The sequence below is a fragment of the Argiope bruennichi genome, chromosome 3 (assembly GCF_947563725.1).
Source record: "Argiope bruennichi chromosome 3, qqArgBrue1.1, whole genome shotgun sequence".
Taxonomy (NCBI): Eukaryota; Metazoa; Arthropoda; class Arachnida; order Araneae; family Araneidae; genus Argiope; species Argiope bruennichi.
In genome coordinates, this window is record NC_079153.1 from 23812055 (window position 1) to 23956233 (window position 144179).

The 144179-nt window shown below is 28.0% G+C and overlaps 6 protein-coding genes across 7 annotated transcripts; 2 read left to right on the forward strand and 4 right to left on the reverse strand.

The window, feature by feature from the left end:
- Window positions 1-7124: 7124 nt before the first annotated feature.
- LOC129962552 (uncharacterized) lies at window positions 7125-9088 on the reverse strand. Its single transcript, XM_056076312.1, has 3 exons — window positions 8131-9088; window positions 7817-8014; window positions 7125-7690 (listed from the first exon to the last, which is right to left on the reverse strand). The coding sequence occupies exons 1-3, from the start codon at window positions 8677-8679 to the stop codon at window positions 7142-7144; spliced, it is 1296 nt and encodes a 431-aa protein (XP_055932287.1). The 5' UTR covers window positions 8680-9088; the 3' UTR covers window positions 7125-7141.
- Window positions 9089-13763: 4675 nt separating this feature from the next.
- LOC129963590 (heat shock protein 75 kDa, mitochondrial-like) lies at window positions 13764-35706 on the forward strand. 2 transcript variants are annotated; one of them, XM_056078057.1, is made up of 17 exons: window positions 13764-14223; window positions 14504-14617; window positions 17580-17662; window positions 17810-17962; window positions 19353-19424; window positions 21168-21337; window positions 21996-22105; window positions 23273-23346; window positions 24571-24844; window positions 25072-25141; window positions 25218-25365; window positions 25479-25606; window positions 27338-27525; window positions 29015-29100; window positions 29994-30139; window positions 34457-34529; window positions 35271-35706. In XM_056078057.1, exons 1-17 carry the CDS (start codon window positions 13881-13883, stop codon window positions 35370-35372), a joined length of 2334 nt encoding a protein of 777 aa, XP_055934032.1. In that variant the 5' UTR covers window positions 13764-13880; the 3' UTR covers window positions 35373-35706. The 2 variants fall into 2 exon arrangements, with proteins under 2 accessions (XP_055934032.1, XP_055934033.1); XM_056078058.1 differs by having other exon boundaries at window positions 14082-14346; window positions 35271-35705.
- Window positions 35707-38411: 2705 nt separating this feature from the next.
- On the reverse strand, window positions 38412-53638 carry LOC129963815 (SLAIN motif-containing protein 2-like). Its single transcript, XM_056078385.1, has 10 exons — window positions 53181-53638; window positions 50578-50720; window positions 50220-50279; window positions 47336-47521; window positions 47214-47252; window positions 43508-43576; window positions 42479-42595; window positions 42113-42264; window positions 40067-40575; window positions 38412-38833 (listed from the first exon to the last, which is right to left on the reverse strand). Exons 1-10 carry the CDS (start codon window positions 53348-53350, stop codon window positions 38755-38757), a joined length of 1524 nt encoding a protein of 507 aa, XP_055934360.1. The 5' UTR covers window positions 53351-53638; the 3' UTR covers window positions 38412-38754.
- A 262-nt stretch (window positions 53639-53900) lies between these two features.
- Window positions 53901-93321, forward strand: LOC129963894 (GATOR complex protein MIOS-like). The gene is made up of 27 exons (XM_056078483.1): window positions 53901-54071; window positions 54426-54499; window positions 55157-55230; window positions 57103-57170; window positions 57282-57361; window positions 59595-59644; window positions 60790-60848; window positions 61485-61650; window positions 61781-61882; window positions 62450-62544; window positions 63680-63721; window positions 64222-64277; window positions 65753-65865; window positions 68178-68296; window positions 68539-68682; window positions 69143-69215; window positions 72528-72720; window positions 73631-73702; window positions 74880-74992; window positions 76183-76352; window positions 83608-83673; window positions 84591-84663; window positions 84749-84929; window positions 86369-86537; window positions 87512-87623; window positions 87884-87977; window positions 93182-93321. Exons 2-27 carry the CDS (start codon window positions 54450-54452, stop codon window positions 93270-93272), a joined length of 2625 nt encoding a protein of 874 aa, XP_055934458.1. The 5' UTR covers window positions 53901-54071; window positions 54426-54449; the 3' UTR covers window positions 93273-93321.
- LOC129963895 (replication protein A 14 kDa subunit-like) lies at window positions 93257-113964 on the reverse strand. The gene is made up of 4 exons (XM_056078484.1): window positions 113702-113964; window positions 108436-108510; window positions 95840-95951; window positions 93257-93435 (listed from the first exon to the last, which is right to left on the reverse strand). Exons 1-4 carry the CDS (start codon window positions 113789-113791, stop codon window positions 93365-93367), a joined length of 348 nt encoding a protein of 115 aa, XP_055934459.1. The 5' UTR covers window positions 113792-113964; the 3' UTR covers window positions 93257-93364.
- LOC129963893 (uncharacterized) lies at window positions 105450-108429 on the reverse strand. The gene has a single exon (XM_056078482.1). The coding sequence runs from the start codon at window positions 108355-108357 to the stop codon at window positions 105706-105708; it is 2652 nt and encodes an 883-aa protein (XP_055934457.1). The 5' UTR covers window positions 108358-108429; the 3' UTR covers window positions 105450-105705.
- Window positions 113965-144179: the final 30215 nt, after the last annotated feature.

Here is a 144179-nt window from a genome sequence, read left to right on the forward strand (position 1 = left end):
TGCACATATGATATTTTGCATTACCAGTTTTACCTACAATCTGCTTTAATCCTATGAGTCCTGACCGCCCCAGCCTGAAGAAGGCGCCTATCGAATGGGGCGATATCGGGTGGGCAGGGCTCATAGGGTGAAATATTTCTTTGGAATCAACATTCAAAAATTTTAACTTGTACATAATAAAAAACAATGAAATATGTAATTAGCTGAAATCAAATTATCAGTATCAGTTAGGTGACATCAAATTATAGGTATCATCAAACCAACATTTATTTAATTAAAAGGATTCTTGATTCATGGATTCAATAATTTATTTGAAATATTTATACAAAATCTTGTTCCAATTGCATTGTAAAGTGATTAACTCTATCATAAATTCCACTCATTCTTTATAGCAAATATATCAAACTCATATTAAACAAGGTTTATATAGAAGACAAAAAAAAAAAATCTTTCTGGAAATGTTGGCCTATTTCAAAAATGTCATATAAAAGAAGAAAGACAAACTGATATCAATGCTTCCTTCTTTGCACGAGGAATCTTCAACTACCCTCATTCCTATTTCAGGAAATAAGTTGTGAATAGTATTAATTTCAAAATGATACAAGGTGAAAATCAGTAATTCTCTATCTGACAGTGAACTTATTTCATGTCAAGTGAAAATAATTGCTCATATCTATAATTACTTCAGAAGAAGGAAATAATTTTATATTTCAAGTTTCAAATCTGTCTGCGAAATATACATTCTATGTCTATGGAAAAAATTTTAAGAAATGAATAAAACTATGATTCCAAAGATTTTAAATCCTGAAACTTGTTCCATATACAACTCTCAGCCTTAAAATGTTTTTTCCCCCTGTATATTTCTGATACCATGCAGTTTCTACTGAACTTGATCTGTTAAAAGAGTTTAATTATGAATTTTAAAAATTACAGTAAAAATGTATTATTTACAATTTTATTATATAGTGTTATGGCTACTGAACCATTAACATATTTACTGTGGCTCAGACTGTTGTTTTGAGGAATAAGATATGTGATAGCTTAAAAATGAATAATTTTTTTCACATTTTCTTCCCTCAAATTTCTAAAATCCTTCAATAATATAATTACAAACTTGTATGATAAATGTATACTTGTATATTTCTAAAAATTATCATCAAAAATGGTATTCAAAGCAAATAAAATTATTGTAATGATTATCACTACCACTGCTTTTGCCATACACAAAAATTGTTATTACTAATAATGTTCTATATTATTTAATGGTGTTTCTCATTCTGAGTGTTGAAAGAAATTAAAAAGTAATGAACATATATATATGTAGTCTCTTTCTTAGTGATTTTATTAAAATTTTATGGTATTAATATAAACATTTTTACAAGACAATTATTGATAGATGTGCTTATGAGAATATATTTTCTAAAATTAAGTCCCATTTCTGTTATTTGTTAGCATGTGTGCAGAAGTTTTCTCTTAATATTTCACCTTTCTTATTTCATGCCATACCATTTAGAATAGTACAGACATATAAACTTAGTTACATTATACAGAAATAAAATAGGAGTAATGATTTTTTGCCAATCTTCCTTGCATACTTCAGGTAGCAAAACATATACCAATATAAATCTTTAAATAAAGTATTTTATAGATTTTAAATTTAAAAAAAAAAGACACCTCTCATAATCATAAAGATACATTTCTTTCTTTTTTTATTGGTTCTTTTATAATATATAACTAAGTATCATTTGATGTAAAGTAAACATTTTTTTTTTTCATTTAATATATTATATATTTACATACTATTAAAATTATTTTACTGTCAGATAAGGAGGAAGCACAAGATTTATCACTTTTGATCCCTTTTTTTAAAAAAATAATATCTATTGTAATAATAATAAAGATGAATGAATGTGTGTTAACTCTCTACAGCCGACATCATTTGACCTACAGTGTCAAATATGAGATATAATTGAAATTAAGTACAACCAATATCCTGACAAATCAGCCATGTTGGCAAAGACATCAAATAAATAATAAAGTTGACAATTTTAAATTCCAACATGATTTTTTTATTGGCTAATTTATTACTAAATTTAGATGAATAGAATCACACCTTTTGGCATTTATACTTTATTTACATGTACTTGATTTTACAATGATCAAATTCTGATTATACATTAATATTTAGAGTTCTAAAACATTATCATTTCAAATCATAAAATCTCAGTTTATATATCAGTAAATATTTATATTGCAATTATAAACATTAATAGGTCAAAGAAAACTCCAAAGGCATTGAGCTGACTATAACTATCAAATTAATAAAAGATATTTTAAGTTACAGAAATCCTTTTCTTGCATTTGTTCTTCTAAAAAATATGTTTCATATTTTATTTCATAGATACATGTTAAGAATTACATTTTCCTAGATTTAGTTTTTTTGTGAGAGTTAACCTATTAATTTCAGCTTTTGTTAACATGATAGCAAAACATAGAAAGATCATTTTTTATTTTCATACAAGCATAATGCATTTTTGCATGTTATATGGCTTGTATGTGTGTGTGTATGTATGTACACAAACATATTGTTGAAACACATGTTTAAATTATTTAAAAACTGACTGAAGATTGAAAACAATTATTTTATGTTGTAGTAATATTCAAAGGTTATTGCCAAAAACAAAGACAACAACAAAAAAATATCTAGAAATAAGATTAAGAAAGTGAATAAGGCTTTTAAGTTAGCTGTTAATAAATAAGTTTATAAATAACAAACAAAAAAAATGCAACAATTTTAATAAAAAATGATTACATTTTTAATTCCTATAAGAGGATTATTTCAGATGCAAATGAAAAACACTTTTAATTGAATTTTCATTTCCTATTACTCAAAAAAATTTACAGCACATTTCAGCTTACATTAAATAAAGCTTTGCATATTTAAAAGGTTCTTGAACATCCATGAAAATTAGTTCTCCATTCCAATTTCAATGCAGAATTGATTACTTCAGCTGAATCTAAAATATTAAAAGGAACTTTCCTAAAAGTTAAAAGCTTAAGAGAAAGCTAGAAAATATCTAGACAATCACTTAAACCTAACCATTGGGAATGTTATTCCTTTATTAGAAGACAAAATAAATAAAATGGGATTTTTAATAATATAAGCAACAACATGAATAATTAACAATTTTTTAAACCCTTCAAAGCACACATTTCAATATCTAGAATTCACATCATAATCTTTTAATTTATATTACAGATTTAAATTTCATATACTTACTAGGAAGTCAGGTTCTCCATTCTTACCCCAATGCAACATTGATAATTCGCATTTGATTGTTACTGAAACTGAAATAAACAAGGAATTTTCCTAAAAGTTAAGAGCTTAAATGAAAGCCAGAAAATGTCTAGACAATCACCTAAACCCAACCATTGGGAATTTTATTAATTTAAAGGTTAAAGTTAATGGTGTACAGTTCAATTCCCATTTTTTAAAAATTACTTAAAGAAATGTAGTGAGCATACAATGCTGAAAATGTGTATTCAAAACAAAACTAGCATTTTAAAAATTTAAACCTGCAGTTATTTGTACAAACATTAATGCTCTAAAAGCAACTATATCAAAATTTTCAGTCAATGATAAATTGTTTAATTTTTGATACACATAGTAACTAATATAAACACCACAATTAAAATCATCTATTTGTTTTACATGAGGTGGAAAAACAATCTGCCAGTGGCTATTTGAATTAAGCGAATTATTTAATACTGTACACCAACGGTTTATTAATGTTGAAGTATCCTTATCTGGCTTATAACAAAGTGGGTCAAAATATTCAAATATTTTATTTTTCAAATCAGCTATAATTAAAGTCCAATGGGAATTTAAATTTACAGGAATTATAAGAAAATCAAAATTTGCTATTTCTTGAATCCAAGGAAATTGAAGAATGTTTTTTTGATTAAAAATCAAAAGAGAATGTAAAGATCCTACAGCTTTGAAATTTGTGAATCTTCTGGTTAATACAAAATTAAATGCATCAATGACTGAATCGTATAGCCAACCTTTTTTGAAATTTGATGATATTGATTTAAGATATTTTTCTTCTTTGATAGTAACAAATGGATCTAAAGATTTTAACATATAAAATGAAAGATCAATATTATTAATAGTTAATATTGTAGCAGTAGGATTTGTGACATTAAACTTATTAAATCTACGAAACACATCAATATTAACACATTCAGAATTTTTAACATTAAAGGATTTTAAATCTGTCTCTTGCTCAGAAAGATTATTAGGTTCATCAAGAAGTGCTTCATTTAATTTTTGCTTCTTATTGCAATTTTCACGGGCCGAGCAGTTCCTTTTTTTTTCTACGAGAAGTTTTAAAAAACTTAATCTGTGGATTAATTTTTTGATTAGGTGCAACATATAATTTAGGTGTAACAGAAGCCAGATTATTTTTAAGATTCAAAACCCCACGCATACCAGCTACTAAATTATTCAAACAACTAACTACATTATTTAACATGATTTTTTTAATTTGTGGAATTTCTATTAATTCTAATATTTCCGAACATAACTTTTTGCACTCTGCCTCCTTCGATCTGCACTTCTCATTAGTAGATAACATGTTGGGATTTAATTTTTCACTCAAAATATCAGGATTAATTGTAATACTATTTTCTTCATCAAATTTATAAAAATCATCAGTTGTGTACATATTAGGTTTGGCAGACATTAAATGAATTTTATGTATGTGCTTGCACAAATTGCTGCAGTCTTCACAAGAGCAATGATACAAATGACTGCACAATGCCGCACAATTAATATTTGTACATTTAAAGCTGCAATGATCCAATACAATACAAGCAACTACAATTTTTCTTACTACATATATCTTTACAGATTGAGATTTAACCTCCCAATGATTGTCATATTCAATGACATTTGTATTCTGAATCTTTACAGCCCTGTCATGTTTCTCTTTAACAGTTTTAGTGAACTTGGAATGAGTAGGAATATTATTAATAACATTACAAGAATATTTTAAAAATCGATCCCTTTCCATTTCCAAAAGAGTTGAAACAAGATCATCTATTCGCCTATTATACTTACGCTCAAGATTTATTGTTTTTAACTGATTGTGAAAAGATTCACAATTGTTAGTATTAGTATTACCATGTGGAAATTGTCCAAAACAGGTTGCCCATAATTCTTTTCTCCCAGAATAATTTCTAACAAAATAATAAATAAAATTTTGGCATTCATTTGAATTGCTGTCGATAAACATTAAAAGTTTATTTTCAAAATTTATTTCAGACACTTCCTTCATTATTTTTAATAACTCATCTAACATTTTTTGACGGAGAAACTTATCACATACTTTTGAAGATAACTGCCTTTTCCAAGCGCGAAAAAACGTGCCATTGGCATAGTAGATGCTTTATATTTGGACCAAATACAGAATTAAATGCTTTAAAGGAATAACCATCATCATCAGTCATTACAGTATTTACATTCAGGTCAGGAATTCGACAATGTAAACTTGAAAATAAAGCAATTAAGGTATGGTAATCTAAATCATTAGTGATAAAATGTGCAACTGGATAACCTTGACCATACTCAACCTGAACATGCAGAGAAAGAAGATAAAAGTCATAAAAGTTTGTGCCACGAGTTGCATCAATACAAAGAATTTTATCTGAATGCTTAACTAACATATGTTTTTGTGCTTTAGTCTGTAAACCTAATGCAAAAAAACTTTCATAGTTTTGCAAATTATCTAAATGTGCAGGGCCCCAAATGTTTTCGACTTCTGCAATTTAAAAATTAAAATAGGATTCTATGGCTCTTTCCTCAATTCCTCGACTATACAAGAAACAGACATAGCATCATTGGCTGGCTGAATTGAATTGCGTAAGCGCCTTAAATAATTCTGTATAGTTTTACGAGATATGAAGGCTTCCTTTGTAGGAAAAAAATTTATTATCTCGACATCCTACATCGCCACGTAATAAACTTACAATTTTTGAAATGGGAAAGGAAAGTAATAAGTAAGATTTAATTAAATCACGTGAACTTTCTTTAAGGGGGTGATATTTAGTGTTCTCGTAACTGACTTGATGGTTATGAATGGAATAATATGTAACCAATATCAAATTCTTTTGTTCACATACACAGATCTTAACAGGACAACTTATATTGAAAGGAATTACCCCCTTTTTATTTTTACGTTTACCGTTTCGCTCTGCCCTTGAATTAATCCTTGATTGATATGACGGATGAAAAAATTGACAAGAATAATAATAGAATGTTTTCTCACCGCATATTTTTTTCCCAGTTGATTTTTTAAAATAAGTACGAGTACCAATAGTTTCAGATTCTAACCAAATTTTAAAACTTGAAATAGAATTGAAAGAATAAGTTTTGATGTTTTTAATGTCATGCACAACAACATTAAGATGCTTATTTAAATTCCATACACTAACATAAGCTTTATCACATTCTGTACAAAAATACAATTCATGCTTCTTGTCACCAGTACATCTTTTTGTGTGTTCATTAAAATATTCATTACCACTATAAAATCTACCGCACTCTAGACACAACTGGGGAGAATTTTCACATTTATCAGTTAAATGCTGATTATCTAAAGTTGTTTTGACTGGCACTAAACATAATTTGGGCTTTTTTACAATTTCTGCTTGAGAGCTAACACTAGCCTCCAATAAATTATTACAATTGCTTTTTGGTAAAACATCACAAATCTTTGGTTCACAGCGTTTTAAATGATTTGCAAAAGAGGATCGAGGAATAAAATTTTAAGTATACCTCACATTTTTTAGGATAAGTACTCTTAACGCGTTCTACACATTTATATTTTCTTAAATGCTTTGAAAATGATGACTTGGACATATAAGTTTTCCCACAATAATCACAAGTCTTTGAATATGAGAAATTTTGAGCACCTCCTCCAGTGATATTTATTTTTTTTTAAATTTAGAGCCAAAACTATATCTGTCCTATTTTCTTCTTTACAATTATCTAGTAACACTGCAAATTTATTTGTTGTAGGAATACTGCAAATAACATTTTCATAGATATTTTTGTCACATTTTGAAAAAATATTTTTACTTATCTTAGTAATTCTTGCCTTTCCAAGTTTGTTAGAAGCACATGCTGGCCGACACTGGGCTGGGGAAATACGAGGAGCTCCTGGTTCAGAGTGGACTGGAGATGTGCGAGCAGGTTCTGGTTCAGAGTGGGTTGGCAGAGTGCATGCAACAACTGACTGACTGCATGTTGGAAGAGAGGAAACAGCAGCAGGTAGAAATGGTGGAATAACAGGTACATAAAATGGAGGATAGGACACAGCAACAGAATGGAATGGTAAGAACTGAACCATAGGCACATAAGAAACAATAGGTACAAGAAATTAAACATGACCAGTAGGAGGCACAGGCAGAGAGAGTAGGAGGTACATGCAGAGAGGCTGGGAGAGTAGGAGGCACAGGCAGAGAGGGTTGAGACTGCACAAGCTGAAACAGATGGGCGTACCAAAGGCCAAGAAGCAGGATGTTTAGACCAAGATGATAAAAATGAAGATTGCCTTGAGGAAGACAATGCAGGAAACTCAGTAGAATCAAAAATGAATTTAGGAGCAATTGATTGGCATTTTTGATCCTGTAAAAATTATATAAGAAAAATGAAAAACAGATCTTTTAAAACAACTCTGGACATTAAAAATATCAATATAAATAATCAGATAACAGATGCATTTATATTATATATATATATATATACACATACCTTTAGAGAAGCTGATGGAAAAGAAGAAACATATGAAGGAACTGGGTCAACAAAAGTTGGTACCTCGCTACAAGGCACAGCAGAATCAGAATGCTGTGTCCATGATGATAAAAATGAAGGCTGATCACAGGAAGGCAATGGAGGAAACTCCAAAGAATCCAAAATATATCCCGAGGTGATCAACTGGCAATTTTTCCTCTACAAAAGTTAAACAAAAGTCAAAATAAATACAAATATTTTTCCAACTTTCATCAGTACTTAAAAAATATATATTATTATAAAAATTGCATATAAACAATAATATTCATACATACCTTTCGAGATGCATTATCTGAAGAAATGCATTTCTTTAAAAACCTACAGAAATAATTGGCCAAGCGAAGATCACCACATTTATTAGGATGTAAACCATCTTTTCCCAGGAAACCAGACCAGGATGGCTCGTTAGAACTGCAAAAGATAAAAGCATCTTCATTATGGCACAACTTTTCTAATGCTTTATTTACAGCTTCAATCTTATGGTTTAAGATTTTTATATGTTCAACAGTTTTCCAGTAATCGTTTTCAAAGTAATTAAAATCTCTAGGAATGATGCTGGAGAAAATAATTCTTGCCTTTGGATTGACTCGTAAAATCTCATTAGCCAGTGACCTATACTTTTGAAGTATTATTTCTACACTATCAACTGATATGTTATTGGTGCCCACATGCACTAAAATCCAATCATAGTGTTTCTTTATTTTAGAAATTCTACTGGTTAACCTCTCAATGGTTGTTCCTCGGTAAAAAATAACATCCAAATCCTCAGATAAATGCGCTTCCAAGCGTTTAATCATCGAATCTCCAATCAAAAGAATATTCATTGTGACACAGTTATATATTCTAAACTGATTTCCTTATAACAAATGACTAATAGCAATAAATATCTGAATAATATGCACACAGATAAGCTAATCCAAGATCAAATAGAGCAAAGTCAATACAATACTGAAATATTTCCAAATTCTGCTAGCTACCACATGAATGATACACTTTCTACTGTAAGACAATAAATAACTAGTTACTAAAAAACATTTCTATACAATGTACTCAAAAAAATGTATGAATGACAATAAATAAAATGACAAAAGCACTAGTAAAATTCCTCTCACTATTTAACCCTAATTAACACTATAATTAAACAGAAAAATATGACAAACAATCAATGAGAAATAAATATTTAAGGCTATGCAATTAAATTTAGATACACATATTACATGAAAAAACAAAATATCAAATAACACTAATCAATAGAGGTGGGTCGTTCGCGAACGAACGGGTCGAAAAAAACGGGTCCTTTAAGTGAACGAACTGAATCGAGTCGCTGTCTTCTGAGTAAGTCGTTCGTTCTCGAACGACTGTGTGGACCCGGCTATTTTCGTTCATTAGCTGTGTGGACCTGGCTATTTCCGTTCTCGAACGACTGTGTGGACCCGGCTATTCCCGTTCATTAACTGTGTGGACCTGGCTATTTCCGTTCGCGAACGACGGCGTGGAACTTGCTAATTTCACGCGTGAACCTCCTACAGATAAGGAGACAAATGCGGGAACGGCGGAAATGGCACCTGATTATTTTCTTCCCCTTTTCTCAATAGGGTCGTAAAACGGTGCGGGGCGATTTTGTCTTTTTAACAGTGGTTGCTTCCGTTCCCCCTGTCACTGTAGATTGGTGTTTCCAAAAATTATTTGATGGTAGATGCTTAATTTACAGTACGCTTTCTGCAGCTACTAAAATCTCTTGCTAAAATGCCGGGTTATCGGAAAGTTTTAATTCAAAAAGAAATTAATAAAACACTCTGTGAAGATTTAGATGAATCTGATTTGATATAAGTGATGAGGAAGATGCTGAATTTGACATTTCAAATTCTTTTCAAGAAGAAAATATTTCTACTTTGTTAGAAAATGATTCTGATCGCGAGGACTATATTGAAGTTCCTGAAAATAGATAACTCGGGACAGATTATTGAATAGAAATCAAATTTGATAGAAAATAAAATTATTTCCATTCCGAAATTCGACCAACTTTTAGGCCCAACACATAATTTACAAATATCGGAAAGTATGTAAAAATAATAAATTAAAAAAATAAGTGAATTAAAATGCTTATTGTTTCAAAAAACTGTGTTTAAAATAGTATTAATTATTTTTCGAGGCTCAATCTTCTCCCTACCAGTTCTTGAAGCAGTTTTAATTATAAAATAACAAATTAAATATTCCTTCCTTAAAGAATTTTGTAAATCATTTGAAAATTGGCTGATATTATATCTTTTGTGCATTGCTTAAATCAACGAACATAATTTTAAAAAAATGCTAACAAACGTTCTCATCTAACTATTATTGTGGGTATGCAGAATCGTTTGGAAGTGAAATAAGAGGTTTTGATTTGGATAATTTTGAGAGGATACCTGCAAATTTTAATTGGTATATATCCACCAAAAAAATAATATTTTTTTCCATAAAATATTATTTGCCCTGTGTTACTATTCTATCATTTTAAATGAATAAATTTAGTAATTTTTTAAAATTTACATTGTTAATGAAGTTATTTCTTAGATTTGAATCTACATATATCCTAATAAGTTTTCAACATTAGAATATTATTCTCTTTATATTCTAATAAAAGCAATTGCTTTGGGAATTAAGTAATACAAAATTAAAATTTATAAGAATTGTTAAGTACTTACAGTAAGTTATTTATATCAATAACTTTTAAAATAAACAGGAAAAAAAAGACGAAAAAAAAAAAAGAAAAAAAACTCTTGAATGATTAAATTTTCTGATGCAGCAATGATTTTAATAAATATGCAAATATACTATTTCAATGTTATATTTCAACATCAAACGCGTCTTTCCGTAATTAATAAATTATAATCAAACACAGCGATAAAAAAAAATGGAACGTCTGGAAAATCTTTATGTGAAACTATAAAGTATTATTAAATTTTGTATGAAATTTCTCTTCTTATATAAAGTCTTGTCGTGATCGATGCTTAGCATAAAGCCATTGAAATTAGGAGCATGAAATTTGGGAAGTTGTTTTTTTGCACGTTAGAGGCATACTAAAAACGGATTTCTCAAACTTTTAATTCAAAATTTACTTTAAAAAATAGAATTGTAATGTGTTTTTATCAAAACATCAAAGCATATTATCGCATAAAAATTATTTTAACACCGTTTTAAAGGTTAAAAAAGAGTCGCATTTGAATAATAGAAATTTTGTTTGGTTGAATGTAATTTTTTAAAAATAATTTCTGAGAAATAAGTGGACACAGTTTATAACAAATACTTTTATTATAATGAAATTCAAAATGCTATTTCTTGTTCGAATCATTGAATCGTATTATTTTGCTGATGTTAAAATAATTATAAAAGAAGAAAAAGGCCTTTATTCTTATTTCTATTTGGTTAAAATTGCTTTTATGTTATACGCAAAAGCACTTTGAGCTAGATGGATGAAATTTGGTATGCGGTCTTCACACCTAACTTGTAGATTTCGATCAAATTTTCTGCAACATCTGTGTATAGGAAATCTGTCTATCTGATTGTTTCAAATATAAGTTAGCATGGTAACTACAAAACGAAGAGAGCTAGATAGTTTGGTACACAGATTTAGTATCTATTGTATAAACATCTGTCAAATTTTGTGCTAAAACCAACAAGGGATTCACCGCATGTCGGTCTGTACTTTCAGATATATGTAAACGCTATAACTCAAAAATAACTAATTTGAACTAAAATAATCAAATTTGGTATGTAATTTTGTGACTATAAGTGTAGTTTTGAGTAAAAATTTTGTTTTAATCATTTCTATTAAAAAGGATTTTAAAAACTTATTTAGAACTTGGCACTTTTCTATAATCAATTTCATGGTAGTTTAGGCAGTCGTATGATGATAACCATAGGTAAGCTTTAGTTTTTAGCTCTTTATAAGATTGCAAATAAAATTACTTAATTGAACGAGCATTACTTACTTAATAGAATGAGTAAGAATGATTATTTAATACTCTTTCTATCCCAGCCATGTTTGATCGTAATAGTTGTTGCTTCTATAAAAATCACACACAAAATTTGTGGTCATATTGAAAATGCATCATTTGTGCTTCTTTCTACATCACTATCGGCATTTTCAGAAATGTTTATGTATATTTTATTTTAATTTTAAGAAATGTTGGAAAAGCTCATAAATCTTTATTGTTAATCTTATAAAAGTTTACTTAATTTTTTTGGTATTAATATTTTTTTCATTTATATAATTATTTCTATGTTTTTATCAAATCCAAAAAAGCATAATTTTACAATAGAAGATATTGTGCAAATAGAAAAATAAATATTAAAATTTAATAATAAGATTTTTTTCATTAAAAATTATATATTGTTATAAAATTAAAAAAAAAAAAATTCTATGATTAGAAAATATGCAGTTTACATATGCATACTTATACAAAGGTGATTAAAAGTACTTTATTTTTGTAGCAGATTGTCACTACGCACCCTGTAAGGCAAGAACAATCTTTTACTTATCATATTATAAATTATTAAATGATAATTTAAGATATATTTTTCTACTAAAGAGTGAACATAAAAGATGCAAGTAACCATATATAAGAATAAATGTAATAGTATCGCTCTTAAACAATAAAAATCTAATGAAATTTGTGCAAGTATAAAACAATAGAAATATCAAAATTCTAAAAGCTCGAGTTCTAAATGAATCCTGCCCTCAATTACGTAGACACGACTATTGGCATATATTCCAGGAAGTAAAAATAAATAAATAAAATTTAAAAATAAAAATAAAAGCTGGATAAATAAATATATAACTAAATGATGATTTATAATGTTACTTTAAAATTTATTGAGCAATATTAAAATGATGCAATATCTCGTAAGACGAAATACTTTTATACTTAGTAAACAGTGGTGAGCTTAATTTTTTATGGAATTATCTAAACGTAATAGGAAACTCCGTATTGCCAAAATAACCAATCATGAAAGATATTTCATAATAAAATAAAAAGTAAAAACGGAAATAAAAAAAACGCCTTTAAAAAAACCATTAATTAACACTGTAATCTCAGGCAGTAGAATAACAGAAATGATCAAAATTACAAAGCCTGTTCCTTCATTCCGACCTGCGAGAGGGGAAGAAAATCATTAGAAGTCACCTTTCTTTACGAGACTCAATACAACCGGAAATTTCCGGTTTGGCCAGTGACGTAATGAGTCAAAAGCAACAAAGTCGTTCGTTCTCGAACGAAAGAGCCTAGTTCATTCGTTCTCGAACGAAAGAGCCTAGTTCTTTCGTTCCTGAACGAAAGAGCTAATTCATTCGTTCTCGAACGAAAGAGCCTAGTTCTTTCGTTCGCGAACGAAAGAGCCTAACTCATTCGTTCGAAGAGTCGAAATCGTTCCCGAACGACCTGAAACGAACGGGTCAAATTGGTGAACGAACGATTTTGAGCCGAATCTTTCAAATGAACGACATTTCCCATCACTACTAATCAAACTCCTCGTTTACTCTTAACCCTAATTAGCACTATCTTAAAAACAACAGTTTTAAGTAAACGAAAAAAATTATAACAAATTTTCTTAAAGAGATTAAATAAGAAAATAAATAAAAATAAGGCCTGTAAGAGTTTTCTTCAAAGTGAATCACTCGCTGACAATCGTTAATCCTTCTTTCCTCTTGAAACAAAGAACGAATACTAATGAATCGGCACACTCAGTGACAGAATGATTAACACGTGATGATAACGATAACAAACTGCGATTTCGTTTCATAACCTCGGTAGGACAACTCCGTCACTTTTGGCAGCGTGCCAATAGACTTACTACCGGGAGTAAAAACCACATGGAATTAAGGGATAATGGCCTCTGTTGCCAAAAATCCCATTCTCATCCCATTTCAATCAATCAATCAATCAATTTATTGTCATGTGAGAACATGTTGCTGTGTTGTTTTGTTATGGTTAGGGATGAGGGTGGTTTGACGCTCGAAATCGCATAGACAATGAATAAAGCATAAATGGGGCGTCCTAAACTTCCTCCCGATGAAGCTCTGAGAAGAAAAAAAGAAAGGGAACGAAAGAGCAAACAGAGGCCGGAAGCTAAAGAAAGATATCGATTAGAACAACAAAAACGCAGAGCTTTGAAACGACAAAACCTTCTATTAACAAAAACGATTGATGAAAATTTAAAATTAGAAGCTAATCGAATTAAACATGAACGTAAAATGGCTTTACAACGGGAACGAAGAAAGCGTAAACGTATGCTGTGTGTTGCAGATTCTCACTCGCAACACTCAACTTCAAACACAGAACGTGTCCATTTGGATTCAGAATCACAGCCGTCAACGTTCAACGCAAAACGTGTCCGTTTCGATTCGAAGTTTCAAATATTGCTTTATAGCTCTAAGCAATTCATCGAAAAACATGTTCTAACATAACTTTTTTTTTTTTTTGTTATTGAAAGGAGATTTTATCTCGCATGAAGTAACCTAATAATTTAACCTAAATATTGTATTAAGAAATTAATAATCTTTAACTTTTTTTAATTATTAGTGAAATAATATAGTTAGCTTTAATATTATATCTATAGTGTTTTTCCATACATTTTTTAAAAAATTCTTTGCACCTTGTTTTCCATTAGGTTTCAAGCTAAACCATCAAAGTTTCCAGACATGTAGTTATTTATTATCACAACAAGAACCTGCAATAGACAATGGTTATCATACTGTTATTAAGGATACTGAAAAGTCGCAAGGTAACTATTTGCATTAAATGTTAAGCAAAAAATAAAGCTTTTTTTAAGTTAAATTTTTTTATAGAAATTTTTCATATTAAAGCATCTTAAGCTTATATATATATATATATATATATATATATATATATATATATATATATATATATATATATATATATATATATATATATATATATATATATATATATTATTATTATTAAAGCAATGACATGATAGCACATCTTTAACCCATTCAAGGGCAGTGAAACAGTATTTGCTGTACCTTTTTCAAGATCATTTTTATAAATTTGTGATATTTTATGACTGTATAAATTTTAATTAGAATGTATCATATTCTAAAAAAATTGTAGTATCGTTGAAAGTTAGTTAGAATGCTTAAATATGATTTTTATTCATGCCTTATAATGATGATTAAATCTATTTTTATTTGTAGTGTAAAAGAAAAGAAGATTTTAAGTAAATGTTTAATGTTTGCATTCAGAACAAATTCAGTCATATAAACAATGCAAATTCTGTGTTAATTATTGTTGTTGAAAAAATGAGATAAAAATGTTTTACCGTCCATCTAAGATTTATTGACCATTAGATCAGGGTGCTGACAGAGTTGCAAAATCAAGAATATTATAAAATTTTATCTATTTAGAAAATGTTCGAAAATAACGGAAAATTGTCAACAAGTGCATTTTATGTCATACATGCTATCAACAATTTTGCACCAATGTTTTTTATATTAAAAGCCTAATTTCTTCACTAAAATAGTTGTACTAGCAGAAATCCAAGGCAGGTTGTTTTCAACAATATGGTGTTTGGAATTTCATTATGACAAGCTATGTGATAATCTGATTAATGTTACTGGCAAATAACTTTAATGAAACTTTAAAAAAGAATAGCTTCTACTTTTTTATAATTCATTACTTTTCATTTGTCCAGCTCTTTTCAATGCTTTTTGCCTATGGAATATCCTGATTATCCTATTTCAATATATACATTATCTTTGGATTCACGAACTCTTAAGTGATTCACATCACTCAGGGTTGAATCTGTTTCTCCACTAAAATTTTGCTTTGAGTTTTAATTCTAATTGTTCAGCTTCTTTAAAAAAAAAATATTAAATACCTATTTCATTTGCTTAATATTGTCATTTCATTCTGTATACATTCTTCTACAAGAACTATATTATTATAGAAAATTTCCACTAAACTTTATGGGTTCGCTGTTGTGAGTGTATAAAGACACAGTCAATATGTCTCAATGACAAACAACTATATTAACACAAAGACATGAATATATAGGTGACAAAACACAGCAAAGACATACAAAAGTAATACACTGTGGCACATTCAACAAATAGCAGTTCACAAGTAGTAATTGTAGTATCAACAGCACAAAAAGTGGCTAGACAGAATTAAGCAAAGAAGAGAGAATCCACAAAACTGTTCACTGAGGTCTCTCCAAATGCCTGCTATTCTCCACTGTCTCCTCTCTTTATACTGAACTATCGACTCGCTACTATATGACTGGCTACTCCACACATGACTCAGGGTTGTTTCAATACTTGTCTCCAAGACTTGGCATGTGTCTCAGTTTTCAATCTACTAATCGCTTGAGCTCCATTGAATTGATCTAACTAATTCTCCTTGACTCAACACACACTCACTATGCAACTGACTTTGGCTCCTAAACCGGACATTTTATAATTCCCATAACAGGCTACAGAAGGTTCTCGAATATAATTTGCCTCCTATTGGTCCTGTACCTAAGGATTTCAGTATCATCCATTTTATCACCAAGCCCAGGACTCTTTGATTCGGCATCCTATCAGCAACCAATAGAGCTGTCTGTAAAACTGTCTTTCCTACAATGGAACTAATTCTGCGGGGAAGCAACATTACAGATTCATAACAATATATTATATACTAACTCAAAAGAATTAAAGAAAAAAAAAAAAAAAATGTGCCATCAGATGTTTGGATAGTGGCCAAATAATGTTTTTATATTCTCTTGTTTATAATTTTTTTTTATTAAACTGTAAAAAAAGGGGGTAAGAGGAACCTTATCAACCAAAAAAGTTTTATCACTATTAAAGAATATATCAATGACTCCTTTTTATTTATAAAACTGACATCGCAAATGAATGAGAAAGTTTAATTGAATACCAAATTGATGCTTTCCTCATGCCATTTCTTTTTTAAAGTCTGATGAATCGGGTAATGCAATTCTTGAAAACATTTATGGTAAATGGTACACTAAAGAAGCAAAATTCTTTGGAGGTAGCTGAAAATAAAGTAGTAACCGTAGATCAAGGAAATGTTGCAAGTTTGATCTGTTTGATTCCATTGTTTATGTAACCACCCTGTAGAGGGCAATATGAAAATTTGTAAATCGGTTGCTTTTACTTTTGTTTGAATGTTATTATTAATTGTATAGGTTTATTTATATAAATTATTTTAAATAAATTTTGTATAAATTACTGTTAAGCAGTATTTTAATATTAATATCTATATAATAAAAATTATGTTTATTTCATAGCACAGTAAAATAAAAGTATTTAGCAAGAAAAGATTATTTTTCTGGAATACAAATACATTTTTTAAAAAAATGCTAAACTGCAGAAGAAGAAAAAAAATGTTTCTCTCTTTGCTTTTTCCTAACTTCACAGCTCAAGCAAAACTAAATTATTATCTTTCTCTTTAAACAAGGTGAATATGTTTTCACCAAATGTCTGAGTGCTCTTTTACTATTTCACAGCATTTTTCCTTATATATATATCTTATTTGCTTTAAATGTGTGCATATTGAAATTCTTAAAATCTAATATAACTTAGACATAATTAAACTGCTATTAACAAATTTAAAGGATAAGTGAACAAATATTGTTATTTAAATGAAAACATAGGGAATTTATTTGTGCTAAGCATATTTAAAATATTTTTTAATGCTTTGTTGTTAAAAATATCTTTTAGGTGAAGCAGAGAAATTAGAGTTTCAAGCTGAAACTCGTATGCTGCTGGATGTAGTGGCTAAATCATTTTATTCTCACAAAGAGGTAAAATAATCTCTTAAATTTTAAAATTGAATTTTTTTTTATTGAAAATCATTTAAATTTTTTTATAAAAATTGGTATTGAAATGTTTTTGTAAGTATTTAAATTTTTAATCCTTATTAGTTAGAAATAATTTTTTTCTTCTTTAAGGTTTTTGTTCGAGAGTTAATTTCAAATGCAAGTGTTGCACTAGAAAAGCTACGGCATGCTCAGTTAAGCAGTGCAGAAACTGGTGTTTCTTTAGATAGTCTTCATGAAATACATATTGCAACTGACAAACAAGCCAGAACATTTACAATTCAGGTATTTTAATGCTCATTTTGCTATAATTGATATTTATATTTTTGTTTTTAACTTGGCTATAGAGGATAATGAATTTCACATATTTTCCAAAATATTAATTAAAATTGTTTTAAACATACAGCAAGAATTTAAACTTCAAAAGTATTTAATTTGAAAATAAGTAAATAAATCTTTCATTTAAGGTCTAAAGAATAATAGTTTATAATTTTAGCAAATATAAAAAAGATTACTTCAGATATTTTCAGGAAAATTATATTAAATTTGAAAAGCCACAATGGCAGTATTCATGATATTAGTGACCATGCAATTTCAACTTTGTTTTAGCATCAGTACTGTGCGTTAATGTAGAGTTTTTTATTACTATTTTCCTTATTTACTTATTCAGTTTTGATTCAAACATTTTTTTACTTATTTCTTCATTTACTTCATTTTTTTAAAACTTTTCTTATACTATGTCAGAAGGGCCCACTTTTTTATAACAAACTCTTTTGCATTCACTAGAAGGTATATTAAAAGTTGCAATATTAATCTTTTGTACTGATAAACATATGGTGGCTTAAAATATTGCATGATTGTTTCCTATTTTAATGAATTAGCATAGCATATTTCTCTAAACTAACATTTATTTTATAGATTTATATATTTAATAATATTCAGATGGCATGACTATTTGAAGTAATTTAAATTAAGATTTTTAAAATTCATATTTTTTTGTTTTGGGTTATTATTATTTCATTTTAATGCTTGCCTCTTTGAAAAAATTAATATTGGATTTCAAAATACAGTAGACTCTCGATTATCTGCGGGCGGGTTATCCGCGCTTGCCACACAAAGTTTTTTTTTTACTGATTTCTTTAAAAAGGTGCAGTTTTACAGTTATGCTTTTGTAATTACATAATACATTACAGTTTTAAAACAGTACATATGTATTAATTTTTCTGTGTATCCTTGACGCCTCTCGTAAGTACAAAGCACTTTTCTGTTTTCATTAACAAAATGCATTTTAGGTTTGTTTTGAGTGATATACTAAAATATTAAGTGTTAGTTAAACATTTCCTGCTGTTCATTTGACGTTTTATTGTACATAAAAAGATTTTTCAAAGTTGGAATGGCTGTTTTCTCTTTTTCTATACCCGTTTTTAGCTTTTTTCGGATTATCCGCGATTTTTGTTATCCGCGGCGGCCGCGCCACCCAATTCCGCGGATAATCGGGAGTGTACTGTATATAATTTTTAATGAAAATATCCAAAATATGAGTTAACATAAATTTTTCCCGATTAAGTTGTCTTAATTGTGCAATCAATAAAAAAAAAAAAAAAAAAAAAAACGTTTGAGAAAATGTAGCATAAATTAGATTGCCATAAAATTATAACATATATGAATTATTTAGGATACTGGAATTGGTATGACTAAAGAAGAGATGATTAGCTGTCTTGGGACCATAGCTAGATCAGGTTCTAAGGTAAACATTCCTGTTTAAATTATATCTTTTAGAAATATTGTTGAATTAATAAATGGTTCAATTTTTTCTGTATGATTTGACGTGGATATATTAAAAATTATTTTAATTTTAAAAAGAAAATGGAATGAATTATTTCAGTATTTGTATTATGTTATGAGCCTCATGAATTGATGATATCCTAAAGTAATATTTTAATAGAAGCATTTTTATACAATACAAACAAAAGACAGAGACATAAGCATAATTAAAATAGAAAAAGTTTTTCTTAGTTTTTTAGAATCATGTATCCCCCTCTCCCAGCAAAGAAATGAACTTTTGTCTTGCCAGCTAATTTGATTAGAAAAATGTATACCTGTGGGAAATTATACATTGAGCCACAGTGAATATTGTGAGAAAGAAAACTCAAAAAATATTCATTAAAAACAAAATTACATTATAAATGTTATGTGCTTAACATATCAATTAGCATATCATTCCTTTATGGTACTATATTATAATGCATATTTTTGATGACACATTATTTTTTTTGTGCAGTAATAAAGGCATTTGTTGATAAGTTTTTTTTTTTTTTTTTTGATAATCTTATTTTATGATTCAAAGTATTGACCAATGAAACATTTTGATAAATATTTAAAAGTTTGCAATTTTTTCACACCACTTAAACAAATATTATTGATATTTATTGGATCATTGCTAAAATTTCTTTATATTATTTTGGAAAATCAGAATAATGGAAAACTATACATTAATGTATAGTTTTACAATACATTAATGAAATACAAGACATAAATAAGAAAAAATGCAACCAAACCATACACAAAGGATGTCACTTATAAGATATTTAATACAATAACTTCTAGGATACTCATATATTAGCATTCAATTTGTGGGTAAAGAGCTTCCACCACAATCAACATTCCAAGGACAGAATTCATTAGACTGACTTGCAATTTTATAGTTTTTCTGACCCTTCATATAATTTTCTATCAGAAAAATTTCATCTCTTGTCCAAAGAGGAATATCACCAAAATTCCTGCTTTTTCTAATATCTTTTTTTTTTTTTTTAATTTTTATTCATTGCCAAATGGTTATTAAGGTTGGAGTTGGGATTTGATATGCATTTGGTATCTATTGTGAATATCTGAAAATATCTCCTTATTACTATGAAATTAACTGCTTAGGAAATGATATTACAGATTCGTGATGATAATATTTACAAAATTCTTTCAAAGTCGCAGTTATTTGATAATATTTTTGCTAAAATCCTGTATGTTTTATCAATTTATTTCTTCAAATAAAATAATGCAAATAAACCCTTTCAGGTATAAAGTTATGCAGGTTTATAACACTTACAAATTTATATGTCATGACATGATTTGCATTATTAATAAAATGAAATGTGTTTATATTTAATATTAATAAGCTTTACATTCATTAATAAGCATTTAAGTGTGCTATGTACTATTTAAAATGTCTGTAATAGTTCCATGAGGATTACTGGCTGAAACATTGTAAGCAAAAACCTTGGAGTTTGCTTATATATTGCATTTTCAGTATGTTGAGAAATTTTTTTAAAAATTACATTTGAAGATTGATTGAGATTTGATTATTTTATTTCATTTTTTTTTTTCTTTCATTATTGAGTATTTTTTTTTTTTCATATTTGTTATCCATTGGTTTAGGAAGTACCACTTTAAATGATTGTTTTTTAAAATCTGAAAAGAAACAAAATTGTTATTTCAGGCATTTTTAAAAGAAGTGAAGAAAAATGAATCCACTAGTTGTGCTGTAAATAAAATTATTGACCAATTAGGTGTAGGTTTTTATTCAACATTTATGGTTGCTGATAAAGTAGAAGTTTATTCTAAACCACATGTTCTTGGTGCTAATGCTCATAAATGGGTAACTGATGGGTATGTGTATTTCCTCTGTTCTCTTTTTTTTTTTTTAAATATGCATTTTGTCATATGTATTGTAATGAACCATCAGATCTTGGAAAAACAGTGATTGACTGTTTATTTGGACCCTTGTGCTATTTAAAACAATTTGCAATATTTCTACTAAAATAATGTCAGAAAAATATATACTCGTAGAGATTTACTGCATTTACTTAATTATGAATTCTCAAAATAGATATGCAGGCCCTTAATGCCTTTGCAATATAATAAATAATATAGGTCAATTATAAATCTCTTGAATGGGTGTTCTGCATCTTAATAATCTTGTAAAATGCTTAAATCTTACATGCATGACTGTAGTTATTTTTCATATTTAATATGTTTTGGTGGCAATTTATAGTAATTTATTATGGTTTTGAAATAAATTACAATGTTCAGAAGGATTTGTCATTTTTCAAATATTATCTAAAATGTACGCAACTTTCTTCAGCAAGCTTAAGAATAACTTTTTCATTAGCTTGCTTTAAGAATAAAGAAATTTCTTTATTCATTAAAAATCCAGTATTATATTCTTAAAAACATTTTCATTTCATTAAGTAATGATTTTTTTTTTCCTTATAAACATTAGAACTTAATGAAAAAAATTTCAACATATTTTCTTTTTATTCGCTAGTTCTGGTACTTATGAAATAATGGAAGCCAAAGGAGTACAACCAGGCACAAAAATAGTCGCTCACTTGAAATCAGGCTGTCAGGAATTTGCTGATGAAAGCACTATTAAAAGTATTACATATTTGCATATTGTATTCATAATAAAAATGAGAAAAAATATATGCCTATATTTTAAATTTTTGTTTCTTTTTAAATAGAAAATGCAAAACTCTAGTTGTTTGTCTTCAGTATCAGTGGAAAATGTATGAGTTTTATAATGTCATATGAATCTTAAATGTTTCAGTCTTTATCATATCTGACATGGGACTAATAAATGTGATCAGCTTCAACTCATTATCACTTATTATTTTTTTAATATGATGGTACTTGTTTTCTGGCATTCAATCTGTTAAATTGTGTGATACAACATGTGTGATGAAAATATCATTTTGAAAGACTTCAGGACTGCCTTTAAATCTAAAGCTACAAAATCGTGTTCATAATTGATTTTTAAACAGTAGGTGATAATTAAGAAAGAATTGAAATTAAAAAAAAATCATGTCATAGTTTTAAGGATTTTCCTCTATTACATAGCAGCATATTATTGTGCATTTTTTGAATTAATTATAATAAAAAAAATGATCTTTTGGTAATAAATCTTATTTCTGTAAAAAAAATATTTCTACAGTTTTTATTCATTTGAAAAAGTACTTTGAAGTACATTTTACAACAACATTTTTCATTGTTTTATTTTCTAGATTTATATTTGTGCACATTGAATAATATTAAATACAATTTTTGTATGCATATTATTGCTGCTATATAGGTAAGAATAAAGTTTGACAAATCAAGCTTAAAATCTTTTCATGCCACAATTTAGAACTAAAGATTCAAAAGATTTCAGTTCTCAATACCTATTTATTAACTTCTCTATATATCAAATAGATAAGTTGATATATAGGTTCTAAAAAGAATACTTTAGAATCAAATCACCCCCACCTTCAATTTTTTTTAACATTCTACACTTATATACATATCAGATAGTCTTTTGTGTATCAAATGGATACATAACAATAGACAAGATATGATTTCTCATGTACAATGAAGATAGATAATTTGTCTCATGTACAATGAAGATATTTTGTCTAATTACTTTTCTCTGTACAGTATTGTTTCTATGTCAGATTATAATAATGAATCAAAATCAAAAGTAAAATCAATGTAATAATTTTATAATTTGTATTTATATTTATATTCCACCAATTTTGTATTTATTGACTAATTAATTTTCTTTTTTAGATATCATCCAAAAATATAGTAATTTTGTTAGTAGTCCAATTTATGTCAATGGCAAGAGAGCAAATAATGTGCAGGTAAAATTCTTTTTTATAATATTTTGAAAACATTAAAAAGTGTATTAGAACTTTTTAGTCTTTAAATAGACTCCATCAGAATTATATGCTTGTTTTGTGTGGATGTAAAACATCTATTCAGTTTCAAAAACTAATTCTGAATAAACCTGTGAAATTCTAATGTAATTTATTTTATTCAGATTATTATTGCTTTCTAAGATCACTAAGATTATATCTTTTTTTTTTTGTATTTTTATTTGAACAATAAATTCTTTATAGATCTCTTTAAAATCATCACAATTTTATGAAGTTAAATAATCTGATTTTATAAAAAAATTTAAAGGAAAAAAGTAAAAACAAATTTTATTCGTTAAAATATAAACTACAGTTATTAATATATTGTTTGCAAAATTTAGTTTAACCAATTGGTAGTACTAATTTTTTTCTTTAAAATAAGTTTCATGAAAAATTCCTTATATTATAAGGATTTTTTTTTTTTTTTTGTAATTGATAGTATTTAGTTATATAAACAAAGGTAAACTACTAAATTAATAATTTGAAATTTAGGTGCAACAGCTGTAAATAGCAATTGCATACAAGGGTGTTTATTTATATCATGATCAAGAACATCAGAAAATGACCAGTATTTTTATATTTTCGACAATTTACCATATCCGCATTCCTTGAATTGCGAATTCTAATTTTGTGGGATCATGCACAACAGTATAAGAAAATTCTTACAGCATCTTTCACTTTTCATTATCTTCCAGGCATTTAACTTAAGGCAGTTTGTTTAATAATAGGCATATAAAATATAATTTTTTATTTGTCTATTACTGATGCTGTGCTTTTTTAATTGTTTTCCAATTTTGTTCCTCAGAAATATTTTTTCATCTAAAAAAAAGACTACATTATTGGAATCAAAAGAGAAAGATAGTGTTCTATGTCCAAAAATTTAATTAGTTTTTTTCTAATAAAGAGGATTGTTTGAATTTATTTCTGAACAATTAACAACATACATTCTTTATTGCATTACACTTTAATACTGAATATATAACATTTTAGTGCGTTTTCTATATGATATTTTGCTGCTTTAAAAAATAGATATATTTTTCTTATTAATAAAAATGTAATTTTCTGAAATTGATGGTGTACAAAAATTGGCTAAGTACTTATTAATTTCATTGCAAGCTTATAAAATGTAACATCTTATTTCCCCCTCTCTCTCCTTCTATCTTTTGTTAGGCTGTTTGGTTGATGGATCCAAAAGAAGCTACTCCTGAAATCCATAATGAATTCTTTCGCTATATTGCTAATTCTTATGATTTGCCAAGGTATACGTTACATTACAAAACAGACTCTCCCATAAATCTGAGATGCCTACTTTATGTACCAGAGGGAAAGCCAAGTTTATTTGAAATGAGCCAAGAACTTGAAGTGGGTGTGGCTTTGTATAGCCAGAGAGTTCTTATTAAAAGTAAAGCTGACATACTGCCGATGTGGCTGCGCTTTGTACGAGGTAAGTGGTTATCAACATTATTATTTTTTTTTCTTTTAGTGCTTTAAATTTTGCTGCTATCAAGAATGCTAGTTTTTAAAGTCTGAATATTTATTATGAAACAATAATAGTTATGTTTTTGATCCCTTAGATTATTAAGATTATTTTTTATTTATTTTATAAAAAAATGGAGTTTTTTTTTTTTTCTTAGAAGAAAAACACATTATTTATTTTCATTATTTTTGTAGGTGTTGTTGATAGTGAAGATATACCCCTTAATATGAGTTGTGAACTTCTGCAGGACTGTGCTTTAATTAGGTAAGCACAACTTCTGCCTTTTTATTACATTTACCAATTGCTATAGAAAACTACTATCAATACTTTTTTTTTTCAGGAAAATTTCCACAATGATTACAAACAAAATGCTCCGCTTTTTACTAGAACAGATGAAAAAAGACCAGAAAACTTATGAAAAGTTTCATGAAGATTATGGAATTTTTCTAAAAGAAGGTATCTTGTCAGTTGGCGATCAAGTTCAAAAGGTAAAAATATTTAGTAAGCTTATAACTCATATATTCAGATCTTTTTTATTAATTCAGAATTCATATTAAAAATTTATTTGTAGTAATTAAAAGTTTGAACTATCATTTTCCAGGAAGATATTGCAAAATTGCTCCTTTTTGAATCATCTCTGCAACCAGAAGGTAAAAAAATCAGCTTGTCTGAATATGTTAGTCAAATGAAAGAAGACCAAAAGGACATTTATTTCTTAGCAGCACCTAGGTAAATTATAAAACACCATTCAGTTTTTAATAATATTATTAAAAATTAAAAATTTATTAAATACTTTGTAATTGATCACGTATACGTGATCACGGAATTCTCCCTTCAGGGACCACAATATTGTATATGTGATCACCCTTTCCTACTGGAGGAGCCCATGGTCGCGTGTACGTGATTTCAATTTGGAACGTTTTCTTTAAATTTTTTAAATGGCACTAGAGGGTGGTTGAAGACCGTTATAATTTCGAATAATGTTTCACAAAATATTGAGCTTCCATATGCGTATTTTGTTTCCGAGGTTTTTTAAAAATTTGATCCGGATATTTAAACATATATACAATTACAACTCTCTCGAGAAGTTGGGCATTTAAAGGACCTTGACTGCCTGCGCTCTGGATTTACATTCATATTTTGACTAAAATGGATAAAAGATGACTGATTGGTTTATGTTTGTGTAGATTTATCATTTGTATTTAGAGTTTGCTAGATAGTTTTTTGAATATTTTGGGTCAGTTTTATTTTAGTCACTATGGCGAAAAGAGCAAAATATTTAAGTGACAGTGAGATTACTAAATTGATGAATGAATCATATAGTTGTTTAAAAGAATAAAAACTGAAGTTATCTTATTGTAAATGCAAAACTATTCAATGTAGGGCTTTGTCCTGAAATATTTTTTGAAATGTATCATAAACTTCAAACATTTTAGATATAATAGTAATTTTTTTGCATTGTTTTCTTATATTTTCCATGTTTTGAATATTAGTAAGCAAATGTATGTCATTTTCTGAAAGTATATATTATACATAACTTTATTTATAGAAATGGTACTCTAATAAAAATGTTTCTTTATTTTATTTTATTTACTTTAAATGTCGCGACAATTCTATTACAGTATATTCAGATACTATCAATCATAATAAAGTATAAATTTCAGCGTATTTATTTGTAGTAATGATTTATATGAATTTTTAATTAAAATTAGGCTTAGCGGGAAAAATCGCCGAGGCCTGTGGGTGCGTACGCGCTTGGAGAGCGCGTGCCTGGGGGGATGCTTCTTTCTTCTTTCGCCGGTTCCTGAAGGGGTTAATCATAAATTCTGGTTTGGCATATTCCATCAAAGCATTTACAAATTGACAAAATGTAAACTACAATGTCCTCTAATTTGGTATATCTGCTTGTTAATTCATATGGGACTTTATTAATAATCTTAATCACTGAGAATTTAACATTAACAGATTTAAGCATTTAAACAGTTTTTGAATGAAACTAGCTAACAACCAATCCCAGAAACACAAGGCACATTTTCTAAGTACATGTGAATGCATGACATCATGATCAATAAAAAATTTATTAAAAACAGAAATTATTTTTTTATTATTTTAAAAAACAGAAAAAGTTTGCATGAAGAATTTTAATTTTCAACAATAAAAGTGGAATGAGTTCTTATATGTGCAACTTTGCTTTTGTAAGGGATAATGCCATAAAACTGTCTGTTTTTTTTTCTTTTTTCTTAAAGTTAGTGATTATAAACTTAAAATTTTCTATGAACAAAATTTTGATATCCGATTTGATAACAATTATGAAACTGTCTTAACTTATTTAAATTATGAAAACTTAGTTTTATGTTTTGTAATATTAAAAAAAATGATTTGGGTTTTTTTATAGTTATTTTAAATAAAAATGCAAAATTTTAGTTATAAAAACTAATGCTAATAATTTTTATCTTATAGTCGTCACTTAGCAGAAGTGTCTCCAAATTTTCAGGCTGTGAAGCAAAAAGATGTTGAAGTTCTATTTTGTTATGAGCCCTATGATGAGTCAGTTCTGTTTCAGTTACAACAATTTGATTTTAAGAACATCACATCTGTTGAGAAGGAAATGCACAGAGTAAAAGAAGATGCATCTGTTGATGATTTAGGTTTGTTAAAGTTGTATTCACTTTTTATACTTTTTTAAAATTTGGGACCAAAGTTGCCAAATCATTTAGTTTGTTCATAGGAACAAAGTTATGTTATATCAACCAAAGCAAGAAAATCTTTTCATGGCTAAAAAATTTATTTCTATTTAAAAATATTTTTTATGAAATTATTTATTTACTGCTGCACATTTATGTAAGATTTTGTACAGTTCAATTAGATTTTGGAAGTTAGTCTAAATTATAGTTGAAATTTTTATTTTTATGTTGAAAATTTTAAATTGAATGTTTTAAATAGGCTATCTTTTGTCTTGAACAGCAAATATATATATATATATTACAGAATATAGAATTAGATTAATATTTTATTATGTTTATTCTTATAAAATAAAACCTAGATTTTGCTCATGTTAATACAATTTGAACAAATATCAGTTTTATAATTATTTAACCCTTCAAAAGCCTAACATTTTTTAAAACATTTATTCCTAAAATTTCTTATTCAGGTTTATTATTTGAAAAATATTTTGTTAAAATATTCTTCAGATTACAAAGAATCTAAGATATTTCACTTAATGTGGCATATCCTTTTTCAGTGTCCTTTTCTTGGACTGATTGGATTTTAAATAATTGAATTCTTGGAAACTAATATTATTAAAATTAATTCTTTTCCTCATCTTTTTTCCTTTTCTTTCATAATACTGTAGGTTGAAGTTCTGTTTTTGATATGTGTTTCTATTGAGATTTTTTAGAACACAGTGTCCTTGCAACATAGCTTCTCTTTGAGTCTTTGTCCACATTAATATCAGCATCATTTTAATCATTACTCAAATTCAAGAAACCTAGTTTCAGATATAGTAAAAAAGGTGTATTATAATTTTTTATTCAGTTTTTTTGAATGTTATATTTTCCTTAATAATGTCTTAGAGAAAAATTTCATTTGAAATTGTATTGCTTTTCTCAGATTAAGAGCATCCTGTGACTGTTTTATTGGTTTATGGTGGAACAATTCGAATCGTATGAGAATTTGTTGATAGATATTACTGTTGAAATTCTTTAATTTAAAAAATTCTATTGCCTTCAGAATTTAAAATAAAAAGGCATTACTTAATAATTAAATTATATTTGAAAATTTTTGTCACTCAAATCTAAAATGTGCTTCTTTTAGCATCATATTTTATTTTTTTCCCCCTGTACTGTTTACTTTATGAATGAACTGTTGTTCAATTTCTTGTATATATTTTTCTGGAAACAATAATACTTTTCTTCTTATCAGTTTTCAATTCAGTAAATAAAAAAAAAAATTAAATTGTTTTGAATAAAATTTGATCATTTAAAAAGATAAATAATTTTAAGCACCAAAAATACTTTTAATAATAACCAAATAAAGCTTTTATAAATCTTTAAAATTTGTTTCTTAGAACTTTCTTCTAATTGAATTGGCTGGAATTATATTGCAAAATAATTTAGTTCGTCTTAAACATTTTTTTAGGTGAAAATGCTTTGCCTAAAGATGCAGCAGAAAATTTAATAAAATGGTTATCTACAACATTGGGACCAAAAGTACACAAAATAATAGTGAGTACTAATTTATATAAAAAATATTTAGATGCTTGAAATGTATTATTTTCTGTATAAATAAAATGATTTGTTTATAATTAAATTACTGGTCAATTTAGTTTCAATAATTAAGTCAAAGTAATTATTTCTCTATGTTTGATATAATTCAATCATATGTAATCAAATTGCCTTATTCGAAGTATTCCTTAATATACTTATATATATTCAACATATTGATATGATATCTGATAATATAAGATAATATTTTAGTAACTTAGTAGAACTGTTACTGTTTGTTCATTTTGTATCCCTTAATTTGTGAATAATTATAGTGTGTAATGATTTAAATATGATTTTTTAAACAAATTCTTACAAAGAATAGTTTTTTTTAGTTCTGTACAATCTTTTTTAAATTACAATATTTGATAGCTTTAATTATGCATATTATTTTATTTCATTATGACAGATCTTTTGTTGTTTGCTTCTGTCTAGTTCATAATCATGCTATTGCATATGTTAAATGCCAATAAATTAGCATCTGAATTTATATCAGATTTGGTTATGCAATTAAGAAGTTTTCAGATATTTAGAAAAATAATTTTGTTGCAAAGTAGATGTAGCTGGTGTTCAAATCTATAGAATCTATAGTTGTTTGCGAATTTGGTATTTTATTTGTTTTTATGCTTTTTATTGTAATAAAACAGATTTGTGTGGGGGAGGAAGGATTGAATAATACATATTTATTTTGAAAGCTCCAAAAGAAATATTAGTTTAATTTTATAGTTGCATTTTATCATTTTACATTTATTTAAATAAATGAGAAAAATTTCAATATTTGACCTTATCAGCTTATTTTTTAATTTTTAATTAATTAATTTTTGTATATTTTATCTACTTTTCTTCCATTCCAGGTTACAACGAGGCTGTCAAACCATCCTTGTTTGATATCTGTTGATGAAATGTCTGCTGCTAGACATTATTTTTGTACAACTCTGCACACTATGTCAGAAGAGCAAAGATATAAAATCTTAGAACCTACATTAGAACTTAATTTAAGGTAAGAGCTGAAGTATGTGTTTTATTTGAAATTGGTATTCAATTTGACACATTTGAATTTGCAGCATTCAATTCCACTTCACCAGCAATGCTGTTTTTTGATCCTAGGTAATTCTGTGACAGGAGAAGGACGTCATCCCATCTCAGATTTACTCTATGGAGTTAAGGACCAGGGATCTGGCTAGCATGTCCATATACTGAATAACCTCACTGTCCCAAAATTTTTCAACCAAGTGAGCCTTATGTGGGCAGTCATAATTGTCTTTAAAAATGATATTGAAATCAAGTGGGCCTCTTATGAGGCGAAACAGATGGCTTCAAGATCTCACTCCTGTATCTAACAGAGTTTAATGACTTTTTGGAGACATGAAAATCTTTGAATTTAATAAACAGGATGTCTGTACAAACCATCAAATCTGAACTGTCTTATTTTCTTTTAGATGATGTTAGCAGACAAATAGCAGATTCATTGATGCCTTTACTTATGAGTAAATTAAAAAACAGTGATTAGATTGAATCTGGATTCATCAATAAATGCCTCTACTGTGTTGATGTTCTCAACACTATGCTATTTGGGCTTTCCTATGTACACGGAATTTTCTTGTGCTTATCTATAACTGCTATCAGTCACTGAGATCTTAGAGCCTTTTGTTCATCATTTCAGAATAATGCTTAGCCTTACTTTCATTTTTAAGGGCAACTATGATCTCTAACTTGAGGCTTCTTTTGCTGATAAATTTCTGGACAGTAAAAATATTCGGCAAATAGATTGATTAGTTAGATTTCTACTTCTCAACTCCATTGAACATTCTAGAAAATTCTTAGGAAGATGGTTGCAAATTATCCTTTTCTATCCCGGAACCATTCAAGACCTAAAAATAGTGTTGCTGGAGAGTGGAATTGGCTGATAGAGCAAATTTTAAATTTGCTGATAGAGGGAATTAAAAATCCAGAATATAAAATCATATGTTTGTATCATAACTTACTGCAATATTTTTATTTGCATTATACCAGCCTATGTGCATACCTAATATTATTAAAATCTGTCCAATTCTATCATAGAAAAAATTAACTAAAAATAAAATTTATTTTAACTTTGAATACCACCTTATTAGAAAGTGTGCAAAATATCAAATGTATGTAAGATTTAAAATTCTATTGCATTTTTTTTTCTTTTTAATCATTTATTTCATTCTTCATCTTATGTTGTGTCTTATTTCACACTTACTTTACGTTTTACCTGAACAATGTTTATTTATCTAAAACATCATTTCATTGTATTTCATAATTTTAGTACTTTTTTATTAATGGAACCCAATCATGCCAGATTTAGCAGTTAGTGCTCTTCTTTTGTAAATTATTATTAAGGTATTATTTAGGACTACAACTAGAACTGTACCATTGTTCATAACTACAGTACTTCAATTCAACTTTTGCCCTATTAAGAACAGAAAAACATCCAAGTGCCTAAAATAGAACTTTTGTTATCCATAATAAACTTCTGAGTAAATTGTGTGATTTCACAATTGTTTAAAATTGTGCTGTTTTTAAAGATTTGTCTGCTTTTTGTATTCAAACTACTTAAAATTGTTTTCATATAAACATTATTTTTTCAGATGCCCAAAGAAAAAGGCTATAAAAATTAATAAAATGAGCATTAATGGTATGTATTGTGAAAAGAAACTATCATAGAAAATTATATTTCTAGAGTAGAATATTCTTCATAAATTGAGAATAAGATTCTATCTTGATTCACTGACAGATTCAAAATATTTGTTGACTGCATAATGATATTTAAACTTGATAATGAATTTAACGTTTTGAAGTTGAAAATGATTTAAAAAATTATTTAACAAATCAATAATTACTAAGCAAAAGCAGTTTGTCCAATTAATTTTTACACACACACAGAGAGAGAGAGAGAGTGTTGCCTAATTCGAATGACAAATTCAGAGGCTTGATAGTAGGCATCAAGAGGATAAAGAATCACCATACAACATGGGGTCCCAAACGTCGTTTAGGGGGTAAGGTGGTCGTAAATTATTGAAGTAGCTTAGAACCCTTAACTTCAAAAATATTAAAACTTTAAGAAAAATAAAAGTTTGAAAATATAAGGAATTTTATACTCTTTAATTTGATATAAGTCTGTAGTGTGAAAACTGAGGAGGTTTTAAGATAGTCAAGAAAAACTAAGATGTTTGCCGGGAAACATCGCTGCAACATCGGTACCAATGTTTACAGAAGTTATTGTAAAATTCTATCGAAAAATTCTGAGGAGTAATAGTAGGCATCAAGGCGATGAGAATTTTCAAAGAAATATAAAGTCGCAAACGATGGGGAAAATGTATTTGCTGGAATACAGATACAGCATACATTTACAGCAAAGACATTGTAACATAAGAAAGAAGACAATGAGAAACTTTTATAAAAATTGCTCAATGGCGGCCGCGAAGGTTATTACACAACCGACACCGACGTTTAAAGGACCACCGGATGCGCTCAAACATATCAGGTGTGCTTGTGATTTCTCCAGCAGCGACGACGATTCGTGCTACGAGATCTTTCAATGTATCCAAAGGCGTCTGATAAACAAGAGGTTTCATATGTCCCCAGAGGAAGAAATCCTAGAGATTGGGGGCCGGGGAACGTGGAGGTCAATCAACAGGTCCACCACATCCAATGCACGTCCCAGGATTTGTATCATCTAGGTAGTTATGCACAGAATTCAAAAAATGCGCTGGTGTACCATCATGCATTAACCACATGTTCTGGCGTGCAATGGCCGGTATTTCCTGCAGTAAATCCGGAAGGACGTGCTTCAAGAAAACAAGGTACTTTGCGCCACTGAGGTGTTCGGGCCCTGCATGTGGCCTCGTTATTTTGATGGATCCTGTTTACCGCAACCGTCTATTAATATTTGCAAAGGTGTTGTTGTGTGGACAAAGCCTACATGGATTTTGCTATTGGTATATTCTTTGTGCTAGCCGTCCATTACCATCCGCTCGGTCGTAAATTAAATGCATATTCGCATATTCATCATTCATGAAATCTGGCATGGTGTTTGCGAATGAAACTTATCGACTATCAATTCTGCACTACTCTTTAATGAATACAAGCTGCTTTTTTTATTCCTCGAACGCATGGAAAATTTAGATACGAGAAAGCTTCTTCTTCTCGACTACCTTGTTCCAAATCTTGCATTCTTAGGGCCATTCTCTTTGCCAAGCTAATTGTCTCTTCGATGTCTGTTTTTGTGATTTTCACAGAATAAACGTCACCTGCGACCCTATGTTTTATGATAATTTTTCATCTCCTTAATACCTTTGCAATAACTTCTGTAACATTGGTACTGATGTTTCCTGGCAAACATTTCAGTTTTTCTTGAATATCTTAAAACCTCCTCAGTTTTCTCACTACAGACTTATATCAAATTAAAGAGTATAAAATTCCTTATATTTTCAAACTTTTACTTTTCTTAAAGTTTTAATATTTTTGCAGATAAGGGTTCTAAACTACTTTTTTGTTTTCAATAATTTACGACCCCTTGGTTCATCAAATCGGCATGTTACTTACATGAAAAATAGCTTTTAAGAATGTGCTTTCACTTTAAAAAAATTCATAGTTGAAACACCTTTTATTATTTTTTATTAATTTTTTAGTTTCCAAAAGTTCGCCGACTTTTTATATTTTTGCGATTTTCACCCCCAGACGTCGTTTGGGACACCATTGTATGGTGATTTTTTATCCTCTTGATGCCTCCTATCTCCCTTCTGAATTTGTCGGTCGAATTCGGCAACACCCTGTATATCAGATAAAAGAGAAAAATCAATCCAAGTAATTTTAATTTAATTTAGAATTCTCATATCTATTAGATTTGTCAATATGAAAATAAATATTCCAGGCAAAATAATAGCAGCAGAATTGAAATCTGTATCTTAATTTGGCTCACTTTATGACTTATCTCATCAAAATTAAAGAATCACCGGGGTCACTTAATAAAAACAATTCTTTGAAATAACTATAATTAATAGCGTTTAACTATTTTTTTAAATATGTATAAAGAAATTCATATATGTTACTCTTAATAATTGAGAAAAGAAATAATTTGTTGATAATAAGATTGAAGAAATAATTTGTTTATTTCTCATATTGATTAAAATTATGCAGTAGTTTAGTGAAGAAACTATGTGTTTAAATGATTGCATGCAAATGTTCTAAATACTTTAAATTATTTTCGTTATTCTTATGCATGTGTAGAGAAACTGAATTCACTGGTCAAAATATGGATAGTTTATTCATCAAATTATTCTATTTTTAGCCATCCTATAATAAAGAAAATGAACTCTATACGAATTGATAACCCTAAGTTAGCTGAGCTGTTAGCACATCAGGTATGTAAAATTAAATAAAAACTATTGTTTATGATAATTGTCGTGCCTTTATATATCCTTGAATTAAAATATTTACCTGAAAGAATCATATTAACTTTGTGAAGTTTCTTGTATGTTAAGAGATTTTCAAACATTGAAATAGGTATAATTTTAATCAGTAGAGGAAAAACTTATTCCAGTTTTAACCAAATTTGGTGATTATTGAATGAAAGAAAATTGGTATATACTATTAAAATAAACTCAGAACTATCACTATTGAAAAGTTTTGATGTAGTACATTTGCTAAAAAAGTTTTTTAATGAAGGGGAAATGGCAAGAATATATTTTCTTCTTCCGAATATCTTCGCTTCCTGCCCTCAAACTTTAATTCCAAAGCAACTTAAACAAAATTAAATATATTCTCATGTCATTATAAATTTATTATAAGATTGTCTGGCATTTGGTTCAAAGTATGCTGATAAATTTTTGACTTAAATATACATAAATTATTTTTAGCAATTTTAATTATGTTCATAATAAAGAAAGTTGTTGCTTGTGTTTTTTGTTTGCAGACAGCAGACAAAATTTCATAATGTTAATTAAGATGTATCATGTAATGAAAGTGCATGGAGAGGAGATAAATATATCTGAAATTAAAACAATAATTAAAAGCAGCTGTTTGAATGAAATATAATAAAAATATTTTATATGTGTATGCCATCCATTATTTAAATTATCTGTTAACATTTCTTATCATTTCAGATATTTGATGCTGCAATGGTATCAGCTGGTCTAGTGGATGACCCACGTAAAGTGATTACTAATCTCAATGATTTGCTTGTTTTGCTGTTAGAGAAGCATTAAAATTCAAAACATAAATTTACATCCAGTCATCTATTTTAACATAAACTCAATGAAGCAATACATTCATAGTTTATTCATCTAAATGTACAATATCTTTATAGGCCAAAAGTTTTGTTGAAAGAGAGAAGTAAAATTGCAAATTTAAAAGCAGTTTAATTTTTAATAAAATATTGTCTTGTTTAATATTACTCTATTAATAAATAAGCAAATGTAGAAATGTTGTATATTTACAATAATGCTTGAGATTCTCTAATACATTTCAAAATATGTGAAAATAATTTACTTTTATGGTTGATATTTAAATTCAAAGGGGGAAAAAAATCACTTAGATATCATATGTATATGAGACATTTGTATATTTTGTGAATTTTACTTGTATAATAAAAGATTTTCTCAGATTTTGATCTATTGTTTTTCTGTTTTAATTTAAAAAAGTAAAGGTCTATAATTTTAAATATGTAGTTTTGTGCTGAGTTTTGAGAAAACATTCTATCTGTACAGATGGCTCTTCGCTATTTAAGTAATGCCAGTTAAAATTGGTTTAATATTAAGATACATAAGATTTAAGCTAAAGTTTTGTTTTTAACATTAAATCTACCATTACTAATCAAATGATCATTTTCTAGTGGCAATTTCAATGTATCAATGAAGTGTTAGCCCTTTATATACCAACACTACTTAAAAGTATTATTTAAATTTGGTTAATATCTTTATATGTTTTTTTAATAGTATTCTAAGGAATATGAAAAATGTAGCTCAGACAGCATGTAGTTGATACCACCTAAATATTTCATTATTAATTTTTTTTTTTTAAGTTCCTTTTTTCCAGGCTTATTCTGTCCTGAAATGTAACTATTAGTCAAAAAATATAAATTGATCGTAAACAAATTAAAAGTTGATGGCAAAATAATTCGGTAAATAAGGGGTTAAAGTTAAATTTGTAATTCATTAATTATGAATGACATAAAACAAATTTCCTGAACATGTCAATTTGAATTTTAGTATCATACATCAGTTTCCACGATTTTTTTTATCGAATAAAGAAACTCTTTGTACAAAGACTAGAAAATAATTTATATAAAAAAACACTTATTCTCAAAAATAAGTTTTTTTTCCCTCAGATTAACAAGAATGATTGTCATTGAATAACAATTTTTATTTACAAAAAGTTCTTTGGGAATCAATATTTGTTTACTGCATAAAACTTTTTATGTTCAACCTTAAAATTTAAAAAAATCATTCTATTATGTATTTTTTTAATTCAAGTAAATAAGTATATTGATAGAATTTATAATTTAGTAAAAAATATTTTTATCAATTTTTTACTCAGATCTTTGGCAGTGCAAGTATTGGAATAAACTTAATGTATATTTTTAATATTATTACTTCAGAATATATACCGATGCTTTTAAAAGTTTTACTTTTAAGACATAAGAAAAATATTCAATTTTTTTAATGTTTTTAAAGGATTTTTGTATTTAGTTAATATCTATTCACATTTATATTTGAAATAATCTTACCTATTACCAAGGTAAAATCATGATATTGATTGGTATCATTATACTTTTGTCATTCACTATTAGCAAATTGCTTTATGATTTCTAAAAATATCTTGTGAAAGAAAATGAAATCTTATTATAATGCAAATTTCAAGCTATCATGTGAGAACATTATTATTTTTTAGGTCATTTACCAGTTTGAAACAATCCTGAGACTTCTCTGTCTCTCTATATATATAATGATAATTTTTTTAAATTTTCATTTTCAATTTTTCTAGCTGACAAACAAAGTTTTGGACCTCGACCGATTTTGAGATGAAAAAAAAAACCCCATCGTTTTTCTAATTATCGACGCATGCGTAATCCGATAGTCTCGTGATTGTTTCAAACCAGTTTAAACTGGTTAATGACTTAAATTAATTAAGACAATTTGCAAGAATTCGGAGAATGAATAATTTGGAAATCAAGTTGTAACTTTAGTTGGCGATAAATCGCCAAATGTGGCAACCTTCAGCATCATCTATACTTATAATAAAGCTCAATGTGTGTGTGTGTGTGAATGAATTATATGATAATCAAAATTTGAAGTTTTAAAATATTTTGATGAAGAAGCTATTAAAGTAGAAATTGCATAAAATATTTAATTATTAAAATTTTTAACGAACATTAAGATTGGCGAACCGGCTGGTCGCCAAAGGCGGCTAGTTTTTTAATAAGTCTAAAAGCGACAGTTGCCTACGCATTTTGGAGGCTTCAAAAAACTCAAACTAAAACATCATCATGTTCTCACATGATAAAAAGAAAAGATGAAGTTGCTGATTAATGTTTAAAAAAAATATTCATATGGCTAACTATGACTTGCAGTGATTAAAAAGTGAATAAACTTTTAATAGAATTTACTTTTTTCTATAGATCTTTTTCCTGTCTACTTCTTACTACCAAATATATATAAAAGTAGTCAAATTTTAAACATTATATGTGACATTATTCTAAAAGATTGTTTTCAATAATTTGTCAATTTCATTTTAAATTGAATCTAGCAAGATTTTAGTTGCAATTTTCTAGCTAAGAAATGATAAAATAAATTGTCATCTGAAAACCCTTTAAGAATCAAGTGCTATGCCAAATTGATATAATATATTTATAAATCTAATAGGTATATTTCATTTTCTCTTTCAATACCTAATCTTTTTCTTTTGAAAACACAAAAGGGATTACAAAAATATGCTCAAATTTTTTCCTCTACTCGGAATTAGACCAAGTGATAAATCTGCAGATTTCAGAGAAACAGCATGACTGTTAATTCAAAGTGGTGGTTAACACAGGCCCTATTTGCAAAATACAGTTCTTTATTTCGAAAATTCAAATTAGCAAGTTGTGTATATTTTTTAACAAGCTAATTCTCAAGTTAATTCATAATTATTAGATTTCTTCAAAATTATCTTGTGATGGAAACATATTTCAAATCAAACTTCAGCAAAATACTTTATTCTAAAAACACATTTTTATTCAACATCAAAAAAAAAAAAAGAAAGATAACAAATGTCAAATTTGCCCTTCAGTGAGCAATATGCAATAGATTTTTTAATTGAAATTCATTTCATAAAAATGCAAAGAAATTCATCACAATAAATAAGATTGTTTTTGATTCAGCTATAGACTTTTATAGCAGCATTTCCATGCTTAGAAAAGTGTAAAATGATTTTCATAAAATTTATTTAAAACAAAATACTTTTAAGTAGGACTAAAAAATACTTTCAAGTATATAAATATTGTTAAATCTTTGGCAAACTTTGATGATAGGCACACGGGGAAAAAAATGCACATATGGCACTGACTACAAAAACATGGCACTCAAAAATAAAAAGCACATTATTATACATTCAAAAGCAGTCATGGCTCCATGATTCGTCATCTGAAGCCATTCTTGAGGAGTAACTTGAAGGCACTGGTATTCCTGACCTAAAAGGCAAAAAATCAACTTTTTCATTTTTAGAAATTAAATTATGTAATTAGACATTTAATAATTTAAAAAAACCTATGCCATAAGAAGTGTATAGAAAATTCAAGTAATTTTTGGGACCTATCACTGGTTTGGAAGAATTAAAGTATATTTTTTAAATCGAAAAGCAATTAAAAAGAATCAAATTTAATTTTTAGGAAAAAATAATATATTTTTAAAAATTTAAATCCTATTTGTTAAAAATAATAAATGAATAAAACATCCTTTAATTCAATATTTGAACTTGCTATATGTGCGGGGAAAAAATATAAGTGTTTCAAAAATTTTTTATTCCAAACATTCAGTTTAATTATATCTTCCAATTTCTCAAGATTAAAAAAATAAACAAAAATGAAATATTTTTTTTTTTTGCTGTATTGCTCCCATATTATGCTACTAGTGATATTCTAATTCATACATTATAAAGGTAGATGCAACAAAATATTTTACTAGTTAAAGCATTGCGTAAATTAGTATTGGAAATAAATAAATATATGACTGATAATGCAATTAGTTTTTCTTAAAGTTAGCATTCCAATCATAAAGAAGAATTTGGTGTGGGAATTACAAGATTACAGTTATATGCAAATTTGTTGATAATGTCTATGGATGTAAGTCACTCTTCACTAATACTACTCATGTTTTTGTAACTGTAACAAATTTTAAATACAATCCAAGTGAATAATTTTTAAATAAATAATGTGATGTTGTGAACTTCTAAACAATGAATTTTAATTACAATTAATGAATGAATATCACCTTTCAAAGTTGCAGTCAACTCTTTGTAAAAATTTAGTAAATTACGGTCAATTTGTGAATATTATCAGAACTATATTTAAAAAAATTGTCATGTACATGATGAATTTGTAATTTTTCTTTTAAAAGAAATAAATGGGCCTTTGAATACACTCATATTTTTAAGTTATCTCTAAACTTAGCAAGATTCAAAGCTTCCAATTCTGACTTGAAGAAGTGGAAATGAAATGTGTGCAAATCGCATGATAATAGTCAAATGCATGCACGTTTAGATTATTAAAAGAATAAAACAAAAACATTTGCATTTGCAAAATTAGTCAGCAACACTGGACCTTTGAAACAACGGACCTTGTGCACTCACCCCCCCCCCTTAAGAAATCGCTAACACAAGGAATAAATGGCAAGTAGATATTAAATCAGAACTTTAATTTGATTACCTTACAGATGGCCCTGGACTAGGTATTTTTGATGATAGTTTGCAACCTTTCAGATCCTCCTTGCGTGGGGAGGCTGGACTATTGGCACGTTTTGGTGAGCAATTGTGCACTGTAGAAAGGGGCTTGCGCCTCGAAGGGGAATGTGAAGTATTCTCCGCATTCGGTGGGACTGTCTTCAGATCTTTCGGTGGATTCCGTCGTGGTTGAGTAGGGCTCTGTAAGTATGGAGATGAACTGGTATTTCTTTGGTACAGAGTAGGGGATGACATAGGAGATAAATATTTTGAACCACTGCCTGGTGCAGAGTCCCGACGTATAGAAGAGTTGCTCCTTGCATGGGAGAGAAATGGTGTTGATTCTCGACGTGGGGAGGGAGATAATGCATTCAGATCCTTACGAGATGAAGAATTGCTCCGTGAATGAATTCTGTAAGATGAGGGTAAAGTTCGAGATTCACAATAATCGGCAAGAGGTGATGTCAGTTTACTTTGAGAAACACTGGATGAAGCCTAAAAATATATAGAGAGACAAAAAATAAACAGTTACAAACGAATAATAATATGCAATTTGAATATTCACAATGTATAATATCATAATACTTATTATTCAGAATAAAAAAACAATTGCATCCCCAATAAAAAAAAATTAAATAAATATTCTCACACAATTTAATTGTAAAAATCAATTCTTTGAAAAAAATGTTATGAGAATTACATATCATAATTCCAAATCTTATAATTAAATTATTTTTATTAAATATTTCTACATAACTGAAATAGAGCTTACAGATGATACATTCCATTGAAAATTAAATTATTTTTTAGTTAACTGATTTTTCAGTTAAGTAAAAATTTGAAAAGAAAAAAAGAAAGCAAAATATCTGTTTAAAGAATTAAAAAAAAAAAATTAAATCTTGAAACAGCTATAAAAAAGAGAGTTTTAAGGGTTGAAAAAGAAATTTTAGAATTCAATAGAAGCATTTAAATTTTTTAATTTATTTTAATACTACTGGTTGATTTAAACCATGTGTTTTATTAATAATTGATATTCCTATTTTGAATTTAATAATTATTTGTAATTGTTTTGTATTTTAAATGTAACAGGCAAGCAACTGTAATTTGTCACTGCAATTATCTGTAAATCAGTAATTTATATTTCGCATTATTTGTAATAATAAATTAACATAAATGTTTTTATATTCAATTATAAAAATTAAGTTTTTGATTAGAGAATATAATTAATAATTTGTTAGAGAAATATTTGAAGTAGTATTTTGACAGTTTCTTTTGTTTAGATCCTTCCTAAAATATATAATTATAATATAATATATATAAACATATAATTATATTATTTTTTATATTTATATTGCAACATGTTGTTTTAGATTTATAATCAATTGTTGAGATGTTTTAAAAATTTCAGCAACAATCATGATACCCTTTATTATGATTAACATAATATTACTTGTACTCCAAAGAGTAGCTTCAATGTTTCTTAAAATTCTTATACAGTTTAGAAACAAAGTAATTTGTTAAAATTTCCAGTATTTTTTATGTATAAAAAATATTATATACTGTTTTAATAATTTTTTTAGCTTATTCTATCCATTAAAAAATTAAATTTCATAAAAATATATTAATTTTTATGTTAAATAATTTATAAAAATGTTTTTAGTTATGTACAATTGCAGTGATTCTGAGTAGGAAGAAAACCAGGACACTAATATAATTCGTAACCATAAATAAGTGCTGCATGTTTAGCCAGGAAAAAAGTCAGGGAAATTTTTTTCACAGTTTCTGTAGCACCCTGACATATCAGATCATCATATAGCAATTTACTGATAGTATAACAGCATATAATAATGTTAAAATCATTCTATAACTATAATATTTATCTGTAGGAAAATAATGAAAAAATGTTACATAGAGCTTTCTATACATAGAAATTATAATAAATTTAAAATAACCATTGTCATAAATTCCAAGTATGATATACAACACAATGCACAATATATAGACAGCATTCACAGATTTAAAAACAAATTACATGAAATCCTGCTCCATTCAATGGCAATCTTGAAGGAGATGGAGACAGTGGCAATGGACAGACTAATTTCTGATCAAGAGATTTTTTTGACTTTTTAGATCTTAAACTGTAATATCCTGGATTAATGTTTGGAAGACTGCCTCGATGTGCATCTGCAAAGAGAAGTGAAATAATTTAATATTTTTTATGTCATTTAAAAATTTTTAAGTAATAATTATCAGACAAAAATATTACACTACTAAAATTTATTTACAAATATCAAATTCCTTCAACAGATTTGACATATTTCCAAAGGAAATATTTGAATTAAAATCACTAATATGCACTTCTTAAAACATATAGCAAGTAAACAGCTATATTACTTGCCTTGTTGGTGTAAAAAGGAAGAACTACCAAATTGATTTTGTTTCTTCAAAGTCTGCATAGGAACTAAAGGTGTGTAAGCAGCTTCATCATCCAATTTCCCATTGCATACATTAAGAGCTATGAATGTAAACAAAATGTAACATATACTGAACAACAAATTAAATATTAAATTCTAAAGTTTTCCCCTTTTTTGCCCTTCCTCCCTGCTAGCCTGGACAAAGCAAACTCCTTGCTAATCTCTCTCTCTATATTTTTAAGCTAGCTTTTGAAACAAAAGAATGCAAAAGTAAATTACTATACTTACAATACCCGCACAGCGCTGCCCATGGCATAATATCCAAAAGGAAAAATTAGCATTTAACTTAAGTCTGATTTATTTTATCTCTGTAATTCAATTGCAGTGCAATTTAAAGAAAGACAGTAACTTTGCTCTACAGAAGACTCTGCTTCCATAAGTGTGGACATTCTTTCTCTGATATTCGCTAACCAAACGTTTCTTTCTTCTGCATTTTCATTATAGTGCAACAAAGTGTTTTGGCATTTAATGTCATCCGGCCAAGGTTCGATTTCCTTTTTTTTGGTCCTAATGAGTATTGAATTGCTGTTTAAAATTAGATGTAAATAAAGAAATGTATCCCATATGCACACCACAGCTCTTGCTATTTGCACATATGCAGTTTGAGGTTTTCACACATTTGCGCATTAGTGCAAAACACAGATACTGCTGTTTTATGCATTAGCGAAACATAGTAGGAAAATAATTAAAAATACCCTACAAAATGGCACAAATATCTCCAAAATCAGTTAAGTATTTCTCGAGTTTTTCTCTTTCCAACATACAAATGATTTCAGAAGACTTCATTTTATACTATGTATGATTAACTGGAAACTTTTCTAAAAGGCAGCTTCTTTAATAGTTTTTAAAAATTTTATGACACTGACAGATGGGAAAAACATTGATTTTGACACAATTTAACATGGTAATTGTGACAAAAGAAAACATGAATCAATATTATATGAATTACTTACCTTCAACTGAAGCTGGTTTACTAAACTTTGATTTAAGAAAACAATTCTTATCTGAACGGCCTCTCTTTTCTAAAAAATAATATATTTCATGATAATATTAGAGAATTCTGAACATATGTTGTTAAAAATTTAATATAATGAATAGCGAAAAAAATTCGGATTTACAACTCAAGCAAACAATTATGCTATAATGTAACATGAGAAAAGCTTACTTTATAACATTAATGAATTTAACATTTTATATATAAATAATTTCAATATAAATATTCATATGTGTTATTGAATGCTTTCATATAAATTCTGAATAAAATTTAAAAAGTAATGGCAAATGTATAAACTACACAATATCATAATGTCTACTTAAGAATAAAAGATGTAAAAGCTACAAAGGAATTTAAATAAAACATAAAAATAATTAGAGAAGACATATATCTCTGATTATACTATATCCGAATTAATATAGCAAATATCATTTGACACAGAATTAGTAAAATCTATCAAAATTATTTTAGATAAGGAAAAATAATTTTTCTAAGACATTCTGATTAGTTTTAATATTACTTTTCTCTCTTTTAATAGTTATTTAAAAAAAGTTTGCATCATAAACAATAATTTATCTTTCTAATTATACTACTTTGATTATTCAAGCATTTGATTCTCTAATTTAAAAAAGTTTATAACAAAATTCCAACCAATTTTATTGTTTAGATTGTTTTTTTTTTTGTTTTTTTTAATTCCATGGAATTTAATTCAAATCTATCTTGAGAGTGTAAATTTGTTGTTGTTGTCGTGTTCATGGCATAATATTGTCAAAGGTCCATAGGACCACTGCCACCAGCTTTGGTGCTTCAGGACTGTAAAGAATCTCCTGAAGTAGATCCATCACTGGTAACCAGCCAAGCTTTAAGATATCTGCGGTAATAGATGGGCACTCGAAAATGCATCTTGGTGTGAGCTAAGTTTCCAGACAGTTCTTGCAATAAATATAGGTTCTTGTCCCATCAGGAAGGATCTTCATTCCCTTATATTGATATGTTCTTGATCTAGCTAATGTAATTGTTACATTTCTAGGGAAATCAGTCAGTGATTAAAGGCTTCCTAAAGGGCTGATTTATAAGTCTACATCTGGCCACTGCATTCATATCTGCAAGTTGATGGTGGAACTAGGTTGGACAAGATTTTGTGTATCTTTGGCTAAAGCAACCGCATACTCATTACCCTCGATATTTGCATGTGGAAGTATCCACTACAGAACACAAGATTTCCTCTTGCAATGCAGTTGATTGAGTAAGTCATTTATAGTAGAGGTGATGTTTGTGTCTCCGTTTACGATGGCCACTAAGACCAATTTAGAATCTGAGAATACAACCAGTCCCTCATCAAGGTCCATAGATTGAGAATCAGGTAAAAAGTTAAGGCTTCTTTGATTACCAAAACTTTGCTGGTGAAATGGGAGGAAATCAAACCTGTATTAATTTTAAGATCGACCTTTTTATCATGTGGAAGAATAAAGAACCTCCACCTCTATTGAGGGATTTATCTGAAGAACAGTCGGTGAAAACAATTCCCAGGTTCACCTGGGAGAACTTTTCAATGATTTCTAGATCCTTTTGCCCAAGTATAATGGGATCCCCTTTTTTAGAGCAGGGTTGAAGCAAGATTCAGATTAATCTTTGTGTTCGCCGTTGGTGTTCTCGGAAAGGGATGTTCCAAAAGGAAATTTAGGGATGAATGCTACAATTGGGACAGTCTTATAATATGTCTATCCAGCTGGAAAGTTGAGGATCTTTTAAACCTGGTTGAACATTTTCAATCATTGAAAAGTTTGGTAGAGATATGATCATTGCTATTGAAGCAAAGTCTACTGGTAAACTTGATGGTGGCAAGGTTGCGTCTATTTTCTAAAGGCGGTAGGTTACATTCCTGTTCCACCTTTTCATTGTTGGTTGAGGAGACAGCACCAATTATAATTTTTGAGACTCTATGTTGCACAGAATCCTGTTGTTTTTTTAAAACAGAAGTTGAAGCCATAGCCCATATTGAGACAGCATACCCGAGCACTGGTCTAATTAATAATAGTGCAGTATTTACTTTTCAAGGATTGAGATCTTGAACCCCACATTATTTGAAATATATTCAACGTGCTTCTTAAAGTGAAGTTCTGGATGCAAAATAATGCCTAGGTAAGTAGGGGAAACAACCTTTTCAATTTGTTGGTCTTTGATCTTGATGTTAACAGGCAAGTGCCTCTGTGACATATACCAGTAAAAAACATGCAATAAATAGTCTTACTTGCTTTGATGGATAGTTTTAAATAGTCTCCCATTTTGTGATGCCCTCCATAATTTTGTTCAGGGCATTTTCTGACACTGTAATGTCTTTGTGAGAGTACCAGATTATATCATCAGCATAGCATGCTATTCTCGTGTGAGGATGAATATAGGGATGTATAGTGTTGATATAGACTAGGAAGAGGAGAGGACTCAAGATTGAGCCCTGAGGAATTCCTGCCAACATCCTATGTGGCCTGGAAAGCCCTCAGGGGATCCTGTCACCCCTAGAGGGTGCATCGCCAGGTGGCGGATAGGGGAATGCCTCTCTAATGGTTTACCATTGTGTGGTGTAAGAGGGAAATAAAGTACCACCCATGGACCAGCAAATAGAAGTCCAACCTCTCTGAGGCAATGGCAAACCTCTTTTTATGGATAGTGCAATATTTAGTGAAGTGTAAACTTTCAATTCATATTATAATCAATGAAGTTTCCAATGAATCAAAGCTGTGCAATATCATATTTTTGATATATCTGTCTTATTCCCTTTTGAATTCTATGAAACCATTAAACCTTTAACATTTTTTTTTTATATAAAATCACTTGTTATTTTTATTTATGTTGAAAATTGCTAATTCAGTAAGTTAATGCCACAATTGATTGAAAACTAATATATTACACAAAAAAATAATAATATTATTGTTTTATTATATTTAGCAAATGGTAAGCTAGAAAATGTTTAAATTGAATAATAACTTAACAAAAGAAAGGAGATGAAATTGTTTGTTCTTCTTATAATTTGACATGTTCATAACTTATTTGTTAATGCTCTATTTTATTTTTCTATATAACCTCTATAATAAAATCTTGATGCTGTTTTTAGAAATTCAATGTTTTTTTTTATTCAAGTATGGCATTTAAGAAATATTTACATTTGGATATGCTATCAAACATATGGCATTAACAACTTCATATAGGGTATATACTATAGTCTGTGTATTTTCTATAGGCAGTTCAAGGTCATGCTTTCTACCAATAATGAGGTAGAAAATGTGATCTTGAACCACTTACAGAATATAGACTATAATTCATTTCCTTTTTGCTAAAAGTGCAGAGAAAATGTAGTGCTAGGGATTTTATATATTATAGTCGGTTAATTTAGAAAAATAAATTATGACAATCATCATGTCTTATTAAATTACAAATGCTATCCAACTGTCAATTTTAGTAAATAAATGACAATCATGATGCTTTTTTCCACATACACTGTTGCAAATTAACTACAGAATTTACTTATTAATTTTTAAAAATCTGATATTAAGTTTTTAATATTAAGTTTTCCAACATTTCTTTTATTCCAAAATACACATTTAAAAAGTGACCAATCTAAATTTGATACTGACTTAAAAAATAAATAAATTCAAAACATAACTCACCTACAAGATCCAAAAATCGTTGTGTGCTTTGTCTTAAACCTGATTAGAGAAATATATGAATTAATTAGTAATTTAGAATAAAAAATAAATGAAATTAAAAGTAAAAAAATTGAAGGACATACTTTCTTCCTGTAATTGTGCAATTCTGTGTACATCCAACACATCATTTTCTTTTCCTTTTACAGACTCTGAATCTTGAACATTTGATGGAATCTTGCCAGTACATAATTTTGACACTTCTGTATTAAAAGATGAATTATTTGTTTCTGGTGCAGATTTGTCAGTTGATACTGATTTATTATCTGCATCTATACAGAATAAAAAAGAAAAAAGATTTTTGGATCTCATATTTGAAAATTCAAGTACATCTTATTAAGAAATGTATATCATAATTAGTGCGATTTTACATAGAATATTGTCTGATTTTATATAGAGTATTTCCGAGGAATTAAATTAGCTATCATTCTTCTCACATTACAAATGCAAAATACATCAACCAAATGTACATCAGGACACAGAAAACATTATTTTGGAAGACCTATTTTCAAGGCAGAATATTCCAATCCAAAATTTCAGTACAGTTTAATAAGGTTACATGATAAGAAACATTTTCTTTCATACTCTTTCTTCCTTTATGCTCACTACATCCTTATACTGAGCGAAATTCTAGACTGTTCCATAATCTAATAAAAAAAAATTTATTTATTCAATAGTTCCAGAATTTAACTGCTTCTTGTATCTTTGAAGTCGCTTTGCTAGAAAATCCTTGTATTTAAATAGTTTGTAGAATTACAAACAGAATAATCATGTAAGACTAAGGTCTCTTATTTTTCTTTTAGGGAAGCAAGTGAAGCTGGAATTGTTAGTATTTAAATCTGTTTGTTTCTTGACATATCATTCAATTAATTTTTAATTGTTTTTACAAGCATTCACAGATTTTCTGATTTTTTTATTACATTTTTTCTACCATTTTTCTTTCTCTTTGTTAAACCCACTTTATGAAATTTTTAAAACAATTTAATTTACTTTTCTTATAGCTTTGTTTCTGTAAGAGAATTTGCTATGTTTATCAAGTGCATGCAATTTCACTAAAAAAATCTGTATTGAATAAATAATTTATTTCATAAATCACATTTATTTTTGTAATAATTCATTAACAGTATGTTCTACTTCATTAACTTAAGCATCTTTGGCATTTCAAGTATTTTGAAAAATATTCTTGTTTTTCTGTATTGCTTTAACAAGATTGTTCCTAAAAAATGCTGTTTCAGTTCAAATCTACTTGATAATTACAAAAATAAAATTTAATTTTAATTGAACATTTTTTTTTTTCTTTCTAAAGATATACAATGTGGCTTTTACTTCTTCAAAAACATATTTTTTATGATGAATTAGAAACTAATAACTTCATTCTATTCTTAATTTTAAAACAATAACCAGTTTCAAACAATTTTGAAAAACATATTATTTTTTGTTTACATAATTTATCAGAGGCCCATCATTGAAGTGATATTTTTTCACTGCAAATCTTTCAAAATCGAATGACGAACCAATGACGAACTAATGGCAAGCAACACAAAATTTTGGGACACCACTGATCAAAACGGTTTGCATTTGTTGTGTATTGCTTGTGTACGCCTTGGGTATGTTTGATTATTTGTATATTCACATCTTTGTGTTAATAAACATCATTATTTGCTATTGAGGCCTGCTTACTGTGCGTACACCATACACCCACTACCTAGCGAACCCATTGACTTTACAGACTTAGTGGAGAAAGTTTTGTAACAATATCATTTAGAAAATCCTCAAAATAACATTTCAGAATTTTTTTCTGACCATGTATAGATGCTTGTAAGGTCAATTAATTTTTTTCTGGATTTTTTTTAAATATAAAAAAACATTTATCAATATTAGTTAATAACTAAGAAAGATAAATTATTTTCCATAAAAGGATAAAATGGGTTTCCTCAAGATGATCACAATAAATAAATAAATAAATAAAAACTGGAAAAGTTTAACAAGTTTGTAAAATAATTTAAAACAGAGCAAATACATTTTGTATGCTATATCACACAAATCAAAATCTGAGATGATGAGCATAACATGGTTAAATTGGCATGGAATTGTCCACCTAGTACCTCCTCTATAAAAAAATATGTTATTGAGGAGGTACAAGCTTTAATATTTGCACAAAATTCTGTTGTTGTCACACTCTCTGATGACATTAAAACAATCAATCATATACTAGGGAAGGGGTTCAGATAGTAAAAGGAAACAATAAGAGAAAAGTTAAAACAATACACAACAGACAGAAATTTGTTAAGTGACCAAGAAAGTTATGTAGAAAAAAGCAAATGGAAGATTGCACACATAAATGAAAAGCTTTAAAAAAAATCTCTTCTTTATGTCGAAATTGTATGTGATGATATTAAGAAATTTCATCCCACACAGAATGTATTTTTTGAAACTCTGATAAGCAAGCAATCGAAATTTTATGCCATCACAGCAAGAAATATTTAACTTTCATACAAGAATAAGTAAGGCATTTTTTTCTTTTAAATCCTCTATTTTGTTTTAATGAAATATAAAATTATTATAATTTTGGATATTATTTAATTTGTGAAATATAGCCAAAAGATTTTGTATCATTCTATTTCTACAAAATTCATAATAAAAAGGAAAAGGTAAATTTTAGAGACATAGATTAAATTATTCAGAAAAATATTTTATTTGACATTTGTGGCATCTAACATGAATTCTACTGCACTACCATTATATTAAATATAAACTTAGATAAAAAAAAAAATTAAAGTGGTTTTCATTGAACAATTTCAAAAGATTGCATTCATTTATTTATCACATATTACTAATTCAAAATGTTAAGTACATTTTTTTTTTTAAATTCTGAAATTCCTCAATCGCATTTTAAAAGGAATTTAAATATACTTTATCTATTTTATTCTAGATGGAAAATGAGCAATCAAAAGAAATTTAAAAACTTACCAGGAACTTCTTTAGATAAACTGATATTTTCTTCAGTTAAATGCTTTTCTGTTATATCATCTAGAAAATAAAAGAGATAATAAATTTTATATTTCAAGTTTTTTTTTTAAATACTTTCAATAAGGCCAAATGATTAATATAGTATTATTTATGAAATTTTATTATAACACAGTATTTCCAATTTTCAATCATTAATAAATATAACAATAAATTTTATATTTCTATTTCTAATATAATATTTATGAGTAGCTATCATCTCCCAAAAAAAGATCACAATAAAAAAAAAGTTTCAGAGGTTCCGATATATAAAGTACATATAACAAACATTTTGTACAATACAGAGATATTCAACACTTACTACGTTTTTGTAATTGATTTAATTTTCTCACAAGAGCATCTTTCGTATCTTGAACCTCTAAGTTATCTTTATCTTTATTCAGCCATTTATAAGTGTTAAGTGTTTTGTCTACAGAAGGCAATTTCTTTGGTGACTTGTATAACCTATAAAATCAAACATTAGCATTAGATAAACAATAAGAAATTAGTAAAAATAATATTTCAGATAAAACATTAGCTTGGATATAAGAAAGGTTCATATAAAATAAATGCTGATATACTGAATAATATAATAATGTCTATCATATTTCAATCCAATAAAAATACATATATATTACATGTACTAAGAATATAGCAATCGAAATAAAGTAAAATTCACAGAGACTGATTTTGCACAGTTTTCAATGGATGCAAAACCAGAAATTAAATAAAAAATAAATGCTTGAATAAAAAATAAATGCTGTTTTTTTCTTTCCCTTAGTGTTTTGTAAAATGAGAAACTTATATAAGATTATTAAAAATTTACAAACAAAAATCATGTAATAAATAATTTAAGCATGTTCAAACTCTTCAACAACTACAAAATATTTCAAATAGTGCTAACATTACAGAATTTTATTTCACCTGTAATAGAATCACTTGTGGGAAAAAAAAATTAAGTACTGTTACCTTTAATGTCTTATGGCATGACAGATCTGCGAATGTGTTTAAATTGACAATTAATAATAAATTGAATTGAAATATTATCAAAAAATAAATACATAAAAATAATTGATGGGGAAAAAATAATATATAAACGATTTAAAATAAATTTAGAAATATAAAAAAACAATAATTTATTATTTATTTATAATATTTTTTTTAACTAAATACAATATTTAGCAATTGATGTTTGTATTTTTCTATGGCATGAATGTGTTTTTAACTTGCTTTCATAAGATACAAATATATATATAAACTTAATTATTCTGTTTTTTTTGTAAATAAAACTTCAAGATTTCATATAATGCTTGCTCTTTGCTTTCAGATTTTGCAAAAAATTACATATTATATCAAGTCCCTGCTCTTTTAATATGGAAAAGATTGTATAAATACACCATTTTGCTGCATCAAATACAGGTTGATACTGATACTGAATTGTGTATAAGACTAATATGTTACTTTTGAACTTGATATAGCATGTAATTGATTCTTTTCTCATTCGAATCGAGAATTTGTTGGGTAATGGTTCTTGCATTTCAGCCAAGATTGCTAGCTCATACTGATACGAATTAATGAGCACTGGTGGCCTAAGTTTCTACAGTGACTAACGAGAACACAAGAAGTTGAAAGCAAAAACTAATTTTATAATTAATATAGAATGTGGGAATTCTTCATCGGTATGTAAAATAGTAATATAATGATCAAGGATGAACTAGGCTATATCAACAACCAAATATTTTTTATCAGATTTATATAATATCAATCAATTAAAAACAAATGTGATTGAGAAGATTTTTGATTAGTATCAAAACTATTACTGAAAACCTGATATAAAATACTGATTTGATGGAATATCACACATCTTCGAAAGAGTCAAAAGCCTTTACTTTGAGACTAATAAAAGGCTAAATAAACAAAGCGAGCGATAGCTCAATTACAACAATTAACCATTTGCTTCTTTCCTATGAGAGTTATGATCCATTGATCTGTTAGGTGTGAAGTCATTCTTGCGCATCCATTTCAGCAAATAGTTCTTAATTTTTTTAGCCCCTGTTGTAATGCGATTTTATGCTTTCAATTTGGCATAAAGTTCCATTTAGTAATGATATTATTAAAAGAGAATATTAATGAATAATAAAAGTTCAGTTATATACTAATTAGTAAATTACTTATATAATTAAATGTATTTTTATTAAAAGAATAAATTACTCCTCTGGTAATAATTATTTTGTTCAAATATATTTTAATTTTTTAATGATATCAATATCAATAATTTTTTAATATATTTAAAAGATTTAGTATTTTCTAGTTCAGTCATGTTCTATTCCTTAAGTTGTATTGAATAATTCTTTCATGTAACCTGAATAATTTAAATATAAAGTAAATAAATTTCAATTGTAAATTGAGTAAAGTTCAAAACTGTGGGGAGAATTAAAATCAAGTCAAAAATAAGATGGATTTTGCACTTATGAATTGGTGACAGCATGAATAATAAAAGGAATTCAACAAAATAGAACACCGTAATATAAGAAATAAACTTTTCACACACACACACACACAAAAAAAAAATTGTACATCAAAATCAAAAAACTTTCCATGTTTGTTACACTTTTATCTTTGAAATAAAACTTAATTCCACACTTATTAAAATAATCATTTTTATATATAAAAATAAATGTCTTAAATTTGTCTTGTCATCAAAAAACTGCACTCAACTTCCAAGCAGTTATGCTGCAATATATACTTTTGTTACAAAATGTATAAAATATGCTCTAAAAAAATAGAAATTATAGTGCTCAATTAGTAATTAAAATACATTTATATAATTCAATGCAAGTAAACAACAACTATCTTTTTTTTTTAAATACACATTTTTCATGTAAAAACACCAATATTAATTATTCATAATTTTCAATCATTTACCAAGATTCCTCATCAGAGAGCTCAATATCATCAACGTCAATCAATTCGGATTCGGCGGCGGTCGAAAATTCGGATTTATTTGTGTGAAACGACTCAACGGATGACTCCCGATCGCTACTGTCCTCTTTTTTCTTTTGCAGTTGGTCATCTTTCTTCGCTTTGTCAGCCATCTCTTTCTCAGTTTCCACCCACTTCGATTATCTAAATTGTTTATGACTAATTTCACTGCTTTGTTTTCATTACGCGATTCGTTAATGAGCGAAATTTGACTAGAACTACAGTTTTTTGGATTATTAGTAGCCCTCATTTGAGATATACCATTGATAATTTGTTCGAACAAATCGGAAACATTATTCAAATAATATAAGTATCTTTAAATACATAAGGTAAATTTGGAATAATTAAAATTAATTTTCATGAAAACAAACCTTTGATAAAATAATAAACCAAAAGCATCAAGTTTCGAATTCGGAGTTGTTTGCATGCTTCTGATGAAATGGCTTTGTATTCCTTTGTTTTCAATCTTTTTAATTGAATATTGTATGTGAAACTGTAATAGTAAAAATGAATCAAGTTTTATGTAGTGATTTTTAAATTTCATTTGTAATTGCATTTTTTCAAAAGAATACTAACTGAAGATATATATTAAAATCATTTTTCAAATATCTTTCTAGAGAATTATCTCTTCTATGTGACTGTAACTGAAATATCCATAACAAAACTCCCGTCTGGCAGTTATCAAAGTAAACTGGAATTATTGATGTTGTTGATAATGTAACAACATGCGTGACTGTGTGATTCTCTTTCACAGATAACTAAAACTATGTTGAAAATCTTAAGTAATTCATAATTTATTTAGTTTAGCCAAAGGGAGGATATTTTTTAGAAATTGTAAGTATAATTTATTATTTATAGACCTTTTTAAATGCACACTTTTTTTAATGATATTTATTTAAAAGTATAACTTTATTGAAATTTTTTTTTATTTATGACAAATGTCATATATAAAATTGAAACTGCACTGTACTATTTTCAATTGCTGTTTTTCCCCCCTGATATGTTAAAAATTAGATTATTCCTCAATTGATCTTTCCCAGTAATCTTCCCATAGATTAAAAAAAAAAATTGAGATCAATTTATATTGATTTATTGCTTCAAAAAAAAATACTTTTTTCTTTTTTTTTAATGTTTTTTTATATGCATATACTTCATTTTAGAGAATAATTTCCCTATTTTTCTTTGCAGTTTAAAAGTGAATTGTTGTGTGAAATGTGTGCCATGAAAGTTGACATAGCGTGGTCTCCAACTGAATGCAACAGGTAAATGTTGCTGTCATATGTTTTAAATTAAATTCTTTTCTGTAGCATAATAACTTACCAATGTTTAAGTATTTAAATATTTTTTCTGTGTTATATGTTCATTCATACTTAATTTAGATCCAATATATAATAGACTTTCTTGGGTAATTTAAATTGAAAAACAAATTATATATTTTACTATTGTGGATTACCAAAGTTATTATTCTAATCTTAAATATTTGAATTGATCAAACAGCTTGATAACTTAGTTATGATGCTTTAATTTTAAACTTTTGGTCTTATTATTTAAATATGTAAGTAAAACCTTAAAATAATTTTTAAATATTCTTACACTTTAATATGAAATTTTAGATAAATTAAATTTACATTTAGGAAACTTTTTAAGAATTATTTTTGTTAGTAATTCATATTTCATATAAAGTAAGAAGTAAAAGCTTTAATTGTAAATTTAGTAGCAGCTTTAATCTATCGATTTTGGAAGTTGTTAATTTCCAGTATTAACGAAAATCTATTGGGAGTGAGTATAGCGAGGAGATTTAAAATATTATATGCCTAGATTTTTAATATTGTTTTATACTGTATGATTTAACTTTTCTTAATAATTTCTAATAATAATTTCACTTTTTATATTATTGCCTAATTTCGCTTTCCTTTTAGATTTATTACTGTTGGAACAGATATTCAGCTGTATGAAGTAGAAGATATAAAGGATGGGATTATTAAACCACCAGGTGGAACTGATTGTTTTTACTTCTTAATGAATATTTTTAATGACAGAATAAAAGTTTACAAATATCTTAATTTGTAATGTTTTTATAATTAAAGTTGTGATATAATCTTATGTATTAAATTCTTTTATTCAGAACATTTTTTTTCTGCATTAAAAAGAATATTTTGTATATTACTTAATAAAATCAAAAATGTGTTGATTTTTTTTTATTAAAAAAAATTTACATAAGTATAAGAGAATTTTTTTTTAATTCTGTGATTTTCAAATATGTTGACATAAGGGGGAAAACGTTGCCAAGCAGATAAAATATCTTCTAGTCAAATCACTATAAAAGAAATCGTCAAATGCAAACAATGATAATTTTAATACTGGTAACTATAAATGAAGCTAGTACATCCCCCCCCCCCCTGCTCTTTTGCTGTCTTGTGCTGGTTTTATTTTAAATGAGCTGGAATAAAAAATCTTTTACAGCAAATTTCAAACTGCAGTTGTTTGTTGAAAATTTTAATTGTATTGGCCATTCAGTCTTTCTTCATATGTCCTGCATCCACTACAAGAAACCAGCAATAATAAACAATTTAAAAAACAAAGAAGTCATTTTTGATAAAAAGAATGGCTTTATTTAAAATTAATTTTTTTAAAGATATAAACTATAGAAATAGAAAAAACTGCAATTGATGAGAGTTAACAATTTAACTCTTGTGTCTGTGTACCAGAAATATATATACATTTTTGCAAGATTAGCAGATTCATTTATAAGCAATCCCATAGCTTATGTTTAGAAACAATTCTAAAAATTTTTTACATATATGTGGTAATTAAAATTTGTGAATATTTATTTATTCGTTTGAAAATCTTTATATTTTCATTATGTGACCTATCAATCAACCTCATGCTTTCTAGTTTTATAATATGCTTTAATAATTGAGAAAATGTTACTCATAACTATTCAATTTTCATTATAACATCTTTTTATTGAGAAAATAAACTTTTTGCCGACTTTGTTCAGTTTTGAGAGATAATGATCATTATTTTTATAACTAACTACTTTACAGTATTTATTTTGTACGCTTATATAATTGTACTACAATGACTTTTGACGTTTACATTCGTCTCTAAAATTTAAACTTGCTGATTAAATCAGTCTTTATTTAATGCAAACCAAATAATAAAATTGTATAATAAACGAAAATTTATCATTTATCTGTGGAAAGCATGATAGACTAATACTTAAAAAATAAAGATGAAATGTTGGTTATTTTATGGATAGTTTGTTGCATATACTGCACCTATGAATAAAGCATTATTTACAAATTCTTTCTCTCTCTCATATATATCATTATTACAAATTCTCTACTTATGAATCAAGCATTATTTACAGGCTCTGTACTTATGAATAAAGTATTATTTATAGGTTCTCAATTTATGAATAAAGCATTATGTCTATGTAACATTATGAATTAACAAAATGTCTTAGTCCAACTTTTTTGTACTTTCTCTTACTTGTATCTTATGTTGGAAAGAAAACTTGGTGTCTCGTGCCCTTTTAAAAATATTGCAAAAACAAGTGGGGAATTAAAAAAAAATTACCATTAGCTGCATTATAAGATGATAAAACATAATCAAAAGGAAAAGATTATTTTTATATTAATTTATATATTGTATAATTACTTTTGAATGAACTACTGCTTTAACCTTAGTAATATCCTATTGATTAACTTTTGTCATGTCTTGAAGATATCATCATCATCATTAATCGATTCTGATTTCCTCTAAAGAATACTTGTGTATTAGTTAAGTATAAATAGTACATAAAAATTTTCATTGCTGTCTTGGAGAAAGGCCCTTAATATTATATTTATTGTCATTATAGCATTTGCAATATCAGATTCTTCTTGTGCAAATTTGATATCTTGTAGTTCAGATCATCAGTATCTAAAAGTAAGTTTTTTTGCCATATTTATCTATAAAATGTGAAATTAGAATTTATTATCATACAGAAATCTTTATCTTACTCAAAAATCGATGTGAGTTTTGCTCTTTTTCTTTTAGTGTTTTTCTTGGTATCCAAAACAAGAACACCCTCTTTTATTAGCTGTAGGAATGGCCAATGGACGAGTTGTGTTAGAAAGGTAAAATACTTTAATGTTATAATTCTTTTTTTCTATTATTAAAAAATGTTATTTTTCAGTAAATTTATATACAGTTCTTTTTTTCTTCTTTAAATGCACTTTCCATTTTAAAATCATTTCAAAGATATTCCATTTATATAAAGTAAATAAAAAGAGTAATTTACAGTCCATTGTAGATCAATATTTATAAATTTTAGAGAATTGAAATTTTGTAATATCATTGGCCTTCATTGAATTGTGACTATTATTTTAATGAATGAAATCACTTTATATCCTATTTCCACATACAGACCATACCCATAATATCTCTTTTTCACATACAAACATGTGATCTTTTTATTATCTTGAAACTATTTCCCAAACAGATGGCCTTTCAATTGTCCAAGCTGATATTTTGATGTTGAGTGATCTGAACTGTATGGGTTTGTCATATTCTGCAATATTTTAGTTGATAATCTCCTATACTGACAAGTCTGTGTTGTTACTTGATATTCTTTACATGTATTTTTAGTAATTTGGCTTATAAGATATATTTTGACTTATTTATGGATAAACTGTATTACTGTTGAATAATGGTCACTGCACATTTGGAAAAGTCTGTGAAAATCCCCTTTCCTTCATAATGGCAAAAGGATGTGACGGTCTATTTATTGTGTAACTTGGCAAAACTTAGCTTTTTTTATGTAAACTTCTCATTTGAAAGCTACAATAGGGTATTTGGTGTTGGTTTTAATTTTGTTAGTGGGGTTTTAATTTTGAGCCTCAGTCAGATGACAAGTGTTGTTGTTTCTTTTGGTACTTGCCTATTATGGACAAGCCCACTGTTAAGCCGGTGGGGGAGTATCTCTTGTTATTTTAGTAGTGCCAACTAGGGCCAAGAGTACGACTTTGCTACTCACGCATCACTCATTCGCTTGCACAACCCCTTTTTAAAGGAGGGCACATTTACACATCGCACAGATAGAACCACGGAAGAACAACCAGGCCTAAACCGGGAATCGAACCCAGGACGCCCAGATCACAGGGAAGATGCGCTACCCCTATGCCAGGACGCCCAGATCACAGGGAAGATGCGCTACCCCTATGCCAGGACGCCGGCAGATGACAAGTGACTATACCTGAGCTATCCCTCTCCAAACTTACACACTACACCTGTGGGAAGACATCAGATTTAATGTGCACAAAATCTGCATGCACAATGTATCTTTTAGTAAAATTGAGTCTGAAACGTAGGGCCCTCAGGCCCTGTCACAGAAACCTCATCTTAAGGCCACCATTTTTTGACCTAGAATACTGATTGAAGATGGACAAAAAACTTGATCAGTGCTCATTACTATAATAATGCGTCACTTATCATTCATAGTGACTTGCCTGCAAGAAAGGAAATGAAAATTTCTTATAGACTAGATGGTAAAGGAACGATGCTTCTATCTACTGAATTTCATTCCTGTAGTGCTTACTGTTACATTGAATTATGCATCATTTTTTACTTACTTTTATATTATATTCTTGAAAAAACTGAATATTTTAAATTCCCAGTTAAATCCTTTATTCCAACTAGAAAGTCAAGCATTTCATATGGATTAAATGCACTTTTATGTTAATTGTACTTTCCGCTTAATACAAAATATGATACATCTTAGATGCTTATTTTAAAATTATGATGTTTACCGTATTGTAAAATAATAATAATAATAATAATAATAATTTTTTCAAAAGGAGCATCAAGTTTAAAGATATTTTTATATAAAAGTTTAAAATTAAGGGTTATGTATTAGACTTATTTCATAATGGAGATAAATAGAATTTTATCAAAGATATAAAAATGAATTGACAGTTAAATATTTTTTGTTCATTTATTCTAAAAGTGAAATTTTGATACATGGTTGAAAAATTATGGATTCTACGTAAAACTGAGTTGACAGTTATCTTTGAGTCTATTTTTAAATTTCCTAATATATTTTTCTTTTATGTAGATAAAAAAATTTCCAGATTTTTTTTTTTTTTTTTTTTGCATGATTATTTAATGTTTTTATTATTTTAACATGCATTGCTTTGATTCATATTGAAATTTCTTCATTTTGATTATTTTTTTATTAGACTTCTGATTTCCATTGCCTGTTTTTAAAGTACAAATATAGTTCATGTGATGTTTTGGCACATTTAATTATTATTATAATTTTGAATTCTAAGTAAAACTTATCCATAATATTTTCTTCTATTTTTTGTTTAGTTTGGATCCTATTAGTTCAAGAGATGCTGAAATAGTTGGGAGAGAATTTAGTAAGTGTAATTCTTTTAGTGCATGATACTAAAAATATTAATCTTCTAACTTTATTGATTTATTAAAAGATTTTTAAGAAATCTTTTTTTTATGTTTTAAAAATTTGCAAAAAATTAGAAATATATTATAATGCACTATTTCTATATAGCTTACGTTGTGCATTATAATATTTTAATATGTATTGGAGTGCAATTTTTTAATATTCTTAAGCACATTATTTCTAGTAATTTTATCTTTTGGAATTTTGGCAATCAATATTTAGCTTATCTAAATATTGTCTCCTAACACTGTAAAATATAAATAAACCCAAATTATTCCATTGAATAACTTTTAGAATATGCCAGAGGCATACAAATTTCATCAGTCATAAATGTTTTTCTTATATTTAATAATCAAAACAATATGCAGTATAATTAACAGATAGCTGTAAAATCGAGTGAGGAAATTGAACTGCACCCTAGGAGTGTCATTGATCCAGGAAGCCTGAAATTTTATCATACTCATTTTGTTTTAGTTTTGAATAAAAAATGTTGTTAGTTATTTATAATTTTAAATATGTTAAAACTAAAAATACAGTTTTGTAGCGAGACAGCTGTGGATTTTGTAATTTCATTTAATAATTAAGGGGATACAGAATGCATATGTTTTGCCATTGTATAGAGCAGATTATTTAGCATATAGTACCAGATTTAGCATAGTTTTCAGATTACTCTATCCAGAGCTGAATAGAAAAGGAATAATTTTCAGATAATGAAGGAAAAATAAAATTCAAAATGAAGCATTATTTTAAATCTAATAATATTTATAGCTGCTAGTCAAATTAAGATGTTTTTATGAACTCATAATATTTTGTGTCAGATATGGTATTTTTCAATTATGATTCCATAAATTTCAGTGTACATTTTGACAATGTACATTTAGAAATTTAATGTAATGTCCATTTCTTCCAATCTTCTGTTGTATTCTTCCACATAATAAGAAATCTTTTATTGTGTTTTAAAAGATCTTTTGTAATGTTCAGCCATAAAAATACCTAATATTCTTTTAATCATATGCTTTGAGATATCAATAATCTTTGAATAGCGTTGAAAGATTTGTTCTTTATTGAGGTTAGTTTATTTTATCTAAAATTTCTTTTCTTTAGTACCAAAGCAAAGTAGATCTTGCAACTGTGTTTCTTGGAATCCATTTGAAGCAAATGTGGTAAGAAATTATTTGACCTTTATGAAGATATTTTACATTTTATTTATATGCTAACTAGAACTTGGCCCAGTTAGAATTATCTCCTTGTTCCAATTTAGATTATTTATTTCAGAAATAAATATCACAAACAAATTCTTAATCTTTTAAATGTTATTATTTTATTTTATTGCTTATTTTATTTTTCCTATCTGGTTTCACATTTTCATGTAATTTTTTTTAAGTTCACTTCAAGTCATTTTTAATGTGCTCTGCTGAGCAATCTTTTATTCAGTTTTTCACTTTTTTATTAGCAATCAGATTATTTTGAATTCTTTATTTCACAGTTTCTATTTTTCTAAAATATGTTATATATTTTAATTTATTTCAATTTCTTTAATACGAATATTAAATTCAAATTAATTTATTACAAATATTAAATTAATGTATTTGTATGTTACTCTCAAAGTATCTAATATTTAAGATTTTGTTAATTGAATATACATGTCATACTGCATTCAAATTAATTGAATATGTCATACTTGAATTTAAAAAAATATTTTATACTTATCTAGAATTGTAAAATACAATGAAGTGTTACTTATTTCTAATCAATATTCTATATTTAACACTTAAGTTTTATTCTTACTATTTTATTAGCTCATTTCGGGATTGGATAAGCATCGAGGGGATAATTGCATTCTAGTTTGGGATGTCACCCGATCATCTTATCTGCCAAGTGCCATTGATGCTGTAACTAGTTTTGATCGACGTTCCATGTTTTCTTTAGACTCAACAAGTGTGTCAAAGCCAGTCTTAGAGTTTGGTAATATAATGTTATTATTAACATATTAAAAAAATTGAAACTGTTTTTCAAAAAATGCTTTATTTACAAAAAAATGCCTTACTTACTTACAAAATGCCTATCTTCACAAGCTTCATTTAATTTCTTTTAGGCCCATCCGAGTCCACACAGTCTGTTCATTGGTTTCGCAATAATCCAAAGTTATTTGTATGTGGTATGAGTTTAAAATATCTTCGGTTGTATGATACTAGAGGTATGTTAAATCTGTTTTATTTTATGTGAAATAAAAAAAAAAGCAATGATGCTTTGTTCTGAAGCTTTCAATAAATCTTAAAAAAGAATGTATTTTATTTTCATTTAATTATGCAACCATAAATATGTATGCATTTCTATAACTAATTAACACACACTTCAAGGTAATTTGCTGATAATGAAACCAATATTTTGAAATTTTTATTTGAAAATATAATTCAATAATTGAAATTTTCATTTAAGAGCATTAGCAGTTTTGAGAAAATAGATAAATTTCATTGTTTCAGCTTTCTTTACTGTACGTTCTTGTACTATGTTGGTAATTCATAAATAATCCAGCTTGATATTTATAGGTCAGATTACTCTTATTTTTTTATATATATCTTATGAGCATCTGCTTAGTAAAAACTTATATAATTATGATGTAGGAAAACTGTTTTTTCCATAACAAATTAGTTACAAGTTTTAATTTTTCAGTGCATAGTATTAATTTATCTGCATGTAAATATCTCACTTCACGTCTCTTGATAATTTAATTTCATACCAATCCTTTTTGTATATTTTTTAGATGGATCTAAGCATCAAGAAAGTACTACGTCTAAAGCAGTTTATAATTTATGTGTGGATCCAGATGTGGAACATAGGCTGGCTTCATCTGTTGATGTAAGTGTACATTTATGTATATACATTATTGATAACCTCAAATATTAACATATTTTTAAAAAAACAATTATCCAATCATTTTAACTTATTTAATATTTGAATAAAATTTTGTTTATGTTTTTATTAATTTTAGATTTTGGTAGAAGTTTGCAAACTAAAACATTTTGTAATTTAAAATAAATTAGAGTGTACTTCATTTATTTACATTATTTAATATCAGTTGTAATTTCATGTTGTGAATATTATTTAAATATGATAATGAAGATTTAATAATTCTTAATGAAATACCAAATAATATTTTAAAACAAATATTTATTACTTATTTTTCTTTTCATAGAAATCATGATATTCTTTGTTTGCTGAAATTGAGTTACATAGCACCCAATACAATTTAAGTTCTATTTTCAAAAATATCTATTATTTGTTTCACATCAGGAAATAAATATATTGGGGAAAATGTTATGATCTCACAGCTTGCACCACATTTAAAAAATTATTAGAAAATTATAGTTTAATATGATAATCAGATTGTCTGATAGACTACTTGCATATTTGTAATTTGAAAGTTTAACATAAGAATTGTGATAAGCGTTGTGTGTGCTTATCTAATAGTATATAAGAGGTGATTTTGATTTACGTCCTCTTCCAAGCTCATCATAGCGCAGTTTAGTTAATGAATTAATTATTATATTCGAGGCCTGGTAAATTTTTACAAATATAAAGCCCACTTATGTGTTTTTTACATACATTTTTTTAAACTATTTTTTTGTACTTACAATTAAATGTATGCTAATAAAGCAGATATGTAAATGATTATTAACAAGAAAAAAATTGCTTGAAAAACAAAGTAAATTTTTTTTTAAAAAAAAGACATTAATTAGCTTTAAGAGTTGTTATATGGTAAATTGTCCCCCCCCCCCCAGTTTTAGTTATTACACTTTACTTTAGTTTAAATGTTTGTTTTAGTTTTTTTTTAAATGTTTAGAACTTTATATACTTCTAATATTTTTTTCTTCATTTATTGTGTTTCATACCTTCATTTTAATTTGATGAAATATTATTAGCACTTTTTATATGAGATAAAATCTTTTGAAAAGGTGATTTAACTGCTATGTTTTTTAATAAAATTTTATAGAACTGCTTTGTTTTATGGGATGTCCGAAATTTTGAAAAACCTGTATCCTTTTGAAACTTTTTGTACTATGTAATTATTTGTATTTTTATACTATTAATATTAAATACAGTTTTATTGTATCATATTTTGTTTTGTTGTTGCTCTTGTTCCATTAAATTTTGACATAGTTAGGTCCACCTCATTGAATTGAATGATGCAAGTCTTGATCTGTCTAATCCGAACTAAACAATATATGATTTAATGTGATTGAGTCTCTTATATTTTGCAATAAATGAAAAAAAAATGGCTAACATGTATCATGTAAGCCATAAATCAATCTTAGAAAATATCTGCTTGTTTCTAAGATTTCAAAAGTTCATTACTTCAACAAAAAGTTTTTGTTCGGTATTATGATATAATTTAAATAATCAAATGTAGATACAGAAAAAAAAATATTAGAATGAATAATGAGAATATATTCCATATTAAATTTAATCATATGACTACTTGCATCCTCATTTGATGTATATAGGAAAAGTAGTTTTCCTTGACGAGTAATTTAGGTTGTTACAATCAATGAGCCAAAACCTGTTACAAAATTATGTTGGTCACCTACACGGTATGTATATTTTATTATATTTGTTATATGATGTTTCTTATATATAAACTATATTTGTTATTCGATTCATATATTTTAAAGACTGCCAATTGTTCATCAATTATGTTTTTTACTTGTTTAGTTATTGTTGAAAATTAGTGTTGAATCCATCTAAATTAATTTATTTAGGTCTATCATAAAAAAAAAATTAAATAGTAGATTCATCTGTTAAAAGTATACATCAAGAAGTGTATATGGAATAATCTTAAAAACCATTTTTCATGAGGCATTATGTTTTAATGCAGATCTCATTCTTATGTTAGATTTATAACAATCACAACTGTTAGTTGGTTGTTGGAATTACCAAGCAAAACCAATACAAAATGTGCAAAAAGGGGGAGGGGAGAAAAAAAAGATCTAAAATGCTATGAAAAATGAACTACTGATACAACAAGTAAAACTTTTGACTATTACCAAAAATAATGATCTAGCATAAGTTCTTTCAAAATTGATTTTTGATGACAGTTGTTCTGTTCAAAATGAATATTCAATTATTTAAAGAAAGCTCAAATCTTTATTCTTGAATAGCCATGAAGAATTACTCCATCTCATCTTTTGTTATATAGTGAACTTGAATTTTGAGCAAGAATAATACTATTACAGAAGCTGAGAGTGTTGAAAATTATTCCATTACAAGTATCTTATGCAAGCAAATTGGGTTATTCCTCTCATCACAAATGGACCCTTCTAGTAAGGCAAGATATCATTAACTACAATTAGTGTAATATGCTACTAGGAGATATTTACAATTTCCCATATTCTTGAATAATAAAATATCTCATTGTTTATAATTAAGTAATATGTTTTTAACATAAATCTTGTATATTACCATCATTTAAGTAAGTCACCAGTTTCAAAATGTTTTATATATGTGTACCTCATCATCATCTCCATTTAATTTGTTACTAACTGGTTTTACTTGTTTTGAAATTCTGTTGTTGAATAACAAAAGTATTAATATTTCAGTAACTCATTCATTTTATAACAAGTCAAAAGTTTATAATTAGTCTGTAAATACTGTATAGTCTGTACTGTAGTCTCAAAATGGCCATATTTTAAGACTACAGTTTTGAACTTAATGACTTTTACCTGGGCAATGAAGATACAAACCTAAAGGTAACCTTTTTTCTCCAAAGAGATATGTCTGAATTTGCAACCTGATGAGTCAGTCCATCTTTGTTTTATGCTTGAGTCATTAACAATGGATATTTTTATTATTGTACGTATAGGTTTGAATAATCAAAATAATACATCATTCATGTCTGAAAAATCAGCCAAATTACTGAAATTAAAAATTGGTTTAAAAGTTTATTCAACTAAATTAATATTTTCATCCTGATTCTTTGGTGTTTTTTAATACATTTAGAGTTGATATGAAGTTTTCATAAATATACACATTTTATTCAACTGTTATTTTATTATCTTCCTTTTGCCAGATCTGGTCTACTAGCTGTATTATGTAAAGATGCCTCAACCATTAACTTATATGATATACAGTCTCCAGCTGGAGATGAAGTAGAACCTGCTGTTGTTGAAAGAAATCTGCAACGTGAGTTTATTTTGCAACATATTTTATAACATTTTTTGAAATTTTTCTAAGAGAAGAGGAAATTTCTGTTTACTTCGTATTTTATTTCATTCTTATGTTACATTTTGCATTTGCTTCAGTGTATATACAATTTGGATTTAATTGTTAGGACTCCCCCCCCCCTCCAAGCTCTGAAGAACCATAAAAGAAGACAAGAATAGAAAACAAAATGAATGTATTACAATAGGTTTTATACAAACATGGTTATTTTTCTACTAAATTATAAGGAAGATTCAGGATTTGTTATATCAATGGACCTGATTTCTGATATCTTCTTTGAAGAACATTGTCACTAGTGATATGAGGTAACCTTAATGTTCCTTTAAAGTCCTCATTAGCCTGGAAGCTTTGAGAACTTTTTAATTTATTTAATTCATAGAAAGAATGAAAATCATTTGGCTCTAAGTTGCATTCTTGATAAAGAGAGACCAGAATACTTTTTACAATAGAAAATTTTGTTCACTAAGTCATTTAAGTTGAAACAATAGAGAATGCAATGAGTTGGCTGACCAACTTGATCAAAATTGTGACTTAGGAGAGTGAATGTTTAGACATTCCTGACAATAGTTCTTTCCTTAAAAGAAAAATCAAAGAACTTCCTGGCTAATCAGGGGCTTTCAAAGCAGTTCCAGTGATGTGAGATTTAAGTGCATCTCATATTATTGGGGGCAATAATCTTTAAAGAAAGGACCGGAAATCTAATTTACTATTATGATAGATACATGAATCTTCATTGCAATAATATCGAAGAATATATAATGTATACATGTAATGTTTGATAATTAATTCATTTTGCTTTCTACTCTTGTATTTTTTATGGTTCATCACAGCTTGAAAAAAAAAAAAAAAAAAAAAAAAACAGCAGTCCTTCTATTTTTATTTTTTAAATACAATGTCCATTTAATTTTATGCAGAATATATGTTCTAATTGTGTCCCAATAGCTAATTTCTAAATCATTAAAGATTTACTTAATGGAATTCCAGCAAAAGAAAATATGCTTTAAGCAGAATAAAGAATTTTATTTTGAGTCAGTAAAGATTTTACTGAAAAAATTATGTGATCTACATATTTTCTTATACACTCCTAAAGTCCTATTAATTGATTTAACTAAAATATTCTTGCCTGACTTGCAAATTTAGCAAAAGAAAAAAAATCTTGTACATTTAAACTTTAGTTAAGATACTTTAAAAATCGTTTTTAGTGGTCTTAGAAATTTCAGTAGCTGTTCTTTCATGAGACCGGCATTGATTAGTGCTGAGGATTAATGAAATTTGAGACTTTATTGCTCAATTTGTTTTGGTCATAGAAGAAAGAATCTTTTTTTTTTTTAATGTTAATGTGCTAAAAAAATATTTTGCTAAATATGATTATAAGAGCAAGAGATTGTATAAAAATTTGTTTTTGTTGTTTTTCATCAGTACATATATTAACTTGAATAACTTAAAATATGGTTTTTAACTTCATTTGATGCATTTTTAAGTTTATGCCCATCTTTTATATGATCTAAGTTTTTAAACTTTAATAAGAAAGGATAAAATAGGGTACAGTCTGGATAAAACTTCATTTTTAGTAAAATTTTGAGAAGAGCCTCCTCGTCCCAAAAAAATGTACTTTAAAACTGCTATTATTAAATATCAGTAGATATTATTTTATATAGACATTCATAGTTTCTTAACAAATTCATAGTAATATTTGAGTGTTTTTAATACATTTAATTTTAAAATATACAAATTTTTATAGCAGTTATATTGAAAAAAATTCATTAAAAATTCTTGGCTGGTATAAATATATTATTAAAATTAATAGTATTTATTTCGAAAGCTGATTTATTTTTTTGGTCATAATCTAAATCCAAAAGATTTTCTTACTGTTGAATTTAATAATAAATTTTTATTCTATCTTGCATTTGATTAAGGCATATTCAAAGTAATGAATACTTGTTTAATTTATGATACTTTTATTTTGTAAAGGTTATTAATTGTACCTAATTGTATGAACAAATTTTATATTTGGTACAGTACATTGCTATAAACAAGAGGTTAATAACTGTTTTAAATTATCATAGTCAGTCCTTTAAGGAATAATTTTAATTAACTTCTTAATATTAATACAGTTAAGAGTAATTTGTTGAATCAAATGAATTATGGTTATGAATTGTACACTTATATAAGTACTTTAAAATTTTACATTATAAATTTTGGTATGATTATTTTTGTTTGCAATGTGATCTTGAGACAAAATTGTTAGAATATTTGCTTTCTCTATCTATTAGCTTTTACTTCTCATTCAATTATGTCATTTGCCTGGCATCCTTCCAATGAAAACAGAATGCTTACTATTTCACAAAATAATCAGTTGCTAGACTACACCATATTTGATAGAATCACCCTGGTATGTATTACTTCATTATTTTTAACTGAAAAGGGGATAAGTTTATTTATTTATTTATTTTTTTTAATGTCCAAATGTGTTTGTTTTATTATTCCATTTTTATATTTGAACAAATGTTGGCTCCCATTATAGTTTCTTCTTTCTCTAAATTTATTTATTTTTGAGTTAAAGTAAATTAAATCATGATTTGAATATCTGTACTGTTTTTACAAATTTTGATCTTATCTTTTATTGTATTTCAGAACTGGTCTCCTACATCTGAAATCGTGTGGACTTATGGTAGAAAGATTTTGCAATGTGTTGATAGCAGAGATGAATTTTATTCTTGTTTGAATGACATTTCTGTGAAAATGAGAAAAAGAGCTTGCCAAGGATATGGATTAAAGGTATTTTTTTTGAAGTGGCTGGATGATTTTTGAATGAATTAAAAATAAACTGGTTTTATTTAAAATGTACTTTTTAAAGGGTATTTACTTTAGTTGTCAAATTGCCAATATTCTTTACAGAATTCTGTCAGTGGTGGAGTTCAAAAATCAAATGAGGAGGATTATAATTATTTAAAATATTTTAATAAATTGCAAAGCTATTAGTTTATACTTGTCAAGTATGCAGTAAAATAGTTTTTAAGTATATAATTATGATTACAAAAGGAAGGAAAAGTTTCATTTTTCTTATTATAAAATATGTTTTGATTAAATAATAAAAGTAATAAGCAGTTTTCACAAGACATTATCTGTACTTATTACAGAAGACATTGACTGAAAATGCAATAAATAAACATACCTAATCTTGTAAAATTTAGAAGCAATTAAATTTTTTTATAATTATATTATTTTCATTTTATAGATGCCAAAAATCTGGATGAATGCTGAATTAGCTGATGATCCGAACTTAAATGGTGTTTGGATGTGGTTAGATTATATCCTTTTAATAAATATTAATATTTCTAAAAGTAATTTATATTTTTTCTGGATTAAATTCTTATATTTAATCATTGCTTTGAGGGCTATTGTATAGATTTGTTAATTAAGAAAGTACAATTTTTATGTAATATTTTGTAGCATTTTTAGGAGTGTTTAACCATTTTGTATGATCAATTCACTAGCATCCAAGAGTTAAGATATACCTCACTTTTTGTGTTCAACTTGCAAGCTAATATTAACAAAAATACAATATGTTACTGAATTGTTTATTGAACAATGTGCTGCATTTTGTATCAATTTTGCACTATTCATTATTTATTAATGAATAACTAAATAACTAATTATTCACTAATATCTTATATAAAGAAATAGAAAATTGAAATTTTATTAAAAGAAATTCATTTTGTTAATTTTTGCAAAAAAATTTCAATTTTCTATTTCTTTTAAAAGCAAGGACAGGTCTTTGAGTTCATTCAGGAATGTCATCGTCACAAGACATTCTTTAAATAGACATTCTATATCAACAAATCTTGTCAAATTATCTCCTGAATGAAATCAAAGACCTGTCCTTGCTTTTGGTCATGGGCACAATATTTCTCATTTAAAGGTCATGAGAAAAAATCTTGAGTGCAGTATCTGCATTCCAAAGTAATTGCAAACAGAGGCAAATTTCTAACTAGGCAATTTCTGGGTTAAGATGCAGCCACAGACCAGTTGATTAAAAAATATATTGGCCTAGTTGCCAAGTAAATAAATATATTAAAAATTCAAATTGATTGATTTACGAAATATTAGAACTGCAGTGTATATGTTACAGTAAAAACCCGAAATCAGTCACAACCAGAATTAACTGAGGAAAACACATTCTTACTGCCAGCACTATGGAGAACCTGTTTTATTCGTATTTCAACTGATTTGTTAGACAATATAGTTTAATCCAAAATTATTGTATTAAGCTGTACTTACTAATACAGTGTTTAAGGAAAAAAAATTATCATTGAAGAAAAAATACTTTACTTGGATATTATTTAATACAGTACATTTATTACAAATTACTTATTTCGACAAGACAAACTACTGTGACACTTAGAATTGCAAAGAGAATTACTTTTTACAAGAGTAGCGATCAAACCCTTTTCCAATTCCTACAATTCCTTTTCTTGCTGCTATTCTTAATGAAACTACCTGATTTTGTAACTTGTTCTTGAATCAAGAAAATTTGCAGCAGTACATCGAATTGAGATGTGAAAATCTGTGAATATATTATATTTTTGTATCAAACTTGTACCCTGATTAGTTAGAGTATATTGCATAAATACTTATACAGTTAATATAAGCAATAACCATATATTTGTTGAATAAATACTGAACTATTTAAGTTTAAATATCATTTCTTACTTCGAATACAGTTTATTCAAAACTCTATATTTTGTGCCAGTTTTGCACAGGCCATCTTAATTTTTTTCAAGCACTACATCAATGAGATTTCACAAATCAGCATTTAATTCATATTGCTAATTGTGTTAATTCTTTTTAGAATTTCTTTTAAATTCTTTTTAATTTAAATTAAATGTTTTTATTTTTAAGTAAAGAAATCATTTATTAATAATTATAGCTAGTTTTCTAGAATTTTGTTATTTTAGTCATTTTGTAGATGATTTGTATATTAATGATGTGACTACATAAGAACATGTTCATTATAATTAGTTCAAATTTTTATCGCAAACTAATTGCACAACTAATAATGAATTCTTGAGGGAAAAAACTATTTCTAGATATCTTAATATTACTAATACTGACTAATAAATTAAAAACTAAATAAACAACAGTTAGAAAATAATTAAAGTTTTAAAAAATTCCATCTTTCTACATACTAAAAGAATTTTAATAATCTTTTTTATTATTTATTATAAATTATAATTAACAAATATATTTATTAAATTATATATATATATATATATATATATATATATATATATATATATATATATATATATATATATATATATATATATATATATATTATATAAATTATAATTGTTATTGTTATATTATTACAAAATTATAAATCAGTTTTTTATTTATTAGAATGATTATTTTATACAATTTCTTTCTATCAAAGTCTTCAAAAATTCTTTCATGGGTAAAAAATTAAAAATACAATTATAATTACTGCAAGCAGCTGAGATGGTTAGTGTCATGATTAATATTGAAATGCTTCGTTATGACATAATTATAATTAATTTTATAAAAAAAATTCTTTATTTATTATATCTAATAATATATAATTTTTAATTTTACAGTGTTATAAGTATTTTGTACAATGTTTAATTCATTACTTTATTACATACATACTTTCTTCAACATTTATTTTCTTTTAAAATGCTCAGTTTCTGTTTTACAAAATGTAATTTTATTAATAATCACTAAGAATTTTTTGACGAAATGTTTATAGTATTATGCAGTAGATTTGATTATTAATAATGTACTCACTATCTAATTAAATATTTTGTTAAATTAAAAAAAAAAGAAACAAAAATAACTCACTAGTTACATTCTCATATACAAAGAGAAAATATTGCAATTGTCAAAAATTCAAATTGAAGATTTCAACAAATCGCCACAATTCAGACATTCCTGAGTCCAAAAAACATGTTTCTGGAATTTTGTCCGTCTGTGAACTAAATTTTAAGACCAAATTTTTGGATTTCTATCAAATTTTGAACCCAATGTGTTGAGGGATTTAGCCATCTGTATTTTAGCATGTATTTAAATAAACATGCGATAATTAAAAATTGTAATAACATAGATAGATGAAATTTGGTATGTGGTTTTGTTACTACAATTATAGTTCTGTGTCAAATTTTGTTTTCAATTGGTCAGAAAAAGAGATGTCTGAACTATATATTTGATGTTCTGGTAATTGTGTATTAATTACATGTTGGACATTAATCATAAAAAAATCATTGAATTTCACAGACAAGATTCAGGAAATTTGCTAAATTCATGTCAAAGATCGATCTATAATATGATCTAACTATTGTTTGCCATTGTCATGCAGTGATTACACAAATGTCTTTCCTTTATTATGCCATTAAGCACATAACTCTCATGTATGAAAATAAAAATCTGCACATTCTTAGTGTTCATGGCCTTGCTGAAGATCCACAAGTTTATGCAAGGGAAGGAGTTAACATTTTCGGTTTGCAAGAAAATTTTGAAAAGACCACTCCCATTAGTTTTTATATGGAATCCAGTAAACTTGTTTGTATTAATGATTGTGAAATAATTTTTCTTAACTAAGTCACTAGTCAAAGGTGTCGAAGCAGACACCAAAAAACGTTCTCATCATCGCCACCATCCTAAATATGAAGGTGTTCATTCTGTCATTTGTGGTGAAAATGGTTCTGTAACTTCCAGTCAGAGTGAACCCCAACGAGTTTTTTGGGCTGGCCTCAACACTGTAGATTGCAAAATAATTAAATATATTAGTGAAGAAAGGTATGTTTGTTTGTTTTTTCTTTTAAATTGTTATTCTGATTTATATGAATATTTCAGAATTAAGATTCAGTACCATCTTGGAAAAGTAAGAAGTAACCAGACAATTTCAAACTGCATCCTGTTGCTATTATAAAATATGCATCTCTGAAGAAAGAAAATGTATTACAGATTCCCTTTTTTATTGTTCACCAATGAGTTTTTTTTTTTTTTTTTTTTTTTTTTTTTTTACTAAAATGGAATTTTTAATTTACCTTGTCCCCCATAGCCATTGTTATATTCCCATGTGATATAAGGCTATGCAAAATATAACCATTTTGTTGTAAACAATCGGCCACATCATCATATCTGGCCTGTTATCTTTTTGCCCAACTAATGAAAACTATTTGATTTTTATAGTTCATATGCTATTGTAATTTTTCAATGGTAATTTTATGTATCAATGGACTCTTCACTGTACTTTCAGTTCAAAACAATCCCTTCACATTTCAGTAATAACATCTGTAAATATTTTGATATCACATTTGACTAACAGTCAGTAGGGTGTAATGTACAGTACAGTCCTGCTTTATTCCAAGATATATCATACCTTTATTACTTTTTCAGGGGACATATCAAGAAATTAATATATGATAACTTTGGGGAATTAGTTATTTTTATCGCAATAGCTATTGGGTACTTTTCATCTATTAATGATTTAATTTTATTGTGTTAGTATTAGTGGATGACTTCTACACATTCTACTTTATCATTTTTTATGTTAAATCTAAATTCTCATAAATCTGTGTCTTATTATATCAAAAATTGTTCTTTCTAGTAATGTTTGAACCCTAAATACAGTTTTTCTGAACTATATAAATTACAATTTTTATAATGTATATCATGTAAATAAAATTGTTTGCTTTTCTTACAGAGAACGAGCTTTACAATTATGTGGATGGGGTGCTGATTTAGAATCAAATTCATTCTCCAAATTTCTTGATAGGTAATTAAATTTCTTTCAAATAAATATTAATGAAGTTTTTGCTTTATTTTGTTTGATATTGTATACAAATTCAAAAATACATCCTTTTTTTTTAATATTTTTTTTCGACTATCACATTTTACATAAACTATTTTGGAACTATATAATACAAAATGAAACTGAAAAAAATGTAAATCTAATTTTAGATGTATTGACTTTGTTTTCATTGCATGTCTTTTTATTTTATTCTAAACAATCTTTCCAAATATAGATATTTTTTTTATGCAAAGAAAAGAAATGATATTTACAGTATGAAATGTTTAGTGCTAAACATAGTATTTTTGCAAAAAAAAAAAAAAATAAATAAATAAAAAAAATAAAGGGTTGAAAAAGAGTAGAAATGCTTAAATTATTTTTTGTGTGAACAATTTTTTTTTAATCGATGGAACCTTGATATCGTCATGATTCTTGAATATTTTGAAATCCTTCTTTTAGTCACCAAATTTGGCAATTCAATACAAGGCCAAATAAAGATCCTTAATCACATTCATTCAGCCGTCAGTAAATTATCTATAATTTCTTATCATTTAACTTCCTGTTTAAGAACAGATATCTATATTCTTTCCCTTTATATTTGCTTTCATTGTGCATTTGTTCTTAAAAGTTTTTATATAGCCATATTGAATCTCAAAAGATGGAGCTCATGGGGGGGGGGAGAAAAAAACTTTTCATATTTGAAACCAGCTTACAAAATATAGTCAAAATTTGTTTAAAAGTTCCATTCACAAAAATTTATTTATATTGCCTTATATTATCTGTTTAATTTTTTCTTGGTATTTATTATCATATTATTTTATTTCCTTGTTTAAAATTTATTAAATTAATTTAACTAATAAACTAATTTCAAATGCTAATGTTTATGATTTGCATACAATTGTATCCCAGTCATATAATCTCAATTGCAATTTGAAATTCTGTAAAGCTAATGAATGTAAATATTTTCTTGTTTGAAGTTAATAGATAAAAGTTATATTTGGCATAAGATTTTACTCAATAAAGTAAAAGTTTAGTAATTTTAATATTTTGTTCGTTTATAAATTATTAACCTAGATCTTTACTGTTATATTTATTTGAAAAAGGCTTCTAAAAACAAGGTACTTTTTTATATTATTATAATGATTTGTGATATTTTTCTCAGATTAGAAATTGATGGACAATTTTCAAGAGCAGCCACAATAGCAGTTTTTAATCTAGAAATGAGAAAAGCCATAAGAATCCTTAGTAAAGGAGCTTCATCTAGGAACTATAGAGGTACAGTTTCCTTCCCTGAAATATATCCCTATTCTTTGATATTTTTACTGTACTTTTATTTCCTGCAAATTTTTCAGTGATTTATATATCATTCATTAAGAAAATTTACACTCTGTAAAATAGTAGCTAAGCTTGAATTGTAGTAATAAGTGACTGAAATTTGAACACTTTTTCAAAATATATGAGGCATAATTTTTATCTTGAGTTCAAATTAATAAATTTTAAAATTTTAGTCTTAATAATTTTTTAAAAATTTTAGTTTTAAGTTCCATTTTATATTACATTATAATCTTACATTATTTACAATTACAGTCTTCTTAATTTCAGTGCAAATAAGGAGCCTTCTTTACTTTAATTATTTGCATGTATTTTTAGATTTTAATTTATAAATTTTTAGATTTAAAATCAGTCTGACAAGTATTTCTGAAAAATTACTGAGGAACTTCAATTAAACAATTTTAAAGTGTCTTTAAATAATAATAAAAAAAAATAGTTGTAGAAGACTTTTGTATTAGAGAAGATATTAAAATTATCAGAAATCAGCTTGACATTTTCAATCAAGTTAGAGGCAATTTAATTTTGACTACGTTAGCAAACAATAGCATATAAGTCAATTCTGTCATATCTAAAGGAAAATTTATTAAAAATTATCTCTATTTCGGTTTATTATACAGAGGCATAATGATGTGGGATGTACATGTTCTTAGCACTAGACTGGAAAGCACCACAAGAAGGAAATTAAGGATTCAGATTTTTTTATTTTTTTTTTGCATCTATTTATGAACAAACTGTTGTTTGTTATCTTTTTTTTCACACAATAAATGCTACTTAAAAATTTTTAATACAGTTAGATGAAATCGCAATGTACTCTTTTAAAATTATCTTTGTGGAATGCATTCTTTTCTCATTGGTAATAATCTGATTCCATCATAATCTGTTGAAACGATAAGAATAAAATTATCTATAGAATAAATAGAATTTTTCTCATATAAGTTCTAGTTCATGAATTGAAATAATAAAATTATAATATTTCTATCAGCTTGTATGTAGAGTAATGTGACTTTTGATATAGCATCAGCATTTGATGAAAAAGTTTCAACCCTGAAATATAGATGAAAATGAATTCCGATTTAATCACAATGTTATTTGAATATTCCAAGTTTTAAGAAACAATGATTGTTTCTGTGCAGGATCTGTTGATCTAAATGCTGTAGCTATGGGACTTGCAGGCTATACACAAGAAAAGACAGCCTTATGGAGAGAAGTCAGCAGCTCTTTAAAGTCAAATTTGGTGGATCCTTATCTACGTGCCATGTTTGCTTACTTGACTGCTGAAGATGATAATTTTGAAGAGATATTGGTAAGTTTTTACAGACTTTTATTTCATTTGATTTCTTTCATATTTGTATATTAGAAATTGAGTTTAAAATTCTATAATATTAATAATTATAAATTTAAATCTAAAACATTAAAATTGTAAAAAAATCTATTTTTTATTCATTAATGAAAAAGTTTCTAAATATTTTTTATTAAATTTGTTGTTTAAATATTTTGTATCTGGATAGAATACTAGAACAATATTTGGCTTCTTAATGATTTTGATAACATATTATTTGTCTCTTCCAATATATTGCTAATAATTTATAAATCCAACAAGAATGCTTGAATACTATATCAGTTGCAGTTTCAATTTAAACTTTCAAAGAGAATTAAATTTACTTTGAAAATTTGTTATGTTAAATAATTTTTTTTTTTATATTTATACTAACAATTAGGCACGATTCAGTTTGTTGATTAAAATCAAATAGCCAAATGTAGCATTCTGAAAATAAAATGTTATTACTTCTAATGCTAGCAATAGAATGCCTATAGAGGATTGTTCTTTCTTTTGGGAGAAAAAAAATACAAAATGCTCATTTTTAATTTCAGAAAATATTTTTTTAGTTTAATTTGTTGCTTTAAATACAGTATTTTACATAGAGACGAAGAATATATATTTGTATCATAAATTATTTTCCAGATAAATTTTTTTAAAATAATCCATTATTTTTTTAGCTACACAGTTGTTGCAGAATTTGCTATTTTCATAACTTTCACAGTATAACAAACTGTGAGTATCTTTAGAGCTTCTCCCTATAATATCTTTGGTACGAATTTACAATAAGTGTAAGCTGGTTCATTTCATTTTTTAATAAGTGGACTGTAATCTTATTTAAAATCAAACGACAAATCGAAAGCCAACTTTTTATTTGATCGAGGTTCAATCGAGTCCTCAACGATTCAATACAAAACTGTTCTAATAGCTGATTCCATGTCAGTAGGGTTACAATAAATTTTATCGCCGAAGTCAAGGCAGCGCATGGTTGCTATTTTTTAACAAAGAGCGCCAACGAAGTGGTAACATTCCGCCCCCGTTGCGTGTTTATGCAACAGGAGTTACAATTTAAGATTCAAAGTTATAATCAGCAATATACAACAAAATATTTTTTTTCCGAATTCAAACATGAAAATATATATATCAAAAAATACATAGAAATATAAATAATTATGAACCGTAAATGTTCAATTAAATATGTAAAAATAGAAAATAAACATTTGAATATGTGCAGAACAATATACAGAATTTTATGTACAGATTAGAAAAGTAAGTTTGAATGGGTAGGAGGCAAATTTTAGAGATTGGTCTTTTAAAATGACGATTTTTAGTTATGACAATTATTTCAACACGAACTTTGCCGTCCTGGCCGGGAATAACTTGGCTTATTCTTCCGACACCATTTAAAAGGTGGGAGGTTATCCTCCTTTAGTTAAACCATATCATTTTCCTTAATATTATATTTTGAAAACTGCCATTTTTTTAGGTCTTGCAAATGATTTAGAATGTCAATCGACCAGCATTTCCAAATTTGTTCCTTTTTTTTTTTTTTTTTTTTTTTTTTAAGTCTTTACTAACGGGTTAGTTTACTGTATAGTTCATTTATTATCGAAGGCTCTGGGATAGAATTTATGGGCCTGCCTATTAAAAATTTGCCTGGAGTTAATGGTTCTAAGTTCGAAGCATCAGAAGATAAAGGTGAGATAGGTCTTGAGTTTAGGATGTCTTCTACTAGAGTAACAACAGTTAAAAATTCCTCATAAAATAATTTTGCGTCAGCAACAATTCTTTTTAGATGATGCTTGAAGGACTTAACCGCAGACTCCCAGAATCCTCCGCAATTAGAGGCCCGAGGGGGGAGAAATTTCCAGGAGATATTTTCCATTGCCAAAAACCTGGATAAATTTTCATCAGGAAAATTAACAAGTGAAGCGAGTTTTTTCAATTCTTAATTGGCTTCTATAAAGGTTTTTACTATTATCACTAAAGAGAAGAATTTTTTCAGGCAAGCAATAAATGCTTGTGATGTCAGGTCAAAAACTATCTCAAGATGTATAGCCTTAGTAACTAAGCAAACGAAAACAGCTACATACACCTTATGTAAATTACCCTTTCTTTGATTTTTGTACCTTATGAAAAATGGACCGCAAAAGTCTACACCTGTGTTAGAAAATACAGGGTTGGGATTTACTCGCTCTGGAGGTAAATTCCCCATTAATTGGTCTAAGGTAGTAGGTTTGCATCTAAAACCAGTTATACAGTTGCACACAACCTTTATCGCGATATTTTTGCCTCCAATTTGCCAAAACGTTTGCCGAACAAAATGTAATAATGATTGAGGTCCTGCGTGAAAGTTCTTTAAGTGATAATACTGGAAAATTAGTGTGGTAATTTTGTGCTTTTTAGGCAGTATTATCTGATGTTTATGATTATAACTAACATCTGCATGAACCAATCTATCACCTACTCTTAACAAGTCCGCATCTAAAAAAGCATTTAAGTGAGTTATAGGACCCTTCTTCAAAGTTTCTCCGTTTTTTAGAGTCTTTATCCCTTTATAAACTTCACTTACTTGAATAATCTCTATTAATTTCCTTTTTGCTCTTATTTGTGATTGGGCCTGTTATTTTCGTTTTATTCTTAACATTAAATAAAAACCTGCAAAGAAAACTAAATACACAAATTAATTTTGAATAATCATTACTTATGGCTAAAAAGTCCTTCAAGAAAGGAAGTATTGTTTACAGAAGATAAATTAATGTTTGATTGTGATTTATACAGGCAAGTGCAATTGTTGAATCTTGTAACAGATTGCTTCAATCTGAAGACAGATTAATTCTTTCCATCAACTGCTAGAGAAGGAGATTCGCTGACAACAACAAACGGGGGACCGAAATTACTTTAATGGAGGCGACCCTTGATTTATTGGCAATAAATTTATTGACAGCTGTGCCATCTTCCATAAGAGACTTCATATAAACTACCGCTCCGAAAGCAGCTTCAGAAACATCAGCATAACCTATTATAACAATTCTTTCATAATATTCTGTCAAGATATATCTATGAATTTTGAGATTTTCGATGACTTTCAAAGATGTCACAAAATGCGACCATTCTGGCTGAATTGACTGAGGGAGAGTTTCTTCCCAGTTCAAATGTTGGATCCATAATTTTTGCATAAAAATTTTGGCCGTTGTGATAAAAGGACCAGCGGGACCTAATGGATTATACAAACGAGCTATAACTGATAACACGTCTCTTTTAATGTAGAAAGGCTTAATCTTTAAGTCTACCTTAAAAAGAAAATAATCTTCTTTAGGTTGCCAATTCAAACCCAAAGCTTTTACCGAAGAATGTCGATCAACGAGAAAATATTATTGGTTAGTTTCCTCAGAGCTATTATTTACGAGTTCAGATGAATTTGCAGTCCATTTATGAAGTTTCATGCCACAAGTTTGCAGCATTTGTATTAACTGCCTTAAGCAGCACACGTGACAAAATCATCCATATACACATCTGTTAGTGTAACTTGCAAAGCTAACAGAAATTTTTTCGCTTTATCCAAAGCGAGTTGCTTCAAACAACGAATGGCTAAGAATAGGGCCGATTTTGTGCCGTAAATGATAGTGTTAAGACGGTACGTAGTTGGAAACTCATTCAAATTATCCTTCCATAATATTTTTAGCAGATTTTTTTGTGATTCATCAATTAATATTTGACGGTACATATTTTTAATATCTGCCGTAAATGCGTATTTATAAGTCCTAAATCTAGCTATTAAGATCTTTCACAGAAGTCATTATTCACTTTTTCCATATGACCCAAACTTTCATATTTTGCAGTAAACTCCTTATATAAATTTTGCATCATTGGATTCTTATGCAATCGCTTAACTGTTTGGTTAAGTCTAACGTTAGCTAAAGATTTAGAATCACCCAACAAACATTCTTTCATCGGCATTTTAATTACAAATCGACCATCCTTATTTCTAGTGTGGGTTTCTTTAAAATGCGTCTCGCAAAACTCTTCTTCACTACTAAGAATAGTGTTTTCTTCACTAATATTTTCCACTAACAAGAATTTTTCGATTTCTTTTTCTATATTCTCATTTCGAGAAACTAAACTACATAAATTAGTACATGGCTCCTAATTGTTTGTATTTACAGAGCCACCAGCGACATAACCAAATACAGTATTTTGAAATATTAAAGAATTTAGAGATGAACGTATTTGTTCACCCTTAACAATTTCAAAGAGGGGGTTCAGCACCCAAAAGGGCATCAATTTTGGAACTCCGTGTAAATTCCGGATCCCCAAGCATAACCTGTGGAATTTCTAAATTCTCTAAATTAAAATTTGTTGCCGGCACCATATCCGTAATTTTATCTATTACAAAAAAAGGATTGTGACAAAAAGAAAGATCCATTACAATTGGCTATATTAGCAACAATCTCATATTCAATCGAAGTAGAATATTCCTCCCAATCCAGTAACCGATGTATTTATTTTTTGTTTTTGTAAATTCGCGTTGTCAGCAAACTGCTTTTTTACAAAGTTCGCCTGAAAAGCACTATTAAGTATTACTGTTGCTCTCGAGAAGTGACCATAAATATTCTGAATAAGTACTATTGCGTTTGGAAGTAGAAAGCTTTTATTTTTTATAAGCAAGCTGGCAGAGGAAGTATGCTGTGAATCGGCCAAGGTCACCTCTGTTAGGGATAAATCAGTTTTCGGCTCTGAAGGAAAGAGTAATATTTTCTCCTCCGATCGAAGTCTGTGCAAGAGATAATTATGCTTACCATTGCAGATGTTACACAAATACTTAGATTGGCGACCTGGTTTTAAGCACAACACATGGAGGAAGAGTTTTTTAACCATATTAAAACGTTCCACAGCATTTAAAGCAAGAAAACTTTTGCATTTATAGATAGGATGATTTGCTGGTAGACGACAAACAGGACACTTTGATGAAGTGTCATTTACTTTTGCTACTAAATTACATGGTTTAGAACTTTGGGAAATAAATTTCGATTTTGGTGGTTGAGCGATATTACTTTGCAAATTTTCTAAAATTTGACATCTTTTTTCAATAAATGTTATAAAGGTATCCCAATCAGTTAGCTCATTTGACGTCAAAGTCATTTTAAATTGTTTACGTGATTCTTTATCCAAATCTAAATCCAAAAATTTTAGAGCTCGTAAATGTTTACGTAATTGATCAACTAATGATCTTAAATCTCTGACACTTTCATTGCGACTTTTCAATCGAGAATATTTCATTAATGTGAGTATTAACAATAAGTCTTTTATTATCAAATCTATCTTCCAAAGTTTTCAATAAGGAATGAAATGTATCGTCATTCAATATCATCCGAGCCGCACTTCCAACTAAACATGACTGTAGATAATAAAGCTTTTGCGACTCTGAAAGTTGTTTATTAGAAGAAATTAACAAATGAAATTGAGCTTTAAAAATGTTCCATTCCTCAAAATTACATGTAAATTTTGGCAATGGGATTTCTGGCAGCTTGATATTAACATCATTAGATTTATTAATTTTTGCATTGCCATTTTCATGCATGCAATTATTAAAAAGTTTTTTCAAGCTTACCTCCAATTTTAGGATCTCCGAGTTCGATATCCGCGAAACTATTTTCAATTTCCACTAAATCTTCATCTTTTTTTCACAATTTTGTAGTATTCTTGTCTTAAAAGTTCAAAGTGTTGATTTAATTTACACACTCTATCTAACTTGACTTCAATTTCTTCTATTTCAACATCCTCTTACTGTTGATCCTTTATTGACGTTAATAGTCTAGTTACTTGCGCCTTGATTCCAAAATGTGCCCTATTTAACGAAGTAATGTCTTTCTCCGTTATTATTTACTATTCAAATCGAAACTTAATGAAAATTCAAACTCCAGCTCGACGGACCAAATTTTATGGTACGAATTTACCATAAATGTCAGCTGGTTCATTTCAATTTTTTAATAAGAGGACTGTAATCTTATTTAAAATCAAGGACAATTTGAAAGGCAACTTTTTATTTGATCGAGGTTTAAACCGACCCCGCAACGATTCAATACAAAACTGTTCTAATAGCTGATCCCATGTCAGTAGGGTTGCAATAAATTTTATCGCTGGAACCAAGTCATCGCATTGTTGCCATTTTTTAACAAAGAGCGACAGCGAAGCGTTAACATCTTTTAATAACATTTTTGTTTATCTCCCCTAATTCCTTGTTTCAAACACACATCAAATAGCTAAATTCAACATTCTGAAACTTGCAATTAATTTTGAAATTAAAATTTGAATGAGACATATAACATCTGAAGCTATTCATAATGAAATGAAGCGATTTTTATTAAATCAAGTATCAATTCCAAATTAAATCCATTGGAGATAAAATTAAGACATATTTTTATTATTGTACAAAAGAGGTTTACAGGCCATTTCATTTGGGATATTAATTACTGTTTTCAGTAGCCCCTTTTCTCTGTTTCTCATTCATTTAAATAAATAAACAAAAAAAAAGGGTTTTTAAATTCCGTGGCATCAATATGTAGCATAAATTACTTTCGTTATTGGTTGGTGGGGGAGGGAAGCATATAGTGTGTTTGTAAATGTTTTTTTTTTTTTTTTTTTATTTAATTTGGCTTGTTTAATTTTTTTTATAATTTTGTTTTGGATTTTTCTCACTTTTTTAAGTACTATATTTTCCAAACTTTGTACATTTGGTTGTGGTATCATCGGCAATGTGTTATATAATTTTAATATTTTAAAATTTAATTATGAGTTAATCATTTAACGTTATTAAATCTTAATTCTGTAATCCATCAGACAAAATATTTATAATAATGTGTTAAAAATTAAAGATCAACAAGTAGAAAATAATTAAAACCAAAATATTTAAATTGTATTAATGCAAATATGTTTTTAAAATATTTTTGAATAAATTTATTCTTTTTTCATGAATGTAACTAAATTTATTTTATGAAAGCTTAGTTAGCAAATTTTTATTAACTATGAATTTCAAGTTATATTTGCTTGCAGAATATTATTTAGCAATTATTTATGTAAGTGCTACAATAAAGCAAACACTTTAAAATTTAACTTATAAATTCCTTTCTGTTTAATGTAACCCAGTTATTCTATCATATTCAGATCTCTCTTTCGAATATTATAAATGAACTATTCTCTACAAATATAAGTGTTCAATCTTGTAACCTTTGTTTTTCAGAATGAACAACAGATTGCAGTTCAAGATCGTATGGCTTTTGCATGTCTATATCTAAATGACAGAAAGGTAAATAATGCTTATCATTAAAATATTTTTGAAATTCCAGACTGTATTAAGTGATTCACCCAAATTCTAAATGTTTCAAAATATCATTTTAAATTAAAGCCATATTCAACTTCATTGATCGAATAGTGTTAAATTAGTCATATCAACTAATTCTAATGAGCTATAATCTTAAAATAACAAAAACATGTTTTATTTTAAATTATATTTGCAGAATAAACATAGCATTCTGAATGATTAGCTGTTTTAACAAAGTAGTAAAATCAGATGAATTATTTATGCTGTGAGCTTCTGTTAATGATGTTTAATTTTGCTATATCTCTTGAAAATGGAAAGTGATAGAATATAAGGGATCATTCGTTGCATAATTATTGAAAAGAAAGAAAAAAATTGGCAAATTCAGTACAATGATAGTTTCTGGGAAATTCTGCCAAATTTTTCACCCTCGAGAATGTGCAATAAACATGTGTTTTTTTAAAATTTTCTTTCGAAAATAGATTGCAATAGTGTGATGCGACATTAATAACAAATCTAAGGGTCATGAGTTTTCACCTGAAATAAAAATAGCAAAATCAGTAAAGTGTTTATAAATCATGTCTTTATCTGTCCTTTTCTCTGTAGAAAATATACTGCAAAGAAATGTTTATTTCAATTTCTCTCAAAAATGAAGGGTTGCAAGGAATAAATGGCAATTTGTGATGTACCTAGGAGCCATGTGTTTTCGTATTGAATAAAAATTACCAGAATCGTTGTAGGGATTAGGTTGAGAGATTTCTCCTTTGATTTTACTAATTGTTTTAAATGCATATATGATTAAGGATTTAATTACTTTTTTTTAATTATTTCTTTCATACATATTACTATGTATTTATGATTTTTATGGATTTGCATTTCCTCATTTATTTACAAATTTATAACAGCTTGTAGATTTCTTAGAAGGTTTAAGAAAAAAGATGACTGAAACCGGAAATTTGGATGGCATTTTGTTAACTGGTAATAACTTTTTTTTTAACATAATTAGCCGCCTACTAAAGAAATTATATAACATGAAACTCAAAATATAACTTCAATATTTCAGGATTAACCAATGATGGCTTATCATTAATTGAAAGATATGTGGATACTACTGGAGATGTCCAAACAGCGAGCTTAATTGTGTTACATACTCTTCCCAGTCAAGTATGTAAAGATCCTCGTGCTAAAGCTTGGGTAGCTAGTTACAGAGACCTTCTAGATACTTGGATGCTATGGAAACAGCGGTAAGATGAACTTCGTTGGATTATATTATTTATGTTTAATGAATTTTATTTATTATATTTAGAATCATATATGTTTATTATTAATATTATGTTTCTGAGATTATTTATTTTCGTATTTATCATATTCCATCCAAGATATATCATCCAAAATTTTTCTGCTCACCAACTTATTTCAAATTTTCTATCCTTTGAATTGACTGGATCAGTATGGAAGCAATTAAAATGAATACTCAAAGAAATTAATTAATTAGACAGAAATATTTCCAAGAAAGAGAGTAAATAATTTCAGAATCTGTAGCTTTTCCTTGTTTTTACATTTATTGCTTTGCCATAATCTTTCTTTCAGCTTTAAATGTTTTTGATATTTTTGAACATTATATATTTTACTTTATCTTATAGAAGCAAGGGTGTTCATTTTCATCCACTTGCAAATTATAAATTTTGTATTGAATTTTTGTGTTTGTTGATTTGATTGATTTAGTATATTTTTTTGTAGCAGAATTGTTTATGAACTTTTTCCTACCCATGAAGAGTTTAATAAAAATTTTAAAATGTATGAACTATGTTAGTACAAATTATGTAGTAATGAATTCTAAAGAAAGATGTGTAATCTTATATTGTTTGAATAAGCAAAATTAAAAATAATTAAGGAAAGATACTAATGTACAGTTACTTTTTTACATACAATATTATAATAAAAAGGAGATTGTTTAAGTCTTTCTTGAATTTATAAAAATTCTATCAAAAATTCTATTTACAAAATATTTATCTAGTTGCATGTTAGCTTAATATTGTTAAAGTATAAGGTACAAATGTTTAAAAAATATATAATTTAAATTTTTTTACTGAAATCAAATAAACATTGTGTGCAGGAAATAAATTTATTTCATGTTTCATAATATTTTAATAAAATGCAGTGAGAAATATTCGTATTTATTTCAGAAAATTAAAACCAATAAAAAGTATTGTTCTTCATATTTCTAAAATAAATATGGCATTTGATTGGTAATTTTTATCAAAATTATTTATGATTGAAGAACTTGATACACAGTCTGAAACTTTGTTTATATGCTTGCTAAAAATGTTTTATTTTTCAAATGAGAAATTAATACAAAAGTAGGATAAAAATTATTCATAATCATGGCTAAGAATAGAATTTTCCATTTATAGTTTGAAAGTTAATGGAGAAACTAAAATCTATCTATGACTTTATTTTACAATTATTGTTAATCAAAATAAGTGAAAAAATATTACTTTATTAGTTTGTGTGATATAGTTGTTTCCTGAATTTTAAAAAGGAAATATACTCTGTAGGTACTCTTTGTACCTATGTACTCTTTATTCTGTGTCTTCTAATTAAGAAATTCCCTTTTAAAAAATGATTCAGAACTGCAACTAATAAAAATAATATTTTAATTTTTATTTATATTATATTTTAGAGCAATGTTTGATGTCAACTGGTACAATAAAAATACTCTTGTGCATAAACCATCCCAACAAGTTTTTGTAAGCTGTAATTTTTGTCGCAAGTCTGTTTCAAATTATTTCTCGTACCGGCCATCTGATGGAACAAGAAATGCCCAAACCCCTATATCTGCAAATAGGAAAGTAAGTAGCTTTATTTTTCACTAAACTTAACTAAAGAATTTTAAGTGGATTCAGGGTTTATATGTAACCTAATCAGCTTTAGTCACTGTCATTTTTTAAAAAAAATCAAAATTTTGCAAAATAGACATTGGACATTTTTGTGCAAATTTGAATCAAGCCCTGGAGGGGATCTGTAAACATTGCAAATATAGGAGTCTCCTCCCATGACATATATTTTTAATTTACACATAAACGGTGTAAAGTAGTAAATATTAAAACAAACTGAAATAACAAACTATCGAAATGCAGATCACTTTCAAGAGCAACATTTATTATATAAAAATTAAAAACTTTTATAATTACCATTTTAATTACTTTTAAACACAATATAAGTATTCTAATGTAAAGTTTGCTAGTGCTTGTTTATTTGTGAACCAAATAGTGAACTGCAACACAAAAATGCTGAAAATTTAATTTGAATGAATTCCAATACACACTCTTATAAATTAAATGATAGTATAAATTTAAATTAAACAGAAAATAATGCAAAAAAAAATAAAATAAATGAGGCCTCAAAACTCTTAGGCTAGTTTAAGATTTTATAATTTTTCAGTCTATTTTTTTTACTCTTGATAAAGTATTCATTTTATATTTTTTCAAGTTTTCACTTTTCAGTGTAGCTTTATAAACCTTATATTCTAGTTAAGTGTTGTTAATTTTAAAATAAGTATTTATATATCTATAAAGCAATAAATATTTTAAATACATTGACAATATCGTTTATCTTGGTCTTAAGAATATTTATTGATTGTTTTAAAATCATTGTTCTTATTTCTTTGAAAGTAATAGTAAAAGGAATCCATGAGTTTGTTTTATTTTGAAAAATGATTTTGAATTCTAACTTTTTTCTCCTGGATCAGTAATGATCATGCTCATAAATTTAATAGTTTAAATATTTAAAAAATGATTTTAATGTAAAGTATGTTAATTTATAGATAACCTGCTGTCCAGGCTGCCGTAAGCCTCTGCCTCGTTGTTCCTTGTGCTTGTGCCATATGGGTACACCTGCTGGTTTACACTGGCAACGTCAGATAGATACCGGATCAGGTATGGAGCATTCTTAATTTCCCTCAAGCTTTTATTATGTAATTGTTTATTGAAATAGTTAAAATGATAATCTTAATTTTTTTCATAAATTTAATTACAAATTTTCAAATGTATATTATTGTGAAATCTATTTGTTTCTCTAGCAAGAATTGTTTATTTTAATAACATAATTATAAAGATAATATAAAAATGGTTTTAAAATTTATGTAATTCTTTCTAGATTTATCTTAAACAAATTTTTATTGAATATTTTATTTCAGATAGAAAGAAACTATCAAATTTTTCAGATTGGCTGACATGGTGCCAAACATGTCGACATGGTGGTCATTCTGTTCATATCTTAGAATGGTTTAAGTAAGTTCCTTAATTTAGCATATTGAATAAAAGAAAAATCTTTGGCTTATTGGAATTTCGTATCATGCCATAAAATAAACAATACAGGGGAAAAAAGGGGGAAGGGGCGAATTTTTTAAAAAAATTTCAAGAATGAAAATTTAAAAAAAATGTGAACTTGCAAAACTTTTAAAAATGACTTTATAAAACAAATATCTTAACACACACACATTTTACAGTTCAAAAAAATATCTATATCTTGAATTCTTTTCAGTTTAATTATATATTGAACTTCTTTATGTTGCCCCCCCCCAACACATTTTGTAGGCTAAAAACGATTCTCATAAAATTAAAGCAGAACTTTTAACATTTTATATTTCCAATGAAGCTCAAATAAAAATCCTCACATACAACCGAGTTAACTGGATTTCTTGGATAGAATAATTAACAATCATTTTGTTACAAATATTTAAATAATTCCTCAATCTGTTTTTTTTTTTGTCAGAGAGGAAGTTCCATACTCGATAAAGTCTAAGATAATTTGAGCTCTTTGAGTTGTTATAATGAAAGAAACAGTGCATAACACACCCATAGTAGACAAATTTTCAGAAATTAAACTCAAAGGCCTTCTTGTGTTTCAGAACTGTGGAACCATACATTGATTTGCTTCAATTTCAAGCACTATGAAAACAGATTAAAAGTTTCAAAATGTTTGACTTCCATAAAATTGATGGTAAAAAATTTTTAAAAATGATTTTTATATGGCTCCTATAGTATAAAAGAGTCAATTAGTAAAAAGTTTTTCTTACATTCATCTATACACTTACAAAGTTTATGTTTATATATATTACAAATACGCTTAATATTTACAAATATGCTTAGTTCTAATTTGAAAAAGGCTTATCTCAAATTAAGATGGAAAGATTTTTTTTTTAGAAATGCAAATTTCATCAGTACATAAAAACTAGCTTAATCAAATATTTGTCTAGTTTATCATTCTGACGAAAAAAATTTGCTATTCCTGCATACTGTTGCTCACTTAGACTAGCTGACAGTTTTGACTTAATAAAAATGAGGAACTTCAGGAATTAAGTATTTAAGATTATCTCAGAGAAGTAGAGATAATCTTAAGAAAAAATCCGAACAAGAAAAATTCTTTGCTTGCAATTATATGTGCTATATTAATTTTTCCTAAAAAATGAAAAAAAATTTAATGAAATATTTTAATAACATTTTGAAATTTTGATGATTTATGCTGTACATAATCACATTTCCTGCTAGCATTTATAAGTAATGTTAGAAGAATGCAATTTCATATATGTAGGGTATCCCAAAAGTGTAGCAAGCTTTCATTTCCCTAAATTTTGTACTTAGACATACACTTCATTAAATAAGGCGAGCAATTGTATAATATCACTTTGACGTCTGTAAAGAATGATAAAAAACTAAATTTTTATATAAAGAGGCCCCACTGAATAAAAGTATCAATTAGTAAAATGTTCTTCTTAACACATATTTTCACGTTTTTATCTACAAAATATACAGAGATAAACCTATTTTAAATTTATAGAGTAGGATCACAAATTTGGATGATAAATTTTGTTTCAGAAATGAAAATTTATTCATTGCAGGAAAACTATCATATGTCAATATTTTTCTTGTAGCATATTAACCGATCATCATGATTTAAAAGAAATATTATCATGTATATTGTTCACAATGATTGGTCAGTATTTACAGTTTGACTATGAAAAGGGGAAGTGAAACTGAATGTTTGGTGAATTAAGGAAATAAAATATTCTGTATGTATTTGTGTAGTTTCTAAAAGAATGACATATTTCATCAACAAAGAATGTTTGGAAATGCTGACAATTCATGTGGTTTGTAATTCTTCTCTTGTTGGAACTATATAAACATCATTCTTCACAGATTGGTTTAATCATTACAAACTGTAGAATTCTCACTTTTCCTGAAAGGAATGAGAAGGATGAGGCATTATGCATGTGACATGCAAATTGACATTTCAAGTTACCATCATGCAAGTGTACAAATATTCAATTCAGAATTCAATATATCAAAATCGACATTGTAGATAATATTTCAAAGCAATATGTGACACCTATGCATCAATCTTAGAATCTATTGATTACTACAATTACATGGATAATTACACCATCGATTTTTGGCATTTTACAATTGGACCCTACTTTTGGTAAAATCAAATCCCTATTCTTTGAGAAATGTAATTTGGACTGGCGAATGTTGGTTTTCTCGAAATAGTAGCATTAATCTTCAAAATAGTTGCTTTTAGAGCAGTAAAAATCCATTCTCCATACAACAGTTCATAATCAGTTGTAATTTTTTGTAAATATGTGATGTGAATCTTTAAAAACTTGTGACTCTATTTTGCACAACAATATGCTGAAGAGAGACTGATATATTCAGTTAGTTTTTATTAGCACGATGTTTGAACTAAGGGATGAATTGTATTTTGCAATGCATGCTCAGTAGATTACTCAAGAAGTATCTTTTTATATCGCATGCGATGAAACTTGATCACATATATGTAATTATTAAAAGGATACAACTTTGTATAAATGTTGAAGGTATTAATTTTGAACAAGTTTTTAAGCACTTCTATTAATGCATTCTCTTTAAATTTTTTATTTTCTGATTTTGCCCTTTTAACAATCTTTTGTGATATGTATATTATCACTAAACTAAAAAGCCTTCTCAGGCATCTTTCAGAAATACAAAAAAATGGTCTAAGTCAATAAATTTGCCTTTTAATATCTCAGCAGATTTTACAGGCAGAAGTATGAAACGTTCCGTCCTTATAAATAATATAAGAAAAGTATTTTACTGAGTGACACTTTTTTTCGCTATCAGAATTATGTAAAAAATTTTATAATTATTTTCTGCAGGAGCCAAAATATTTTCAAACATTTGGGAAATGTATGAAAATTATTTGTTATAACTCTGTAATTGAATGTATATGTCTCATTGCAATAATTAAGGAAATAAACACTTGTTTTGCATTTTGGGGGACACCCTGAATATTGAAAATGTTCATTTTGATCCACTTCTTTAAACTGTAATTAATGTATTGTTTGAAAAGAGTTGCATTATTATTTTGAGATTCTGCCCCCTTTAATTACTTATTGCAACATATGTTTTATCCCTGAAATATTCAATAAAGGGTTCATTCAAACATAGGTCAAAGGTGTGTGGAAAATTTGTCTAAAGCTATAAATTTGTCAAATAATGTATTTGCAAATTGTGCAAATAAAAGCGAGAAACTGTATGTGCCAAGTTCAATGTTAGCAAGTATTTTACTTAATGGCACTTTAGGGTCATTTTTAAAAAAAATGAACTCTTTATTATTAAACTCAATAGAATTCGAAGAATATTCATACAAGTTTTTATCTTATCTAATGGAAATTTGTAATTGACAACATATTATGTCTAGGAGCAATACTTAAGGAAATAAGTGCTTTGTTCACTTTTTTAAGACTGTGCTTACTCTTTTGCAATTAATTCTAATCAAAAATCAAACTAACAGAATTTTATTCAAAATTTAAATTTCGACATCTACTTGGAATTATTGTAATAAAGTTAAACACTACCATAGACACACATTTTATTTTTATATATGATAAAAATTCTAGGTATGGTGAAATACTTCAGAAAAACTATTGCAATAAAGTGATGTTATTACGATTGATTGAAGCTATTATAAGCATAATTTATTTTTTTAAACGAATTTATATATATATATATATATATATATTATTCTGGAAAAATTCTTTAATTAAACAGATTTTTTTTTATTTAAAATATAGTTATCTCAATATCTTTATTATAATACAAGAATTCTTAAGATAAAAGCTTCAGAGTTTATTAATTAGCAAAAGAAGGGAAGGGATATTATTGCAAGATTCATGTTCTCAAAACGTTTATTGAAAGCTAATATTATATTAGCTGAACATAAAATACTAACATTATTTGTTATAAAAAAATTTTAAAGGAAAATTTAATATTAAAAATATTATGCATTTTCCTTAATGCACCTGTTGACTGGCCTGAAACAATAAAACTCAAAGTTTCAAAGTCGGTCAGGTTTAGTTGCACGGCGCTTGTTTAAAATATTAGTGGTACTTAGAATCTTTTGCTACTATTCGTCTCAGGATTCCAAGACCATAATTTTGATTATTGTATTTTGCTAGAGGCTACATCAAAAGAAGAGCATTTGTTATTCCATGAATAATATCAATTAACCCAATTGCTAAATGTATGCATCACCTTTCAACTCTCCTCTTGCCACTTTTTTTTGACGAAATAAACTCCCAATACTTGCAAAAAAAAAAAAGCACAATTTTTTCGAATCTGTGAAAGAATATTAAATATGTCTGATAGCATCTAAGGATTATATAAAAAATAACTTTTTTTTTTCAGAAATACATTTATTGACTCAAAATATAATTCTTTACTTGATTTAGAGCACTTTTCAACTTAGAATTATATGAAAATCTGTAATGATTTAAAAATCAGCTTTTGGGCCACAATTAGGGAGTTGCCCATTATTAAAAATGTTTTTAATAATAACCCTTTTTTTATCACTATTGTTTTCAATGAATTACATCAACTAATATAAGTATTTGTAAATTTAAAAGATAAAGGATACTTCAATCATTTCACTTCGCATCACTAAACTTTGCTCTTGAGCAAAAATGAGGCGAATAAAATATTATATCGAAAGTATTAATACAGAAAAAATTAGAATTTTAATTGCAATTTATTATAATGAAACAGAAAATATAGCCATCAAAACAAGTATTAACCCTTTTAAAAGGCTGTTTTTTTTCTGGTCCTGGTATACTAAAAAAAATTTTTTAATTCTGTTTTATTTAAGAAAATTGGTTTATTTATTTTATTAGATAAATTTAATTTAATTAATAATTGTGTGAGATAAGTAATTAAAGCATCTAAGTTTCTGTCTCATTGAAAAATTTGTCATTTATTTTACCAATATACATAACTTTATACAAAGATTAATGAATTTGGTGGGAAGCATATTTCCCATGGCCCTAGAAAAGGTTAAAGAATGTATTAAATTTACAAAAAGAAAGTTAGTTTTGAATAATTTTTTAATAAGATCAAAAGGCTCAAAACAACTGTTTCATATTGGATTTTAAGTTCAATATTAATATATTTTCTTTTTATAGGAATCATAATGAATGTCCAGTAACAGGATGCATGTGTAAATGTATGTCACTAGATGCAACAGCAAAACTAGAATCTGAAAAAAGCAGTTGAAATTTAATTTTTTTATAGGAAAGTACAAAATTTTTACAAAATATTTTGTGATGTGTTTGAATAAAGTGTTTTTATCAAAAGATGTCTTCCTTTCACAACTTTTTTACAAAGTGTGATGGTAATCTTTCAGCTAATGCCATTACTTCATTGTAGAGTACCAAATCTGAAAGAGAATTATAGCTTTAAATACAAATAAAACTAAACGTTAGTATTATAACATGCGTATGATATAAAGCTAATTTAAGAATTGTAGCTTAAAAGAATATTTTTCAAGACTGAAGAAAGAAACCTTTAGAATCCCCCCCCCCACTTTTATGATTTTAACATTTATTATCTTACTTGGCCAGAAGAAATTCTTCATAGTTGAAATAAAATAATCAAATCTTTAACAATAAAAAAAATTACAAGCATTTTTTTTTGTGGGGGGGGGGGGGATGTGAAGACATTTAACTGCTAGTTAATCAAAAGGTTTTACAAGATGCTGTGTTTCTTTAGTAAAGATTTGCTTCAATATAGTTAAACAATGTATTAGTTTAGCTTTTTACAATAGATGCAGAAAAAAAGATTTGCCTTCTATATTAATGGAGATATCAATTGATGGCTAGTTTAAGAAGTTAAAACTGTTGAGATGTTCACCAATTGATATCTTGCAATTAATATCTCATGAAAGATAATATTATTGCAGATAATTACTTTAGTGATAAGTTGAATTTTCTTGATAAAACTTTTATAGCGAAAGTTTAATTAAATTACCAGTAGGTATTATAAAAGTCATTTAAAATAAAAGTGATACCTAATTTGATGAATCATTTTTTTTTACTTGAAAGTTATTTAAAAAAAATTTTAGTTCTGCTATGTCCCTTACTCTCATTTATAGGGATTTAAACATTGACAGTCATACATTGAAATTAATGTGTATGCAAAAATAAAATATTGAAAGATTCATTTCTAGCGTAATTTTACAGAAAGATAAATCTTTAAAGGTTTTTTATCTTTAATAACCTTTCTTTTTGTGGGAGGAAAAGGGAATAAAAGCTCTAAAATGTGGAGATGCCTCAAAATTTCAGAAATTACAATACTTTTCTATTTGTATACTATAAATTCAAAGAAAGAAAAATTATTAATTTATAATTCTATGTCTAATGCAATTTTCAAAGCAAATTCATTTATAAATACTTTTAAGAAGTTATATTTATTTTAACTTCCTACATTTTATTTTTAGGTGGTTAATATAATTTGTTACATAATAATACAGAACCACTGTGTTTAATATTTTTTCAGATTTGGTTCGTTGAAGCTGTGGGTTTTTTCCACCTTTTTAAGGGGACAGTGGACTTAAAAAAAAAGCAAAAATGAATACATGAAATTTTATTATTTCGTCACTAAAATATATGTTTATTTTCAATTAAAATAGTGTTATAAGATACATTGTTTAAAAAAAATGAATATCTGATGAGCCTAGACATGACAAAGCACATTTTAATTACAAATTGATATGGTAATCAGACTTAAATACATTTGAAATGTTCCAGGTACCTTAATTTTTGAAGATATTAAATAGAATTCATAATAAAGATTTTGATTAAGCATTAAAAGAAAACAGGGTATGCATTTTATATTTTGAATTTACTTATATAGTTAAAAGTCAATTTTAGTCCTGAAAAACATAAATTTTATATGAAAAATCATATAAAATTTTGAGCATTTAATTGGAATTACAAAATTACAGTTTTATTCTAAATTTTGCATTAGGTAATAAGGAAAAAATTAAGAATTGAGTTGCCTGGAATATTTTGAAATTTTAAAAAATTATCTTTTAATTTTTTTCAAAATAAAATTTTATTTTAAAAAGTTTTTTAAAGGAATTCAATATATTTATATTTTAATACATATACATAAAAAATTTCATAACTCTAAGTGAATAATTCACAAAAATGCCTAATAGTGTCCCATTAAATTGTAGGATAGCAGAATAATAAGGGTTTAGCAATTTTGTAAGCATTTCTTCTCAGATGTTCAATATTTATAAGTAAAACTCCCCAAAAATTCATTTAAATTTATCCGCAATATTTTTATTTATTGTCAATCATTTTTTCATTCTCCTTTATTATTTGTTTTTAAATTTCGTCACCCCAAAAAATTTAGAATGCAATTGATCAGAATTTTTAATGAGAGCTGCATTGTTTATAGTATCTTTCTTAGTTAAATCATTTATTGAGAAAAATTACTTGTTAAATAAACATGATTAAGTAGAAAAAACAAAGAAAACTCAGTAGTAGGACCAAGAAAACTCGCAGTATTCAGAACGGGATAAAGCTCCTTTGAAAGATAGCTCAGAAAGAAAATAATCTTCACCACATAACCTTATTTTTTACTGACCGAATAAAAACACCAAAATAATATATTGTTGATGGATTTAAATATCATATGCAAGATCAAATAAATGGTTAAATTTATATGCTGCGAAAATTTTGAATGTCAGAGTACCTATAACAAGCAATCCACTCAGAAAGATAATTTATGCTTATGCAATAAACAAAATGTTAAAAATTAAAATATTTTCTTACCAAATTTATCAGTCAAGCGTGTAGGAAAATTATTTATTTTTTCACACTGGAGGGTATTATTATTACTGAGAATACCTTGAACTTCTACTATACCTTCTAACATATCTTGAACCTATATGTATTAAAATAAAAAAAATTGTCATATTTTAATAAATGTAAGTAATTTTAATCATTCCATCCATTCAGAGAAGTGTATATATATTCTAAAAAAATATGTGTAACACATCAAGTAATTAGAAAAATTATGTTACATTTCTAAATCTACCAAATTATACCAGAAAAAAAAGAAACAAATCATATACAATTTATAGTTAAGATCGCATATCATTAGAAGATGAAAAATGCAGCATTTTTCAATAATTGCTTTTTTTTTTAATTTATAAAAATTTTATGTAGTTTTTTTTTTATAGTTACAGTTTTTTTTTCTCAGCCTCCTACACAGCTCGATGCTTTCTTCTGTGATTGAATAAAATAAGCTTGCGATCCATAAATTAATGTCTATTAATTTATATTAGGAATGAAAAATTATTTAATCTGATTTTTCAGCCACAGAAGATGATACTATTTAGAAAAATCAACAAATGATGGTGCTATCTGCAAATAATTAAGAAATGTTATAATTTTCTCAAATGTTTCATATCTTCTACTTTATCAAATTAAAAAAAAATTTAATTTAAGAAAAAGAAATACAGAATGTATCCATTTGGAAAATTTTAATAATGATATTGAATTATCATTATATAAATGGTAGTAAAAGAAAAAAAAGTACATATTTTAGAAAAAAGTAGTATATCATATCAATTATTAATCCTCATGGATTGCAAAAACCAAAATATAATACGATTTTTCCAAGGTAAAAAAATAAGAGATGCCGGAAATATACAATCACTTTCTTCTAAAAAAAATAATAGTAGCACTTAAAAATGAATTAAATAACAACCATAATGAATACATTAAAACAGTTGTGGAGATATTGATGAAATCCATTAGAAGAGAAGCTATAAATACTTATTGCAAAACAGAGAGCAATTATTGATTCAGTTTACAAATATTAGAATATGTATCCTATTCCCTAGTAAAAACATACATACCTGATTTTCCTTCCTTTAAGCAAAAAATAAAATTTTAAAAATAAATGAAATAGAAAAATTAATAACCCAATAACTCACTCAAATTCAAAACTGACAATAGAGATTATATACACAAAAGAAAAAAAATTGTAAGTCTATTATTTTAAATTCGTCTCATTAAAAAAAAAAAATGCAGAAAATAACTCCAACATATGCATTTGAAACTTTTTCTATTAATGTTATAATCCTGTATACTATTACAACATACTTTAGTTTAAAAAGAGTATATTACTTTATATTCAGATTGCTGGATTGCTGATATTTCAATGTTTTCCACTTTAGATATAGTTGGCAGTGTAAAATATACAAATCTAATTTGAAAGTATAAGCTTTTTTCAAGAAATTCTTCTGCTGAGATGTCAATTCATGTTTCTCAATAAATGACATAAAAAAATAATTACTGAATAAGGATCCATGTCAACCAGAAAGGTCACCTTGAGTACAAGGATGAAAAGTTTATATATAAATAAGCAAACTTTCAGTCCCTTAGATACTGGAGAAAATAGTGGTTTTAAGTGGTTAGTAGTCATATTAAAGTTGATGGGACATTCATTTTTTCAAGAATTCCATATATATGTTACCCATAATAGAATCTATTAATCAAAGTCCACAATACTTTTATAACAGCAGTTTTGTGTATAAGATAAAACAGATGTCAGAATAATGGTGAGGTAGCTATCACTTTTGAATACTAAGCTATTGTCATGTCACTGTAGATTATTTCATTTCATACAAATCAAAAGTAGTAATAGCAGAGAAGAGAAATAATTTTTTTTTTAATTGTTACAATATTGGATATTCAAAAAGAAGTTTCTACATTAGTTTTTAATTATTTATTTTCAATTTGTAGAAAATTATTCTTTAAAAAAAATATTAGAGTACATATTTGATGGAAATCTGCATCTGATTATTTTGTATGAAGATCATATTTTCAAAAGTTATCTGCTTTATATATATTGAAATAAAGTTTGGGTTAACATTTGATTTCATTGTATTTATTAGGTATAGACTGATACTCGATTGTATCTGATTAGTCAGGTGATTCTTGATTGTACCTACTATCACCTGACTGAAAATAAATGAGGTCAAGGAAATTAACCATTAGTAACAATCAAATCTAAAAACTGATATTAAGTACCTAATAATCTCAGTCCACATCAGTTTTGTGTATCTAGTACTTTTTCATACTTCATACAAAGTATCAGGTTGATGTACTATCACTCGAACTTAATTAAAATATGATCTGAAGTTACATAACATAATGGAAGATTCATTTATTAAAAGTACTTTGATTTTTTTCAGTTATGCTATGATTAAAATAAATAAAAATTTCATCAATCCTCAGATAAAAGCAACATAAATACCATACCTCTTAAGCCAATGCTTAAGTTGGTGTGTATTTTCTACTGTCCCCCCCCCTCTTTTAGTAACATATTTTGTTTTACTTTCTTCATACTCACATTGATCTATTATTGTACCTAGAGTAAAAACAGCGTATTCTTAATTTATTATTCGATATTTTTTAGTAGAAAGCACTATTTCTTTCTTTTCAGCACTCTGCATTAATCTTATCCCCAGATGAAGCAATTGGTGCATTACTCTATTGTTTATTTTCAAATATTATCAATTTACAGTTTATTTTCACAACATTCCTTTAATAACAGCATTTTGTATTCCTTTAATTACAACATATGTGTTTTATACATTCCCTCCCACCTTTTTTTTTATTATTATTCATAAGTCTTTCACTTCTAGCAGTTTTCTTCATAGTGACTACAGAAACTGCAAATAAAATTTCCTGACTAAACAAGCAGCATTTCTCTAAATTGTGGCTACAAATTATATTAGCGTTCTGATTTTTCTCTGTGCTCAGAATAACTATATTTATATAATATATATAATTAAAAACACTTTTATAAGTTATTTAACATGAAATAAATAATATACTTTTATGAAATTTGATTTTTTTTTTTTTTTTTTTTTTTTATGGAAAGAGCACATTAAAAAACTATTAAAGCAGCACATTACATTTCTTATACATAAAAAAATACTGGAAAATTTTAACAAAACCCTTTGCTTCTAATACTGAATAAGAATTCTAAGAAATATTAAAACTACCCTCTGCAATGTAAATAATATTATATTAACAGAAATGGTTGATTTTTGTTCAAATTTTTTAAAAGCTCAACAATTAATTAGAGTTTTTTTATATAAATACCAGAACACAAATAAAAATATAAAAATAGTATAACTCTATGTGCCTAATAATCTAGATTTTAGCAAAGACTTAAACAAGAGAAACTTTCAAAATAATACTTCAAACATTTTTTCTTTAACAAATCATAAATTAATTGCTCTAATGAAAAACTTATGCCTTTATAAATGAAAATAAAAGCATTTATATTCATTTATTATTACAAATAATGGTAGACATAAGACACTAACTTACAGATAAGTTCAGATCCCCCCCCCCTTTTAATTCTTTAAACTGATATTCTACTTCCCTTTTTATTTTCATATTTTCAACTAATTCCTCTACTTCCCTTTCTTTCTTTTCTTTATATTCTTCATAGGGAGCTTGTGAATTCTGTGCACTTAAAATCAATTGTTTTAACCCTTTAACTTTGGAATAACTTTTGATAGTATTACCATTTCAGCAATGTGTTTGGCTTATAAGTCTATTCATTGTCATAAAATAAAAAAGAAGATACATGAATTGCCAACCAAAGTGTAGGAAAACGGTGACTGTTAACCTACTGCTAGTTTTTTTAAAAAATAAAAATTCTGAAAATGATGATAGATTTTTTCAAACTATAAAGATCAGTAAATATTTTCCTCATTCATTAAATATTAGAATAATGAATATATATTAAAAGGAAAGAAACTTTTAAAACTATGGAATTTTTTAAATAACTGTTTTTATGAAGATAAGTTTTAATAAAAAAATAATTTTTTCACGAGTCCAGGTTAAAGGCAACACTGCAAGGTTTATTTTAAAGAAATTGTAAAGTTTTTTTTTTTTAGAAAATAAATAAAAATGTTAAAATAAAAAATTTTGATCATTTAAAATTTTTATAAATAAATTCAAAAATAAGCAGAAGCAAAGTCAATATTCACAGCAGAATAATAAATTTATAAAATAAATGGAGTCTATAAATTAATACTAAATACTGGTGAAAAGTACAACACTTTCCCTGTTATAATAAAACACAGCACTATAAATGTTTTATTAATCTTTTAAACATTGTAAAACCACATAAATTTAATAGACATCATCATTATTGATTTTAAATTAATAACAAATTATTTATTAAATGGAAACACTTGGCCTTCAAATAATAAAACAATTTCAAATAGAGTCAATGTGCATCACTATTGAGAAGAGAGAAAAAATGTTTAGGATAGAAAACAAGACTTTTTTTCTTCTATTTATTTATTATAGCTTTAATTTTTAAAGCGAAATTTTTCCTTCCCTTTCAAAACGAAAAAGTTTTGCAGTAGTGGTACGTACACTAGTACAAAGATAATCAGTCTTGCCTTAGTATATTTCACTCCCCCCCTCCACCAATAATTCCTAAGCAATTCAAACAATAATTAGTAGCAAACTAGTTTTAGTTCTAGTGCAGTGTTAGATTGTTCCGAATTACTCAATTATTACAGCCAAAATTCAAGTAATTTACAGAAACAACACTGAAGAAATTGTTTACACCAGATTTTAGTAGCTTTTTGAATAACATAGATTTGTTTTCGGATTTGAATTCAAAGAGTTTTCTGCGCATATTTGTTTTCAATGAGTTTATTTCAAATGTAATATCTCTTTTACACACATTAAAAAAAAAATTATAAGAATTAAATACATAGTTGAGTCACTCACTTAGCAAAAATATGCTGCATTCAAATGCAAATCAACTTCAATCCTCTCATTCACAAAAACATTTATTAAAATAAAATCAAACTAATATTCAAAATTAATACAAAACTTCTCTTTACAGTCAATTCAGACTTAGCATTTATTATTGAACATACATTAGCAACCTTGGGCATTAAATCATTTAACATCATTATTAAAAAAAAAGGGGGGGGGGAACCATTGATACTTTCTGAAGATATTTTTCACAAAATGTTACATGTATTTGGATTATGAACTAATTAAGCATCTCCTAAAAGATGTAATTTTTTATTTACACACAGAAATAAAATATAATACATAAATAACAATTGAATAAAGTTAAAAGAAGAAATTTAAATCTATATAATTTATTTTTATGAATTTATTTCTTACTCCAGTAATCTTGAAAAACTCATTATTGTCCATAAAATTTAAGCAGAATTGCTAATTATAATTAGCAATTCCTCAATCGTATTGCATATACCTGCATAAAAAAACATTTTCAAATTATTAAAATCTTAATTTTTTGTTTTTCTTAACTTAATGTCAAAAAAGCTCGAGAGAAAATTGTAATAAGAAGCTTTTAAATGATCTCGCCAAAACACAATTCCACATGAGAATAAAGCATGCAATAAATAATATGATAAATAATGTTTAATATTATAGCATTTTATGATAAAAATGAAAACAAACACGAGTAGTTAGCATAATAAATAAAGTTTGCACTAACTTATATTTCGGCATGGCTTAAATAGTTATACCAACAAAAATTAAGAGTACTTTCTCATTAACATAACTTTAAAGGTTTGGAAGCTAAATTCTGAATATTAATATATAAGTACCAATATCCATCTCTAAGTTATCTCCCAATTTTTAGTATGTTATTATTTGAAACTCCAAAACAAAATAGGTCAATTATTAAAAATCTTAATAATTATTTTTAAACATATTTAATTTCAAAAAGCATTTAATGTACTATAGTTAATAACACAAATGCAATAAGTTGTTTAAAAAATGGAAGACGGCAGACTAAGTAGCAGAGAATTATCAGAAAAATCAACTTTTTAACCCTAGAATGCTACTTATTCGTCTCTTGGACGAAGTCACTTACAAATGTCTTTCTCTGGGGGCCCCTAAAACAGGAAATGGGACGTACCCCTCAGTACCTTTATGTGACCTTGACTGCTACACGTGCACACATTTCTTGTTATCAAAACTTTTCAGCAAGTGCCACATTTGCAGCAATGCTCGTCTCGCAGACAAATGGTTAGCAGGCAAGTTAGCTTTTTAGATAAGGACTTAGTTTTATTTCTTTGCTACTGTTAAGATGTCAAAGTGTTTTCGCAGAGAAAATTTCTGGGGTAAACCTGATGCAATTCAGGAGGTATTAAAAGAACTAAGTGATGAAGAAATTTCTACTTTTTCTGATGAATTGGAAACTGAAGATTACATTGAAGTGGAAAACAGTGATTTCACAGATAGTGACAGAGATGAAATAGAAAATAATTTGCTTGAAAATAAAGTTGAAGAAGAGACAATGCTCGAGAAAAATACAGAAGTTGATAACATGAGGTTGAAATCGAAGTCTAAAAAAACGAAAGCACAATGTTCCAGAAACAAGTGATATGGTTGGAAATATTCCACAGTTTTTTAAGTCCTGCAACAAATATATTGTATACCCTGGAAAAATTCAGCTCACTGCTAAAGATAAGTCAAAATGGTCGTCTATTCCCAAATCAAGTAATAGAAGGGCAGCCTCACGCAACATTATTCATTTCATTCAAGGACCAACGGACTCAGCAAAAGAACTTTTCACACCTTTGGATTTTTTTACTCATTTTTTTACTTCAGAAATATTGGAAATAATTGTTTTTCATACAAATTCTGAAATCAAAAGACAAAAAGAACGATATGCCGAAAAACATTCTTCTTTTACAGAAACCTGCATTGATGAAATTAAAGCTTTATTGGGATTATTGGTTTTATCAGTGGCTATGAAAAATAATCATTTAGCAGCAAATGAGTTATTTGATACAACATTATGTGATCAGCGGTACAGAGGTGGAAGGAGTGAAGCGAGATTCCGTTTTCTGTTGAACTGCCTTCGTTTTGACTCAAAAGAAACCAGAGAAGAAAGAAAAAAGATAAATTTGCACCATTCAGAGAGATTTGGGAAAAATTTATCAGGCGTTGTACAGATTTTTATAAACCAGGATCATATGTTACGATTGATGAGCAGTTAATAGCATTTCGTGGAAGATGTCCCTTTAAAATGTACATACCAAATAAGCCTGCAAAATATGGCATAAAAATAGTAATGCTCTGCGATGTAGGGACGAACTATATGATTAATGCCATACCTTATTTAGGAAAGAGTGTTGAAACCAAAGACATTCCATTGGCAAAGTATTTCATTGAAGAATTAACAAGACCCATTCAAGGGACCAACAGAAATGTTACGATGTACAATTCGTTTACATCGATACCTTTAGCAGATAATCTTTTAAAGAGCCCAATTAATTTATGAATTGTGGGAACTGTAAGAAAAAATAAAAAGGAAATTCCTCCAGAACTTTTACAGTTGCGTTCTAGAAGTGTCGGAACAGGAATGTATTGTTTTGACCAAGCCAAAACTCTACTGTCCTACAAAACAAAGCCAAATAAGTGTGTTATCCTGCTTTCTACATTCCATGAAAAACCATATGTAAATAAAGAAAGTAAAAAATCTGAAATAATAGAATTCTATAATTCCACAAAAGGAGCTGTTGACACATTGGACCAGATGTGTAGCAACATGTCATGCAGCAGGAAGACACGTCGATGGCCTCTTTGTGTATTTTACAATATTATTAATATCAGTTTAGTAAATTCACATGTTTTATATGGCCACAACATGACTAGAAAATCGGAAAAAGTGATGTCCAGAAAAAAGTTTGCAGTAAAGTTAAGTGAAGATCTTCTTGCTCCATGGATGAAGAAGCCTTTGGATGCACCTACTTTACCTTGTTCTACAAGAACAATTATTAGCGAACTTTTAAAAATAGACATGGTCTGTGAAACTCCGAAAACAAATGAAAGTAACAAAAGAAAAATTTGTGCATTTTGCCCTTACAAGCTGTGAAGAATGACCCGCTTTTTTTGTCAAAGTTGTACAAGAGCAATGTGCGGAGATCACCGTGCTAATGTTTGTAAAGATTGTTCTGAAAATGAATAAATGATATTTTTTGCTTAAATGAAGTTTAAAAAGCCTAGAAACAGCTACAGGTAGTGTATTTTTGTTTTATTTTGATTTTAACTTAGGTATTAAAAGCGCCTATGCATACTTCGTCTGCCAGATGAATCGTTACCCTTCCTGTGAGTATACTAAAGGGTAGCATTCTAGGGTGAAAATATAATAACTTAAAACATTTATCAACAATAGTATATATATCCAAACCATACAAACACCTATACATATATAGTTCATATATACAAGTAAACTGAAAGAAGACACAAATCACACATTAGGAAAAACTCAAAATAAAAAAAATAACCACCTTTTTTCAATTCCAATTTTTTTTTTCCTTCCAATTTGTGAACAATATTGAATTAAATAAAAAAAAAGTTCATAAATGTTTCTTGCCTTATAATTTCCACTAACTCTCTCTGCATTTTTACTTGTATTATTTCTGCACGAACCAAAGTGTTTAAACCAAACAGAACAATTACATTTTAAATGAAATTTTTAATTTATATGCCATTTTTTTATATTATACCTCGCTAAATAACTTCAAAAATGAAAATAAAAGGAATAGGAAACAAAAACTGATTTTATATGCTATTATCACCTGAAAATTTCAAAGAAAATCAAAGCAGTCTTAATCATGAATAACCAAAACTTGAATTTGAATTTAAAATCATTTCTATGTCACCTTACATTAAAAACATTTGAACTTGCTTTTACTGTTTGATCTAATTTTAAAAGTTTTAAGTTCATGGCCCAACCGAAATAAATGGAAGACAGATGAAATAAATTTTACAGATTTAAGAGCGTTTCTACAACAAGAAATGATAAAAAAACAAAAAGGTAGTCTTTTAGCATGCATACTTACAATACAATGCAATTTAAAATATAATACAATTTTTAAAACTACACAAGTTTTGTTATTGTTTTTTAATATAAACTGAAATTATAATATGATAGAAAGTTCCTGTATATGAATCAATAACAAAATGTTTAGAAATGTAAAAAATAAATTTACGAAAATGAAAAAAATTTAAGACCATATAAATTATGCAGTTTTTAACAAAATCAAACATAATTCAATTATTTGACAAAGCATGTATACTTAAGTATAATTAATAGCTGCTTTTTCTTTCACAATATTCTTTATGAACTAATATTGCACCATGTAACTCAAATTGCTAAAAATAAATAAAATAAAATTTTGTAATTTTTTTTTTTGTATGTGTGATTGAAAATTTTTCTAAGTTCAACATTAGTAATAAAATAAGCATTTTGTTTCAGAAATTATTGTAAGTAATTTCTTCATAAGATTCTAAATTTTAATATTTATTTCTGTAGTTTCATAAAATGCAAAATTAAAATTTTAATGTTGCAATTAAAAAAAAAATTACAAAAAAAAAATAGCACTTACTTACTGGTGCAGTGATTTCATTAATCCCTTAACGTACTTAATAATAAAATAGATACAGTCTTTAAAATAAACAGAATTTCAATTTTAATTACAACAAAGTCTTTAATTTACATTATTAATATTTTTACAAATTGTTAAGGGATTAAAAAAATTAACATTTTCAATATTGAAAAAAAGTTTTTAAAAAATTATTTAATATGATCAATACATTTACAACTGTTCAGCTTTTCTAGAGTGTTCATCACGGTGTGATTCTTCCCAATCTTCCAACTGGCATGATCTGGAACAATAGTAGCGTTGTTGGACAAATTTCTCAATCTTGCAACGAGCACATCTTTTGAACGATTTTGCCTGAACCTCTTTTTTCCCACAAAAAGCACATGTCTTTAGCTTTACTTTTTTTTCAGCACTCACAACCTCCTTTGCCTGAAGTTCTTGACTAACAGAATCTTCTTCTGCAAGCTTTCCAACTGGTTTTTTAAGGCAACCAATAAGTGTTAAAAATTCATCCACAGTTCCATCATCTTTTGGTGATTCAAAATTATCCTGGAGTTTTGGACTCCCACAATCGTCAGTAAGTTCAAGAGCTTCACTCCCAATTAAAACATCCATTACTTTAGCTCTCTCGAGTGAGTCAAATTCCTCTCTATTTTTTTCATTTACTTGAGAGTCTACATCACTACTATTTAACAATGTGATCACATTACTGGCAGTTGTAGGTGGTAAAGAATCATTAATCTCAATTTCATCACACTGTTCAGAATCATTAACGAAATCTTGCACAGCAGGAAATACAGAATCAATTTCTGAGATATCTTCGGCTGATGATTCAATTGTACCATTGACTTTATTTGTATCCTCAAAGGAGACTGCAATTTCTGTATCCACTGCAGCATTGTTTGAAGTTTTAACCATCCTTTTGGATACCACAGATGTACTTGTTTCAACAATACTTACACAATTACTTACAGATATTACATCAGTTTTATAAGAATTAATAATTTCCTCCTTTGAAGAAGATACCGTTTTAGAATTTTCAGTTTGTACTGAAGTTGTAAGTTTTGATGTGGATTTAAGCTCATTAGTAGTCGATTTCACATCAGTTTTAATTTCAGAACTAATAGAATGACTTTTATTTAATCCCAGATGTTTATCACAGCATTTTGAATCATGCATGATAGAAGTACTTTTGGTATCAGTTTTCATTTTCATGTCAACAATTTGAGAAATTGGATCTCCAGAAATAGCTGTCATGCTAATGCTAGCAGAATCACTATGAGACTTAGTTGAATTGCCAGCATTTCCTTTCTTTTTCTTTGATTTAGATTTCTTAGATTTTATTTTTGAATCCCTTTTCTCATGAGACTGTGAGCAATTTCCATTTGATTGAGAACAGGGTAAACCCGATGGAATCACAACTCGTCCAATAACTAAGTCTCCCGTTCCAACTGCTACTGATGTTAAAGCCCTTCGTACACAAGCAAAAGAACCTGAATGGCGAACATCTTTAGCTTTGGCATGCACTACTTCTTTGAAATTTCCTTCACACATGTCACAAATCCAAGCTTGTTGGGCTTGTTCATATAAACCCCAACAAAATTCAGGATCCTCATAATCTTTGGGATCAAAATAATACCTTTTATTCAATTTTGATCTCAACCGTTTCTTTAATTGTTCTTTACGTTTCAGTTGATTATAATTATTTCGAAATTCAGCATCATGCACACACAGAAAGTCATCTGCCATTTCTTCGACACATTCTTTTGATTCACCTTCGGCATCCTCTTTTTCATGAAGGTAAGTCTCAATCTGTATACCATCTGACTGAACAAGAGTGGAAACTGTCCGTCTATTAGCATCTTTAGAAGCAAAGGTTTCGACAATCAGCTTCTTCCATGGATTTGCTTCGTTAATTTCTTTACTCTGATTTTGCCTTTTACTTGTCACTTCACATGTTACAATACATGGTGGAATACCTTCACACAAATATGGTTCAAGACACTTATCATCATGCAAAATCTTTAGACGGCAATTATTATGCGCTCCACAGGAAACAACAGTAGGTTTTAAAAGCTTTAGATAAGGAATGCAAAATCGACTAGAAACTCCAGGTCTATCTCTTAACAAATGAAAGACATTCATATCTTTTTCATAATCGCAACACCTTTCAGTAATATGGTTATTAAAAATGTTATGAATATTACATGTGAGCAACATTTTGGGTAGTTCTTCTTTCCAGTAATTTGCTAGGTACTTTTCAAAACACCCAGCATAAAAATTCTTTTCTTCCCAATCACTGCAAGGTCTCCAATAAAATAAAGTATAATCAATTTTCTTTTTTTCTTCTTCAGACAAATCAAAATCCTGTAACCACTTCTTTAAGATAGCACAAACTGCACTAGTGAATTCAAAGTATACAGAGCAAACAAAACCCATTACAGGAACAGGAATTTCATCATCCAACTCAGGTTTACCCAAAAGAGCTCGAAATGCTTCTCTACTTTCCTTTGTATAGAAAGGATTTTTTGTGAAGCTCTGTTCAGGCAAATTATGAAAATGCTTGGCAGCTATAAAAATATTTTCAATAAAAGTTTTTGCTGTACTGTAGGAAGCTTCCACAAACTGTTTATGAATGTATATGAATATAAAATTCATAAGCCTATCACCAGCTGTCCGTTGATGAAGATTAGATTCAAAATGCATTTTGAATGTGATTAAAAAACGTAGCCAATACACTCTGCCTTCTTCATTCCACATTCTTTTGAAAGCAGGCAAATGATTACGGAAAAAAGCATGTTTTTCCCCGTCTAAATTGTGATTAAACAGTTCAGAATCATCTGCATGTAATTTTATAGCCCGCATATTAAAATATAATCCAAGCACACAGTAAATAAATGCTATATAAAATAAGTCTTCGCATATAAATTAGTGCCAACTTACAGGTTCTTGAAGTTGTATAGTCACAGTGCTATTTGGTGAAGTTTTCATTGTAAACATTCTGCCATTAGGCTCCAACTGTAAGAAAAGTAGATTAAATAATTATAAAATTCAAAATTAAAGGTAATTACACAATTTAATAAAACAGAAAATTCAGAGAAACATAATTAATGGTAAATATAGCATTTTAATCAGGAGCAGGTTGAGGTCATAATACACAATTTTTGTTGGAGTGAATGAAGGTGTTCTCTATTTCTTGCAACCATAAATTCTACATAAAAATCAGATGCTTAAGAAAACTGAAAAAAATCTAAGTGATATTTTAAAAGCTTGACAATGATAAAGAACCAAATTTTGTCTATTATTACATTTTAAACAAACTGCCTTAATGCTAAATTAAACAAGTTAGAAAATGACAGCAAATTATAAGAGAATATTCATACATTAGCATTTTTTGGCCTAATTCACTATTTCACTAACATTTTATATACAGTGGATATCATTTGCTGTGATTGCAACTAATATTATAATTTACTTTATATTATAGAAACCATTTGGTCCCAAATTGGCGTATTCAAAAATATTCACTTAATATGTACACTACACCATCTAAAGTTATTTATTTTGCAGTAAACAATTGACTGATTCTTCATTTTCAACTAGTGATAATGATTGACAAATGATTCCTGAAATTTCTCACTGCATATGTAAGGAACCATCCGAGAGCCATTTTTCACACGGAATGGAGTTCCTGTTATTTCATCTGGATTAGAATGGCCTGAAATGGTTTAAAAGAATTGCTAACCAGCCACATTTTAGTTAAGCAATTGAATTATAAAAGCAAAATGAAAAAAAGGTGAATTTGAATTTCAAAGGCAAAAATTGAAATTCTGAACATGTGTAAAATTTAGCCTAAAATGAATAAACACAATCCTACACAACTGAAAATTTCGCAAATATCTTTTGTAATTTTTTTTTCTTTAACTTTTGGTGAGCAAAACCAAGCAATATGTGCTAATAATTTGGACAGAGACGAATTCTTGAAGAAAACTATTTAATGATAGATGAAAGGCATCAAGTTCTTCATGCTTTATAACTCGGTATACAACATCATTTAAGAAATTATATATAAGTGAACTACTAAGGACTAATTGTTAATGAGAAACAATTAAAGAATTTTTTAACTTAATTATAGATAGTTCCGAGACATTTTTATTTTTTACCCTTGATGTGATAAAAATACAATAGTTGATTTTAATTAATTTGGCTATTGTTACCAACTGGTTATGATGATGGCAGGCATGATAGTATTTATGTTATGAATGAAGACTTTAAATAGATACAAACATACACTGTCAACACTAACCTAAAACCAAATTTGTGCATTGTCATTGTATATCATGCAGTCTAAATCCTGTAATCTTGAATTTGTATTAGACCAAAGCCATCAGAAATAGTTCTGCAAAAAGATTGGTGAATTTTCCTTCGAAAGGTGAATTTGAATTTCAAAGGCAAAAATTGAAATTCTGAACATGTGTAAAATTTAGCCTAAAATGAATAAACACAATCCTACACAAAAGAAAATTTCGCAAATATCTTTTGTAATTTTTTTCTTTAACTTTTTTTGAGCAAAATCAAGCAATATGTGCTAATAATTTTGACAGAGACGAATGTCTTGAAAACTGCATCAATAATTTTGACATCTGTGTGATTTAATGAAAATTATGCCCTCATCATCACTGGAAAAGTACATGCTCGATATTTATTATGGGACAAACAAAGAAAAGAATTTTCTTTCATGAACAAAAGCACCTTAATTGTTTATTATCGAATCAAACAGATGTGAAAAAGAAATATTTCCTAACTAATGAGTTATAGTAATGAGAAATACAATAATTCCAGTAACACAACAAGCAGTAACAAGATAGAAACTTCTGAAAAGAGCTACAATACCTTAATAAGCATTTGTGGAATAAAAGAGGGAAAAGTATATTAATGTCCTGCATTTACGAAAATATATTAAAATATAGGCATAAATAAAAAAAATGTGTTTATAATAAGTTAAGCCAAAAGAGCTATAGTATGACTATATTTTATAATTTTGCAGTCAATTTCCGACTGATTCAGTCAAATATTTCTATATTTAATTGTAAAATTTCACGGTAAATATTTTTCATACCATCTTCAGTATTATCTTTGTCTAGCTTATAAAATATCATTTAGAATGTTTTCAGTTTGCTTAAGCAACTAATACATAAGAATTTATGATAAAATAATAAGAAAACATCTTTCTTTTTCTTTCAATAAAATTTGGAGATGTCATGGTACTAAAATGACTACCGTCTTTATTTCCACTTAGGATATTAAATAAGTTCTTGCTGTTTTTGCTTTTCTCTGAAAATTAATGTTTTTTTTTTTTTTTTTTTCTTAATATTAAAAGATGTCATGAAAAATTGCTCAACCCTAACCACTGCTCCCCCCCCCCACTTTCTCAGAGCATTTAATTTCCACACTAGGAAAAAGATTAAACTTTTGAAGATATACAAGAATCACCTCATTTTTGAGAATCTTCAAAAGAATGGAGGTTCTACTTTTCCAGGCCATGTTTATAATGCAATATTATTTTAACAGATGGAAAAAACAAGGAAAGGAAGTAACAATTTAAATTTTTTTTTGAAATAATAGCTTATTAAAAAAAGGTTTATATTTACATGCAAAAAAAAATCATCTTTATTTATTATACAGAATTTAGCAAAACAAAATTTATATATTCAGGGTGGAGATACATTACTTTCATAGATTTAACTGTAAGTCACACAAAATTAAGGGTTCGGAGGAAACAAAACATTTTTGTTATCGCGATGCAAATAATTTAATGATTACTTAATAAAAAAAAATTATAAAGCAAAATTACATTTTTTTTTAAATTCACTTTTACCAAATTTGTAAATCATCTGGCATCAATTTCTGCAGATTTTTTTGCCATTAGTTTCATGGAACTAATTCTTAACAAATAAGGTACAATATTTTTGTATAGCATAATGTACATTTTTCATTTTCAGTGAGCATATGTGAAAATATTTCAGATTTATCATTGAATGCATTAAACGATGAATGTGACACACCAAGTTTTAATGCCCATAATAATTAGCTTTAAGCGATTGTTCTTGAACTAAAAAAGTTTAAAAGCAGTTTATTTTTAGACAGTAAATTTGATTTTTTCGCATTTGTCGTACTGCCTTCCTTCTCCTTCATTCCTTTAGATACAAAGTCTAATATTAATTATGATGTTTTTGAATTGACACACAATTTTGTTTCCCTTTTCTGACTAGGAAGTGCCTGTTTTCCTATATTACTTAGGGGTTGTTATTTTCTTACAAAGCAAGAAGTACGTAACAAATGGATTTTGCGGGATTTCTCGAACCTTTTCATCAAAACCAGGACTGACTTTTCATATTAAATACAGATTTTGAACAGCTCATTGTTTTTAAAAAATTCACTAATCTACTCTGAACAAGCTCACAATTTCTTAAATGATAAACAAACCCTTTGATAAGGTCATGTGTGAGTGACTAAATACCTCTGCGATGAGTCCACAGATTGAAAATTATTACTGCCAAAGAAATATATTCTAATTTTTCACAGTTATAGAAGTCTTGTGCTTGCCCATTACTGCAGTTCGGGAATAGAAAAACTACAACTGCCTCACAAATTGAAACTGGACTGATCTATACAGTAAAAAAAAAAAGGAGAGAATAGAAAAGGTGGAAGTTTCCACATTGCACATTCACGAATGCTATATTTTTGTTTTTGGAAGCAATGATTACAATCTTTTATTCTTGCAATCTTTAGAGATCAATATTTTTCAGATGGGGGGGGGGGACAACTAAGAAACTTAAAGATTACTGTTTTTATGAACATTTTCAAATTTCCTTGCACTTTCCTGGTTTTTTTTTTTTTTTTTTTTAGGTCAATTTTTAAATTCCTTATATTTTTCTGGTTTTTCAGGTTCTCCCAATGGCATGGCAAACCTGCTGAAATACATATGTTTGAAATCATGAAAGAGAAGACACTACAATTCAAAGCTCAAAGAATAGTATAAAATTTGGTATTTGATTTTTACATAAATAATATCTACACGCTAGACAAATGTTCTCAAAAATGATACAAGCTAAATAGGTGAAATTTGACACATCTTCCATTATTAGAATTAGTAATGTTAAATTCAGATACAAATCTATCAATAATTGTTGTTTCTCAATCTGTCTATATACATATACATGAGCATAACTCAAATGTACAATGATTTAGATCAATGAAATCAGTTGCATTGGAATGCAGATTGAAGTGAGAATACTCCGGCTAGTTAAATCAGCAATATTAACCCATGAAATGATGCAATGTTATGAACTAATTATGGAGGGAAAACATTTATTCACTCATTCAAGATCAAAATATTAATTTTTATAGTACTGAAAATTAAAAATTGCATAATGATGTAAACTAGTTCTCAGAAAAGCACAGTTATAAAACAGTACATAATGGCTTCATATTTTTAACAAAACATTAATATTTATTATTACTTGGCTTCATCAAAATGTAAGTGGATAAATGCTTCACTTTCGCAAAATGATGTCTAAGCTCATAAACAAATATTTTTGAAAAATAGCATGGTTTCATTCAGTTCTTTATATATAATTGAAATATTAACAGTTTGAAAATAAAAATATATGAATTGTCTTTTTAAATATAAACAGTTCAAGCAGCATATGTAAAATAATCTTAAACATCATATTGTCAGACAATCATTTACAAATAAATTTTATAAATCAAACCATTAAAAAATCCAATTTAATTTTTTTGGATCCAATTGCAGTTTTGTTATTTTCTGAAATTATTTATGTATAGTAAAATTTAAAAAATAGTAATGTTAGAATAGTACAGTTTTGAAATATTTTCAAAATAATATTATTATGATGATGACAGCATTTAAAGCAGTTGAAAACGAAGCAGTTGAGATATATTCAGAATAAACTTCTTTATGTAAAACTTCACTACGATGGTAGTTTTTCTGAACGAAAAGGAAAGATTATTTTACAGACGATAACGTGGAAAATTGCATTTTTTTCAACGAACATTCAAATTTTCAAGCGCTTATAATTTATCAAATCATACGATTGATTTCAGGCAAACACACACTATAACGGTTATGTTCTACAATTTCAAATTCAAAAGACAGAAACAAAAAATTATCAAAGAGTATATCTACCTGATCAAATTCACCGAGTAAGGTAACAGGTTTTCCAACATGTTGAGATAGAGAAGAGTTAGCAATACGCTCATAAATTGGCTCATTCATTTTGTTTCGGTACGTTTTCACAAGAAATTATTGATTTTTTTTAATCGAAAATCTTCCGACAATCTTTTCAATTATAAGATCACACGAATAACGCCAATATTGCAGGCTATTTAAAAACTAATATATCTGTCTTGATACAAGCTTCCAGTTACAAAGAAATGTTGGCGGTATAAATAATCGATAAAATAATTTTATATATCGATATGAAGAGATTCATGCTTTTAAAGTTAAAAATTAATGCAGCAATAGAAAAATAAAAACAAAACATATAAATTCTCCATTTCTTCCAGTAAACAATATGAAGCTGCTTATTCACAAGAACAAATTTATTGCAGAATTAATTTTGGAAATCACTGTGTATTTTGCCGGAGGGGGGTGCGAGATATCACGTTGCATTGTAAGATGACATGCGCATGGGTGTCATATTTACCATAAATCTTAATTTGGCGCACATTCCAACTTAAATCGTTTGGATTCGATTTTATAAATACTGCTTCATTAGAGCCAACTGATGACCACGCGTACCTTCAAATGTACCCAGCTATTAAAGTTGACAACAGGCAAAGGAATCGAAGAATGGCGTTTCTCGATGCAATGAGAACCTTGTAACATACCATCAGTATCAGCGGGAGATGTTTTCGGAACTTTCTTACTTGCTACCTAATTAAATCCCCCCCCCCTCTCCTGCTACCGGATAAAATTAGACTAAAGCGAGAACATCTTGCTCAGGAGTGTTTTGATTTCTTTTCCACATATCATGTATGAGCATTCTATGTAGTATAGTGAAGGAAACAGAGAATGTATTTTGAACGTCTTTTTTAGTCAAATGAAAAGCAAAATTTGACACATAGATACAATCTTGGGGAAAAGATCACATGCCAAATTTCATTTATCTAAATTACTGCGGTTTTTAAGCTATAGCTTTTATGTGTATGAAAATGAACAGACCAACAAAGGTCCACCCCATTTATGAATTTCATTCAAAATCTGCACATTAGATTTAAAATTGCACACCGATTTTTTTTTTTTCATTTATTCACTTTATTTTCAAGTCATTTCGTTTTTCAGTAATCTCATTTATATATATTCGGAAGTACACACTGACAGCTGATCAACTTTTGAACAGATTCGGTTCAAAATGTGACAAAAGTCTTAGCGTTAGATACTGAAAATTGTAAATCAAAAATTGGAGTTATTGTAAATTGGAGTTGTCAAGCTTACAGGCATGAAATACAAATCGGCAGATGGCTAATTCCTTAACGAATTTCGTTAAAAATTTGATAATGACGAATAATTTAGATGTTGAATTTGTGTACTAAATTTTATTTACCTAGCTCTTTATGTTTTGTAGTTATCATGCATTTATTGTGTTCAGAGTCAGACAGAGTGGCAGAATTCCAAAAATTGAATTCTTTAGACTAAAAAAAAAAAAAAGCTGAAACCTAGAGATTCGTTAATTCTCAAGTTCGAATCTTTTGATGATTACAATGTTTTCTATTTGTGTACTTCGCAATAGAAAAGTAATTAAATATATCTAGATATAGGCAGGGATATGGCGAAGTGAGTGCAAACACACATATTGAAAAAGAAATTTCCCAGACGAATCGGCATTTTGGCCATCAGTCAGCAGAATTTGAAGGGATGATTAAAGACAAATTTTTATTCTGCACGCGAACGACGTTTAGAAAAATACTAGAGTAATTGATAAAATGTGAAAATTTTATTTCTCAGTCTTATTTTTTGTTAAATATTTAATGACATTTGTAGAAATATTTTTTGCCTTTGTGAAAGCGGCAGAAGTATATTACTGCCAGGGTAAAATGTAGATTTCGTTTCATGTGAACGTTTTAATCATGTTTGCTAAAATTGATTTTTTTCTCATAATTTAAAAAAAAATGTTATTTTCATAGGGTTCAGGAGACAGTTAATTGTACTGTTTAAAACATCCTTCAGTTCACTTAGTCAGCATATATCAAAATCACATAATTAATTCGATAAGTCGGCCAATATTAATGAGGTAAAAAAAAGAAATAAATGGAAATTATTTGCAGGAAAATTAACAAGGAATCTTAACAAGGAAAACTTTTAAACAAGACGACTTTTTAAATCCGTCACATAGAATTTTCAGTAAAAATTCTTATATTGTCCCTGTTAGCAAAGAATGCCCAACAATATTGTAACGATATATTTACGATTTTGGCCAGCATTCAGAATATCGAATGACACCGCAGAGATAAATTACAATATCTTGTGATAATAAGGGCCTTTAAAATATAAAAATTTTTTGCATTAAATATGATGCACCACAATAATATATATATATATATATACACTGGATGAATGTTAGATTATTAAGCTTTAATTCGAAAATAACAGAAATAACCAGACTACAGTTAATTACAGACACAATGAAAATGTTAGACCTCGAACTACGGAACTAACAGAAAAAAGGTACACAGAATATAAAAGGTACAGATAAACAGAAGGATGCACCAGAATAAAAACAAATTATATTAAATGAATTTTAAATTATTAAGCTTTAATTCGAAAGTAATAGTAATAACCAGACAACAGTTAATTACAGTCACAATGAAAGTGTTACTGCTGGAACTAACAGAAAAAGGTTAAGCAGTATCTAATAAAAGATGTTTGTCTTGGGAGGAGCCATGATGGGAAATGCTTATTTATTGTTTATAAAATTAAAAACAAAATCTGCCAGTGATATTATTTATCATAGATTCTTAAAAACTATTTGGGTGTTTTTCAATTCCTAGAGATTATTCAAAGAATTAACACAAATTAATCGATAATACGAGGTATTTTTTCCCTCTGGTTTTTCAAATTTCCATTGGATATAACGTCAAAATATTGTCGGTAATTGAGATATATTTTGGTTCATTTCTTTTTCATTTCAGAATTTGTTTTTGTTTTTTTAAATAAAGCATTATATCTATCGAGATCGTAACAGAAGAATTTTTAAATCTCCTCATTCCAAAGACCATAGAAAATTTTATAAGCATATAATAAGAACAAAAATTTAACGATAAAAATCTAATTTCTGTCAAATTTCCAAACTTTTTTTTTTTTTTCTTTCTTTATCTTTTTTTTTTTTTTTTTTTTTTTTTTTGTTATTACCTAAGAATTTTAATGTTTAGAATTTGATTCTGAAGAATCAATATAATAATTAAACTAAAATTCTACCGTACTAAAGACACTCGTTTTCTTGCATATCATTATTACGTTTAATGCTTGCACAAAAATTTTATTAAACTTATTCTGTGCTATATATATTCTGCATAATTTTTTCATTGAAATTTATGGAAAGATATGATGTTGCTCTTTTCCCTACGGAACTGGAATGAGTTGCATCTTTTCCCTAAGGTGCTGCATAGTTACCATAAATGAGTGCAATATATATATTACCAGAAGTGCAATTATCATAATTGAAAATGGTATTATAAGACCTTGCTGGTCCATTGATTAAGTCGACAGTTTCAGGTTTTGAATTTTAAGGTAATCACAAAGGAGCATTCCGATTTGTCACGAAAGCATACGGGGGAACGAATGCCTTGACCACCGCGACAGCATTCGTGGGAACTAAGGTTGAGTCCTAAGGGTCATCACCAGCAATGGTACAACTCCTCCCTTAGCCCCAACCCCTCGTCGGTAGGGGGTATCTAACCCCACACCATTTCTGTTTCAAGCAGGGTGACGAGAGTCAACCATCATTCCGGAAGCTTCTGATTCCCATATCTGAGTTGTCCTCCCATGAGAGGATTGTAATAGTAAATTAATATACTTTCCTTTTTCACTTAAGTAGCATTTACATAAAGGTAGTAAGATTAATTTTAATAAGAACACGAATCTGCCGAGACAAATACTTGCTACCATTCATTCTTTCCGAGCATGAGCGATAGATGGATTTTACTATCATACAGTAAGCCCTATTTTATGGAAATTCTCCGCGCTTTTGCATTTAAACCAGTTGATTTCGAGGTTACCAAAATAAAGATGAGATTTAAAAAAATAAACGCTTCTAATAAAGAACTCCGAAAAGTACTCTTCTTCCTTGCCTCTTTAATATTGTTGCGAAATTTCCGGGGTTCGTTTGAATAGTGGGGGTTATATGGTGTGAAGAACGCTCAATCACCAGGCAGCAGTAGAAAATAAAACAACGACGTTTATTTACACGAAGTCACACAGGACAGCACAAAGACAACAACTATATACAGCACAGAAGAAGATTATCTTCAGCCGAGACGTGCAGCATACAACAGTATACACAGCAGCTCTACTCCGTCGCTGCTCCGCTAGTCCCTAAAAGACGAGTTCTTCACCGCCACTTCCGACTACTCTTCGACTCCACTGGTCCACGACTTCATTCACCACTTGACTCACCGTCGGTTCACGACTACTCTTCGACTCCACTGGTTCGCAACCCAATTCACCGCTGCCCGGCAGCTGCGGGTGCTTCCTTTTATAAGTCTCAGGAGGCGGGGCTAGAAGCCTCCCAACCAATCAGGAACGTTCGAGGCGTATCTCCGTTCATACTGGACGGATCGGGAAAATTCTCGATGTTTCGGGTATAATCTATTTTGGCGTCAAACTCGCCAAATTCGTCGCCAAGTCGCCAAATGGTCGCCAAGTTTGTCGCCAAGCTCTGGGATCTCCTATGGAACCCACCATGCTGGGAGGCCGCATCAAGGATTCGTAACAATATTCACCACTACAGAGTTCTTGATGGAAATTGTTAATCATCGGCTTTTTTCCTTTTCCTTTAGTATTCTTCTGGAAATTGTTATGTATTTTAGCAGTAGTGTCAACATCTCTGTATTTATCCGTAACAAGCTTCATTCATGCATATAGGTATTTCATCTAAATGTAGAATAAAATAGTTGTGGCTCAGAATGAGTGAGGTTTATTTTTGATTCCGGTTAACGTATGATAGAAACGAAAAATACATCACCATAAGGATTTTCCAAATTATATTTAATTATTCTGTTTGAAGTTTTAGGAATTTCTTTTATATCTCATTTGAAGAGACAACTATAGGAATTCAAAGTATTTTTGAATGTAATGAATAATTACTATTTTTACGTATGACAAATATTTTGATTTCATCAATAAACTGCATGTTTTATTAGTATTTCTGTTATTTATATTAATTTTTTGAAACAAATATCCCAATCAATTGCACCTAAACTTTCATAACTTCCTGCTTAATACTCAATCAACTGGTTGAAATGAAGAGATTCAATAATATTTTTAAGATAACTAATTTTTTGTCGATTTGTACGAGAGTGCGTGGAGTGCTCGAATTCAAGTTTCTTAACGTTTCAGAAGCGTTACAGTTCGAAAGGGAAATGGTTTCGCATTAATATTATCTAACAAACTCGTATATCTTGAGGATTCCACAATCTTCAATTTTTGAAGGATTCATCAAAAGGACATTTGAAAAAATTTAATGTTCTAAAATTTCTGTCAATGCAGTGCAGCAGTTTACGCGAATCTTTGTCATAATCGTGCATTATTTTTAGATTAATTTATAATATTTTTAATTTATGCATCAGCGATTAACTATTTTGTTTTTACCTGTTCCATCGAATGTCTTTATAATGGAATTTTAACCATCACCAGAGGGCATGATTGCAAGTAATAGATTTTATTTGCATTTAAATTTGAATTATCATTAATTAAAAAAAATTTAATGTTCTTAAATTTTTGTCAATGCAGTTTAGTTTATCTAAATCTTTGTCATAATCGTACAATGTTTGATTTATAACAATTTTAATTTAGGAGTCAGCTACAAACCCTTTCGTTTTTATCTATTCCATCGAATGTCTTTATATTGTAATTTTAAACATCACCGAATGCATGAATGCCTTAATTGATGACACCTGGCTTGAATTTAAATTCGGATTATCAATCAAATGCCTAAACTGATTCTTTGATTCTCTAATCATTAATCTCATTTCAATTTCATTCGATTTTAATAATTTTCATAAGGATTATATTAACACATATTTTTATTTAAGTTCATAATGTAGAGATTTCAAGCTTATCCTTTTCATATAATGAAGTTATTCTGTATTTTAAAGGTGCTGCAGTGACTTGGTGGTAGGGTCTCGGCTCCGGAACCGGAAGGTTTCAGGTCGGAGACCCGATTCCACCGAAGAACCGCCGTGTAAGTGGGTCTGGTGCACATTAAATCCGTCGGGATCAAACGCCCCCCTGCTTATGTGGTGTGGAAACTTGGTGAGGTGGACGCCAACTCAGTTCAACATTACGAGGTTCGTCCCAAAATAGCCTAGTATTGCTTTAAAACGCGACGTTAATATAAATGAACTTAAGTAAAACGTGTATTTCAAGGAGTCTGTCCTGTAATTAACACAAACTGGAAGCACAGGATTCAAATGGGTGACATAAAAGACTATATTTATGTCTCAATGAAGATGAATTAGTTGAGCCTTTTACCATTTATTCAAAAATAAGCACAAACATTTTACACATCATTAAAAAAAATTAAACGATTATCAAAGAGTGAGTTGGAAATTACAGATAAATAAATATAAACCACTGAAAATTAAAAAAAGATTAATGAGGCATATAAATATAAACTGTATTTGCATGTCTTATTACAAGGAAAAATATAAAATAAAACAATCTTTCGAAAACATTTCTAAATTATATGTCGTAGAATAAATTAATGAAATGAAATAAATAATTTTGAATTAAATTTTATCACAAGCAGTTAAGAAGATTAAAACGAGCTGATGGAGGATATAGCACCGGAAATTTATTTGTAATGGTTGTTCTTAATAAATTCTATGCCTTAAAATAATGTTTCGAAAATGACTGATAAAAATTATTTTTATTAAAAATAATGTGTTTACTTCTCCAGAATAAACTGCAAAAACATTTTTCTCTATTTTTTTTTTTTTGTGCTAAATATATTAAAAAACAGAAAAATAACTCAATAATTATGAGACTGAAGAGTGATATTTTCATCGGAAGAATATAAGGAGAATAATTTTCTTTTCTTCATACCTAAGCAAATTGAGCCTTACTCTTCCTTGAAAAAAACAAAAGTTATTTTTTCCAATATTTATATCCCCCCCCCCTTCCACACTTTTTAGAATTTTCTTGAGACCCTTCGTAATGCAAAAATTATTCTCACTCTCCTTTTACAAAAGTTATTGTTTAAATGCACTAGATGGCAGCACAAACCAATAAATAAATAATAATTTGCACTACTAGACTATTAATGACACCTATGCTAGGAATTTCTTTTTTATTGCGTGTTTCCGGTGACGATTTAGATATTTTGCAGCTTCAGGCATTGCTCAATATGAAGTCCTTACCTTATTAAAATGATCAATTTAATTTCATGTTTTAGAATATTTTTAAAATGTCGGAGTTTTAATTTAGGGCTAATATTTTCCTTTTATTAACATCGTGGAAATATATTTGCTTTTATTAATCTATTATGATTCCATACTGCCCAGTATCCCTATTTGCTCTCAATATTATTTAGGCAATAGTTCGTTTTTATAACTATTGTAATAACTAAGTGAAGGCAATGAAAATATTATCCTAATATTTTATCATTGATAGAATTTGTGTTTTTTTACAAGCTTATTTATTTGGTACCTAGGGAAAAAATGTTTTTATTTTGTCCTTCTCTCTTAGCATCCCAGTCCTAGACAGCTGCCTAGTCTGCCTGGTTGGAAATCTATCACTCCTTGTTCTATCAGAATTTTTAATATCAATGGGCCATTTAGTTCATTTAGAATTTTAAAAAATATATTATATATTGTTATTCATTAATAAATGCGCATGTGAAAATATTCTGAGGGAACTGAAACCGTTGAAATTATTTTTTAATCCGACAGCAGAATTTTTTCACGCGAATAGCATTTAAGAATTCTTAATTTTTCAAAAATCGTGAAAAAATTGTCAAATAAAATGCAATATACTTCAAAAAATAAAAAATAAAAATTCAACTATTTTTTGGACTTTCGAAAAAACCATTCTAAGCTCTTGAAATTCTTGTTACGTTCATAGATGGCGGCACAGATCAGTCTAGTAACCCGTTTCGAGAATGATTTGGAGTTTAATTTTAGAAACGGTGATGATAAAAGGAAACTCCCTTAATTGTATTGCAACAACGAATGACTCATTCGGTTTACAGATGATATCATTGAGGGAATCACCATTTTACTAAGAAAAAGAAAAACGGCTATTGCAGAATACTGCTTCCATTACACGATATGAGTAACATTTGCTGCATGATCACGATTATTTAAATTTTTATTGTTTTCGGAATAAGTGTATTAAAACATTTGCTTGAATTTAGCTGGAACTAAGCTCGCAAGAATTATTGAATGCTAAATGAAACTGATGCTTTTCGCTTCCTCGTATACGAAATATATGAAGAAAAAATATTGTAATCGCCAACAAATTCAAACTCGAGATTTTGAATATCCTCGTTTGAGACCTCTTTATATCCTAAAAACACATTTTCGGAATGATGTCTGTTAACATGATGATTAAAAAAATGCTATAAGGTAGATAGATGAAATTTAGTATATAGCTTTGATACCAAATCTTTTTTTAAAATTTCGAACGAAATCTATTCACAGGAAGTTTGTTTTCTGCCTGTCGGTCTGAGATTAAATGAACCCAACGCCAAAAGATTAAAAAAACGAGTTAGATAAAATTGCATAATATATAGTTTTAATATTCTAAAGAACTGATTTTTATCAAATTTTGTACCGAAACCACCAAAACGGTTTCTGTTGCTAACGAGAGTTTAGTTAAATAAACGTCCCGTTTGAAAGCAACACAAGGGCTATTTTGGGACGCACCTCGTAGCTTTGAACCGCGGTCAGATCACGAGGACGATACCTGAGCTGGCACCCCCCTTCTCCATACCAGTGGCAGGACTTTGGGCCTGGTCGTTTAACGTGCACCAGATGTGCTTAAACGACGGTTCTTCGGGGAAATTGAGTCTCGAACCTGAAACCCTCCGATTCCGAAGTCGAGGCCTTACCACCAGGTCTCCGCGGCCCCTTGAAAACGAGAGATGCAGATAAGAAGCAAGTTATTAAAAGTACCCTCGCATACAAGATCTATGACGACTAATAAGAGATAAATAGAAATACAATTTTACAACTTTGACAACAGTTTACATTAAAAGACATTATTTGTTAAAAATGCCAGAAAAGAAAAAATAAAATATCAGGGGCATTCAATGCTTTTACTCAATCGCCAATGTAACGATAAAAAAGCTTATGTATATGAGCTCGCATTAATAAGTTGCACTTTCCCGCTGTTACTTGTTCCCGCGTTTTCTGATAAAATAAGAGCTCTCTACTACTTGAGCTTGGATGCGGCAGTTATGTAACCTGCATTATCTACTTATGGCATTTTTTCAAAAATGGTACTACTTATGGCATTTGTCATTTTCATAAATTCCCTATTATCTACATTTTTCATAAATAAATGCTTTATAAAGTTTTCCTATAAGAATTGTGTAACGTATATTGCTCTTTCAAACCACTAAATATAACTTTTTCTTTGCATCAATTACCGAAAATGACATTCAAAAAATTCCAAATGAATGTATTCTGACGTCAAACATCGTATCGTGAAATGGTTTCTTAAAGAAATTCACATCAATAAATTGCCTTTGCTTTTTTGAGTATATATATCATCATAGAAGTATGAAATCCGTTATTTCGTAGAATATTATCAGTCATTTCATGAAATAACTAGATATTCGATGAAATCACTGATAAATCACAGTCGGTTATTTCGTCAAGTCTATAATATAATCGCCAATCGTCGCCTGTAATGCTGGGCGAAACATCCCCTCCCGTTTTATCGGCGTTGTTAATCCAAATTTTGTTTTGGATTCAAGCAAGTAAAGGTCATGTTTCCATAAATGATTGTTAATACTTAATATTTAATATGTTTCTTTTAATGATTAATGATTTTTAATACTTAATATTTAATCTTTTATTGCATAAAGTGGTTGATTTATCGGTATTTGAATAAAGCTAAGCATGAATAAAAATTAGGATTGGGATTTTAAATTCAAGTTTCATTTACATTATTTTATGCTGAATTGCAACGAATGTCAATGGCATGATATCTGGAATTTTTATTATTTTATATTTATGTTAATTCATCTATTTCCCCCTTCCGCGTTTTTATTATTATTTTTTTCATTTGATATTATATTTTTATTTATTTATTTTACTTTCCCTTATACGAACTATAAAAAAAATATGTAATTGGCAAAAAAAATTCAAATATTTGGACGAATTTCCATATTTTAGGCTTCCCAGAGTTCGAAAAACACATTTTTGGCATTACGTCCATCTGTCAGTCAATCAGTACGTCTGTGAATATGGTAATTCACAATTACTTTGAGTTAAAAATGAAATTTGATGCCTTGATTTACAACCAAAGTTGTAGATATTTATCAAATTTAGAACGAAATCCATCCACAAAATGTCTGACTGGTTGTTCGATTATAAGTGAACTCAATAACGCCAAAACACGAAGAACTAGAAGATAAAATTTGTTGCACAGTTTTAGCATCTAAGATATAGATTCTTATCGAATTTTGAACCAAATCTCTTCAAAGGACTAGCCGTCTGTCGGTCTGTATTTTCACATGCACATAAAAGCAATATTCCTAAATGGAATGACTTAAATCTATGAAATTCGGTATATTATTTTGTGACTGCAACTGTAGATTCTTGTCAAATTTTGGTTTCATTAATACTACTAATTCAATAATTCAATCCAAAATTCATATTCTTACCACAAATTCAATAAAATTGTTAGATTCACGCCAAAGATCTATATTTCACGCCAAAGATCTATATTTCAAGCCAAAGATCTCAGAAAGCTTCGAGGAAGCCACTCCAATTGATTTGTTAATGAATAATAATTTGTTTCGATCTTTTTTGTGAAGTTTTTTAGTTCATAGAATTCCAGGCCTTTATTGCTTTATTTTTAACGTTTCTTTATATTTACATATAAAATTGACTACAAATTATAATTATTAATTATTATTATTTTTTAAATTTCTTACACACTTCGCCAGTTTGCATGAGATTTTCTATCACAAGTTTCGTTAACTAATTTATGGAAATCAGATTTGAGATATTGTTAACAGCTCTTCTGAAACGGGAATATTTTCTATTAACTGAATAATATACTTTAATCGGTAACGTATGCACTTCTCTAAATATTTAATTTCAAAAAATTCAATAAAATATTTAGTTATTTGGAAGGCAAAGGCTTAAGGAAGAATTCATATTAGTATGGGATTATTGACTGTGCCAATTTATTAATTGTTTATTTAAAATCTTTCATAAATTTAAAATAGAATTAATTTAATTTATAAATGAATTTTGAAAAAAAAATGAGGGTACTTAAGGCATAACCCCGGCATAAACTTAATTCTCATCGGCGTTATTGATTTTAAATCTTAATAATATTTTTAAAGTATATTTCATTACCAAAATGTTTTAAACAGACAATTATTTTTAATCCATATTCTATGATGGCCCAACCACTCAGAAACGATAAAGGCCGGGGGAAAAAAAAAAGGTTTGAGATAAAGCAATTTAAAAATAAAATAATAATAATTAAAAACAAGCGATTAAAAATAAAATAATTAATAAGTTTTTAAATAATCCTAAAAAAATGTTTATTGCAATGATCTGAATTACACCTTAAAAGAATATTACCGAATTTGTCTTCGAAAAAAGTTAATGCATTATAATGTATTTCCGTCGATGCAACATGACAACGATTGTTGCTTCGACGTACCCCCCCCCCTCCAAAAAAAAACAGTGCTCTTTCCGAAACTTTCCAGCACATCCTCTTATAAATATGTTATACATCTCCCCATCTTGGCTTAAAACTGTGGACACTTTTGTATTAGCAGGAAGCACAGAGTTAGGCACTTCTTAGTATATTAAAGAAAACCAGCATTTGTGTATTATTAAACGCATACCATTTGCGAATAACAGTAATGAAAGAGCTTATTAGCAAGCAGTCTTTGGCGATTTCGTTTTATTTTATTTTATTATTTATTTTGTTCCTTGATTAAAGGTGGGATGCGGTTAACACAAAAGTACCAATGAATCGAATATCTATTTTGGGAATTCTTTTTTCAAGATCACACATATCACATATTTGAGCAGTTGCTTGGCTGAATCGAAGGAAATTTTGAGAATTTTAAACTTCGATTTATTTCACCACGGGAGGCATAATTTACGTACAAGGAAGAAGCGACGATAAAAGGATGCGTAAGTGTACATCGCGACACAAGAACAGAAGAGCAAAAGAGGCCGACATTTTCCCTTCAGTGATTTTTACTATGGTATTCTGATAGAGATTTCTTTGACACTTGTAGACTTAGGAAGGGAAAATTTAGGTATCTTTACAATAATGTAGTAAACAATAAGGATTTTTAACCTTTCACTGGATGCGTGGGGAAATGCTGAAGTAAGCAGTTTTATAGAGCTCGTGGACAATTAATTAAATAAAAAAGGTGTAATTGTATCAGGAAATAAGAGAACATTTTAAAATGAAGTTAATATGGGTTAAATTAAGATAAAAATTAGGACATAAAAATTAAGTGTGTGTGTGTGTGTGTGTGTGTGTGTGTGTGTGTGTGTGTGTGTGTGTGTGTGTGTGTGTGTGTGTGTGTGTACCTAGGATAAGGCCGTGAACGCCATGATTACTCAGAGTTTTATCTCCGAGTCCTACACAAGGGAATTTTATAATTCTATGTGACGTAGAATAATAAAAAATATAAATAAATAATTGCTGAAAATGTGCCATATAAAAAAAAACTCAAATGAAAATACTATATGAAAAACTCAGCTGTGTATTACAATTATTGGATTAAGCGAGAGACTTCAAGGAATTGAAGGAAAAGTTTTAAAAAAAAATATGGAACTCTTTGGAGATCCTGAAAAATCACCATAGAAATTAAACAGAAGTTAGATATTGTAAGATGAAGAGGTGTAGAATTCTACTGCATTTATAGAAATTTTGAAGCAGAAATTGTTAGTTGTTATAGTATTGCAGCAGATAGATTGCAAATAGTTATTGCAGTAGAAATTCTGCAGAAATAGTCCCCCCAAAAAGTTAATTTCAAAACCTTGTCTTTGGGCAGGATTTTACCATGGTCCTTTAAACGGAGGTTAAAAAGCTTGAACCGCATCTAAAAATATTTTGGTTCTTCATTTAAACTAAGGATTTCGATCGGGTGTTAATGAAACGTGAAAAATGTTAGAAAAAAGGCAATGACTTCTTTCAGCTTCATATAGTCCATAATATGCCATGAGCGATCAATTAGGCAATACTATGAGCAAAGTTCACTGACTAGATTATAAAACTGGGTTTCACTTCAGTCGCTCGTATCTATTGCGAAGGAATGACCTTGTACCAGCAACTGACGAGTGATTAACGGATGGGTTAAAGACTCACGAGGCCAACTTGTTTCTCCTTTATCATCTCTAGCGATAGGCACCCACTCTATCACCACTCGATCTGCGTAGTATAGAAATGAGATATCGATATCAGGATATCAGAACTTCCCCACGTCACGTTCGCTTGTCTCCTGCGTCAAGGTAACGGCTAATGTTGAAGTGGGAAGGAATTGGATCTTGATCTTCGCTGTTTGACGTCTGGGAATCACTTGAAGGATTCCAAAGACCTTTGGGGCTATTTATAGGAAGAATCTTTTTTGTTCTTAGAAGTAACTGCTTCTGTTCCGTCAGAAGAGTCATTTCATCATATATTGGGAAAGAATTGATTGGGGGTTGGGAGATCGAGACTGGACCGAAAATTTACAGATCACGTCTGGGGAACAGTATTTTGATCTGTTGCTCAACTGTCTCGATATTCATATATATATATTTAAGATATATGCTTGAAAGAATTTTAAAGAAAATTCGAAATTTTAGTTCGAAAATTGCTGTATGATAATGATTTGGGGATGATGCATTTGTCAGCTATAAAGTATACAAAAAAATATTTTTAAAAGTGTTGCAATGCGTGTGTTTGGATGCAATGACTAAAATAAGGAAAAGTATTATTGTAAAATAAAGCTAAAATATTATGATTTTTTTTTTTTTTTTTTGAAAATTTGTATGGAAACCAGAGTGAATGGTTTCCTCAAAACTTTCTAACATACTCTCTAATAAACTTTTCATGTCAGATAGTGCCTTTTAAGGCATTGGCGTACAGTGGTTACGAAATATTAACTTTTGGCCCGAATTTAGCATTTTTGAATTGAATCTATCGTGACATTCGTGGCGAGTTATTTGGCGATGAATCCCTGGCATGCAGTTAACAGTATCCGGAAATCGTACTTGTGTTTTAGACACGTATTTCCCAACACAGAAATTTAACACAAATTGCCATACTAGTACAGACCGACAGACGTTTAATCCCGTATTGGATTTGGTTCAAAATTTGACAAGTGTCTACACAATAGATTTTAAACCTGTGAGCCGAATTTTATCTATCTAGCTTTCGTGTTAACTTATATTCAATCTGTCGGACAGACAGACTTCCCTTGAACGGATTTTACACAAAATTTGATAGAAGTCTGCAAATTTGGTATAAAGACTGTATACCAAATGTCAACATTCTGGTTGAAATCGTTTTTATTTTTGTCGTAGACAGACAGGCGGACATTTTCCAAAAATAAGTGTTTCGAACACAAGGAGGTATAAAACGTAGATTCATTAAAATCTAGAGTTCGAATTTTTTTACTATTACTATATTTTCTCTTACGAGAAAGTAATAAAACATGTACTGTGCAAACTTAATGCTTTGAATTTTAAAGTGATGTAATAATGATTTTTGTGCAATAAATAATATAGTGCGTGATGTCGTTTATGTTGCGTTGCGGTATAATTGAAAATAACAAGCAATGAATAGCAAATAATTCGATTACAAATTCACTATTACTGAAATATTCTGGAAGCTATTGTATGTGTAGTAAAATCCAATGAATATATATAATGTAGTTTAATTTTAAAATCATATTCTAATATTTACATCAGATGCACATATTTTTTTAGAAATACTACAATAAGTACGACTGTGGTTAAAGTCTTAAAAATCTTGTTAGAGAGTATACAAAAAGTCGTTAAAGAATAAGAATGTTTCGTATTACAAGAGTGCAATAATTAAACTAAAAATAAAGAGTTTGAAAGTAGCAGACGATATTCTCGTGACTCTCATTAACATGAAATTATTTTTTTAAAAAGAAACCATTAACTAATAGCGCCATCTGAAGGTGATGCCACTTCATAGAGAAAAAACAAATACCTCAAAATAATAGAAGAAATGATTAATTATAATTAATTTTCTTAGTGAGCGCCAACTATTCAAAAAGTAACTATGCATCTAATCTGATAGTTGCATATTCAAAAATTTGTCCTTTTAGAGCATTCTCAGCGATATTTCCATCATGAATATGGAATCATGCATGACGCACGCAGATAATATGCCAGCTTATAAACATTATCATGCTAAAATTAAATCCAGTTCTATAGATCTTGTGTAATCCTTGGCTTCATTCATGTATATGAAATAAACAAAAAAGATTGGATCAACTTATGTGATAATATCTTATGCTTGATTTATTTACCTTTTCTGTTGCATTTATATATTGCATCAACCATTGCTTTTTGGAATTTACGATTTTTATATCACATAATTTGCAGAAAATATACCTTATACTTACATTATAATATTAAAAATATTTCTTTCTCCTAAACATTCTATTTTTTATGACTTTTAAGCTCCTATAATTGGTAGCAGTGGAATTATTCTTTCTCACGTTGCAAGTTTCAATCGTGTTGGAATTTAATATTGAAGTTCAATGTAAAAGAAGGTACAAAGGGCATGACGTCAATAAAATGCGTAAAATAGGTGGAACTATACCAATGGCAGATTTCCAGCTAGACAGGTCTATGCCGCTAGGTTGAGACAGGGCCACAAGCAGGGAAAATTGTAAATTTATTTTCATAATTAATGAAAAATAAGTTTATAAAAAATGCAAATTCTATAAATGAAAAAATATTTAGATAATATGGAAACTTTATCAAATATAATTACGTAAATTCTTAAATGTTTCTTCTTAAATATTTAAATTCTGTTAATTAAAATTAATAGAATTTAAATTAGAATGAATTCTTATTAATTCTAATTATAATAGAATTTAAATTAGAATGAATTCTTATTAATTATAATTATAATAGAATTTAAATTAGAATGAATTCTTATTAATTCTAATTATAATAGAATTTAAATTAGAATGAATTCTTATTAATTATAATTATAATAGAATTTAAATTAGAATGAATTCTTATTAATTCTAATTATAATAGAATTTAAATTAGACTTAATTCTTATTAATTCTAATTATAATAGAATTTAAATTAGAATGAATTCTTAAATTCTAATTATAATAGAATTTAAATTAGAATGAATTCTTATTAATTCTAATTATAATAGAATTTAAATTAGAATGAATTCTTATTAATTATAATAGAATTTAAATTAGAATGAATTCTTAAATTCTAATTATAATAGAATTTAAATTAGAATGAATTCTTATTAATTCTAATTATAATAGAATTTAAATTATAATGAATTCTTATTAATTATAATTATAATAGAATTTAAATTAGAATGAATTCTTATTAATTCTAATTTAAATTCTAAAATTATATTAATTTATTTATAAACTCAAAAATTTTCTTTAATAATGTTGTGTGCAAACGTAGATGCCGCGCAATATAGAAATAAAAACAAATTCATATTCATAAAATTAATAAAATGAAAAAATTACAAATCTAAAATAAATAATTAACATGTTAAAAATGTGCTAAAATGTGAAACTAAATTGCTCATTTTATTACAATAGAGTCCTCATAATGTGTATTGTCTAGGACCGCAAAATGCCTAAATCCGCCAGCGAGTTAAATATTGAATAACATGAGCCTTTGTCTCTGTCATGTGTCTGTCACATCACGTGAATACATCCGTGAGTAAAAGAACTGTTTCATTTACAAAAATAATTTTTGAATAAAAAAACTTACTTTCAAAAATTAGAAGGAACCAAAATTTATAAAGGCCATAACATCTCCAATTTTATTATGAAAATGTTTATAACCAAATTAGCAAAATACTGGCAAAATGCCTAAATCCGCCATTCAGTTAGATACTGAATAACATCAGTGTTTATGGCTGTCATGTGGCTGTCACACCACGTGTAAATACTCCTTTTAGTAATAGAGCATTTTATTTACAGAAATAACTTTTTTTTAGTTAAAAATTATTTCTGTGAATGAAAAAAATTATTAAAAAATTACTTTTAAAAAAAGGGGAGGAACCAAAATTTATAAAAGCCATTGCATATCCAATTTTATTCTGAAAATGTTTATAACTGGAATGCCTATATTAGCTAAAAAATAGCAAAATGCCTGAATACGCTATTGAGTAGATACTGAATAATATGTTTTGTCTATTTGTGTCTGTCATGTGATTGTCATATCACGTGAACTACTCCCCTTAGTAATTAATTTTCATTTATAGAAATAATTTTGATAAAAATAAACATTATTTCTATAAAAGACAAAAAAAAATTAAAAATTATAAAAATATTTACTTTTAGAAAAGAGGAGGAATCAAAATTTATAAAGGCCGTCGCATCTCCAATTTTATCATAAAAAAGTTTATTACTCGATACAGAATATGGTATACATAATGCAACATGCTGAAAAAAATTATTCAACACGCTCTACAGAGCATAGCTTTGGACCTAGATCTAGAATTTTACACATACCTATTTCTTAGGTAGTAAGGTCACAATAAGAATCGGTTTTTCTAAACTTTAATTAGAATTAATTCTTATTATTCGATTTTCTAAATTTTAATTATTAAAAATTGATCGAAATTTTGTGTCCCCCCCCAATAACTCTTATGAAATTATTATAGAGCAAAAAACATATAAGCCCCCCTATGTAAAAATAATTTTTAAAAAACATTTTAAAATAGCTTTTTAGTGATATCAATTTCATTCAATTAAATGTTTGCCCATTTAAAATTAAAAAACAACAACAATATTTTAAGTATATTTTACAACAATGCTTTTCATAGTATTCGCCACTGCGTGTATACGCACGTGTGTCGCTGCGATATCAAAAGCTTTTCTTTATGTCCCCTTTACGCTGTTATATAATTGAGATCGAACTTTAAAAATAAATTGAAGTTAGCAGTATTAAATTCAAAACATTATCATGCTGCGATATTTCAGACTAGAATTTCGAATACCCTTTAAATTTTTTTCATAAAAACATTCCACAATTATTAAAAAGATTTTTTTTTAAATTTTGGAATGGTACAAAATTCATATTTGTGGAATAATAATTCTGGACGTTAGCGAGAAAACGTCAAAATTCAGCTTAATTTTTTATAAGTTCAAATTATAATTAAAATTTCTAAAAAAAACCATTGAAGGTACATATTTCTACCCTACAAGTTTATATATACCAAGTTTGGTACCTGTAAGTGAAATAGCCTGGTCTCTTTCAACACGCATTCACACACGCTCACACACATTCGTCTTTATTATCAGTAGAGATATTTTTAACATGCATGTCATGGAAAAATGATTCAGATAATAGAATTTTAGAAAAATTCAACATATTTTTAGTAAAGATTAATTTCTGAATTTATAAACTTTTTAATGATTGTTTTATCATTACAAATTAATGGGGGGTTCTTTTTGAAATTTGATTGAATTTTGATTTGATTTAATTGATACTTACAAATACAAGCATTTAATTATTTTGAAAGATTATATGGAAATAATAAGTTTCAAACATCGAAAGTTATTGGCCTAGTCAAGTGAGATATAACATAACCAGTTATATGAATAATTAATTCTACAATGTTTGAAATAACAAATTAAATGCACTTTAATTTAAGAACCCTGATTTTAATGGTTCAATGTAAACACGTATTGTCTTCATACTTTATTCTTCAAAGAGTTTACATTTCCCACAAATTTATTTATTTGGCAATTAGGGTAATAAAGTTTTTTTAAAAATAGATCTGCTGACGCCACTCGCTTTCATCTTTACGCCATAGATAGTTGCTTAGCTTACCTAGTCGAAAATCCGTCACTGATCGAAAACTGAATTTAATGATTGATGATGAAACTGATGAAATTATTGATGAAACTGATGATAATGAAATAAATGATGATAATTAATGAAATTTATTAAAATTTAATAATAACACCAATTTTGAAAGTAAAATCAAATATCAATTTTCATTTAGCTAAATAGATGCGCTTTTTTTTATCATGTGAGAACATAATGTTGTTTTGGGTTGAAGTTTTTGAAGCCTCAAAATACGTAGGCAACAAATTGGCGATTTATCGCTTTTGAAGCATCCATTTTTCGCTTTTAGGGTTATTAGAAAATAATGCAGAAGGCTGTCACATTTGGTAATTTATCGCCAACTAAAGTTACAACTTCATTTCAAAATTATTCATTCTCTGAATTCTTACGAATTGTCTTAATTAATTTAAGTCATTAACAAGTTTGAACCGGTTTGAAACCATCATGAGACTATCAGATTACGCATGCGTCGATATTGAGAAAAACGATGGGGTTTTTTTTAAATCTCAAAATCGATCGAGCTCCAAAACTTTGTTTGCCAGCTAGAAAAATTGAAAATGAAAGTTTAAAAAATTATCATTATATATATATATATATATATATAGAGAGAGAGAGAGAGTGGGATTGAGAAGTCTCGTGGTTGTTTCAAACCGGGTTTAAAACTGGTTAATGACTTAAATTAATTAAGACAAATAACGACTTAAAAAATAATAATCTTCACACATGATAACCTGAAATTTGAGATAGTAGATTTCATTTTTGTATTTTTTAATTTATTTTTTATTATTGCTTGCAAATAAATTCGATTACACAGATTTGCAGATGACCAACTTGTCAATCAATTTTATATGTATTTATAATTTTCATGATAAAAACCAACGAATTAATTTCATCAATCTACTTTCAGTGTTTTTGACTCTTATTTTCACATTTACACAGACAGATATATACAGTTCTCAAATTTACAGATTTTATCCAAAATTTAATAGAAATTTACAATGTCTGCAAATACTATCATTATGTAGAGATAACAAAAGAATAGTAGAGATAACATTACTGTAGAGATAACATAAAAAATTTAATCCTTTAACCACATCTCGCTTATGAGTGAGTTACCGTGTTCACAAAGAGACAGTTCTAATTCCAACATGTGGTTTTCGAACTCAGGAAGATCTGAAAGTGAAAATTCATCAAAATTTCCTTTTTTTATTTTATTATTATTACAGCACCTTCTCTAAATATACTATTTTCTCTAAATTCATTTCATAGAATTAAGTTTTTTTTAAAAAAACGTAAGAAATCTGACAAAAAAATAATCCTAATGGCTGATAGATGGCACTGCATACGTGATTGGAAATAAGATATTTGCAGAAACAGAGACGGTGATATTTAGTGGCTAATTTGAAACTGACGGGACATGCGTGCACACACACGGAAAAGAAAAGAAAAGAAAAAGAAGAAAAAAGAAACAAATTTACAAAACTGGAGAAAAATTAAAATGATCCGCAATTCTATGATCGCAAATTTCAAATTATCATTTGAGAACAAACAGTATTATTTTTAAGTCATTATTTGTCTTAATTTATTTAAGTCATTAACTAGTTTAAACCGGTTTGAAACAATCACGAGACTTCTCTATAGGTCTCTATCTCTCTCTATATATATATAATGATAAATTTTTTTTAAACTTTTATTTTCAATTTTTCTAGCTGGCAAGCAGTTTTGGAACTCGACTGATTTTGAGATGAAATAAGAGCTATAATGTCATAGTTATACGCCAACCTTTTAAAATCACATCTGCTGTCAAAGAAGCATACGTAATAATAAAGCAATATTGGTAAAAGCAGGTCAACCTCTTAAAAACGCATCTGCTTTGAAAGAAGCATACATAATAATAATGCAATACAGATAAAAGCAGGTGAAAAAAATATATGCGATTAAAAGAGGATGATGAAAATTGCCATTTATGCTTTCTTCATTGTTCATGCGATTTCGAGCTTCAATATTCATTGCCTACACGATTTCGAGCTTCAAAACCCCCTAACCAAAACAACATCATGTTTTCACATGATAAAAAACAGATCAAATCAGAAAAATACAATTGAAAAATAAAAATAGAATTTTTTTTTAAAACTATTTTTGTAAATGATTCATAACTAATAAATAAACATCAAGCAATTTTAGTACATAGTATTAAAAGAATTATAATTAAAAATGCGTAATTATTTTTAAATAACTATTTCTAGAAATAAATAAGATTTTTTTATAAATAACCAATACAGCAATTTGAATGCAATACATGTATAGTAAAATTTCAAATAAAAAAGTGCAATTACAATGAACACATTAAAAGTTTACCAAAAAAAGATAAAAGAGGTTTCCTTTTCTTTTCTTTTCTTTTTTTTTTTTCTTCTTTTTTTTTGCTGATTTGATCGAATGTGACGATCTTTCAAATTTCTTATTTCTTATCAAATTTTCCTTTTTTTCAACTTATTCTTTCAATATATTCTAAAGATTTTGATCGTCAGCAAGCATATAAATTTTTTTGACTGTAATTACCAATGTAACTTTTTGACTGTCATTGCCTACGTAAGTTTTTACCTGTAATTGCCTAAGCAGGTAAGGGCTCGCTAGCGATTACAGAAAATATGTAAGAGTATGGCTTTTCGTACGACAACATTTCGTAGAAATAACTTGGTTACAATATTAGTTAAATCAACAGTAACGTTAGAAATAATAGAGAAAAGTCAGCGGTTGATGTCGGACGTGAAGTGACAGGAATAGGTAGGTGATTTTGTATTTTTGATGTGGCAGCTGCTCTCTTCTCAACACATTTTACTTTTTTTTTCTTTTCTTTTCTTTTCAACTTATTCTTCGATGGATTCTAAAAATTTTGAGTTCAAGTAAATGTTTCATAAATTGCCCTCTTTAAGGACGATCAGTGGCTGGTGGTTAATGTTATGGAAATCGTAGTTTGGTTGGAATTTCGGTTTTGTTCCGTGGAGCTGTTTCATCACAGTATATCTCACTTATCGAAGCAATTAAAATTCGAGTTTATCATTCAGTGAACTCGAATGCTTAGGCAGGGCGGGTTTATCTTTGTGAAATGCGACAATATTTTCAGATTATTAGTTCAAATACCAAATTTATTTGCTGTATATCTACATTCTGATTTAAATTCATACCTTCAAAATTACCACTTTTTTAATTATAAGCTTCCGTATTACCCTTAAATAGCAAAATGATGAAAATACATAATGATGAAAAATCATTCAAAACACTTTACAAGCCACCCTTTGGGCTGAACGCTGACAAATAGTTATTTTTTTCTATAGTAGGTTTTGAATAAAATTTTTAAAATTTTAATTTTAATTTAAAATTAATCAAATTTCTAATGTTTTTTCTGAACAGTTTCTGAGCATATTATTGATCAAAAACCATTTTCACAACACTTCAACATTGAAAAAAAAACACGTTTTCCGGTGATACTAACTTTTTCTCCATGCATTATTTTTTCCTGATTTTAATAAATTTTTAAGAATATTTTAAATAAATTTTACAATTATACTTTCCATGATTGATTTATTGCCTTTCTACACATGCCCTCTGAGACGATATTAAACACATTTTTTATGCACATTGTTAAAGGTATATATATGAAAGATAAATTTTAAAAATAAAATAACGATAGACGAATCGAGTATAATCTATTATCATTCTATCGTATATAGCACTTGAGGTTCGTATCTCCTATAAAAAAATTTTATCTCATAGAACTAAACTTAGGATTAATGATTATACCATTAGAAGTAACATTATTTTGATACGGCCTGTTTGTTATTAGAGATTTTACTATAAATAACGAAAGGCGAAATAAAATGTCTTCCTGTCATTATTTTTGTCATTCATATCTTAATATAATTTGTCCGCTATGTTCGAAAACGAAAATATATTTGAGAAATGCATCAACGTAAATGACGTGTATGAGAAGTAAAGTCTTCAAAGTAGGAAAATCAACGAAAGAAGCAGATAACACATGCAAAGAATTGACATGGATGTTTTTGAACGTCCGTTGACACCACCTGTTCATACATAAATTAAGAAGAAGATCCGATCTTCTGGCCTTGCAGACAATAAGGGATCTTCTTTAAGCAGTGTGTGCTTTTATTATTCGCCGCTTCGTCTGCCGTTCACTGCTATTTAATTACTTTCATGTACGTCAGCAAAGATTCTAGGATTAGTAAAGTGTATCTAAAAGCGGGAGAAATTATTGGTATGACATATGAAATAGTTCGTTAGAATGTTAATAAATTGCTATAGAAAATATCTGAGTATTTCAGGAGACACTTAACATAGAATCAGAATAGCTGGCCTATTTATGCCAGAAGCAATGTTAGGAAACAATTTTCATTCATATAAACAACGCGTTTAAAATATAGTTTCGAATAAGATTAAATGTGATAAATAGAGACATAACTTAAAAAAATGTGCAAAAAAATTAAAATTAGAGCTTTTCACAAACAAAAAATTTTTTTTACATGTGATAAAAAAAATATCGCTAAAAAAAACATGAAAAAATTCAAAATTCAAAACACAAACAAAAAAAAATCTTTTTTTTTTAAACATATTTTTATTAGAACGTTGCTAAGCACATTTTTTTAAATCAAAAACAAGGGCATCAAAGTTAAAATACGAACCACTGACAAAAACATTTTCAGTAAATGGAAATTGCAATTCATTCATGATGCTCTCAGTAAAAATCAATCATACGGCTCACCTGGGAATTCGTACTTTTTCACATGCCCTTCTGTTTCCATTTCTCTAAATATCCCCCCTCCAACAAATACAAATCTATCTTGAATATCTTCTTGTTGAATTAAATCGTTCAAATCAGCAGAATTTTCAAGAATTCGGGTGATTTTAAAAGCAAAGCTAGTTAACTCTTCCATTGCTACAACACATGCTAGAATACTTATTTATTTGCAGCATATGCCAGGTGGGGTCGTTATTGCAATACTTGCCAGGTTAATCTGTTACTGCAACATTTATCCAGGTTAGTCCATATTACAACACATATCAAATTAGTCTGTTATTGCAACACATGTCGGTCAATCCTTTATTGCAATACATACACAGATTAATCGGTTATCGCAACACATGTAGAGATGTGTCCATTGCAACAACACATACTAGATTATTCTGTTACTGTAATACATATCAAATTAGTCCGTTACTGCAACACATGAAAGGTTACTCCGTTACTGCAACACAAGACAAGTTAAACTTTCTGCATTTTTATTTATTTATTTGCACCACACATTGAACGAATATTCGGCATCTATTCTATATTCGCAGTTTTTTTAAGATTCCTAAACAAAACTGGAATTGTGATTGTAAGTTCTTATGTTCCATTGCGTAGCATTCAAAGCAAATTCAAAGATTTTCCCTCAGCATGTCTTCTTCTTTTGGTCCGAAATGGTATAACCAATTGCTCTTCAGCTTCTCAATAACTTCGATCAGCTTAGCTTTCAACGTTTAACTACATTCTCTTTCTTCATTTTCTCACTGTTTACTTGCAGCCGATTTGTCTCTCTCGGGAGGTTTTTCATTGTCTTTGATCTGTCGTCCTTTCGGCGTTTGTCAGATTCCTTCTGTTCTGTTTTTCTACTTGAGATAGTTTATATTCTTTTCGAAGCTGAAGGCTCACTAAAGAAATAACATTACTATGATTCAAGAATTCTTTTTTTTTTCTCAGATAAGATTGCACAAGAAGAGATTACAAAAGATTAGAAATACAATGGAATTAAAAAAACAGAAAAACTTTTAGAAATGAACAAAACATTGCCAAAAACATACTGAAAAAACTACAACAAAAGATTTAAAAACTAATAAAATGAAAGTTTCTTCCACAGGAAGATTGGTAGAAATCTTCACGCTCGATTTTCATTTGAGTTCTTGTTTGCATGCTTTTTGCAGGACAGTAGATCGATTGCTCATTCGTTGCCAATTGATCATGTTTCGCCATTTCCTATCATACATCAAAAAAATTATCCTGCATTTCCATCTGTACATTTCGCTTTATTTTATTAATGATTATTATCATTTTAAGAAGTAATTATTATCATCGAAATCAGGAAATTTTGATACACTTTTTTCGCAGACAACTGAGCTATATGAGCTCTTCTGTATTCAGTCTGAACCCATGCTATGTCATGCTCATTTAATGCGATGAAAATGTAATGCTTGTTGGAAATATTTGACCTTAACATGTACAAACGTTAAGAATTCAATCATTTGAATTTTAGAAAATAGAAAGAATAGCGTACAGTGGTGTAAGAATTTATATAAGAGAATAAGCGATGCAATATTTGCACACTTCCTAGTTTATTTTAGTTATACTAGTTAATTTTTTTTGACAAGATAATTTTCAGATGCCACTATTTGAAGGCACCATGGAGATGAAATATTGGTGAATTAACACAAATTTTTAAAATTAAATATGAGGGGATTAAAGAAAGCATCACATCCTGTGCAGCATTCACGCTTTCTAACCACTGATGATGACTGGAAGAAAAATTATATTATGACCCAGGAGAAATTTGCCCTTGATAGCTTACTGCCAAACTGCACGTACTTCAGCTATGCCGCTGTTAGAGAAGAAAATTCAAACACGATAAAAACTAGCAGAAACACACCAATTATGCATGCATTTTTTTAAAAAAAATGGAGCTATGGTGGCTCATTCGTTAGGGCTGCAGAGCCGTAGCATCTTTTGAAATTATACCAAAAGTTTGTTTCTTCATTTTAAACCTGTTTAGCTAATCCAATATATAAAAATGAATTTTTGTTTGTTCGCTTTTTATGCATGGCCGTACCATTCATCCGACTGCGATAAAACTTTGCCAACTCATCGCTTGTACTGGTGCGAAAGTTATAGACATAGTGCAATTATTATATCTAATACTTAAAAATAAATTTTTGTTCCTGTTTTTGAATTGAACATGGATTTTGTTCATTTTTATGCGTTGCCGCACAGTTCATCCGATTGCTATAAAACTTTTCCAACTTATAGCTTTGAACCTAGAAGATCCATGTTTTTTACATGGCCAGTTGCATGTTGGAAAAGTTGGATTTTTTCTGAAGACGGAAAGAGAAAAAATATTGTCTGCCCTAAAGTTTACTTGAATAATAATATAAAAATGTAGAATAAGTATTATTTATACTTCTCCTTTATATATCATTCAATTTCAATGAATGTATTCATTGTCTACAAGAAAATTAATTCCTTCTATCATTCCTCCAAGATAGCTATTTCAAATTTCAAACGATATTTCCAAAATTATTTCTTCCGTGGCAGCAACGCGCCAGGTACCAGCTAGTCTATATTAAAAGTTTCGATGAACAATTAAAAAGAGAAAATGATAATGAAAAAGAAGAAATAAATTTAAAAAAAAAAACGAATCAATAAGTGAGAGCAAAACTTGACTGATCGGGCTACATCCACAGAAGGTATCAAAATTCGCTTACCCCACAAAAGCAGATTGTGAGGAAGATAAAAAAATCCCTCCTCCCCTTGAGTTTAGCGATACTAGGCTTCTCTGAGTGCAGATCAAACTAGGCACAAAAATGTGCGACATTTTTTTTTCTCTCCCACGTAAAGCTCGCCTTTAATCTCTTAATTTGCTTCCTTCTTTTTTCCTCGTTAGCTGTTATTTAATTCTAGTTTCATTTTCTCATTGCTCCTAGGAAGGCGCATTTGCTTTAATATACATTCGTTTTTTTTTTTTTTTTTCATTTTTATTAGAAGAAACTCATAGAAAAAAGTATGGTGATAATCTTTAAAAAAAATTTTTAAAACTGGACCATTTAGCGGTACAACTGTTTTTAAGAATTATGTTTATTGTAATCACTTGTGAAATGTTTTTCGAGTACTGCTCGCTCATTTGTGAAATGACGAGTCGCCATCCAACAATATTAGGCAGTTTGAATTTGAATTGGGCAATTAATATTGCTGAAAAGACAATTATTGAAAGGAAGGGGGGGGGAGGTTTTCTTTGCAGATTCAACAAGGCCCGACTTAGCCTAATTGGGGCCCGGGACAAAAACTTCTTTGCCCCCCCCCCTTCCGCTTCACTACTTTAGTAATGAAGGACCAAACTTTATGGAGGTATTTAAATTTTTCACCTCGTAACTTTCAATTCGATTTGGGGCCCCCTCTGATGTGGGGCCCAGGGCAACTGCCCCTGCCTTAGTCAGGCTTTATTCTTGATCTGAGCAAGATGGATATAGCAGTTTCAATCATATATAATAGTTAAAAGTTAAAAAATCATATAAAAGTTAATTATATTAAGTTAAAGTTAAATCATATAAAATACTTTCAATCATATAAATAGTTAGTCACAATCAATAGTTAAAAAATAAAACCGGAAATAGAGATATTTTAAACTGAAAAGGAAGTTTTATTCTATTTTTGCCATGAAATTCTTCAAAGATGATATTTAAGACGTTTATTTTTAACTCTGTGCTTATTCAGTCATTGTTTGCTTATTTCAAGCAATTACATTAGAAACGCTAGAAAACAGCATTTTTTTCCTAGTATATTTAGATGAACTAATGTCCACATACATTATTTAATGGCATTTCTTAAAAATGAATATTTTACAATGATTGGTTCATGGAAAACGAATCTCAAAATTGAAATTAGCACGCATGCGTCTAGAACTTTTGAAGATATAATAAATTGCAGATTTTATGACAGCTTCGCTTAGTGCCGTTTTACAGTTCAAAATATAGTGAAATTTTAACGCAAATCATTAGAGACAGCTTCAAATGTTCATAAAAAGTTTATTTATTAAAATAATTTCTGTTTTGTGGTCTGTTACATTCTAGATAATTTGAGATATATCTATGACTTCCTATCTATGACCTATGGCCTCCCCTAAAACTCTCCAATAAACTTGTCATGCCAGAAATAGCCGTACATGGACTGGCGTACAATAATTGCGAAATATTAACTTTTGGAGTGAATTTGGCACTTTTACTAAATCTACTGAGTCATCCTTGGCGAGTTATTTGGCAATTAATCCCTGGTATGCGTTAATAGTATCCAAAATTCGAACTTATGTTTTAGACCCGTTTTTCGTAACTGATTGAAACAACAATTTAACACAAAATTATACTTTCAGTCGTAAAATTCCCTTACTAAATTTGATACATTTAAGTTATTGCTCTTTTGGATTATCGCGTTTACATGTTTCTGAAAGCACAGACCAACAGACAGTCAACCCATAGTTGGATTTGGCTCAATATTTCACAGGTGTCTACACTGTATATATTAAATCTGTGTGACGAATTTTATCCATCTAGCTTTCTTCGTTTTGTAGTTATCGTGTTAATTTATAATCGAATAGACGGACTTTCTCTGACGGACTTCCTTGCTCAAAATTTGCAAATTTGACGGAAAGACGGCATACAAAATTTCAACCGTCTAGTTCAAAGTGTTTTTGAGTTATTTTTGCTGTAGACAGGCAGACGGACATTTTCTAAGAATGTGTTTTTCAAATTCAGATAGGTCTAAAACATATTGAATCGTCAAAACCTTGAGTTCATATTCTTTAACGATTACTATACTTTCTCTACACTACGCATACGAGAATTTAAAAATGATTTCAATTCTGTTTTTCTCAAATATTAATAATAATATCTATATTTTTTTCTGCTAATTCTGACTTTTTATGGTCATTTCAGTTCTTTGTCACTGTAATTCTCTTCAGATAATTACTCATTTCTTTCTGGTGAACACCATTTTATTTCCGGACACATTTTTTGTGCCTCTTTAGGTAGACTGTTACAGATTAGGACACCTCTCACAGTTGGATGCCACGTCTAGGTCACAGAATCGTTCTTACACACTCTACGTTCTGATACAAAAAAGAATTAACAGAAACTTTGTACTCGACAGATACGCCATCTATCGGCATGAAGCTGTAACAGTCACTATAAAGAATTTTTTTATACATTTTTTTTTTAATTCGTCTTTGTATCGGATACCTTAAGTGATTATGTTGACTTTAAATAAAATTATGACAAAATCTAGAATGGTGAATTTTTATTGGTCATTACTAAAGTTTATTTGCATATTTTTATAATGAAAGACATAAAAATCTTATGTGCTAAATAATTGTCTTACAAATACCCGTTGCTACGAGATATCGAAGCGGTGAAAGCGATTAAAGACTGTTATCATTTTCCGAAGGAAAAAAAGCCGCGAGATATATTGTCTGTGTACAACAGACAGATTGGGGCCGGCGGAAACAATTTCGCACTTTGGACTCGACGCGATCGAAAAACAGTCATGTCATTCTGTTTGTGGAAATTTTTTTCTTGTTTGCCTCCCCCTCCTTCCTCCTCTTAAATGGGAAACAAAATTCCACCCTTCAGAAAAAGAAAGCAGGCGATAAAACTGCTCGCGGATGTCAGATAAAACTGTGACCGCGTGGGCAAGATAAGGATATTTGCAGAAAAAAAGGGGAATTCTCCAGCACTTGCGGTTTATGTAATCTTGCCTCTTCTTTCTTTTATTTTTTATCCAGTTTGTTGTTCCATATACAGTAGAAAATGAACGTATAATAAACATCACATATCAATACCAATGTCATTTTTTAGATATTAACCCTCAATTTATATGTGCCTTGTACAATAAAAATCCGCTGTAATTATGGTTGCATGCGTCCCGTTTATACAAGTCGGTCACCATATTTCACTACTCAATCCCAGATTACTATTTGTCGCATTTTCTCCCTAAATTCTTGAACGGGGAGAAATAAAATGCATTACTGAATATTCAACTGATAAGAAACATCGATATTGGCTACATTGTGATTTAATTCGATCAATTTGTATATCTAAAATATCTATCTGTTATATATAAATATATTATGTAAATATTCCGTTTTATTCGCTTTGTGACTTGCAAATAGCAAGTCACCTGATCTATAACATTTGGGTTTGTTTGGCCTGTATTGTTTGAAATATTTAATGAAAAGTATTATTATGTCATAGTAAATATTTATATTGCACTTGACTGCGAAATAATATCTTAAAGGAGTGATTCTCAACGCGAGTTCGCAAATTGTACAGACTAAGTC

Excerpts from the sequence above, each read along its gene's own strand:
- LOC129962552 (XM_056076312.1), bottom strand. The coding sequence starts at position 8,679 with ATGAATATTCTTTTGATTGGAGATTCGATGATTAAACGCTTGGAAGCG. Across the intron at positions 8,015-8,130 it reads CAGATAATGCATCTCGAAAG|AGGAAAAATTGCCAGTTGAT; the intron begins GTATGTATGAAT and ends TAACTTTTGTAG. Across the intron at positions 7,691-7,816 it reads TTCCATCAGCTTCTCTAAAG|GATCAAAAATGCCAATCAAT; the intron begins GTATGTGTATAT and ends TAATTTTTACAG.
- LOC129963590 (XM_056078057.1), top strand. The coding sequence starts at position 13,881 with ATGGGGCGTCCTAAACTTCCTCCCGATGAAGCTCTGAGAAGAAAAAAA. Across the intron at positions 23,347-24,570 it reads AGAGAGCAAATAATGTGCAG|GCTGTTTGGTTGATGGATCC; the intron begins GTAAAATTCTTT and ends ATCTTTTGTTAG. Across the intron at positions 24,845-25,071 it reads GTGGCTGCGCTTTGTACGAG|GTGTTGTTGATAGTGAAGAT; the intron begins GTAAGTGGTTAT and ends TTATTTTTGTAG.
- LOC129963815 (XM_056078385.1), bottom strand. The coding sequence starts at position 53,350 with ATGGCTGACAAAGCGAAGAAAGATGACCAACTGCAAAAGAAAAAAGAG. Across the intron at positions 42,265-42,478 it reads TTCCTTTTTACACCAACAAG|ATGCACATCGAGGCAGTCTT; the intron begins GCAAGTAATATA and ends TTCTCTTTGCAG. Across the intron at positions 38,834-40,066 it reads AGTCCAGGGCCATCTGTAAG|GTCAGGAATACCAGTGCCTT; the intron begins GTAATCAAATTA and ends TTTGCCTTTTAG.
- LOC129963894 (XM_056078483.1), top strand. The coding sequence starts at position 54,450 with ATGTGTGCCATGAAAGTTGACATAGCGTGGTCTCCAACTGAATGCAAC. Across the intron at positions 61,883-62,449 it reads TCGGTTGTATGATACTAGAG|ATGGATCTAAGCATCAAGAA; the intron begins GTATGTTAAATC and ends TATATTTTTTAG. Across the intron at positions 72,721-73,630 it reads AAATATATTAGTGAAGAAAG|AGAACGAGCTTTACAATTAT; the intron begins GTATGTTTGTTT and ends CTTTTCTTACAG.
- LOC129963893 (XM_056078482.1), bottom strand. The coding sequence starts at position 108,357 with ATGCGGGCTATAAAATTACATGCAGATGATTCTGAACTGTTTAATCAC.
- LOC129963895 (XM_056078484.1), bottom strand. The coding sequence starts at position 113,791 with ATGAATGAGCCAATTTATGAGCGTATTGCTAACTCTTCTCTATCTCAA. Across the intron at positions 108,511-113,701 it reads TACTCGGTGAATTTGATCAG|TTGGAGCCTAATGGCAGAAT; the intron begins GTAGATATACTC and ends CTTTTCTTACAG. Across the intron at positions 95,952-108,435 it reads CTATACAACTTCAAGAACCT|GTTCAAGATATGTTAGAAGG; the intron begins GTAAGTTGGCAC and ends TAATACATATAG.